Here is a 128,490-nt window from a genome sequence, read left to right on the forward strand (position 1 = left end):
AGAAGTCTCTCTGTACGGGCTGAGTTTTCATCAAATCTTGTGAATGATTTTTTTGTTGGTATTCTCATCCCAGACAAACCATACTGCAATCTATCACAATTCACTGAATGCTTAGCGTACTTGCCAGGCTGCTTCACAGTTTTGCCGTGCTTAGAGGTGCTGATGAAAACATATTTTCTGTCTGTTTGCTATTACAGCAATTGCACTTATTAGACTACACCTTTTTCACAGTTAGCATGGGAGAAGCCAAAGAAAGAAAATCCTCCCTTCAATCACTGACACCTCAGCTGTTTTGACCACAGCTGTTGAATCCAATGGATTTTGCATTCAAAAATGTGAGTGCAAGTTGTGTTTGGCAGAATAGGGCACAGCCATTTTGAGACATGGAGATCCATTGCCTTCTAGCCACAATTTCACAAGCTGTGGATGCTCCAATTTTCAAACATGCTTGTTACACTTAGCTCAGATCCCAAGTTCTCTGGTGTATATTATTCCTGAGAAAGCAGTTCTTCTGGCAGATTAAGGGAACAGTTTGCTTTTTCCTGAGTCCATTAACATTTTAATAAAATGGTCGTCAAAAGTGATAGTAATTTATCTTTAGGGGACTTTATCTATTATTAACCTTATTAAGTAACAAGTTTATTTTTGCTGACATGTAGATTTTCCAATCTTCATCAAGACTCATTCTGTTGGGGTTTTTTATTTTCATGTTCCATTATGTTGTGTTCTGTTACTAAAAGTATGTTTTGTGAGTCTGGTTTGCTTTTGCACTGATTTTTCAATGCTTTCCATCTCCTCTGAGTTAGGAGAAATTTATGATCTCATTAGAGGTGGCTACAAACGGTCTTTTACTTGTCTGTCAGTCATTTCTATACAGGTAAAATTCTCGTTCTTCACATCCTGATTTCTCAGGCACTGGATTATCAAAAAATTATTTCTGTCCCCTAAAATCAAATTCAGAGAAGTAAAATTTGTCTAGCAGAAGCTATAATTATCCAAGGTTTCAGATGTCTGCCAAGATTACCAGGGTTACCATTATTCAGTGTAATTAATGCTTTCACCAATTTAGAAGACTGTACAAACATCGTGGCCTCATGCTACTAGACAATGAGCACTTTCTATGAGATGATAAATGTCTTCGCCTCCTATAGATTCATCATTATCTTGCAGGTTCAGGATCCATGCTGGTCACATATAGGAAAGGTTAAACCAGTTAAGAAAAAAATAGCTTTCAGCCCCAAGTCTCCAATGTGCCCACTGAATAAAAACCAGAGTCCATTATTAGAAGTAAACACAATCATTATTTTTTAATATTTTTTTAATAAAAATGGGATGCTCTGGAAATTTTACAAGAAAAGTCCAAATATATGTTGTGAGCTCAACATGACTTGCTAAGCTCCAAGGTGTTTATCTGCATACCATTTACATCATTTCTATCTTAATTGACAACTACTCTTTCTAAATGCAGCCAATAGGGAAAAACAGAGTGGAACTGTGCAGGGCCTGTTGTCAGTCAGTGTACTCCCTTCCACTTGATGTACAGGTGAATGCACTGCAGACTTGGTTCTCCTAGGTGGAAATCCGCACTCTCCAGAGCAGGTCTCTCTGCTCAGCCGTGAAGGCTGCAGTGTAAACTGAGCTGACCCTCTGCTGCAACTGAAAAAGAAGGTAAAAATCACCAGTTTCTGAACAAAATCCACTCTCCACCATCTTAACTTTTTGTAACCTGTCTAATAATAGTCCATGAATCAACAACAATGGAATGAACAAAAACAGAGAACAGGTTCCTCCATAGATTATAAATAGAGATGAGTTTGAAAAGATTTATGGAGGATTTTGGGCTAAAAATTCACAGTAACAATGATTTGTTATTAAAAAGTCATAAACTGTGACAAATACACAGGAAGCTCATTCAAACACATTCCTTTCAAATCACTCTGCATGAATCACTGACTTTGCAGAAGATGGCCTCTTGAGTCACTAATAAAAGGCTGAAGACTGGGATGGCATTCCTAAATCTACCACAAAATATGTTTCTGGCATTAGTTAAAAATTGCTCTGTGGGCTTCCTCATCAATCAGTGTTGGGTGAACCAAGCCTCTGCCAACACTTTTATAAGAATATTAGTTCATTCGTGTCATTAAAGACTGATCTAAAAAAAGATCTCGGAATGAAAAGCATTTATAACAATCTTAAAAATCCAAATTAAAAGCTGAAGTATTTTCCTCTGAAAAGACTCCTGAAATTGTTTAGGTCTGAACATATGCCTGTTCCCTGTCAATCTCAGGAGACAAGTCATGGGTCAGATCCGTGTCAGCCGTGAGCTGTGAAGGAAGTCTATGAGACAGCTCCATGGGCTATCGAAACTGCCTATTTCAGTTCTGTCATAAAATTACCAAAAATGAAGAGTCTTCAGGGTCCTCTGTAAGAGGACAATTTAGCAGGCAGTCCTTCTCTTGGCAGCACTGTTCCCTAGGAAAGTCCTCAAATGGAAGCTGTTGAGACTTGAGTGCTTGGCCTGCCTCAGGAGAGCGATGAGCGGAAAACCTCCCTGCCAACACTCTTCCAGACACAATTGCTAATTGATATTATTTGCTCTTTAAAATTCAGTACCAGTAAAGCTGCCCTCACCACCGTGAGCAGGCAGAACAACCTACATCTACTTGATTTCCTGCTTTATTGTCCATTGCAAAGAAAGGCAGTTTGCCCTGGTGCTGTACAACAAGTGGCTGCGAGAGAGCAACCACCCATTTCCATGCAGCATACAAGTCTGATTGTGTTTGGCTAATTATCTCATTAACCTGTACCTCAAGATCTGATTACTGTAGTGGTGGGTGACTGAATAAAAGGCAGCAGCAGTGGGCCTGGAGTGTGGGATCTTTGCTTGCATTCTTTGGGGTGTTTATATCTGCCTGAACCAAATCATCGTTAAGAGAATCAGTAAAATTTTCGTTTTTATTATGATCATGAACAAATAGCACCTCTCCCTCTTTCTCTTTGTCCCTCGTTCCAAAGTCATTCCCCCCACCCCCTTGGTTTTTTTAGTGAAAATTTTGCTAGTGTTGAATCTTGAGTTCAAACGCAGTCACAACTCGTGTGCAAGCATGACCTGAATGGCTTTGTGGCAGAGCCCATTTGCCAATAACATTTGTCAGAACAGTGTTGATGCCACTTGAACAGTAGATGTTGATCCCATCACTCACACAGAGTTACAGGAGTACAATACTATGAAACTACCTGGTCTTTATTTTCACTCCAAGTTTTAGAAGATTGTGAAAGAGAATACAGGTGCAAAATGCATGTGCTAAAAATCTCAATGATATAAAAGATTCATAAACCTAACCAGTGCTCAAACCTAACCAGTAACAAAAGGCTGACATGAGGAGAAAAAGGGGCTTTCTATAAAATCAATGGTAAGGAGTAATTATTTTGAATAACACTATAAAAATTATATAGACATAACAGAAGAAAAAAGAACTTATACTAATTAGAATCTATAAATTGTTTAGGGAGGAAAAGGTTCATGATCAACAAGTATTAACTATAGGAACTTTTAAACCAGAAAAGCACAGGGCTGGTGGAAAAGTATATTTGAGATGAGCTTGAAGAAAGGGTTTATGATCTTTCAGAAAATATCTTCAATGCCTGACTAAAGAATATTTTGAGATAAGGAATCCTGTTTCTCCAGATAACATTCTTCATTGCAAAGACTATTTATGTGATCTATTCAGTCAGAGACAGAGATTATCACTACCAAAAAACTTCACAACTGATTCTGGGAATTATAGCCTGGGTATTCAAAATTTGGTGGAGTTTTTCTTATTTGGCAGTTGGCCTACAGAGATCAAATCATTCACCCTGCCCTATTCTTAAAAGCAGAGAATGAAATCCAGACAAAAAAACAGGCTTCTCCATGAGACAGTTTTTTCTCCTTGGGACAAATGGGAAATATCTTATTTTTTGGCTAAATAGGGATCAGCAAGGACCTCGAAATCAACATGCCAGCAAGCAGCTCTTTTAATTAGACTTCTCTTCTGACTATCCTTCTGCATTAGTTTTCAGAAAACTTAGCAGACAGTGTTTTTCATTACTTGTACTCTCCCCATCTGTCCTTGGGAATAGGATATCTGTGCAGGAAAAGATTTTTTCAAGGCTGAAGCCAGAGAGGAGCCTGCTTGGAGATTATTATATTGGCAATTGTGGACAAAGGAGAGGTCCAAGTCCCTTCTATAGGGTGAGAGTTATCTGCTTCTTGCTCAGTGACAGCCTGATTGACTGATTTTATTTCACTTTTGCTAATGTTTGTTGTAACTTCTGGGCAGTGTTTCTAATATCACATGGTCACAGGTTGGTGATTTTTCCACCCTCGAGTTTCATTTCTTGGGCCTAGAGGCCACAATCTGGGCATGTGTTAAATTACAAAACAGCTGAGAAACAGGATTTGCAAATGAAACCTCCCCTCTTCTACTTTGTATCTGGATGCTTTTGTTGGGATGCACAGAGTGTGGAGGTTTCTTTTATTGTGGGCAGCAGGGATTACAGCAACTGCACAGTCCACCTTTCCTGCCTGCCAGGGGCTTCCTGCAAACACAAGTGTCACATTTCCCACCCTCACCTGCTGTCCCTTGCTCATCACTGCTCAAGATGTCAGTGATAACCCTGAATTTTTCAGAGTCTGCCTAGGAAGGACACCACCTTTGTCTGCACATCTGCCACCTTCACCCCCCAGCCTTTGAGATAAGTGCAGCTGAGTAGCTCTGGCCGTCAGTCCCTGGAGCTATCAGGCTCAGGGACAGTGCTTCCTTAGGCAAGGACTTCTGTCTGGAAAGCCTCCCTGTGATATGCCTATTGATGCACATCTTTGTGAGCTTCAGAGGAATTTATATGGTTTAGACTTCCATGATTCTGCAAGGACTTCAGCTCTTTGGGTTTTATTTTATCAGAATGTAAAGCAAACAAAAGGGGGACAATTTTAACTGTGGCCATTGCGCGTGATGAGTTTTTGCACTTCTTTATTTTTATGTGAAATGTTCATATTCAACTGACTGCTCTGTCAAGAGATACTCCAAGTCTTTGAATAAGAATGCAGCAATATATCCAGGTTCAAGAGTGCTTGTCTCCTTTTATTTAGAAGCCGAAAGGTTGTTACATTGCACAGTGAACCAGGGCATGTCACATCAGACTGTATGACATCATTTGACCTAACCTCATAGCAGCTGAGTGGCATTATCCATGAGCCAGCACAAAAGAATTATATGGGATATTCTGGACAGTGCAAGAGTCACTGGTCCCTTCAGTATTAAAATAAGTATATGATAGACAATAGGCTAGTGATTTTGCCAATTCCTACTCACCTATTGCTTTAAAACCAACTCTATAGTTTACCACATCATTCCTCCTTTATCACAGGTGAAAGAAAGTCTGATATAATTTGTAACAAGCTATTCCTAGGCAGGGAAAAGGGAAAAGCTTTTTGTTCATGAAATTATTTCTGACACTACCTTGAAATTTTCTGATGGGGTAATCCAGAAGTGAGAATGGTCTTTGGTAACACCTAATTGACACAGTTTTCCTGAACTGCAGTTTAAGCTTTATCATTATGTACTTTCTACAGGGGCCAACACAAGTCTTTAATTTCTTCTTTTTTTTCCAATTCAGTATTTCTTTCTGGTGCCAGACATACAATAGCGCTTCCATGAAACAGCTCATCCAACAGTTATGGAAACAATGAAAGAGCCCAGAAATATCACCTACAATGGGGTGAGCTCTGCTTTCGCTGGAAAGATTCATCTCAGCTAAGTGAAGACCTCTGTAGGGAAGCAGCAAATTCCTGCTGGACATCAGCATGCCACACAGCACCCAGGTGCTGACAATCCTCACCGCGTGTGCTTCCATATCTAAGTTCCCTCTGTTCTTTGCTAGACTCATGGAAACTGATTCAGAAACAAGCTTGGGGGAATACAGAAAGACACGCACCTTCCTAGGACAGAAACTGTCCCCTAGAAAATGTCCTGAAATGTTTAGGAACGGACAACAGACATGCTGTTATGGCAGGATTTGATACTGAACCACATAAGCAGACATCAGTACAGCAGCTTCAGACAATTTTCCAGGCAACAGATCTGCTGGACATCTTCATGTTTCCATCTATTTGGACCTGGGCCATTTGATTCAGGTAGCCTTGTTAAAAAGGGATTTGCAGGTCTTTGTGGTGTTACAGCCCTGCCAAGCTGGAAGCTTAGACAAGGTCAGTGTCTAGGACTCTCTTGTATTAAATGAGCGAGTAAGCTTATATGCATTGCAGATTCCCTGCCCATGAGATCTCTTGTCTGAAGCAATCTGCTGAAAGGTGATAGGGTTGAAGTGTAGGCTAGACAACATGCATATGGCAGAGGGTTTGTAATATTCTAAATAGCATCCACTGTGTTTTCCTGGGTCAACATACAAAGGGTGTTGGTAAATCAATAGTTGAATCCAAGTGTGACAAGACAATTTATCAAATCTCTTAAAAAATTGCTTCTCTGTGAGACAAAGCAGCGTTGCTGGCAGAAGCTGTTTTACACCACACGGCGTAACGCAGTTATAGCCAGTGAGAGGTGCCTACAGCCTCGCCTTTCTGTGCTGAGAGCAGGACGAGCTGGGCCACCCCACTGTTTGTGCTTGGGAAACACTATTAAGCACACAGTGACATCTTGCATTATAATATTATAACACAGAAGGGGTGGAAACAATGGCTGTGTGTTCAGCCTTAATTACATGGGGGAATTTGTTTTGCTTTCGGTTGAAGAACAGGAGCAATTGCTCCCTGGGCATTATAAAGACACAACTCACAGATCTGAAAGACTTCATCTCTTTCAAAGGCATAGCAGGGATGCTGCTGCAAGCAAAGGGAAGGATATCACTGTGTTACTGTGGCACCTACATCAGGGAATAAAAGAATGGGGCACTTGCGTTTCGCCATTTGATAACTTTGTGTGAACCAAAAGCAGCATTCACAAAGCCTGGGTTCCTCCAGTTCAGTCTCGAGCTCTGTATTCAGACATTAAATTCCCTCAGCTTCTGAAATCAAAGGGAACAATAGGTACATGCACAAATTAGCAAATGTGTGTGATCACAAGCGTAAGGCCTGCAGGTTTGAAAGATCCAGGCTGAGACTTTGCAGGCATACATCTCCACATATCAAATAGAGGTGCCTTTCTAAATTCCCAGATTCAGAAATATGCTCAGAGCCCCCATCAGGATACATATATTAAACGTAAAAATTCTTTGACCTAAGGTCTGAATAAAGCAAACTAAATTAAAGCCAACGGAAAAGAACAGTAGGGAAAAAAAACTCATATCCCTTTCAAAAATATGTGTAGTCTGATAGAAGCTAAAGCTTTTATTCTGAAAAAAGCCTATGTATTATTTTAAAAGAATTCTTGAAAACAGTTTTGTGTGTATCAAAAAGGAGTTATACCTTGTCCACATATAGAATATTCTTATTATAAAATAGCTGTTATAAACATAGAACACCGAGAAAAGTTTTTTGCAAAACCATTAGAGCCTAACAGCTACTTTAAACTCACATATAATTGCTCACAGGATAAGAGCCTCTATTCATATTACTCAAATACCTTGCCTCAGCTGGAGACAGTTGAAAAGAGTACAGTGTGCCACAAGACTGAGTGAGTGAGCTCTAACCTTTCCTCACTAAAGCAAAGCAAAAGATACCAGGCTTGTTTTACTCTGTGGATAATGAACACAGTTCAATCTCTCATTCAGTTACCTTCCTCATACTCCAGGCTATGTTTCATTGTGCAAAAGCAGTTTTTTTATTATTTTTAGTGGGGTTTTTTCACTTTTTCCCTCAGAGAAAATTATGGATGAGAAGGTAGGAATTCCATCTAGGAGAATGCCTTGTTCTTGGCTCCTGGTTCAGTGTTTTAGCAGCAAAAAGCTATAGCTATTTCAGCATCCTTTACTGGGATCAGTTGGTGTCAATGCACTTTCTGAACACACTCCACTTAAACATCTGTGTCTGTGCTGTGGGACAGGTATGACCCACCACATTCTGCAGAAGTTGTCACCGACCTTTCGGAGGGTATCACAGTGCTTTCCCTGGTTATGTCCCAAATTTCCTTGCAAAGGAAAGCAGGGGGAGGCCGAGCAGCACAGTGTCCCAGAGCACCCCTGCAACACTGCACCTGAAGGAGAGATGTACTTCCTCTTTACCACAGTTACTATCTAAAGTTTTCTAGCTGGTTAAAACCTAACAACACAGTACATGATTAGTCAGCACAGAGTGATTAGGGAAGAAAATCCAGGATGCAAAAAGAAAATACCTTGCCCTAATTTTTTCACTGAAGCTGAAACATCCTGAGTAGCCAGTTGTGATCAGTGTGATTCTCTACAGCTCAGGGAATGGCAGCAGAGTCTTAGTCTTGAAAATGTTATTAAGGGCTTTAAAAATAGATGCTTCTTGATGCATTTTAAGTTTTTCCTCTTCCTTTCTTCTTGATGAATGTTAAGTTTTTCCTCTTCTTTTTAGCTCACAGACGTGAGCAAAATGTGCAAAGAAGTAGCCTCCTATTTATTTCAGAATCAAGTTCTAGTTGAAATTAAATTTCTTTTCCCTGTTGTTTCCTAAACTGCACAATTCAGCTTGGAGCAGAGATGCAGAAATCAGCTGATGATCACTTGCATGCTTTTACATATTTCCTCCAGAAAAACAATTTAGTATTCATGGATATTCATTCAGCACTGTAGAATAACATGCAGGAATTTTACTTTTCTGAAATCAAGAGGACAAATACAATCACTACTTTATTTTGCACATGTTACATATCTACCACATTTTAAAAAACCCATCATTCCCCAACATCCTTCCCTCAGAGGTATTTCCATTAGGAAAAATCTATATAGGCAGTTTCTGATTGTTTTTTAGTGAACCTAAATATTTAAATTCAGCTATACTGCATTTAGCATTCATTGTCCTTGGGGAAGTGAAGAAAGAACCCAAATTGAAAGCATCAAGAAATGGAAAGACTTACTTTTTGTAATTCCTAGTGCATTCAAATATCATGGAGCAAGTGTTCAAATAGTCAGGTATCAGATTCTCATCCCAGTGAGGAAAATGGAAACAAAAAAAAAACAGGCAGGAGAAAACCAGAAAAAATAAATGGAAATATGGTGTGAGCAGATAAAAGGTGGATAAGAAGAGATGGAAAAATTGTCACAACAGGTGAACATCCTGTGGAATGACATGTGGAATTTTACATGCTGGCCTCAGAGACAAGCAAGTTCTGAGATGGTTCCTGGGGTACAATTCTTCTCCACCTCCCTGCAACCACAGTCACCTGATAACATGGTAAGTGGAAGAGTTGATACCTGTCATTTTTATTTAGCAGTTTTCCAACTCAGTTTGTATGCAGCTCTCTCAAAGAACAAAGCTTCTTGAAGGACAACACTGCAGAAGGGTAGACAGGACTTTTTGAGGACCCAATTTTTGGCAATATCTTTCACCTCCTGATTAAGTTTTCCTAAGAAGCCCAAAAGATTTACACACAGCTGCTAATGCTACTGAATAGCTAATGGAAACAGCTTCAGTCACATAAAGAGGTCTTATTCTTGACTTGGAGGTTGTTGGAGAGGAAGCCACCAAGGTAAACCATTCTGTTATTTCAACCTGAGCAACCTGATCCAGTAGGGGGCATCCCATGGCAGGGGGGTTGGATCTTTAAGGCCCTTTCCAACCCAAACCATAATGTGATGCATCTATGATAACTCCTAAGATAAAGGGCTGTGCTTTATCTTAGTGGTGGACAAGTGCAATGCCCTGTCAGTAATGACACTTTCAAGAGTGTGTGAAACAGCAGAGAGGAGAACAGGAGACTGAACAAATACCGATCAGTTTCCCTCTAATAACTATGGAGCAGTAACTCTTTTTTTTTTTGAGGAATAAAATAATTTCTGGAAGTATTTTTCCCTCATAAGGTTGCAGTAACCATAAGTAGAAATTCAGTGATTTTTCCACTAAGTTTGTTAAGCAGGACAGGATTTTCCTTTGCCTGAGTCCTAAAGAGGATGTGTAGTTTCAGCTCCCATGTCTCCCAGCCCTAGAAGCAGTTGCTCTAATCATGGGATGTGCTAGAAGCCAAGGTCATCAGCAGAGAAAGCCTGTGCCTTTGCACTCCCTCATGTGTGTCCCTCCGGCTCCTGCAGTTCCCTTTCCTGGCAGCAGCTGCTCCTGCTCTTCACGCTGCTTTTAAAAGCAGTAAGGAATGGGAAAGTGAGGGTAATACGAGTGAACAGCAGCAGCACAATCTTGCAAATGAGCCATCACAACATGTCCAGCTATCATGTTTTGTGTAGCTCTATGTTGGATACACATCTAACAAACAAACTGGCAAAAATCTAAAATACCTCCTTCTCCTATGTCAAATTCATTTGAAATGAGCAAAAGTTATTGGAGGGATGCACAGACAGGTAAAAGATAAAAGGTAAGCTACACATGTGAGCTACACATGGGACATGATCCTATACAATTTTGTATATGTATGTACAAAGCCAGTGTTACTGTGGAGCAGTTGGAAGGTGCTGCCTAGGTTTAACAAGCTCAGCTGGGCAGCTCCAAGTCCAGCTTTCCACACACTTCAGTGTGACAGCTTGGTTGACACCAATATTTCCTTTAGAGGCATCTCAGCATCCTGTGCGGTTCCTGTCTTTCTAGCTCACCCTAGGAAAAGGAGCACAAGGCATGGCAGGTTTTCCTCCAGGAAGCTACAGCTTCTCCACCCTCCAAATTAACCTCATCCCAGACCCTCCCAATGGACTGAGGGCAATCTGAAGTGGTGCTGTTGTGAAATTTGCAGTTTCTGCCAGTAATGATTTGTCCCCCTGTGCTAGACACAGTTCATGCTTCACCTCTGAGGAGGAGGAGGGGTTAGAGACCAGGCTGCTGAATAAGATAGGATCTAACTCTGGACTTTCTTCAGTGCAAGCAGTGTAGTCTGTTGGATTTCCAGGTTCTCTACACAAACTCCTCAAGTCTTTCAGATAAGTGCTCCTCTAAAGATAGTTTTGCTTAGGCTGTGCAATACATAACACACACGTGAGTGGTGAGAAAAGACACTCATGAGATTTAAGGCTGCACTGACAAGTTCCTTAAAGTTATGGCTTAACATCCTGAAGAGTATCAAGATGGGGGCTTGGTAACATTTGGATAAAACAGGATAAAATACCTTTCATTGTGCAGCACTTCCAGCTTAAACCAAACTGCCTTAGTGGCACATTGCCTCCCATGAACCCATGCCTTCAGGGATGCTCTTCCCAGCACTGTGAATTTCAGCTCAAACAGGAAACTAGTCTCTTGTAACAAAAGTAGGAGCATAATGCTCCTCATCCTCACCACATCATGGTCAGAAAACCTGTTTTTCTGGTGACCAAGCGTGGTTTGGTTTTGTTTAAATTATCTCTCAGCTTGTTTCATGTTTTTTTGATGATATAAAAAATGCCCTAAAAGCACTTTTCTGAGAAAATTCTTTTGGATTTTTAATTCAAAAATCACTCAATTTCTTTCCCCCCCCACACACTTTTTTTTCCCTCAATTTTCAACCATTATTAAAACTAATATCAGATTTTTTGTCAGTGCGTTATAAATTCCCGTCTTTTCCCTGCAACTCTAACTACCTGTAACATTTCCTTGCAATCTTCCCATCTAATTGCCTTTCTGTAATTAAATATTAAATTTTTCCCATGTGAATTATCACTAGGACCTAATCCCAGATCCCCAAATCCCATAGTAAAGATCTGTTCTGCACAAGCTGACACAACAGTAGTCAATTCATTGAGCACAGACTCATCTTTTCCACGAAGGCACTTAGCATCTTTGCTAAAACTGTCTCACTAGCAATTTCAGCTAATAAGAAAATGAAGTTAGCACAAAGCTCCTGGAAATAAATTCTGCAGAAGACATCCCTCTGCTTTAATAGAGATTGAATGAAGTCCCTTTCTCTTTCCCAGTGTCCCAAACAACACATCAAAACAATGTTTAGCGAATGAGCTACATTTCACAACATCCTTGCATCAGAGGTGGACTTGGCAGCATAAATGCACTAGAGAGAGGAAAGCTGGTTGTTTGGGGTTTGGGTATTTTGGGGTTTTTTTCTGTCCAGCCTGTTTTCTCCCAGTGCTTTAGGATTACCCAAGAGTACTCCGTTATCTCACTTGGGTCTCCAGTGGCTATTAACCCTCTACGTTGCCTCAGTGCCAACCCAGAGACCTTTTCCCCTGCCCCTTGAACTCAGGTTGTAGAAGTGCTGGGGAGCACTGCTGTTAATTCCTGGCATATCCCACCTAAGTTTGACTCAAACCCCATGAAATCACAGAAGGGAGAGAGGGAGATGGGTGCTTTTAAAAACAGGCATTCTGAGTTCCCTTTAACCAAGCAAGGGGGAGAGAGCTGGAGACATCAGCCATCATCTATATGGTGATTTCCCCCCATTTTTCAGTTTGCTTAATGGTTTCAAAGCTACTGTTTTCTCAAGTGCAGTGGGGGTTAAATAGTATATGGAAAATGTTATTTAATTTGAAATGTTCTGCAGGTCTTTCTAAGTACCTCCTGTGCTCTTTGGTAGGAGTAACTGCAGGCCAGGTATCAGCAGGTTTGGTGTGGCTCACGGAGATGCATCTCAGAAAATGTGGCCCATAACACTCCTTCTCAGATTTTTTAGCTTTTCGGCCCAAGAATATTAGAAATGTGACACTTGAAATCCATTTTCCCTAAACATTTGGTCTCTTCAAGCGCCTTCACACAATGTATGTGGCAGGCAGATGCAACGGGGACACAGACATGGCTGAGACAAATGCTTCCCCTTTCAGCAGGGGACGTGTGGATTTTATCCTTGTTTACTGCTGCTAGACAGCTCCATACACTGCTGGTAATGACTGTATCTGGTTTTTTGGGGTTTTTTTTTTTTGTGTACTTACATCTTACCCAGTAGCTTTGTTCATGGAAATAAAAGTATTCTTAACAGCTTGGAAAACTTCCTTTGCTTTAACTTGGAAAGGCTGAATTCAGTTCCCAAGGACCTCAGTGGGAGCTGGATAAAGCAAAATCCTTTACCTCTTACCACACTGCTACTGCAGCAGATGCTGAATTTCCTTTTACTGATTGGTTAATATATCCTTTTGTGATTGCAGTGTACCAAAAAGTCCCACATTTCTTCCCATATGTATGGTTTTAATGAGCTTCTGCAACCAAGGAGACCCAGACCTTCTGCTCCTTCTACAGTCTCTAGTCATTTTAGAGCCCCAAAGCTTCAGTCTCCATAGGAGCTGTCCTGCACCAAAGAGCTCTCTGTCCCGGTCAAGGAGATTTGGGGTATTTCTCACGCGTTTTTTCGCATACTCCCTCTCCAGAGTGTGTTTATTCTCCCTTATGAGTATCTTGCCTAGCCAAATCATAGCTCTGGGTAGAGCTGCAAACAAGGACAGCGTGTCCTCTTACAGCCCAAGGGGGAAGAGGAGCGACAAGGACTTTGCAGGTAATGTTTTTGTATGAAATCTAAAAAATAAATGGTGTATTTACCTTAGCTAGCAGCCATTTTCAGTTTGATAAATAGGTACAGTTATCCCCAGGACATCAGGTTAGTAGATATAGCTTAAAAAGAAATAGAACTATGCTATTTCTTCCTTCAAAAAGAGCTCTGCCAGTCTTTGTTTTCCTGTCTTTCTTTGCTTCTCTTCAAACCCATTAGTTTGATATCTTTAAGATCTTTTTAAAAACAGTCTTCTATTTCAAAAAACCATGTCAAATTGAGAAGGAGGATCCCCAGAAATAGAGCACTGTTTCTACAGAAATAACTCTGATTGATGAATTCTACATAAATCACCAAATAAAAATCTTTTAAGATAATTAGAATGCCAAGGGATGGCAGCTCATCTGCTGAATATAATAATTACATTTAAGGGCCCCAATGTTCATTGGAAAGATAATCTTCACTTGCTTTGTGGTGGTGTTCCATGAGATATCCAAGTCAAATGTGCTTGTGTTTGTTATTCTGTTCAGAACATGGTGATTAATTTAACTCTTGTTTGATATGTGCTCAAGTACCTGAAGTGCCTTCAGGCACTCCAAAGATTTCTACCCTCTGATAATAAGACATGAGAGAAAGCACCATGATATTTACAAATTGTGAAACTAATCACACCCAGACATTGTTACTGAATGGATTTTCATAAAGCTACTCTGGATTTATGCCTCCAGAGGTTAAAAAGCAAACCATAACTTTCAGACAAACTTGCCATCACAAATGGCAATATTGCTTTGAGCAGAGCAGTTAGAATCTGTATTTCAGGCTTGCTCTATTTTACAACACCTTTAATGAACAGCACATAACCACAGGCAGCTGTAGATCTAGTCTCATAAACCATGCCAAAATAATTAAAAGAAAAAGAGGAAAATGCACATGTTCCCAAGTTTTGTCATTTTCCCACCACTGAAAAAGGATTTTTAAAACAAGCCCTCCATAATGTTTTGAATGTTCAAATACAGGGCTGAAACAGAAGCTGTAAGCACTCACCATGCCTCAAGATAAAGTGAAAATTTTCCATTCAAATCAAAAGAAAAAAAATTAATAGGAAAGGCAATTTCCTTCTCTGTTTCTGTGAATTAATTTTAGAGATTGGCAAAAACCATAAAACTCAGATTCAGATATAAACCTGGGATCATATGGCTCAAAATGGAACTGGGTAATGTATCCAGACCACCACAGTTGCTGTCAAAAAGGTAATAACTGGTTAGTGGGCAAAGTCCCCTATCTCACAGCATATTTCCTGGCAACAGTACACCTTATATCCTGCGTTGATGCATCACAGATATAACACCTTAGGATCCTGTGACAGGTATAACATTTTTTTAAAAACAAGTACATAGCTGGGATAATAATTTTCACTAAAAAGTTTGAGCCTCATTTGTGGAATCTCCTACAAATCCATTTCACTTAGTGAAAGACAAATTTTACTTGAAAATCCAGCAAGAAAGGATATTTAAATACAGCGACTCACCTAAAATACGACCCAAATCCCAGTCTTTATGTCGATGAGTTCCTGACAATTCCAGTTTAGTCTGGGACTAAAAACAGAAGCAGACAAATATTTAAATACATGAGCTTTTACATAAAGCATCCATACTGGACAAAAAGGACAGCATGAAATGGATATATTAATATTTTTCATTTTAGGAAAAAGGAGTTTATTAAAGACTATCATTCAGCTAATCTAATGTGTTGCCAATATTTTTTATTTGATACCAAGGAAATAAAGAGACTCAATAAAGCAACTTGGATGTTGACAAGTAATAGGGAGCTTGGTCCTAGACACTCATATTGCCTCCTTAATCATAACAGTTCCTACATTGTTTAAACTATAAATCACACAAAGTGGTCAAATACAGCTTTAATTCTCAGTCTAATGATTACATTGGTCAATTTCCAAGACCACAGCTAAAGGCCATGAGAACTTTTTAAATATTTTCCCAGCCATATACATATTGTCCGGAGAATAAAAAAAATAAAGAAAAAGGCGAGCAACCAAGAAAGAAAAAGAGCAGAAACCATATAAAAAGCACAATTGTGAAATAAAACATTCAACAGGGAGTTACTGCTCTGCAAGTGAGCTTTGAAATTACCAGGAGACATGAAAATTTTGATTCAGCATCCCACTGAATTTTCATGATCATTTTGGAAGGTAGAAGAGACCATATAAAGTTGGATGTTCTTACAATGGGCTTGAGGGGTTTCAGGTTTCTTTCTCTCTTTCCCCCCCCCACCTCTTTTTCTTGTGTGAAACAGACTGTTCATAGAAAATTATTTCAAGAGCTTTCCCTTCATTTTCCTGTGCAGAGCTACAACAGAGTGCTATTAGCATCTGGCTCTGCATATGCCTACAAGCTCATTCATTTCAAGCCACTTTCAAAATCAGGGCCTTGACATGTGATAATTCCCTAAAAAAGTCTGATATGGATGGAGTTTTTTTCTTAGAATGTACTTGAAATTTCAAAACACTCCCAACTCCCTGCAAGTCTCCTCTCAAGAGACTAACCTTCTGGGGAATCATTCCTCATAGTGTTCCAATAAAGAAGCAGCCTGACAAATGCTTAGTATGATGAAAAAAAAACCCTGAAAGACATCAAAATAAAAATATGAATATAAATTTACAAGCTGCATTAGTCATAATTAACCAGCCAGGAGAAATAGCAGTGTATGAAGTTCTGCTATGTAAAAAGAATTGAATATTTTAGCAATTCTTTAGGAAGGTACTGAACTTTTCTTGCGATTAATTATTCATCCATAAAACTTTCCTTATTTCCTCCTCAAATTACTGCAGAACTTTCTTCTCCTCGGTGAGATCAGGAGTGTAATCACATGCATGTATACAGTGCACAGACAAAAACACATACCCATGAAAAAAGCCACATCAGATACCACCCCCAGCTTCCCCCAGTTGTACATTTGATGCTTGCTGGTGCCATTAAGCAAACACAAAACAACAGCAAGCGCATTCTGTTGAAATGTTTAGCTAAATGGAACCAAAACAGTCACAGTTCACAATTTCATAAATACATTAATTAGAAGTGTCTCCAAATAGCATGTGATTTTGAATTATTAACATAAAACACTGCATTATAAATGACTGCAAATTGCATTCCTTAGTGCTCTCCATGCTTAATTTATTATGCTGTAGGAAAATTTGCAAATTACTTCACTGTTTTATATTTAATGGATAGTTTTATATGTATATTGTTTCATTAAGATAAAATTAAACCACTGTGTACATATTATATGCCTTTCCAGTGACATAAATGTCACTAGAGACCCTCTGACTTTGTCAGAACGGGAGTGTGCTTTCTGTCATCTCCTGGATTTAATAAAGTGGTGCAGAGAAGTTTTGAGTTTCTGCCCTTTCCGTGCCCATCCATTATCCCCTCTTCCAGACAGCCCATTTCCAAAGTTTGCAGACGGCACTGCTGAAGTTTCCTGCATTTTGAAAGTATGGAGGGGGGTGGTGGAGAAGCCAGGGCTGCTCCGTGGTTTGAAGGCAAAGGAGTTTCTCCAGCAGTGGGCTCTGCTGCTAGGGCACTGCAGGCACCATGCCACCCGTGCTCTGTGGGTGCAAACGGAGCTGGCAAGCCAGGTGGCCCTCCTGCCCGGAACCCCACAAGCACAGACACCTCTGGAAAACCCCTTCAGTCTCCCAGGAAGAGGAAAAAATGGCTGCCATGGGCTGGCTTGCTGTATTAACAGGGTTTTTACTGTCATATCTTCCTGCAGTAGGGAAAGGATGGAAACAAAGAGTATTAGGAAACGCTGGTGATGCTAGCGGGGATATGTGCCAGGAGAAACACTGGGGAGGGAAGGTGAAGGACACCATGTATGAAAGGAAAATTCATTAAATATGTAAATACAAAGACATCCATCTTTGACAACTTCTTTGCATGCTGTCTGTTCTTAGCCATTTGTCTTCCCTATGTGTAAATTCCTCAGAAGAGGAACTGCCTCCAACCATGTGCTTGGTGAGTGCCTGTAACAATGGGGACTCAACTTCCCTGAAAACCTGAAATGCAAATAGACCGTAAATAATAGATATTATTTATGATACATAAATAAATAGCAAAGGGCCATGAAGATGCATCCTAGATGTGTTTAAAGAGGCTGTATGATTCCCTGTTTTCTGAGAACCAGTAACATTTCTTTGGTGGATGTCACAGATATTTATTTGAACTCAATTTCATGCCTTTTCAAAAGACAGCAAAGTTACTGCTTACCTGAGTGCATGGGTTCTGTGTAGTTTTCAAAGGTGCTTTTGTTCAATAAAAATACAGCACAATAAAATACTGCAGTAGAGTAGTAGGTGGAGAGGTGGAGAGATGGCCTATTTGGGAAATTTAAAAATTCTGCTGTAAGTTGAAATTGTATTAATGAAATTGAAACTACAAGACGATTCATGCAAGAGAGAGAGAGAGAGAGACAGCCCTCTGAGCTATTCTTTTCAAGTAATGAAGATGAGACTGTGTCAGAGATTGAGGTGTCAAAACTGGAAGTGCTGGAACAAATTCACAAATTAAAGAGCAACAAGTCACCATGACCAGATGGCATACATCTGAGAGCTCTGAAGGAACTTAAGAATTAAGTGGTTGAGCTGCTAACAGAAAAATATGCAGCCTTTCATTAAACTGCTACCATGCCAGAGGACAGGAGGTAACAAATACCTCGTCTCACAAAATCCGGAAGGTGTGTTCCTGCAAGCTTGATTAAAGCTGCAGATTGCTTTTCTCTTTTAATCATCCTGGCTTCAGAGGGAAGTTGGGCACATCCAGCAAAGAGAGCTGCCCTCAGCCGACGGGAGCCCCTGGTGAAAGCCAGCACCAGCATTTTGCTGACTCAGCATACAGTGCTGACCATTAACCTGGCTATGGCTGGGGGCCTTGCAAGGACTCACTTCAGTGATAATTAAAAACCAACTGCCCTAATTACCCCCTGCCTTCTTAAACAGCATTTAGATTCCACAAGTCCCTCTCCCTGGCAATATTTTCTGGATAGCTTAACTCTTTCCTGGGCACATTTATGAATGTGATGACAGGACAAAGCTATCACCTTACCAGCCCAGGAATATCCTTCTGGTTTTATCTTCCACTTCTATTTCCTTATGATCCAGATAAAAAAGCTCTTTGCGGTAACATTCAGAGGAGAAAGCACAGAGAGGAAAAATAATAGTTCAAGATCTACCTGTGCAGCACATACCACGTATGTGCATCGTTGTGCAGATTTTTGGGTGCGTGTTTGATCACCTAGTGCTGTAGAGTACAGCTGCTGTGCTGCTCCTCAGTGGGCACACCAGCACAGAGCCCAGCTGATGCACAGGAGGCCATGCAGACGTGGTCCCACAGCCTCAGGTACACCCCACAGCCTCAGGTACACCCCACATCCATGGATCATCAGTGCAGGGCATCAGCAGAGCTCCCCAGCCTTCTCCTGCCAGGCATGCATGCAGACAGATCTCACCTCCCCGAAGGCAAGGCTGGGTGATGCAGAGATCTCTGATCACATCTTCTGGGTGTTACAGAACAGAGAGTTTTTGCATTATTATGCTCACATCAGATTGACCTCAGTATATCTTCCTGCTAGGTGCTTAGGCTGTGACAGACAATTTCAAGATTTAGGTAAGTCATCTGTACCAGTGAAGGTCTCTACCAGTCACTGGTACTATTAAAAATATGTCTCTCTTCCAGAGGGAACACACTCGACCTTCATGCCCAGCCACTTTTTGTGTTCTTACAGTTAATGAAGGCCCTCGGGAAACAAGTTATCTCTTTGAAGATTACAAATAGATTTCAAACTATCAAAACAAGAGTTGTGGGAGAGCAGCTTAGCCATCCCCAAAAAAAACCATGTTGAGAGTTAAAAAAAGATACAGAAAAAAAGAAGATGGGGTCCTTCTGCAGCAGAACCCGCACCTTGTAAAAGCTTTCATGTGTGACAACTAGAGACTCTCCTACCATTTCAAAATATTCAGAACTGGAGAACTGTTATCTAGGAAACACAGAAAAGGAGGGGGAATATCTGCTTGAGAATAACCAGACACTTGCTGCTTCAGACACATATTTCCAACCTCTAAGAGTGAGAATTACATCTCTAGTTCTAGGGAACACCACAAGCTATTATTCAGGGTGAAAGAAGCTCTCTTTCCAGTTTGGATAAGTTGAAAATAAAACATAGACACATGCAGGAGGTTTGAGTTTTTAAAAGTATTTTTTCCCACAAATTAAACACTATGTAAGAGGAAACTTCTGGCCACGAGCAGTCTTGATTGTTTAGGGGCTTCACAGCATGCCGAAACCATTTCTCTTGCATCAGAGGACAGCTGTAAAGCAGCAGATGTGAAGAACCCCTGATTCAGATGCACGGGCTGGGGGCCAGCTCCTACCTTGTCAGTGCTACTCAGCCTGAACACTTGTCCGGTGTTGTGCAGGCTGTTGTCCAGCCTTCACTGGAAGGACCAGTTCTTGAGGACTCCTCACTGAATGCAGGAGCTTGAGGTGTGCGGAATTTGTTCTCTGAAGCAGGCGGTCTATAAAGCAAACCCTTTTCACCCACAAATGCAGCAGAGAAGTGTTGGTTATATCATCTGTACACTATAACAACCTGGGGATTATTATGCTTTTTAACCCTGGATCATTCCTAACTAGAGTTGATGTATCAGCACAAAGAAGGAGGAAGACTGCTGCTATTTTCTGACAACAGTTGACAAGCCTGCTTTCTCCTTCCAGTGCATATATACTCATATTTTAAAGGAAAACATGTACATTTGTTCAGGAAAAAAAATTAATAACAATGAGCAGCTTAAACTTTGACTTAATTTCTTGGTATTCTTGAAATAAACATCTGTGAGTGAGCAGCAGGGGATGAGAAGTCCAAATCCCACTAGCAGCAGTTTGGGTGGGCTGGAGAAGATCATCATCTTTCATGTTTTCTCCCTCTGGTGGATCTGCTGGAGAAGAAGGTCTATTTTCCCCAGTATCTCAAAAGTCTTTTCTTTTGCTACTACCAAAGGGCCATTTCTCCCTCATCTTTATGTCAGTTTCCACCTTCAGAAAGGCAAGTTTAAGCAGATACATCAAAGTCCTCTGGATGGTCAAAGCCACTCAGTCTTCTCCTGGAATGGACAATCCCAGGTTTTAGGTCATGATGGAAAGTCCCATCATGAGTGACTTTTGTGTTTTCAAAATCTGTTGGAGGAACCACAAACAGATGTTCTTGCAGAAGTGTGGAAAACAGGATATGTGTGGGAGTCCTTGCTGGGACAAATGGTGGCAGTCCTGTGGATTAAGTAATGGCCATAGGCCTTACACTCAGCAGAAACCATCGGTTTAAAAATATCTAACCCTCCCAACTTATTCCCTGTGCATTCCTTTCATGGCAGTCACTTCCTTATCCTAAATCGGGCAATAAATATGGGCAAATTCACAACTTGCTCTAGTGACTTTTAACCTAGAATTCTATGCAAGCTGCTTTCATGTTTTATCACAAGTGAATTCCACGCATGATTATGAAAATCAAAATTTTCCCATGCTTGAGTCAAATCAAGGCCTATGCCAACATTTTTGCAGTCCCTAGGCTGGAGCAGTGCAACTTTTTCTTCCTGAAGCCATCAATGGAAAACTCCACTTGGTTCAGAAAATAGACATCCTTTAAATACTGTGCAGTGGTCACTGGCTGCTTTCAAACAAACATGTGGTGCTGACCAATACTGACAGATACAGACACAATACTGTGTCAGGGACCCACTTCACAAAGAGACAAGACATTTTCTTTATGTCTCTTGCAGCGACTGAGCTCTCTGGGCTTCCTGCAGACCTTGACACTCTCCCAGGAGACAGTCCCAGCCAGTTGCCATCTCTCTGGCTGCTGGATGTTTCATAGTCACTTCCATCTCTACACTCTTTTGGAACCACCAGAAGCTCAATTTGATAAGCTTCGAGTTGGCCTGAAAAATGCGACTGTTTTTCAAATCTCTAATTGGCTTTTGGCAAAATTTACCTCAGGCTCTATTTTTTATGGCATCTTTACTGTTAGCATTATTTTCTTCTGGTCGAAATGATAGGCAGGCAGGCAAGGCAAGTGACACAAATGTGCGAAACTCTCAGAAAGCAGATAAATACTAAATGAAACTGAAATTTCTTTTGCGTAGCTTAAACAGGCTCAAATAACAGAATCAAGATGACCTTGAGTGAAAACCAAGCATGGTTTCTTGGCTCACAAGCTTAAGCAGCTTCAGGACTTTTGTCTTCCCCTAACAGAGTTTGGACACAGAGGCTGGTGGATGCAGAGTGTGGCCCCAAGCAGGCAGTATGAAAGCGGGTTTGGAAAAGCCAATGTAATCTGTGTATTCTTACCACTGGGACAGCTCCTGCCTGCTGGAGTTAATGGAGGCAGCAGCTCTGGTATGGTGCCAGGCTTCTCCCCAACTCCCTATCCTTCTCAATCCAGCCAAAACTGTTCATCTGGAAATTTGGGGGTATGATGAGATCAGCCTAAAGCACTTCTCCAGCCAGTGCAAGAGAATTCCACAGCGGATGGACCAGCTTGCTTCTGTTTGATGTAGCACAGCACTTAGGGTAAGGTCATTAACTTTTCTAGGATGTAATTTCTTTCATTTTGTGGAAGTCTCAGGTCCCTGAGCTTTGCTCAAGACCCAGAATCTAATGTCTTTTTCTGTTTTCTCCCTGACAAGTCTCAGAGATATTAAAAATCAAAAGAAGACTCTAAGGAGCAAATAAAGTCTCTTTAAAGTACTGTTCCACTTTTGTGTTAACTCACAGAAGCTTTTTGCTCTCTCTTCCTGGCCCCAGTCAGATCTTGCATAAAAGGGAAAAAATGCACTTAAAAGTGCTGTTTTCTTTCCACTTCCCTCTGCACCTCAAATCATTAGTCTTTCTGCATTTCTCTTTTATTCCCAGACTAGCTTGTGCCGAATCAGATTATAATACATTAAACCTCCAAGAAACACAAAGCTCTCCAAAGTGCTCTTTGGGGTCTCCATACATGTGTTCTCTTGCTCTTTCCTGCAATAATTACTGCCATCCCAGGGTCAGCTCCTGCGTGCAGGTCCCACTCCGACACACAGCCTCACCTCCTAAAACACTATCACTGCAAAATGAATTCAGGATGGGCTCTGCCTGCACATCGCCGCTGCTTTTGTGTGCAGAAGCAAGGGAAATGCCTTGTCTGCAAGGATGCCCTGCCCTACTTTTCCAGGCTCAGTCCCTTTTTTGCAGAAAGGGTTTTTTCAGCTTCTTTGGAGAAATAGGGATGGTGGTATTCCAACCCACTTCTTTGGAACATCTTTATTCCCTCTGCTAAAGGCAGAGCTGTCAAATCACAGTCCTGGCCTGATTGGCATCTATGGCAAGGCTTCCCTGATTTCAGCAAGACCATGGCCCTTACACTCATGGTGTCAAGTGATGACAGCCAGTGCTGGGAGAAGTTCAGCAACATTTGTGCTTTCAGAAGGAAACACTTTCCTCAGCTTGGCCTTTACTCTGAGCAGGAAGAAGGTTGTAGAGGGATATCTCTGCTGTAAAGAACAGCCTCATCCTGGGACAGCCCAGTGCAAAGAGGTGAATACAAGGCTATTGCCAAGCACATTGACATCAGTCAAAAAGCAAACAGAACCAAAACACAGTGAGGCACTACCCTGAGTGTGATTAGACTCATTAGTCACAGGTTATTGGAGAGCAATAGCTCTCATACTCCCCAGTAGTAATTCCCGCTCCCCATAGGAGGAATGTAAGGAGCTCCAGGAGGGGCTCAGAGGTACAAATAGCCCTTGTCTGTGGTGGCCAGGGCTCCTTTATCATGTGGCTGCTAAAGCTCCTGAAACATCTGCTGCTGCAGAGGAAGTCAAGTGAAAGGAATGATCCAGAGCCGTGGGTGAGCTCTGCAGCTGGAAGCACCTGGGGACCACTTCTGCCCACTCAACATCATTATGGCTCAGAACACAGGAGCGGTTATGAACCTACAGTAAATGAGTCATTGCAAGTTCTGCAGAAAATTTATTACTAGGGGAAAAAAAAGTATCAACCTGAACACTTGACTTCCAAAGAATCAATGTGCTCTGGAGCCATGTACCAGCTTTTTTTGGCTTCTGCAGGGGCAGAACACACCAAAATCCTTGGTATCATCAAAACTGGCACTGTGTTTTTCCATCAGGCCTTACACACAGAATAAATTTGTATGGAAAGGAAAATCTTTTTCTTCCAGCCACCACCATAGTTGCTTTCTTTCTTCTGGAGAAGCTGAGTCTACATTTCTTCTGAGGGTGTAGGGAGAGCAACTGTGAACTAATGCTTCCATTACAGCTTTGTTAGATAAGTTGAATTCCCTCACGAAGTGCTACTCTCCTCCCAGTAGGAGGGAGGAGTCCTCCCAGTCCTCATCTGTTACTCTGAAAAGAAGCCTGCTTTCAGATTCTTGTGGTGGTTTAATAATGTGGCAAAATGGGTCCACGATGGAACGAGGTAAGGTTAAAATCTATTTCTACTCTTGCCCTAAGCAGGAAATGAGCAGATGCCTCCCAAAGTGAAAGCCTGGTTATCTAGCTTGCTGCAATGCTATGCCAATAAAGGAGCCTTTTTTCTATTTAAAGAAGTAATATAATAAAATGTTGGTTCATTTCATTATAATAGCTCGGAAGGATTTGCTACTTTCACAGCATAAATTTAGATTAATTTTTTAGATTTGACAACGTTATAAAAATTATATTGATTCTGAAATTATAATTTTAGATTGGTTCTGTCATTTTAGCCTATTAGCAGTCTTTAAATGAAGTGATCCAATGTTACAATCAATCTTATCTTCCATTATGCACTTCCTGGTGCTAAAAAGTGAGATCGATTCTAATTAACTACACTGGTTCAGTCATTTGGGTAGTTTGTTCAGAAAAAAAAAGAAGTTACTGCCCTAATATCACTAAACAATTTGTTATACATTTATGTACTGAATTAATATCCAAAACAAATGTCACTCCTATGGTAAAAACAGTGTAGTTGCAGCTCTCTAAAATATAGGATGGCAACATTAATGCTACTGGTTTAGCCAGTGCAGCACATGAAATATTTTCAGGGTCCACTTGAGGTTTTGAAGCAAAACAGGGTCGGCAAAAAAATACTTCCTCTGCAGCACAGGCTGTAAATCTATATGTACAGTCAAAGCAACTTGGAAAATGGCATTTCCAACGTGCAGCTGCGGCTGAGAGGACAGGCTTAAATGCTGCTTTAAGAGGCCATGATGGTGAAAATAATGCTATGAAGCAAGCTGATGTGATTTAAATATGAATCAGCTCGAACTCACTTATTTCTTCCAGCATTTCCTGGCTTTAGATTGCACTGGGGAGACCTTGACACCCACCTTGCCTTGTGCCAGTCTCAGACTCCATAGACCACTAGCCTTCAAATGAAGAGCTCTATAGGTGTTGGCATAGGTACAGGGCTGTGGGGGACAAGCATGCTGTGATCCTACACCAAATGAACCTGGAAGTCTGCTGAAATCTTGGAGAGAAAAGCAGAAACCAGAAAGGTAGACTGATTTACAAAGAGACAGAAAAGGCTGACCTCTGGTAAAACTTGAGGGAACATGTACATCTTCTGCAATTTTATTCTTTAGTATGCTTAAATCACTCTCTTAAGTGAGATTACTCACTATTACCTCAAGTACAAATCTCTTGATTTTCTCGTGTATAATGCTTGTGCTTGGAGTCTCTTCTAACTTGCTTTTTCCTGCTGCAGCTTTTAAGAAATGCAGGATATACACCCTTACCACTAAATCAGCTTGTCTATCTGTCACATTCAGGGCAACTTGGAAACAATCTACAGCTCAAGGGATGCTAGGCTTGCTTTTCCAGTCACTACCACTACATCCTTTTGTGTGGATCAGCCTGCTGGAAAATGAGTCAAGAACAAGAAACATGGGCCTGGCATCCTGCTGCAGGGTATTTCTTGACTTTCCTCCCTTTATAGGCCGTCACGCATGCTTTGTTTGTGTTCTCCTCATGACATCATCTTACTAAGAAGCCTAAGTGGTGAAAAATACTGTGAAAGGGAGCAGTAACTTTAAAATGTTTCACTTATTCATGGATTTTTTGTTGTTTTTAAGGTCTCAACTTTGGTCATTCAATATAAAAAACACAGAAAATTGCTGTGAGTGCCTGTATCTGCCTGCTTTGAGCTGAAAAAGCATCTTGGTCAGGGGAAGAGAAGTCCTGCAGAGATAAAAAACCAAAGTGGATGGCAAGTGGACTAGCTCTGTACTTCCCCTTAGGCCCTCAAACATTGCTGCCAGTTGTCATGAAGCCTGCCAATAATTCTTAAGAAGGGGAAATCTCAGAACCCTATTTCCTGATTGGCTCCTTTTATCCTTTCCTTCAACATGTCTCAGTTCTGAAGTTGTGCTGCCTGAAAAGATTGACTTTGGATTCTGTGGCAAGCCAATGCAAAATTACCCTGGGTGATGCTGGAAGCTTTTGCATGGGAATATCCTTTTTATGCTGGCAGTTTGTAACTCAAGTGACAGACAAATGCCTGGCAAGAAAAAGCCTTGATTTCACTGCTCCTGCTATTGCATTTGTATTGCACACTATCATTAATTATTTGCCATCTTGTTAGAAGCCCTCGGGAGCCTGATTCTCCCCTGCCTCACACCTCATGTAATCATTGACATCAGTGCAAAGTGAGTGCAAAATACTCTCACACATCTGCACACAGAGAGATCCAACTCCAGAGGCATTCCAGCAGACAGGACAATGGAGGCTGAGTCTGGAAAGCATCAGAGGGTGCATATGCACACCACTCTTGTTTGCACAAGACAAGCAGCATCGCTTCACCTTTAGCTTGATGCCACTGGCCAAGCAAGAGGACAGACAGACAGACTCCTGACTGCCTCACAGCAGTGCCCTAAAGCTTCTTGAACCTCACCACCAGCTGCACAAGGTGCTGCAGACCCTTTGCCATGTGAGTCTGTCACCGACAGTGGCGTGTGGGACATGCTCCCTGCTGATTGTGCTTTGTGGGGTGACAGGGGTTCCTTTCTGCTGCAGCCCTGAGGAGATGCTGGGATGTGCCAGACCTCCCTCCATGGCCAGGGTTCCTCCCAGCAGAGCAGGACAGCCCTCATGAGCTGGATTTCTAAACACAGGGTGGCATTGCTAGCTGGGCTGTGGATGGGACAGGCCAGGCCCTGGGGCACCTGGAGGAGGAGATGGCTGGGGTGATGTGGAAGGAGACCATGATGCATGGCCAATGTCAGCCAGAAATAAAAAGGGAGTGGTAGCAGGACAAGGTGAGACATACTGCAAAATAGAGGAGGTGACATTTCTGCACAAAAACTGCTTTTGTTTCTTTCCCATTTCACAGGCAGCATGTCTATTTAAATGTGGCTTTTGCTGCCAAAGGACTTGTCATATTACATTAGGTTTAGCAACTTCTGCTGTGGCAAAGTGTGCAGCGTCTCCCTTCACATAAAGAAAATATTTTCACAAGTCTGTTCAACCTGCTAACTGTGATTACAGACAGTTGGCCCCTGACATGACATTTATTGCTCCAGCCTCCAAGTAAGAGCCTCACAGCACTGCCCAGCCAGCTACCTGAAGAGCACATATGTGTGCGGAGCTCTTAAACAAGTTTCTGCTAATGGCTTCATTTTGTACCCTTTTAGTAGGTCTTTAGCAGCTTGAGAGAATACATGGTACAGTAAAGTAGTAAAAAGAAAAAGAGCATGTGCAAACCCCCTCTTTTTATGCTCACCTTGAAATGTATATGATACAATATATTATATTCATTTGCTGCTGCAAGTGCTTTCTGCATGCATATTTCTACTTTGCTCAGCAATATTCATCATAACTGAGAATCACTGCAATTGCCTACCTCCACTTGAGAGACAATCTCACACAGAGTGGAAATTAAAGACAGTGAGAAACAACACCAAAACCAGAGACCTGCAACATGTGCTGACAACAGACACAAACAGGTTGACCAAGATGGGTGTCTATGACAAGGAACCTAAGAAGCGACTGGCTAGAGGAAAGTTTGCCATGAAATGAAAAAAAAAAAAAAAAGAACCCCATGAAAACCCAAAGCAGAGCAAATGAGCAAAGCAGATACTTCCCTGTTCCCCACAGGGTATGCTGATCATGGTTGCAGCATCTACTGGAAACAACTGACGAGAGACCAACTTCTCCATCACTGCCTCCAGTAACTGTGCAGGCTTCTGCAAGACCTATCTTTGTATTTTCCTGGCATTTGGGAAGAAAGCAAGCATAATGAAGGCTTTGTCAGTACAAGAGAACAAAATCTGGCAATCATTTGATTATTAATGATTGGGCTTTTGGAGGCAGTGAGTTGTTTTAAATTGGGTTGGTTATTTTAAATATTTTGTATGATTTTAAATCATTTAAAAATTTGTTAAATGGCCTGGATTTTTGCCTTCACTTTCCTTTCCTGCACAAGACATTTGTAGGGCCTGGATTCTTACATGACTTGGCCTATTCTGTCTCACTTTTTGGCAGGTCACTTTGCTCTATTCTTCTCCAAACAGAAACTAAGCTCTGGCCAAGGGAGAAGCAGAGCAGAATGCAGCCTGCTACAACAGCTTGTAGTGAGTTGGAAAGAACTCTGTGTTATAGATGAAAGCTGATCAAATACCCTTCTCTTTTTTGTTGTTAATTTCACTGTCTTATTTTTAAACTTGCATGTGCATCTGCCAGCAGCACTGCATCTTGTTATAATATTCTTATTAAGCAGGTGGATGAATCATGAGCAGACAGGATTTAGTTCCATTTTGGTTAAGGGTATGCTCTTCAGTGATTAACTTTCATCTACATCTTCTGCTGGATTGAGAATTTAACTGATTCTACAGTGTCAGTGTGAAGTCTCCCTCACAGTTTTATTCTCTATCATGTTAGAAACTTATTTACAAAAAGACCATGTAAGATTCAATGCTGGGCACTCATAACTTCTTTTGCCAGAGTTGTATCCCCCTGACAATGAAATAGCTCATGCTCAGAAAGGATAACTAAGAGCTGTTCTTACAGCTCTGGTTTGCTTTCCTCATTTGCACTCTTTTTCGTTGTTGTTGGGTTTTTTATCAATTTTCCCTTATATCCTCTGCTTTTATTGATATCTGAAATGGGCCTGGATGACCAACAAGAGGCGGGCATCAAAACTCAGGGATGGAGAGCTGACATTCCAAAACAAAACCATTTTTCTTTCTCCTTCTTTGCCCATAGTTCAATCCAAAGAAATCATCTGAGAGCAGCCTTCCTTGATGCAGAGAACCTTCCCTAGAGATTTCTAATGTGCTACAGTAAAAACCATTTTTTCCCAAGACCCTCCACAAGTCCCCAGGGATTTTTCCTGGTCCAGTCTTCGTTAAAATAGAAAGCATGTTTGGGGGGAATGACTAATCCCCTGCCTGAATGCGACATGCCATTTGGACTCTTTGTGATCTGGTACACTAACTCTCTGATTTGTTTGGCCTTGTGAAAACCTTTCAAGCTAGGCTCTGGAAATTTACCCCTGAAGCCTCTTCTGGGGCTTGGGGTTTTTATTTTTCTCCCATTTCCTCAAATCTTTCCCTTGTTTCTAAAGAGTGCCATCGTCCGTTCCTGAGCCCTCAAATCCAATTACCAAACAATGTACAAATATATGGCTGAGCGTGGTCTATGGGAACAGCTGCAAAATTGCTAATATTAGGTCTAATTTAGCTACAATAAATTAGCAAGTGTGTGGAAGCAAAATGATGACAGCATAATTATAACAAAAGTCGATGTGTTGAAGTATATGGATGACAATACATACTAATTTTAGCGAAAAAACGCAGCAAATGAAATGCATGCAATGAACAGACGGGACTAATAGCTCAGACACATATACTTAATGTGACCAGTCAGTGTAAAAACAAAAAGATAGATGAAGCTGTTCAGAATCTAGTGCTAACAAGCAGTGTAGTCTGAAACCATTAACTGTCAGGGGTAATAACACTCAAAGTACTGAAGTGCAGTAAAACAGCAGCACTTTTCTCGGGATGATGTGCTGATGTACAAGCACACACCTGTGAAGAGGGTACTAAATCTATCCTCGCGTTTATTACTATGGAGGGAGGAAAAACAACACTAATAATGTAAAGTATAAACGAAAATAGCAGACAGCAGAGAGTGACATTTGCATGGTCCCAGTCAGCTTGTTAGCTGAAGTGGGTTTTAATTAGCTATTTTCCAGCAAGCAAACGAGCAAATTAGTGGCAGCCATAAACAAGCAGAGACAATCAGGCCCAAAGAAAAAAAAAAGATCGGACCTTTTTCTGTGTGTTTTCCTTTTGGAAATACAATGCCTTCATGCTTCAGCTAAATATTTCTATTAACCAAAAGAATGTGGTAAAGCAAAGACCTTGGCAACTGTGCGAGTTCCTGAAGTGGCTCAAAACACAATGTTAACAGTACAGCGGGGACACAAAGCCCTGCTCTGAAGAAACCAACATCGAAGGCTTAACCTTGGGCCTCCCGTGCGGAGCCTCAGGGTGCACCTTGGCTCTGGTGAGCTGCCCTCCTGCTGAAGACTGCCCACCCATCCACAGCTCCTGGGACAGCAGGGCCCCAGCACCATCCCTCACTCCCACTCTGGATGTGCAGCAGCAGGTGCTTCAAAAAAAGTGTGATGCAGGATGTAGGTGCCACCTTCTCCCTTGCACCTCAAGAGGCTTAAGATGGGTGTTGCCAAAGGGGTGCCTGAAGCTACCAGCTGCTCCTGCTGCTGAGGAAGAGGGATATAGCTCTGCAGGGGCTGCAGGAGACAGGCCACCAGGGTGACTGTGAGGAGGGGAGTGAGGTGAGCAGCAGGGACAACCCCTGTTGCTAAGCTATCTTGCAAAGACAAGATGCTTATCAGTGTAGGATGCAGCCCTCGGCAGACAACATGGATTCAGGCACTATTGAACAAACCCACTTTTGGTGCTTCTCTTATTGCCACAGTATTAGTGGCTGCATAATGAAACCTGCCCCACTGTTACAGCAACTTGAACACAGAATGAAAATCCTTCAGAGCCTGGTCAAGCAAGGCCCAAGGTTAAGTAATTCGCTGTAGTACTTTTGCTACCAAACTGATTATATTAATAATCAGCCATAATGAAAAACATGGCAAGCTTATCCCTCGAGTCAGCCGTGTTTACCCTCCTGTTCCCTCTGATTTTAAGAAATGCTGATGCGGCAAAGATGGGAAACTCAACTCAAAGGACAGATTGCACGCTTGTATCTTATGCTGAACATGCCCAAATCCTTCAGGTATAAAACCTGACAGCTGAAAAGTCACTTAGCAGTAAACAACTACTAGACATTGTTGCTAGGCAGAAGAGTTCAATGGTTTGAGTACTAATCTAGACCTTGGGAAAGTTGAAGTTCATGTTTCACTCAATCAGAAACTTCTATGGACATGGGTAACCCAGATGATCTGTCTGGGGATAAAAGTACTTCTGCCTCAGGAATTTGCTACAAAATGCTCATTAAATATTGTGAAGGGCTCAGATATTATGGAGAAGGGGCTAATTAGTTGGAAGGAAGGGAAAACATCTAATAGAAATTAATCTTATTTATGCATCACTATTGGTACATGTGGCACTAGAGAAAGACATTGCAGCAGGCTTTCGGTTGGTATAAATTATCAGAGAGCTGCAGGAGAGACTCTCTTGCCTCCCTGTCCTTGTCTTGTGCCAAGGGTATTACAGTCTAATTAATACAGATAACATGAGTGCAGACGCCTACCTGTTGGGCGCCGTTGGAATATTAACACAAGGGGAGGGCTGGGGGAAGGCTCTTAAAGAAGGCTTATTTTATTTAGTTCATTTGTTTAGTAATGTTTTGATGGTCAGAAAACCCTGGCAATGAGTAGAGCCCAAGAGGCAATTAGCAATGGGGCAGAAAATGTAATGAGCCAAAAAACGAATTAACTTGAGCAGACTAGGCACAGACACAAGGGGCCAATGCTTTTTGCTAGTTTATAACCCTGCCCCTCTGCTGGATTCAAAAAAGTAGGAGGAGGTGTGATTTAACATAGAAACAGCCTGCAGGATATTTCCTACCACACCCGGGGTAGCTCTTCTCCACACAAAGCACCAGCTGATGGTGGTGGCAGGCAAGCAGGCAGCCTGGATCAGCTCTTGCCTGAAGCCAGCCTCTCTCTGTAACGTTTCCCTCCATTGCCACCACGGAGGAGGGCAGAACACAGCACCCAGCAGGTTGCCACCATGCCCAGGAAGAGGGGGACAGGCAGGGGTACCCTGTCAGACAGCAGCCCCCAGCATTGCCCTGCCAAGGCAGCAAGGTTATTGGCACTAAGAGTGGGGCTTGTGGAGTACAATTAGCCAAGTTTTGCTCTCTTTGCCTCTTCTGAGTTTCTTTTTGTCCTTTGTTTATTTTTTCTCTTTGATGGCTTTCAGTTTATGCTATTAGCAAACATGCTTTGTATTAGAATTCTTTCTAAGTCATGGGCTGATACTGTTTTCAGCTAGAACAAAGTCATAAGCACTTTCACCACACTCAAACTGTTTGCACATTTTTTACAATGAACTTGTTTCCCTGCATCTGATAGCAGTTCATGAACATCACAGTGAAAAAAGCACAGGTGATGGCTCTTGCAGGTACTGAGGGATGGTAGCTACTCAGCTTCCACTGGGGCACAACAGGTAACTCTCACCCAAATTGTCACGTTAGCCATCCTGCTAGCCACTAGAATCAAAGATAAGGATTTGTAGTTTAGAGAGCTGCTTGACTGAATCACAGAAAAACACAACTGCCCCCAAGTGTGTGCTAGGATGATTTTCAACGCATGCTGCAGTTCTGCAACGCTCAGTCTTACACGGCCCATAAGCTTTGTCCTGGGGGAGACTATTTGACCAAAAACCTAAAGTTGTTATGTGGAGTTCAGGAAGGGAAACTTTGAGGGGAAAAAAAAATGTTCACATAAATTTGATTCCCTTCTTGCATGGATAGTTCAATGCCAAATGAAAGAACAGGAAAGCCACAAAGCACACACACTTCAACACAGCTCCTTTCTCCCTGGGTCATGCCCAATGCCATTTCATCATGGCCAGGGGACTTTGGGGGAAGCGGGAGCAGAAGGGAAAGAAGAAAGATGATCTTTCAAAGAACAGAACTGCTGAAAATTCAGAGCAAATGAGTCAATTCATAGCTTTATCAGCATATAGCAAGTGGAATAGCAAGATATTCCTCTTCAAAGAGGAAAGTCCCCAAATGGCTAAAGGTTAAGATAAAGGGGCAGAATTTCTGCCTGGCTCCATGCAGCTCACAGCTGCTCCGACATTGGCTGGATCTTTGGTCTTTTTTTAGGTAAAATATCACCGAGCATAGGAAAGTCATGACCAGCTTCCTGAGCATCACAATTGAAAAATAAAAGTGAGGGGCCTAATCCAAATCCTCGGCACTTTAAATCAACAACTGTAAATCTTTGCCTCAGCTCCTGCCAGCCTCAGAAGTTAAATGGACAGCACTGTTCATTTCTTATGCCTACACTGCTCCATTGCTTTTAGTGAAGCTGCAGGTTGTAATTGAGAGTCTGGTAAGGATCCCTTTTCACTGAGTGATGTTACAATCTTCTTTGCTGGAATTATTTTAGCCTTGTAATAGCTCTTTTTAAAGAACAGCCTGATCTACTTTTCAAAATCTTCTGCAGAAAATAAGTTGCATTCATAACACAAGGCTGAGGTTGAAATCCAAGGCCTTCCCCAGCAATATATCTCTCTCACCTCAGGACATGTCTTGATGATCCCTCTGTGTGGTGTTGCTTCAGCAGCAGAAGGAGAAACAGCTTTCAGCATGGATCCTGACAGATCAGAGACAATAAGCCTTCAGCAGCTCAGGGAGGTCAGGCAAGCAGGAGACAGAGCTCCAAGTTCAGCCCCACACACATCTAATCTGCCTGGAATATCTGGGTTACCTTCACCTGGGCACTGGAGCAACACCAGCAAAACCTGTTCTCTTTGGCTTCCCTGCCTGAAACATCCCATACAGACAATAAAGATTAAATGGGAAGGGTTGTTCTGCTCACAGCCACCCCCACTAAGGAGTTACTGCTCATCTCTGGGGTCTTGCTAGGGGTGAGACTGGGGTTTTCTTTACTGCAATACAGATACTGCACCAATGCCCACAGCAAAAGTGAATTTCTTCTCCATTTTTCTATCCCAGTCTCTCTTACTCCTTCATTTGCAATCCTCTTCTGTCTAAAGTTAGCCCTGCCATCATTACTTGCACTGAGTGCATATTAGACTAGGCTCTCAGGAATTAATGAGAAGGCTTAGCAAAGGAAGATAACATAGAGATCAGGATGGCAGAACTGGGTGCTAAATAGCAGCTTCTTTATGGCTGGATATTGAAGGCACAAATCTACCTTCAGTTCTCTCTGATTTCACAAAGAGCTTCAGGAAATAAACTCTTGTGACATGACTGGTTTTCCACTGGGTTGCTGCAAAAGAACCCCTGATGGACACAAAGAAATGAAAGTCTAAGCAAGTACATGCTAAAACCCACAGAGGTGAAGTCACACCATAGCTAGCAAGGGTGCACCCAGCTTTGCTAGGCTAACATGGTCCAAAAGGGCAAGCCATGGTTTTGGTTTTGCTAGAGGAAGCAGCCATGTGGCGTCTGTCACAATGACAAAGAAATTGCCTTTTTGGAATAGGTAGCCTTTTTAATAAGGGATTTTTAATCTCTCTTTGTAATATTTTTACAGAGTTTTGTGACTATGACAAGGCAGAAGATGTATTTCTTTAGAAACTGCGGCCAGTCTGACTGGTAAGAAAGGAAAGCACCTGTATTTCTGCATTGACTAGAATCAGGAAGAGTTAATCCAGTCACACATTTTTGTAGGACACAGACCAGACTGAACAGGTATCTCTTCTTTCCCTCCTGGTAGCTCTCCTGATAAATAGGGGAAGAGCCAAACTTCTAACTACAAATGTTTCCCACCTGGTAATGGAGCGAACCTGAACATCTCATTCCATTTCTTCTCGTCCTCTTTGCCTCTTTTCCTTCTTGAATGGAAAAAAGGGGACTCATTTCAAGCATCTTACAGGAAAGCATGGAGGATGCCTCAGGCTGCTATTTTGCAAATGAACAACGAAGCCCAGATATGAACAGAGGATCAGAGTGTAGTCATAATACAACTACTGTCTGCATATGTGATTACTGGTAGCAGTGGGAACATGAGAAATTCATAGGCTGAGACACAATGAGCTCCCTTACAATCTGAGCATTCCTCAGTAATTTAGATAGATTAGGGGTGCAAATCCCCCAGGATTTAATCTTACAAGTAGATTTTCCTGGCACTTCATACTTTGCCAAATAGTGCTTCCCAGAGGTGCCTTTTCCCCTCCCACTCTTTCTATCCTTCTGCATTTAGTTCCAGCAGCAAGCATGGGGAGAATGGGGCAAACCCAAAAACTGTCTTATTTGGAAACTCATTGATCCCCTTTGGATCTGAAAGATTGGGTCAAGCTGTATGCTGGAGAAAATTAGTGACATTCCTTGTAATTAACTAGTCCAGTCAGCTCTTTTTTAATGTTTATTTCTATTTCTTAAAGTATCTATCACAGAAAAGATGCCTGTAGATTTCCTGACACCCAGGAGTAGCAGTGATCTTCTCATAAAAAATATTTAACACCAAAATGCAAATAGCTCCTTTTTTTCCCAAATACTAACACAACTAAAAGAGTTTCTTGAAGAATAAGTGGGATATAGGCACATATATATATTTTTTTTGCATTGCTAATACAGAAGATCAGATTCCAAACTGCTGAATATGATATAAATATAGACTTTCACAGACTAAAATTAATGGAAATACATAGTCGTGTTGACTTCATTTGGCTTTGGATCTGCCAAATGGATCACTATACATATCCAAAGCAAAGAAGATTTTAACAGTAGCAAAAAGGCTAGACACAAGAACCAGAATTTTGGAATCTAGAAGATAAATAAGCTACCCATGTAAAAATATTCTATGACTTTTCATGCTGCAAATACTTGCAGTGATGGCTTCTCTCAAGATTTTCCGATGATCTATGTGTTCCCTTGGTCTCATCTGCTTTTCTGCCATGACCTTAATTTTGTTCAAATGCAGCACACAGAAAAGAAATATTGCCTTTTTCCTTAGCTTGATTTTGCCATTATATAACAGACCAAAACCCATGGAAATGGGAAATGCAGAAGAAAATCCAGACCACAAAAAAGCATTTGTGCAGAAATGATAAAAAAATCAATTGCTAAAACTACTTTCTTGGTATTAGCTTTTAGGCAGCAGTGGACAAATAGAAAAAAAAGAAAGCATCCTTCTAACTCTTATCTGAAGATGAGAATGCCTGAAGTATTTGGATTTGCAAAGCTATGCTGGCATCTTGTGAATTCAGGTTTGCACTGAGTCAGGCAAATCCATTCTCTTCTAAGATCAACATTTCCCCTCTCTCCCATGAACTGTAAGGGATGACCAAAAAACAACCCACTTAGGGAAAACATCAGTGGTGTTTCCTCACCAAGTCCCCTTCTGCAGCCTGGTTTTCATCACAGCTCTGCTGTAAATTCCCCCTGTAATTGCTGAGCCCTCACTCCCCAGGCCACCAGCGATGATGCTCCTGGATCTATGCACAGATCCAAACAGCACAAGCACCACTGAAGAGCATTGCAGGTTGCTTCATCTGTATCCTTTTATTTATTTTTATTTTCCGTTCACATTGCTTCCTATGACACAGCAATGTGATTGAGAATGTGCATATCAGACAAAAATTGCAGAGTAAAGTGAGGCATAAAATTTTAGAAAGGCATTTTCCACTAAATTCATAGTCTTCTGCTGTAGTAAACATTTCTGCTATGCTGTATTGATGATGATTAATAGAGGACTTGACAGAAAGCAAACAAGATAAAAGAATGGTACTCATTGTCTTTCTCTCAGCATATTTTCTTCTAAGATCTTTACTGATTAGAAAAAGAATTGTTTTTCGGGACTTAGGTATTTCCAGTTGTGGAATCAAAAATTATATTAATCAAATTATTGAGAAATATTGATGATATCTCTGAACATACAGGAATTTTCAAGCTGTGACTTAAAGGCAAGAGAATTTTTTTTTTCCTACCAGGAGAGTGTGAAGACACAGCCGCTTCCTTTGAAGGACAGTGTGAAAATTCAGACAGGCTTCCATGCTGCTCCAAATGAGTGCAAAATAAAGTAGGCACTCCAGATCTTCTTGGGAAGAGCATCGGAAAGAGCTGAAAAAAGAATCATACTTCTGCAGCGGGGATAACTGGCTTTCTGAAAGGGTCTAAAGACAGAGATTGATTCACTTCCCAAGGCAATACACCAGGACAGACATAATCTTCTGCATGTTAAGAGTTAATAATGCCATTAATAGCATGGTAGTGACAGATCACACCTGACCACACCACAGTAGCTGGGAGATGGAAGTGACAGGCTTTCAGAGTAAAACACTTCATTGATGTGGTGTAAGCTGGTGCTAAAAGATGGCTGTAAAACAAAAAGCCTTAACTGCTGATGAAAGTGGGAGCACCATCCAAACTGCATCCCCAAAATATCTGACCTCGGTGGGAGAGCTGCTGCATTTTTGTCTCCCAAAACCTCTGGTTCCTTTTGCACAAATTGCTTTAGTGTTCATGGGTCCTGTTCCTACCTCCTCAAACAAGACAAATTGGCACCAGATCTCTCAGAACACCTCTCCTGACACCCTGTAGGAAAGCTGTCATATCAGAGGTCACTTTGCTTTTCAGTCCTGACTTCCAGCACATATACACACACAGAGGAAGGAAGGGACAAAACACTTCAGCTTTCAAATCACTGACACAAATGTTCTTAACACAAAGACTCCTGTGAGCCACAAATATTCCCAGATTCCTTTGCTTTAAATCAAATACTTTCATCCTTAGAAATTTCTAGTGGTGCCCTAATTCTGGAACATACAAACTGCCATTCACAGAGTACCAAGGTTTGGGACCTAGGCGATCCTTCCCAACAGAGATGACAAGGAAGCAGCTATAATAGTTGTGTGGTGCTTTTTCTTGAACTTTTTTTCTTTTTAATTATTATTTTTCTTTTTCATTTTCTGTAAAGAGAGAGCCTGGGAAGTTGCAGGAACCAAGGTTGGTCTATCCGGCAAACACAATATATTTGTCATAGTTCTCATGTTATATTTCCCATATGCATATTAGTGCTCCCTTTCCATTGGTAGAAGACAGGAATTCTTGTCCCACCATATGGTTATTGGTTTCAGCAGTATAAGCTGAGCTTTTTGTTATAAGAAGAAACTATTCATGAATCCATCTCGTTTGTCTTTGGTTTGGATGGGAGCATCTCTCTTTCCCTAACAGAAGAAAAATGGTCACTGCCTTTATTTTTCACCATGTCTATAATTGATTATCTCCTTGTTTGGGAAGAAAGGCAATAGAGCCTCTTCTGCAAAACAAGAAATGACCCATTGCTCAAAGGACTTAACCCAGGCATAAAACCATAATTGCTAGAATTTTCTTTATCACTGTTTCTTTCCTTTATCACTGCCTTTTCAGACAGAGGCCTCCTGAGAGTACCCTCATAGCTGGCACCTGAACATGAGACCTCTGGGTGCAAACAAACATATGAGCCCTACCTGTTGCATTAATGTAGGATTCCTATCAGCTGTCACTTAGAGCAGCCCCTACGTGCTCCTCCAGGACTCCTGCTCCAGGTTAGAGACTGCTGCAGCCCTGAACAGCAGGAGTCCATTCTTGCATATTTTATTGATCTCAGTATGCACTTAGGCAACACGTTTTTTGGGGATTTTTTTTTTCATTTAACATTTATTTTACAATTGCTTTCACAACCTGGCACAAAGGTGGAGATTTGCTCTCACATCCCCAAAGGAGAGTGCAATATGACATGGTAGAGTGGATGTAGTGCGGAGGGCAGTGCAAACAGGCCCTCTGAATGCCAGGGGACTCTATGTGTGTGTGTGTGTGTGTGCATGTGTGTGTGTGTGTGTGTGTGTGTGTGTGTGTGTGTGTGTGTGTGTGTGAGACAGGGGGGGATTGGGGGCTGCTGCAGCACCAGGTGCTGGGAAGACACAGATCAGCAGCATCCCATACCCTTGACAGTCACTCAGAGGCAGCTGAAAAAACCTGCCAGGCTGGGAAGGCTCAATAACAAAAATATTCTTCTATTTTAAGAATGATCTCATTGGTGCCCTTGGGCTTGCCCTGGTAAAAATCTCCTGGTCTTTTACCTTTACAGCTGGACTGCAGCCACAGAGAACTCACATTGCCCAGCATTTTGTTTTCACACATCTTTTTAAAGAGAGCTGCTATAAATTGTTTTCAAGTTACAGAGTATTTTGTTCCCCAGACAATACTTCAGTTTCCTATAATCACAGATAAATGAAGTATTCTGGTAATTATACCAGCAAAGAGCCTTTGCTTTCAGAGAAGGATATTCTTTAAATATTCTGGAAAACTGCAGGTAAGGAAAAAAAGCTCTGCTTGGTTTGTTCTCCTCTCCCCAGCTCTGGTGAGGATTGCAATAACCCCACAGGTCAGTCAGAGCCTGGGCTGCATTCAAAGCAGCATGGCCATCAGGGCAAGGGATGAGATTCTGCTCCTCTGCTCCTGCAGCACATGCAGTGCTGCATCCAGCTCTGGGGCCTCCAGCGCAGGAAGGATGTGGAGCTGTTGGAGCAAGTCCAGAGGAGGTCACCAAGATGATCAGAGGGATGGAACACCTTTCCAGTGAGAAAATGCTCAGAGCATTGGGTTTATTGAGCCTGGAAAAGAGAAGGCTTCAGGGTGAAATAATTGTGATCTTCCAGTACCTGAAGGGAGCCTGAAAGAAACAAGGCACGTCTATTTACAAGGGTAGGTAGTGACAGGAAAAGGCTTCAAACTGAGAGCTGGTTTAGATTAGATATCAGGAAGAAATTTTTTACTGTGACAATTATGAGGCACTGGCACAGGTATCCCAGGGAAGCTGTGGCTGCCCCATCTACATTTAAGGCCAGGCTGAATGGAGATTTGAGTGACTTGGTCTAGTGAAAGGTGGACCTGCTCCTGGCCTTTCTATGATTCTGGGATCTTCCTGAAGAAATGCACAGTAGGTTGGCAGCCAGCACCTCCCACTGTCCTTAGTGGGGCAGAGCAGGACTAGAGAGCTGCTCTACTGTGGAATATAGACTCCTCCCAGGTCTAGGCCCTGATTTACCCCATTTGTACCCGAAAGCAAGTGGCCAAATGCTATGGCACACACAGCACTTTTACACACACCTTGCACAACTGGTTGTAGGAAGGGAAAGGAGATGCAATCTCAGGCTTCAGCAACCTATTAACCAGAGAAGCTACAGAACATCAGAGACTGCAGTTCATCTCTCAGAAAACCAAAGCATTGGTTTTCATTAAAAATGCTCAGAAATGCTGGTTTTGTAGATTTGAGGGGGAAGATGGCAGAAACATTTCTGTTAATTTTCAGTGTCTTTGCTGAGACTATCTGTAAGAGAATAAGAAAAGGAGGGCACATGAGACACAGCCCGAGTGCAGCATGTTATAATGATGCATCTCCTGGAGACAGCATTGCCTTCAGATGAGACATCTCCCCAAGAACACTGTCACTCACGGCTTACTGCAGGTGTCAGGTGCCCCAGCTATTGTTATTATTATTATTAGATATTTGCTGAGTGCCAGCGGTGCACCTGGTGCTCATCATCAGCTCAAACAAGCTGCTGATTTTTAACAGTGGACTGACTGCATTTCCACCTGTGAAAATTTGCCTGTTTGCTTCTTCAGGCACTATCTTCTCCAGGGGGAATTATGCAATATACTTTTGTTTCCTTCCTCCAGGACTTTTGGTACCTGTTATTTTTTTAAACACACAACATCCCAGCTCCTCACCACTGTAAGCCAGTCTTTTTTATCCGTCATCTCTTCGGGATCAGATCACTAATTCACGTACAGGATAAGACAACTGCCAAATTATTATACTACAAAGAGAAGATCTTCAGACACCTGTCATCTTGATGAAAGCAGCACCATCAACTGACCTTTGCCAGTTCAAGGTCGATAATGAGACAAGTCAGGCAGGAAGAGCAGCGTGTGCTGACTCCATTAACGCTGGCTGTGTGCACACTCAGTAGCACTGCGTCTCCTGTCAATTAGTGTGGGTAAACTAGGGACTGCTGATTGCCAGAGACATGGCATAGTGAGCTGCTGCTACCTTTACTTCTACACCCTGCTGCATTTTAATTAGCTCCGTTCCCCTGACTATTTCTTCAGAGCTTCATTACTGCCGTCTTCAAGAAACCCAAGGCAAGCCTTTTACATTGCACATCGCTAATGAAAAGAGATGTGAACATCCTCACCACGGAGCTGGATAATGCCGGACTGTCTGCATGCTCACACGAGGGGGCATGCAGAGATTTAAGGGGCTTCTCAGCATAATGCAGTGTAAATGTCGCTCAGAGATGGCAAAAGAATAGAATGAGCCTGAGCCCACCAGGGAAGGTATTCCCAAAATGACCAAAAACACAGGATGGAAAAACAGCGCGCGGTCCATGAGGCACGGAGGTGAATGTGTGTGTGTGCTTGCATAAGGTGTGGGTTCAGTAAGGGTTTTTACAAACCACCCACACACACTACAGTTTAATAGCCTGAAGTTGTAAGTTTGGAAATAGAGTTGCTCCAAGGGCCACCATCTTTGGCCACCACGGACAGCAGCCATAAAGAGTTGACAGACAAAGGACCTGCAGCATCCTTCAGTCATTTCCAAGATTTCCCATGGAGCCCACAGCTTTTCAACAGAAAACCAGGTGTTTGTGATGGGTTTTTTGCTGTTTTTTTGCAGTCAGTTAGTCAGGTTTTTAGTCAGATGATATCAGTGTGGCTGTTCTAATTTTTCTTGAGTTTCAATTTTATTTGAAGCAAATTGTGATAGACAATTGCTGTCTTTACAGACAAGTGCTGATCAGACTGACTTACAAAGAGTTTCAGGTTAAAATATCAGGATTCTACAGCTCTCCCTTCACAACACACAGATGTGCTTGGTGCAGGTCAGCTTGGTGAGGGATCCATGTCAGCATTTTGAGTCAAAGTCTGGATCCTGTTCTGTTTTCCCAGCTTCCTGTGGTGAAGCTTCATTTCCTAGCCATGGTGGTTCTGCTGCTACTTGGCCCAGGCAGATATATATCCCTGTTATAGCTCGATGTGAATATTACCTGAGTCCTACTCCCACCCTGTATGACCACCAGCATTCATTCCATCCTCACAACAAAAGCTCTTTTAATTAACTTCTCTCATACGTCACTCATGTCCTTACAGACTCGCAGCTAATGAGCCAGCAAATCTACTTTGGGATTGCTTTCCTCAGTGAGCACTGGCACAAATCTTGTAGATGCCATAAAAAGTTGTGATGAGAGCGTACATGCTGGAAACATGTTGGAGAAGTCATGGGATGGTCTGAAAAAATTCTGTTTTCTACATAGCTTCAGGAGCTTCTGGATTAGAGGTGGAAAATTATTAGCTGGGTTTTTCCTGACAGTCCTTTTATTCTCAGCAACTGTTCAGAAATAAAGGATGTGTTTCCTTCAGTTCAGTAGCTGCTTTTAGAAGAAAAGGTTCCTCAAAACAATATGTTCCTGAGAAACCTCTTTTACAGTTATTGACCCAGCTTCACTTGGTGTTTACTGCTGTCTCTGCATTGAGTAAATTTAGGCCTAGAGACAGCTGTGGATTGAAAGTGGCTTCAATGTCCTTTCAGCTGCATTTGAACATGCCCAGCAACAGCTGCTGTCCTCTAAGTGACTGCCCCTTCGACAAGCCAGCCTTTCAGGAGAGGATGCTCCCATGAGTGTGACACGGAGGGACCCAGAGAAGCTGGCTGGACATAGGAGAAATCTCTCATCATCCTGTCAGGAAGTGGAGCAGGACTGTGCCTTTGGTGAGCCTGTGACTCATCACAGAGTTGTTCTACAATGGCACATTCTGGCCTCAGAATATCCTCCTATCATCAAAAAAAATAAAATTAACCCACCTCAAAACTGAAACACTGCCTTCCCACACACACACCTGGAATTCTTTATTTTATTATTTCCTTTGAAGGACTAAAAGAAACCTACTTTGCACACAGGCATGAAATATCATTAAAAAATCACGTCACCAAAACAGGATTTGTTTTTCTAAAGTGCCTCTACCTGATGGGGTTTTTGTTTTCTCTGAAACAAGAGGCTGCTCTCAGCCTCCGCACAGCCTTCTGCATTCTCCCAAAGCTAAATGGAAAAAAATAGTCCTTTCTTTCTTAAGGCAAATAACCATTATCCAGAAAATCCTGGACACCCAGCACTGCTTCTCCTTTTATTCCTCACCCACGAGCAGTCAGATTGCTTCAACATTCATGCTGTGCCATCTAAAAAATGCTTGCTAGCCACCTGTGTGGATATCTTTGAAAGAGTAACTTTAAAAAACACCCACCAGCATCCAAACATATGGATATGTGCCTGAGGGTTGGATACATTCTGTACATACAGTTATTCTCACGCCTGGTGCAATCTGATACTCCATCTATGCTGTTGCAGGGACACCTCCCTGCATCCTCCCACAGGCTCCTACACAGCAGTTCAGGATCAGCCAGCGGGTATCAGTGGCAGCCACAATCTAAATTCCCTTTATTATCTCAGTGTTCCCACTTTATCGTGCCACCCTGATTGATAAAGATAGAGCTGACACAAAGGAATTGCATTTCAAAGGAAATGCACGAAGTGCTACAGATGATGGCGAGGACGGGTGCGGGCCTGCTGCCACGGGGGAGCATCGCATCACAAACCTCTCAGCAGAGCAGGTGAAGCCACTTTTACCAACTCTGGCTATTCTATTACAAATATCTTTTTATTTATTTTTCATAATGCTCCAGCTGTGCATGCCCGCACAGCATGAGGCTGACTTGAGGAACCTGAAAATATTAGCATTAAAGCTCAAAATAGAAGCAAACCACTCCAGATCCCAAATCTCTTCTCTACAGGTGACAGGATCGCTGCCTAGAAAAGTGCTTCTTTTCCCACGCTTGATTATAATTTTTCCATTAAGATGAATTAGCTTCTTGACAGAAAATAGTATTACTAATAGAGCTAAGCCTACTTATTCCCCCACAAAATTGCTGTATTTTCACAGGGAAAAAAATAAAAATTAAAAAATATACTTTTGCCTCATACTTCACTGAAAGTAAAATATTTCTGACATGCATTTCATTGAAAACCAAAATTTTTTGACTGGAAATATGGCTGCAGTCCCTCAGGAGACGTGCTAGTTCATTGACTCCCTTTTCCCCAAGGGAGTCTATGTGAAGGGAGTACAGAAAAATAAATCCACTCACATTTGCACAGACTCTGTATTTTTCCCTTTCCCCACACTTCCTCAGACCACATTTACTGCCAATCCAGACAGCAGGAAAAGGACATCCCTTCTCATTCCCCAAGCAAAATGCAGCAATGCTCACTGCACATCACAAGGGATCACAATGACCATGACAGTTACACACGAGAGACCAAGAAGCCAAAGGAAATTTTCCCATAACTCTCTCTCAACTGGGCTGTGCCATTTCCAGCCTGCACAACAGCATCTCCTTCCCTGCAGGACCAACGAGACAGGACCCACAGCGCCTGGACCACGGCTCTGGGGATTGCAGCCCTTTTGCCCGAAGAAAATCATCTTGCAGCTTTTCAAGCTCCGCATAGAGGTGAAAAACTGTGCATGCCCGTCACACCTCATGACTCACTTTGGGGCTCTGGCACATCCATGAAGTGTACTCAGAAATGCCTGTCACTCTGCATCTCCTCTGCCTGGCTGACAGCTTAGTGAGGGGCTGGACTCTAATAAACAGAAGATAGCACAGCGGCAGCAGCGTCCAGCCAAGGCATCTATCGTGCCTTTAAAGACAGACACACATAGAAGGTTTCTGTCTTGATCGTAATTAAAGACTGTTTTCAGTCAAAAAATAAGTGGCAACCGAGGCAAAAATTTGCTGTGGTATGCAGGTGTCTAGACAAGCAAAATAACAGGGTTTTTAAAGCATGGTGGCACCTACCACCCCTTAGAAATAAGCTGACAAGAAAAGCAGAAGAAAGACAAAGCAATGCTGATCAAAATAAAGGAAAAGAAGGATTTACGGATTTGCCCAGTAGTCAGCTACACCAATTGCTTGTGAATAAGGGTTTAAAATGTTTTAAAATGTGTTTGAGGCATATCTAGGCTTGCTTGTTTGCCAGGGAATAATATTTATGCATTTCTATCTGTTCTGTTCTAAATCACCCAAAATAGACTGTAATGTTGCTAATAAAGCAATATGAATCCAAAAAGAGCAGGAGCAGGAAAAAAATCCCCAATTAAGGGAATAAGAAATAAAAGATATGGATGTGCTCTGAAGCTGAGAGTAATTCATGCAAACCAACAAATCACCAAAAGCATGCTAAAGAAGCAGGAAGGAGAAAACATGTGGTGTAGAAACTACCATGTGTCCATAAGAGATTTATCTCAAGAATCTCTCAAGCACCAGTGTTATCTGTCTGCCAGGAGTGCAGGGATATTTAAGCAACATGAACCATTAGCAGTCTCTCCAAACAAAGGACCAAAGAAGAGAGAGACCAAACGGAAAACTGTATAATTTTCTCTGTCTCCCAAAATTTACCAAATGCGCCTTGGAACAGAGCCAGGAAAGGAGCAAACATGGCCCTTCCTCAACAAAAAAAAATAGAAGCTGAGAGAGACCTGGGCTAAACTTGAGAGATTCAGGGCCAGGTTGTGACCATCATTTCATAGCGTGGTACCCATGCCAGCTGCCCTCCATCCTGCCAGCTTGCATGGTTTCACTTCAGAGTGAACCCTTTAAGATCTGGTAACATGGCCCTAAAGATAAATGTTGTGTTTTCCTAGGTCATTAACTGTAGCTCATGACTGGACTGTGAAAAGTTAAATTTCAGCATGTGTTAAAAATATGAGGGATAATTCATGACGCTCAATTTCCTGCCTTGGCTACCAAAAGGGAAGTACTTTCAGCTGGGCTTGTGCTACAAGCATCAGGTCCTTGCTGTAAGGCTAAAAGCAGTTTCAAATGCTTTGTTCAACTCTCATTTCAGCAAAGCAAAAGTATAAGACAAACAGCCAAGAACAAACCACATTCTGCTTTCCCCTAAACTCACATAAATTTATGTGGAGCATCTCCACTAGCTTCCATCCAGCCTGTGTCTGTGTGCTACAGAGAAGGATTTGGGTCTGTGGTTTTAAAGTTGCTTGTGAGAACCAACATTCTGAAGCAGCCCTAGGAAATGTGTGTGAAAGAAATCTCCTTGGCTTCTTTCTCCCCTAGCAACAAGGTAGTAAACTCTATGGATAGTAGTTTACCAGAAAATAAGATAAAGGATAAAAAAAAACAAAACCTAAGAGCTATCAGAGAATGGATAAAACAGCATGATATGAGAGGAAAAAAAGAAAAAAACAAAGACCTCAAGACCCTAGCAGTGCTCACTAGGCAAAGTGAGAATGGAATAAGTCTCCATTCTTTTATTCCCTATTAAAATGTGCTTGTTCCTCCCTACTGACCATATTATTTGATTTTTTTTTTCTGGATGATTTTCTGTGATAATCACTGAGAAAACAAGAATAGAAATCTACTTGGTCTCGTGGGCCTTGGCAGAATTATTTTAAATTCAGCAGAGCAGGGAAGAAGGAGGGAAGGTTTGCATTTTCTGTTTGAGTCCTGGATCTTCTATTATACAGCAGCCCTCCATTATTTCAAACATGCTCATTAGGTGCTGAGCTAAAGGTAACTATAATTAAATTCAATTTTCTATCTAGCGCCAAGGTGCATAGGTTTCTGGGCAGCCAGCTCCTTGTCACCTTTCCTGTGTACTTGTGGCTAAGTATGAATATTAATGAATTCTGAGTTCTCCTCACCCTCCCTTTTCCCAATTTATTCACAACTATTCTGTCTTTCTGCAATGAAAGAAGAAGAAAAAAAAGGGAAAATATAATTAGCTGCTCTAAGAGAAGCCCTCAGTCTGCTCTGGCATCAGTGACAGAGCCTCCCACCTTGCTAGTGGACAATGTACTGATGAAGAAAAGAACCTTTAATAAGACAGGAGTTTGATTATATTCAGAAGCCCTGACAACCTTCCAAGAGCCCTAGAATGAAAATAAGATTTCTTGCTCGTGTTCCTGGCCATGAAAGAATCTTGCTCAGTCTAACAAATAAATGTTTTATCCAAACTTGGGTCACTCATTTCTCGATTGAAAATCTGCAGACTCTCATGCTGAGTGAGTCCAGAGGGTTTGGTCTAAAACTACCGGTGCTAATAAGAATAATGACATCTCCCCTCTGCCAAGCCATCACTTCTCTAGAGCTAGCAAATTAGCTCTAATACTGGATTGGGAATCCATAATTATCAAGCCACAGACTTGCTACAGACTGCCAACACCAGTCCTTCAGGCAAAGTGTCCTTTCCCCAGTCCCTGGCACGGTGAGGGCACAGCGAGGTGGTGTGTTCCACCGCAGGCTGACCCCAGCTAGGGAGACAGAGGCAGAGAGCAGATGTCACCACAGCCCCTTTCCTCCTTCCAAAGTTGCCACATCTCAGAGAACCAACTCCAGGGCAGCACTTCTGCACCAAAGAGGGCAGGAAAACCCATACTGGAAAACTGATCCCAGGATAAGGTGCCCTACCACCAAACTGGGGAGAACTTCAACTGGGAGGGAAGTCCACCAAAAAGGCAGCTCAAAACACAAGTCTTTGTACTTACTAGCCTAGCCAGGAGCTGCCACCTCAGCAAAAAGAAGACAAAGCCTTTATTTCTTCAGCCTGCCTGTTTTTCCTGGGCTACATCACCACAGGATCAGGTTGAGTCCCACCAGCTCTTTGCTTCCCAACCCCACTGAGCGCCACCTCTACTGAGGCTCAGTGCAGCAAGAGCATCCATTTCCCACCTTCCCTTCACCCCACAAAAAAGGCTGGTCACCAGGACAGCTGCAAGGACCTTCTGAGTGCCATGATTCATCATTCATGCCCGGGCAGGCTCAATGGGCTGGTTCATAGCACACACAGGTACCCCGTTCAACTCTCCAAATGGGGGTAGATGTCACTGCAGCTTGAGCTCCAAATGCACACTCCTCTTTTCAGCCCCACCCCCAAAAGGTAAAGGCTTGCACAGAGTGTGTCTGCATTTGGACTGCTGAGTGCTTCCCAAAACAGAAGACAAAAAGCTGATTCCAGCCTTCTCCAAATTATTTTATATTAATAATAATTTGCATTAAAAATTAATTCCCTTTGACTGTGTTCACACCTCGGTGGTGTTTACAGACTGAAAGCACGCTGGTAAATGTGTTTGCTGAAGAAACATTCCCTGCACTGGCAAATTTTAGGCAAATATTTGTGGTAAGCCATTTTCAAAACTGCAAACCCAAATATTTATCCCAGAAAAAAGATTCTAGAAGTCCACTCAGAGGACAGAAACATACCACACAACCTCTGTCTCCACCGGCATGACAGGCGCCCAGCAGTTCTGCAGACAAAGAATCCTTCAGAGGGTACTTGGGACAGCTGACAAAATCCCAGCTTGCTTACAAGCAGACCAAAACCTGAAGGAGAGGAAGGACAAAATTTATGAAGCAATCAACTCATGGCAATTATTTGCTCAATTATTTGCTATCACATTTGGTGAAGTGAGGAAGTGCACGTGTGGCCTGTCACAGCTCCACTGAGGTTGAGGTGGAATGGGGTTTATCCCCTTCTGTTTCTGTGGCAAAAAAAAAGCAGCAGTGCTCCCTCAGATTGTGTTTTTGCAGGCTATGTGCCTTCAGAAGGAGGGTCAGCTGGATGGTGGCCACTAAACCTCAGTTAGATAGGAAAATACTGTGTCGATGGAAAGTCGCTCATAGCTGCAGAAATGCCCTTACGCCTGCACAAACCAGAGAAGAAGAAAGCGGCTTAGAAAGCAAATTTTCTACTAGATCCAAGCCAAGCATCTATAATATATGTTTTGTTTGGTATTTACACAGAATCTATCTGAAAACGAAGGTGCCTTTAGTTGCCAAGGGTAGCAGATGTGTTTTCTGCAACCTACTGCCAAAAAGTAAGCTAAGAAAGGAGAAGAGGGAAGTTCAGCTCCTTCAGCATGGAGAGCATGGTGTCCAAATACTTCAAGTCAACCCACTTGCAATAGAATTTAAAGTATTTAACTCAGACAGCTGAGACTGCAGCTGATTATTTTTAATCTAGACAATAGCACAATGCCCAAACAGCAGCAGCAGAGTTCAGCTTTCCTGGAGTGTACTTTTGCCTGTCACTCATAAGGGACATGTGGGAACAGCCAGAAGATCTACCCTGGGCCAAGCCTGAGAAACTGCAGAGGCAGGACTCATTTGAGGACTTTGCTGCTGCCTCCTCCAAATAAACTGGGTGGTTCAGGCTAGGGAACAACTTGATCCTGCATCCCAGTGCTGCCTGACCAGCCCTCCCCACTGCTCCTTCTTGGAGGCTCACCACAGAGAGCAGGGCTTGACCCACCTTTGGCACAATGTCCCCTGAGCAGTGCACAGTTACTGCTGGTTCAGTACCTCGATGGGAAGGAAATCTACATTGCCACCAGCCTGGTGCAAGAGGAGTGCTGCACTCTTAAAAAACGAAGGATTTTAATTTTTTGAGTTCTCAGCCTTTCCGTCTTTCATGACCTAAAATTTCATTCTCAAAGGACTTCCTTGAAGGCATTTTAAACAGAACGACACATAAAAAGCCCAAATGGCCGACAGAAGATCAATAGTGTTTTTCCCAATGCAACCTGTGAAAAATTGTATTTTTAATGTGCACTTTTAACCTCCCTCAGACTCCCCATCTCAGTGACAACCACATAGCATATGGTTCTAGTTGTCAGAAGAATTAAACAAGTATCTATGAAGATAATGAAGCAGTAAAACCCACAATAGAGTTAAACTCTCTGGAAACCTGTAAGTGGAAAAGGTTTAGAACAATGCTTCATTGCAAATTGGAAAACGATCAGAAGATAATTTTATTTTAAAGCAGACAAGAATATGAAGACACTGTGAAATTGTAGAAGAGTTTTTAATGTATGGAAGGCAGAGGAGTTGATCGACAAATAGCGGGAGGGCTAACCTATGCTTGCCACAGGAGCAGAGGCTGATCGGTATCAGCAGCAAAACATCCAGTCAGATCCTGCTGGGCACAAACTCTTGGTGCCACAACAAGAGCTTGCCAGGCAAAGAAAGTTGCCTATTCTGGACCAGCGTGCACAATCCTCCAGCAATGTGAGCACTGCAAAAAGCTCAATGCACCTAATGGGGAGCAGAAATACAGAGCTCAGAGCTGAGACAGGGGGTGCACCGTGCCAGGCAGCTCTCATAATTTCAAGGACACAGCATCATAAGTAGCCAGATGGGGAGAGAAGTTTACATCCACAGCATGGTTTCTAGCAGCAGGCACAAGTCATAGGACATGGTATCTTTGCAGAGGCCTCGTTTGTGCAAAATTCTTGTGGGAGGGAGGCAGAGTCTGGCCCCTGCCTATTGCCCCTGGTGCAATCTCAGATGGGAGAGACTAACCTGAACTCCAACATGACTTCAAGTGGCACTGTCAGACAGAATGCTGCACCATCTGCAGGGACACCCTCTGAACCTCAGCATGGCAGAGGGCCTCGCTGAGAATCCATGGATGCCACACGGCTGAGAATTCCCCTTTTTCTGTTGGCCCTTGGAAGAGGAGAAGCACACAAGCATGACTTTCTGAGGATTCTGCAGAAACACATGCACCTGTTGTGCTGCATGAAAATTCTCATGTCAGAGCTCTGGAATGGTTGCTAATTGCTAATTTTGCTAAGATTGGGAAGGAAAAGCCATAGCACCTGAGTGATCCAAGAGCCACAAAAGCTTCCCTACTGCAATATCATAAAAACTGTATTTTAGCCTCTGATTAAGGCTCCCAGCTTTCTAAGGCATTACATACATTAATAAGCCTAATTATTTGTGAGTCTCTGTAGCCTAATCATGAATACTTGAAATTAATGCAAATGTCATTCACTGTGGTTGCACCTACGTTACCTGCTTAGCTCTCTGCCACAAAGTCTGGGGTTCCTAAGGGATCATAGTGTACTCTGCTCTCACTGGGCCTGGGTTTTCGTTGCAGAGACTAATGTGCACTAGTTTCATCCTAAGAAAACCTGTCCCCAGGCTCAGGAACTCAGAAGTGCTGCTACAGTCAATAATATGCTACATGCAAGGACAGAAAACATCACCAAATGCCCCACAAGACCACGTGGAAAAGTGGACTCTCAAAAGCACTTTCCATTAGAGGCCAGCAAAGAGAATAAAAACATGTTTTCTTTATTGCTTCACAAGGAATGAATACCATTGAAAAATGAGTAGCCAATAACAGTAGTAGCAGTAGAAAATACTTTCTGGGATTCAACTGTAAAGAAATATTTGCAGAAAACTGCACAGTGATTCTGACTCTGCAAGCCTCAGAGATTTTTCCTGGTTGTGAGCCCAAGCTTCCACCTCCACCCCACCAAAGCTGATGGAAATGGACAGCGCTGGCTGTTCAAGAAGCTCTTGTTTTCAGAGGGAGAAAAATGACAGGAGAAATGTTTATATCAGCACAATCATTCCTTTGGCTCTTTTGCCCTCGTTCTCTGACTCCTGGCTATTAAATAGATCACTCTAGCTAGAAAGCTCTTCATACAAATTCCTTACCTATACACCACTGCTGACTGTTTGATGATGCTGTCGCCTTCCCAATGCCACAATGTTTTTTTAAAAAAAATGCAGGTATTTTTTTCTGATGACATACTATTTAACAAAAAAACATCAAACCTCCACCTTCAGATACAGCAGAAAACCATCATCCTGTGACCAAAAAAGCACAGAATGCCTGAGGTAGGAAAATACTATTTATTCTTGTAATGGATTTTATGAACAAATCAAATGAGGTGAGATGTTTCTGAAAATTTGATCATTCATCACCAAAGCCTTTTCCCATCTTGTACTCATCATTTCTACTACCTGCCACTACTGGAAATATGCCCTGCTTGTAGAAATAGATATAACACGCACACGCTCACTTACTCATGTGTACACACTCCAAGCAAGTGCCTGGCCATCTTTGGAGAGCAGCAGATTTATAAAGATGCAAGGAACATTTCATCTGTCATTTTTACTTGCTTTTCTTTTAATTAAAAACTACTGCAGCTTTGGAATGTGAACTTTTGCCTACTTCTTAAATGTCGGACTTAACCATTCTCCCTTCTTTTTTCCTCCATCTCAGAAATAGTCTTAATAAAGCTGCAGAGGATATGCATCATATTTCTCATGTTTGATTTTTGTCTGTCAGAATGGCAACTATTTTAGTATTACACAGATATAAAAAATCTCAAACACTTGAGTAAACTTATAATTTAGCTATCTCCATGCATTTTCTGAGGCTGTAGGAAATAAGATGCTGTGATCACAAAAAAACAAGTGGTTTTAATTCTGGTAAAGTTTTGCACATGTGTATACATGTTTTTATGTGTGTGTTTGAATGTCAGAAAATACCAGAAAAAAAGTTTTGGGTGTTGTGGGAATAAATTGTCAGCATTCTTGCTCATTTAAGGGCAGCCAAAAAAAGTGTATTCACAGAAACTTGGCAGCAATCCCTCATGGAGACAAATAAGTACATTACAAGATAGTGCTGTTCCCTTTCCACTGTGCAGCAATGTAGAATTTCACACTCTGTTCACATTGTAGAAGACCGAATAAAATTTATCAATGCTTGAGAGGTTCATTAAAAAAAAAAGAGCAAAACCCAATCCTTGCTGTGTGAGCACTCGAGGTTATCAGCTACTGGTGGCTCAAAGAATGGAGCACAGCTCTGCTGGGCTGTGCCATTACAGGCTGCCTTGTCTCCTCATCCAGCAATGTGGTCATTCCTGGAGTCACTCCATGGCTTGCCCTTGGGAACTTTCCCTCAGTTTTTAAGACTAAAGGCGTATACTTTTCTGCCATTTGTGGCCCTTGGGAATGAAAAAAAAATTAGAAGCAAAAAGATATAGAATTTCACTCATTTACTTTTCAGTACCCAGGTGGCCAGTGATCAAACATGACAGTTGATAGAAATGGTCTTTGGCCATCTGATTTTCAAGCTGAATAGAAGCAATGTTGCAATGCTAAACAATTTCAAAACAACTTACTTAAAATATCCTGAGACTCCAGCTCCAAGATTACTGCCCCAAAAATAAAACCACTGAGGTTATTTTTCTCTCCTCTTACCCCAAAATCCTCCTTTTCCCCTTGCTCTGGAATATGCTTTTCCTGCATCTTTCCTTCTTCCTTCCCTCTCAGGAGTTATCTCCCTGGTGAACACAAATTTCTTTCTCAATATCATCTTACAGATTTTCTCTGTCTGCCTCACAACAGCCTTAAAAATACTCTCTCAGACATCAGTGTCCCTGGCCAGATCCTGTTCAGCGATCCTGCACCTCCAGAGACACTTTGGACATTTTGGCTCTTACAGGATGTATTGAAACCAACTGCATCTCTCAGGCTCGCTGAGGGAACCCCTGCAGCTTGTGGGGCTGTAAAAATGCTGAGCTGCAAAATTTGGGAGGCAGAGGATCCCAAAGGAACACCAAGGTATACATATTCAACATCATTCTTCATATCATTCTTCATATTTAATAGCATCAGCTTTGCTAGGAGTCACCCTAAGTCTTCACCATATTTTCAACTTTAATTTTTATATTATTGAGACACACAAAGATCTAAACTGAGAAAACATTTGGGTTCGACCCCAAAACTGGTCAAATATTTGTAGTCGTGTGACACTACATGATAACACAAGTGTGAATGTTTTTCAATAAAGGAAGTGTATTACAACAAATTTTAAAATAAAAAGGTAGAAGAAATCCCTATGGTGACCATTGCAATTTACTTTAAAATCTCAAAGATGATAAGGGCAATGGCTAGTTTGCTTTTAATGCATTGGGAAATAACAAAAAGAATATATATAAAAGTTATGAATTGTGCTAGTTTTAAGAAAATGGACCATTTTTCCTGGTAAGTGATTTGTTCATGAAAATATTTCTCTCACTGCCCTCATACTGTAACAGTATCAGACAGGCTGATCTGTTCAGGCACTATTGAAGAGGGAATTTTTTATCCTTTTGTTTAAGTGTAATTCTGAAGTGGTTTCACAAACACACTCAGATACTACCAGATTGAGTGAGAGGCAATTTCTAAAATGGATGTGTTTTTTCCTTCTAGTATTAGTACAAGATGGAGAGACAGGCTTGAAAAGGCACTTTGAATCCGCCCTGTGCTGTGTTGAGATGAAGACCAGACACACTGCATTCAGAGCTTAAACCAAAGAGGCTTCATCTTCTTTTGTCTGTTAGTTTTTGGCTTCACCTGGGTCAGATGGTCTGGGAGCAGCCATACAGGCTGGAAGGCTGCTGCCAATCTGTTGAAGCTGGTGTAGCTTGGGTAATGCATTGTACCACCCTGTATTGCTCTGGGAACTAGAGAGAATCTCTTCAGGACTACCTTTCTTTAAGTGGAGCCATGCTCATTGCTGGATTGAGCTTGGAGAATCACTGCTCCCATGGCACGTTTCTCTTCAATAGCAGCTACTGCTGTAGAGGAATTTGCTGACAAGAGAGGCGCCATCCATACTAATAAAAGAAGGATGACCAGGACCATCCTGGGGGAGTAAGATCAGCTGGCAGAGAGCTGCCTGTGTCCATGAAATGGAATTCCCATACCTTTTCAAAATTCATCCAAGCTGCCTGTTTCTGTAGAGTGTTGTTAGCAATGCTTGTTTCCCAGTACATACCCCATTACCTAAAGCACTTCTTTCTATTGGCACCCCAACATCTACTAAAAGACCGGTCACAGGTAACCTGGATGATGTGCAGACCAAGTATTTTTACCTACACAGAGAGACTGAAGGGAAAAGCAGCACTACAACAAAGGCTCCTCAAAGGAATGCAAGACTACTGTGTGTGCAAGAAAACTCTGGGTATTGCCAGCAGGCTCAAGAGCATCCTTGTGATGGCATAATTTCATTTATTTTTTTTCAATCACCACAAAGCACAACACCAAAGTGCAGTTAGTTCTACAATTAAGTAAGTGTTGAGGTGCTGCATTTGCTGGCTGTCAGTGGAAAAACTCTCATGAGCATCAACACAGACATAGTGTTGCATGACCAGTTTATCCTCTGTCCCATGCTTTCTGCAAATGTGGCATCATTCCCGCAGCTTTCACCAATACAGGCATTGTGGAATCACAGGAGACAGAGCTGGAAAACACCTTGAGATGTACCAGGGTAGGACAAACTGTATCTCAATGCTATTCCCAGTGGTTGCTTGTCTCCCCCGCTCTGAAAAACACCGCACCTAGGAGGATGGCTACCCAGTTCCACTTCTTGTCCAGTTCCTTGCTATCCTCATATTTTCTCTTGCTTTCTCTCCCAGGTCCTTCTCTCTGCAGCTTATGACCACTGCTTCTTGCTTTGCCTGCCAGAGGTGTAGAGAACAGATCATTCCCATCTCTTTCCACTTGAAAACTGTTATCCTGTCCCATTTCCTCCATCAATCTGCTCTCCCTTAGAGTAAGTAACCCAAATCTTTGCCTTTTTTCTTCCTAAGCTATATGCTTAGATCACATTTTTAATAACTTAATCTTCCCTTCATCCCCTCCAAGTGATCAATGGCTTTCATGAAGCACAGTGCCAGACACTGGACATGAAATAGCTTTAGCAGTGGAAGCATAATTTCCTTTGTTGTTTGCTCATCACAGGGTGGACTTTCTCCTCTTCACAGCAGGCTGACATTGTTCACATCTGCTTGGCTTGTGATCCAATATCACTCTGAGATCCTTCCTGGAAGAAACCAAAAGTTTCTCACCCCTTATTTAATTAACAATTTTTGTTGTCCCATACCTTGCACCAGGCACTGTGGAATTTCATCTTATATTTAGGAAAAATCTTCAGTTTTTCAGAATTGCTTTTAATTCTAACTCTTTCCCTGTTGTGCTTGCAGTTGTTCTCAGATTTGTTTTAGCTTCAGGCTTGCTAAGCCTCCCATGATCCAGGTCATTAAAGAGAGCATTGGATGAAAGTGGATAGAGAACAGGCACTTGTGAACTATTCACAAAGCAAGATTTCTAAAATGATGGTACTTTATCACAGTTCCACAATACATATTTTGACATTCCTTTCCCTCTTTTGCTATCAACGACCACTCTTCTGGGCTGTGAGTTTCAAATTTCTTCCTACAAAAAAGCTGTAATAAGCTCCTAGAAAGCATCTAATTGATAACTCTAAACTTCAGCCAGGAATAAAAATCTGAGATCTTTAAATTAATCTAATTGATATCTGTGGGGATTCACAGTTACCACTGGACATTTTATATCTCTTGCAACTAAATAAATGTTTGAAAATCCTGTGACCTTGTTTCTGATGCTCTGCATCCCCTTGCTGAAAGGTTAATTTTGTTCACATTGTGGCTTAACAGTGTATTATTTATCTTTTTTTGACTGGCAAAAACTTGTTCTTTTTTTCCCATGTTGCATTTCTTACAGCCTGAGGAGTTCTGTGTGTTAAAGGTCTGTGCTACACGCAGGTAGCACATTCCTTGTTGTGAGCTCTGCTGTGAGTCAGAAACTCTTTAGTTTCAAACCTAATTTTGCCATATAGGCAGCTGCATACATCTAGGAAGATATTTTAGCTCCCTACCTTGTTTTAGTACCAGCCAGTGCTAAAACAACCCAGCAGACAACATTGTCTTCCTTGCTTTCAGCAAAAGTCCAAAATTAATACCCGCAGTGAATTGCACCCAGCTAAATGCACTTAGCTACAATTATTCTTTCAGGTTTTCAGTGCATATTTACAAACAACATCTTGGAAATAGGCTACCAGATCTTCAGCTGGTGTAACCATGCAGCTCCACAGATGGCCAGGAGAACTGTTCACGAAGGCATTATGTTATCGAACTGTATTATGTTATCGGGTTCTCTAAATCCTATTTGACAAGATCTGCCATAAAAACAGTTTCTGCACCCCTGAGCTTTATTGCAAAACACCTGCATTTATACTTCTTTCTTCTGCTGAGGGCAAAATATTTTAGAAGCTGAATCTCTTAATGGAATTGATGTATCAAGAAGAGCAGGTGGATTTCTTGAAGAAAAAAAAAAGATTTTAAAAAGCAAACAAAGGGAAATAAAGCAAAGGAAAGTATAGCTTTACTAAAAAAGCTTTCCTGTAACAGAAGACTAAAGAAATACTATTAGAAATCAAACACAGGAAGATTAGGAGTTACAGAAACTGGAGGCAAAGAGAATTAGAAGTAAAAGAAGCAGAGCAGGAATACAATCACAAAGGTCAATTGATAAAATACGTAGCAAGCACTGAACCAACACCAATCAATACCACCCAGTATGAACTGGATCACAGCCTAATAACCACATCACATCCACTTCATGGCACTATCTATCACAGCACTGCAGGAGGCACTGTCCAGTCCACTTTCTTCATGCTCACAGAGACTGGCCTTGCCAAAAGGTCCAGAAGTGCAAGGAGGGATGTATTTCACCCTTGGCGCTCTGCCTCCAGTACTGAAAAGTGCCTAAAAAATGCAACATCACAGATCTACGCTCCACAAAGCAACATGGAGCTAGGAAAAGTGCTGCTGAGTGCACTGCCTGCCACATCCTCCAGTCCATGGAAGGATGCATCCTGATGGAGTTCCCTCCTGTGCACAGGGCTGCACCCTGCTCATCACCCCAGGAAGAACAAAAGAGGCTTAGCCTCACCTGCCTTGCCCTCTGAGTCAATCCCAGGGTTCCTCTGCAGCCTCCATCTCCTGAAAAACATGCAGGGAAATCCTTATACCCAGCAAGATTTGGTCACAGTGACTCCATTCCCAGGTCAGCTCTGGAGTAAAAATTCTGCCTTCTCCATCTAGGAGGATGAACTCACACAGAAAGTAAGTGGAGATTGGACTGAGAAGAAGCTTAATATCAAATGGTGAGATCAAAGTCAAGTCCTTTTACACCATCCTATGGAAAAATCTTGGCCCTTTTCAAATCAGTAAAAGTCTCCAAGGTTTTTCAAAAGGCCCAGGAATTCATCACGAGCCTTGATATAAGGCTTAAAACGTTTGACCTGCATCTTTGCCAAAATGCAGGTGGATCTCATTAAAAATTCTGATAAGGAGAGATAATCAGCAGCATATTCTCCATGAAGGTACTGCACTGTTGCTTGAATAGGACAGCACATTTGGGCTAGGTTGCAGCTACTGCTGTGTGCCCAAAAGGGAGTGCTGAGAGAAAAAGGTAAAAAACTCCGCTCTTTCTCCAATTACCCTTATTCCAGAGCAGTACTGGATGTTTAATGGTTTCTTATCTATACAAAGCCACAGAAAATCACCCTTCATCCTAAGGCCTGCCCCTGAGCCCGAAGCTCCCGAGGCCAGCGCCATCCCAGCATGCCGGGGCCTGTTGCTGCTGCTGGCGGGAGGGCCGGGCTGGCACGGCCCGCTCCCCTCGTGCCCGAGCGGAGCCCGGGGCAGCGCGGCCGGCCCCGGCCCCATCCCGAGCCGGCCCCGGCCCCATCCCGAGCCGGCCCCGGCCCCATCCCGAGCCGGCCCCGGCCCCATCCCGAGCCGGCCCCGGCCCCATCCCGAGCCGGCCCCGGCCCCATCCCGAGCCGGCCCCGGCCCCATCCCGAGCCGGCCCCGGGCCCATCCCGAGCCGGCCCCGGGCCCATCCCGAGCCGGCCCCTGCCCCCTCCCGAGCCGGCCCCGGGCCCATCCCGAGCCGGCCCCGGCCCCGGGCCCATCCCGAGCCGGCCCCGGCTCCAACGCCTGCGGATCCGCTGGAGACGGCTGCAGCCCCTCGGGCAGCTCGCCTGCCCATGCAGCACGCACAGATGCTATCGAGGCAGTAGCCCTAGGAAAGGCAGGGAACTGTTTTCCTTGGTTTTCTCCACACCTTTCCCCTGTCTTTCAGCTGGTCCTGTGCCTGGGACAACACCTTTTCTTAAAGCGTGTGTTCTTCTCTTGCTTGTTTTGATTTTACATTTTGAAGAGGCTAATCATCACTGTCTCACAGGTTTACCAAATTCGAGATTCTAAGAAGTCTTCAGGTTAACTCCTTTTCTAAGAAAATTAAATACATATTTAAGCCTCACATTTCAAAACATTTCATCTCACCAAAAACATCTTTCACAATCTTAACTGGTTGAAGCACGACCAACCAACAAAGCAGGCTTACAGCGCTCCTAGACTGTTACAGTCCTCCTCCATAGCATAACTAAACTTTCAAGTAAAATTCTCTACCATAGTTTTTCTTTTCCATTTTCAGTTGCAAAGTGCTATATAACTTAGAGGACATTTTTTAAGAATACCATGCATTACTTTTATATTATATATATTAATATTATAAATATACAACACTTATACCAGGATCTCACAAATATAAAGAAATAAATCTTACCGCATATGTTTACAGAGCTGTTTGCAAGATTTTGGAGCCTAATTAACTGAAAGTTCTCCCCAAATGAGAAAATTAAAAATCACAGGGAGATTGAGAAGTGGCACAGGAGTGGAATTGTCTCAGGAAATTAATAAAAATGTGCATAACCAATTATTTGACAGATATTACTTCTTCTAATTATAGCAGCTGACAGAGAAGGTAAGGTAGCTTTTTACATAACAGCGGAGCACAGGACATCTGTCACCAAAATCTATTCCACAGCTAATTCTCTTAGTATCTCACTTAAGGCTGTCTCTGATCGAAATCATAGAAAAATAATTTTGTACATTTCATATTCTGTGGCTTTGTAAGCAAATGAAGTCCACAAGCTGCTAAGTCTGGAAAATACTGCTAATACTGTGGGCTGAACTACCTGCCCACATTCATGGAAAAATCCAGCTGAGACTGGTACCATGACCCATGCCCAGCTTGTGCTTGCAATAGGCTTTTGAGCCCATGTTATCCCATGCCACTTGAAAACACAAAACAACGTTGCTGAGTTTTGAACATCCACTATTTCATCATTTTATGTGCTGCTAATCTCCAAGGCTGAGGATGACTTTGTTTTGTTTGAGAGTCGTCAAACTAAACTCAGTCCTCTGGGGTTAATTCATCACCAGCAGTGCTGGCAAGATTTTTATGCTGCTCCAAATACTGCCAATGTACAGTTCAAACACACATATATCTGTGTTCACACATGCTCACACACACATAAAGGTGTGTGTATATAAACTTATGGGTACACACACACACTGAAACAAACACAGTTTCATCATGCTTTCCTTTAGAAATAATTTTAGCCAGTGGCATTGCAAAATCAGCCTGGCCTATAACCAGGAGGCTGCACCTGCACAGATCCCAGTTGCAGAACCCATCCTGTAATTGTTAAGCAATTTGCCTGTTAAACACCACTGGCAAGAGTCTGGCAGATCTTACGCTTGAAAAAAAAGCAGTATTTGTTTGGCTCATATGTTACTAAGACACTGCACTGCTCCTCAGACCATCTAGAAAGCTGCCTGTTGTCATTCTGGCAAGAGGTTTTGCTTCTCCCTTTAAATTAATGAAATGTTCCTTTTCATGCAAGAAGCACAGCTCAGAAGTACCAAATCCTTCCTAAAATGAAGTTTCTATCCTAGACGTTCTTCCTATATTTGGAGACGTAGGAAGGAGCAGGGCTCATCGTTCCCTGTTCCCACTCCTACTCTTTTAAAGAGGACCTGACTCTGGAAAAGGTTCAGGCTTTTTCCCTTGGAGAAAACAATTACTTTCTATTTCTCCTCACCTCACTCTCTTGCCAGACTTTTTAGTTACTCTTTCACTGAAGTTAGCATGGGCAAGAGCAGTGAAAATGTACTGCAGCTCAGGCTGCAATATATGACAGCAGCCAGACTAAAGATGACCCACAGACTTTGGCTCCCATGGCTCTCTGAAAACCACATTGCTCTGTGTTCACTACTACTGCCCTGTTAGCACGTGCTACTTATTGGTGAGGTGCAGAAAAACATATCCAAAACCACCAGAAAAAACAAGATTTGCATAAGCACTGTAACAGGACTGCAAATAAAGGCTCTCAAGCACGTAAGGGAACTGCTGGCTGAAGAGGTATAGAGGTGAGAGATGAGAAACATTTTCCCTTCATTTGATTCCTCAGGTTCCAAGAAAGTATAATTACTTATTTAGAAAAACACAAATGTTGAACAAAACTACTTGACTGGATACCTGGCTATCCATTATACATAATGTCCAAGGCACTACATTTTGGATTCCTGCTCAGCTTAAAAACAGACAACAAAAATTAGTCATGTTCTCCATTTCCTTGAGCTCCTCTTTTTGGATTTTTCCCCTTTCTTTCTGGGTAGGACAGAGAAAGATATAAGCAAGTGTGCAGACCTCTGTTGAAAATTTTTCAGCGTTTTCTGGAGACAAGTGAAAAATCACTTCTCATAAAATCACAACCTAACTCTCTGTCTAGAGGCACATCTGCTAACCTCTCCATTTGTCCTCTCCAGTCAGAACAGGGCAATAGGTTGACAGATTAACCCTCTAGAGGTGCCAGACTCAGATAGATGCCCTAGACAAGATAAAACAGACTTTGGAGATGCCTCTCTCTCCAAAGTTAACTGTAGGAGGATCCTGGAAAACTTTGGTTCATGTACATTGATAAGGGCAGTAATATATGAACAACTGGCAGTGAAAGAGCAGAAGTTGGTGAGAGGGTCCTGCCTTGAATATCTTGTGGCAAGCATAAAGCACACACAGAGATGCATGGCAAGTTTGGAGTGCTGATTGCTATAGAAACCATAGTACCATTTCTGTGTCTTTTTTTCTGTGCCTTAATTTTCATTTCTCCTATAAGTTTGGCATCAGTAAAAATCTGGACTACCAGCCCTTTCCTTTGTGGTTTGATTTTTTTTAACGGAAAAAATTTTAAGACCATTCTTTGCTTTCTTTACAATTTCTCCCCGCATACACACCAGATGAAAAGCTTTCTAGCCATGCCATTAATCTGCAGGTGCTTTAGTGAGGAGTTGATGTGCAGGTTTAACAAACTACTGAAGATCAGTGCTTGAAAAATGAGGACCATTATTATTCCATGCCTTGCAGATTATGAACTGATAGCTGTAGCCTCCATCCTTCGCTTGTGCTTCATAACTTGGAAATCTCTGCACATTCAGAGAAGCATTCAGTTAAAACGGAAATGGATTTCTCTGTCTAATTAGACTAAGTGCTCTCTCCTAGCCTTTGTCCTTGTCTTTCTGGGATCTCATTTACGGTGCTATTTAAAAGGAGCCACATCTGTTACAATGAGCTGTCTGTCAACTAAACATCCCATATCAGACACAATTTTCTCTCACCTTTTACTTATACTTTTCAATAACAAGATGATAGATGCAGATTTTAGTCAGCAGTTTTTTTAAAACTGCTGAAAGGAAAGTTTGCCCTCCTCCCTGTTCTCTTCCAGCTTGCAATATGGTCCTGATTTAGAGACACCATGAACACTGAATTAAAAGCGTAGATTAGCTTGGCCTCTAAGTTTGCTTTCATTTAGACCACTAAAATAAAAATCATCTTGATCTTTGCATGTTTTAATTGAAAATACTGCTAATCGCTCAGTAGCAACAGACATATGCCTCACTGTAAATTTTACATTCACCCCTAGCAGCTGCAGCTGGTGTTGATTTAGTGTTACCCTGATAACCCTGCTGGGTGGTTTTTTACTTGATTTACATTCCCTGTGAAGGGTGGAGGTAACATTTCTGAGAGTGTGAAAACAAAGTGACCTTACAGCTAAACTCTCCTTCCTACAAGCAGCAAAGCAGCATTTTTTACCATCTGACCTTTAAAAGTGAAATTCCAAGGGGTCATCCTGAGCAACTCTGCTGCAATAAGCTTTGTTTTAATCTACCAACCACAAGCATTCGGGGTCAGCTCTGAGTGTTTGTTCATTATTTGGTTTTCCTCCACTGGGGTTTTATGCACATGCCCACAGGAAGGCAGACACAGCCCAGGGGAAGGAGGGATGCCCTGCACGTCCGGCTGGCTGCAGGTGTGGCTGTGCCTTGGGGACACAAACACAAACAGCACCATGCCAAAGGCTGCTGTGCCACCTCCAAGCCTCTCAATGGTGTTTTCCAGCCCAATGCTGGGCAGAGAAGTTAGCCTGGCTCCTGCAGCTCCATCAGGGCTCAGCTCAGGGCAGCAAGCACAATGCTCAGGCAGGGCTGCCACGAGGACTCGGCTGCAGTTTTCAGGCTGGGTGTTCTCTCCGCAGCAGCTCACTGGGCTGCTTTTTACAAGACAGCTCTTTCTCGTGGCTCTCTTGTGTATTCAAGCTATGAATTCTTAGTATTTGTTGGGCCTGGTTCATCAGTGATCTGGTTTCACTAGGCCTTCAGAGGCTCCGTCATGACACAAATAATGATTAATTGTAACAATAAAATCCTTTGTCTGAAATACCTGTGTATCATTTGTAACGGATAGCTGGTCACTTTACTCTGAAAATTTAGCATTCTCCAAGGAAAAGAACAATTTACTTTTTTTTTTTAATCCATTCCCTGAAAGGGTGTCATCAGTTACTTGCTGCTCTCTTGTGTACAAATTCTTGCGGATCTGAAGTCTAAGCTTTAGTCTAACATTTCAGTCCCAGTTGAAAAACAGACATTGCCCTTCCTCCGTAAGTCGTATATTGAAAGCCAAACTTAACATTCCCTGTGGAAGCTGTGAGAAGAGTGAGCAGAAGCACAGCTCAGCCTTTACAGAGTCCAAGGTGTGCCCCTGCCTGGGTGAAACAGCTGGGACAATAGGTGGGACCAACACGCAGCGTTGCCAACTGCTTCTTTATGTCATTTTCCACCATTTCCCTTTCAGGCAACAAAACTCCATTGGCACCAACTGCTGCTAAACATCTAATGTTTTGAAAGATTTGGCCTTTTTGACTACAGTAGCATTTAAATTAAATTTTGACACATCATCTTAGCGTACCCCTTAATACCTCTAGCTCTGGTTCACACCACGAGGAGGGTATGATAGATGCAGCCCTTATCTGATCTGAGCCAGCCACAAAGCAGGCAGTCTTTGAGGCTTTTTATCTTACAATACAGATACCTTCTCTTGGATTGTATTTTGTCTTTGCCAAGTTTAGTGTGAAGCACAGCGTACAGCCAGAGGGAACAAAATCTATGTTTTTAAACCATGTTCTGTAATGAGCCTGCCCCAAATTAAAACAGCCTCTGTTATAACTTCAAAAACCTTCCCACTTCTCAGAGATACACTCACTGCATATATCTCAGAAGCAAAGTTCATGCCAAAGGGCTTTTTTATACTCTTTTTTTCTAGCTTAGCTGCCAAATGCTGCATTAACTCAGTAGCTGAAATGCTGACTCATCAGACCCTACTTGTCAGAAATGACTGTGTGCTCTCAAATAGAGATTGCTTTCTCTTCTGAGAGTGTAGATGCCTCTTCTGTGACAAGTTTCAAGCTTTATGGCCTCAAAAGATACTTTATTCTTAGGTGATTCTAAAATTGCCGCCATAGATTTAGACCTATTGGCTACCTTTTCAAACCCTCTGATGTCTGGAGGGACATCATATTATTATTACTATTAGTATTACTATCGTTGTTATTGATGTTTAATATTTTTATTGTTGAATGAAATGATTTGCTCTAGTGTTCTTACCAAATTTTCTCATTTGAAAGCTGGATCACAGGTGCTGCTATCTATCCATCTTGTGAGGGATATTTGTTTCAAGGGACCGCAGCTCGGCAGGCACACATTCTTTAATTGAAACCAATTTACGGTGCCATCAGCTCCCCGTATTTTCTGATTTCACTGAAATCACAGGATTTCAGCAGGAAGTTGGAAGTAAACGCAAAATTAACAAAAGAGCAGAACTAATGAAAGAATGGCACAATGATGCCAAAATTGCAGGAAACAGTATTGTTTGGGTAGTTCAAGGCAAAATTAATTTCTGGGCAGAGACAGATGATATGGCCCAAAGTGTTTCTAGTAGGGGGCAAAATCACCTTGCTCAATAAATGTAAGAGACCTGACAGTACTAATTTTCTCACACATTAAATACAGTTTAGAAAATAATGACCCCTTTTTAACCTCAAAAATGCCATAAAATTTACAACCTGACTCATGAATCTTAAGCATCTGAGTCTGGCAGAATCTTTTCAGGTTGCTTCTCTGATCAAGGAATCCAGAACAAAGAGTTTAGATTAAATTCACTGCTAGGCAGACAATGTATAGGACATAGAATATAATAAATTTCATAACATAAAAAGAACCAAAACTCCACATCTGATTCACACAAATCTGGTGATGAAGAGATTCCAGCAAAATTTCATTTTACATTCAAAGATACTTGGGTTTGGCCTGAATCTGTTAAAATACAGCTCCTGTTGCTATTTACAATGTTATCAAGTGATAGTGGTTTTTAAAACATTGTAATTCCCCTTACACTGGTATTTTATGGGCTGAAGTCCCATGATCCCTCATGCAGCTGTCAAAACCTCCAACTTTCCCAGGACAACTGTTTCAGTTTATTTAAGTGCTGTCAGTGCCAAAATCTGGGGCATTCTGGAAATCTGATGGTAGCATAAAATAAACTGAAGCTGAGTGTCAGAGAAAACGGAACAGGGAATATATTACTCACTCTCTGAGTTAATAAGAAAATGAATTATATAATAAAAAACCTTCTTTGAAAAGAACAAGCCACCACCAGAATTTTTTGTTTTACTGCAAAACTCAGTACTGAAAGACTACAAAAAGTAGGCACTTCACCCCAGAACTGAGGGCTGGCTTCACACCACTGTGCAAACACAGCTTTTGCCACAGAACAGTCAGGTCCTTTTATGGCTTAATAAACATGGCAGTCATCCAGTCATGTCCCATGCATGCCAAACCTTTACTTTCCATACTCAGCCCTCCCTGTCAAAGACTTTTTTTTCTCTGGTGAGACCCCACCTGCAGTGCTGTATCCAGCTCTGGGGTCCCCAGCACAGGAAGGACGCTGACCTGTTGGAGTCTGACTGACACCAAAATGATCAGAGGGATGAAGCACCTCTCCTATGATGAAAGCCTGACAGAATTCAGATTTTTCAGCCTGGAGAAGAGATGGCTTCAGGGTGAACTAATTGTGGTTTTCCAATACCTTTTCCAATACAAGATAGAGAGGGACTTTTTACAAGGGCAAGTAGTGACAGGACAAGGGAGAATGGATTCAAATTGCAAGTAGGTTTAGATGAGATATTAGGAAAAAAACCTTTCGTCAGGGTTGTGAGTCACTGGAAGGTTGCCCAGAGAAACTGTGGATGCCCCATCCCCAAAAGTATTCAAGGCCAACTGTTTAAAGCCAGGATGGGGGTCTGAGCAACCTGGTCTAGTGGAAGCTGTCCCTGCCCCTGGAGGGGCCATTGGAACTGGATGACCTTTAAGGTCTTTTCCAACCCAGGATATTCCACAATTCTGTGACTTACAGGGGCCATTTACAAGGATGGGAGAGATACCAAGATCTGACGATAAAGGACCCAGGCAAGACAAGCAAAAAATGAGCAGGTCTGAGAAAGATAAGAGCAAAGACAAAGGTCATAACAAAAGTTTACAGAAGCCTTTTCTCCTGATAGGTTTGCTTGTGACTTGCTTGAGAAGAATCTGGTCCACCCCAGTGGCAGAGGGGCACTTTGGAAGTCAGTGCTGGAAGGTAGGGATTGGATCAGCCAAGAGGCCACATATTATAAGGCTTTTCCACTGCATCTCTTAGATTTGCTGGCCTGCTGGGCTGCACAGCTTTTCTGACACAAAATGTAGCATCCAAAGAAAGCACACTAATCAGTCTTAAGGTAAATGCAGGGTTACAGGCTTAGTTTTCAAAGTTTCCTTTCAATTTATTGTTAAAAAAAATTAAATTGGTGCCACCAAATTTAATGACAAGGCTACCCTGCTGAGTTTGGAGCCCAGAAAGCCATTGTCTCCCTGGTCTATGTATCCTAGACTGTGCTAATGTTTCCTATAATGCGGCTAATAACCAACCATCAGCAATAAATGCCTTGTCATCTCATTGTTGCACACAGCAATAGCTGGAGCAGTGATACTGACAAATGAACCTGTGTAATCACTTTAGATTTCTTTGTTACATTTCACAGTGTGAAGACTGCTTCTGCTCAGCACGTCACAAAAAAACAAACAAGAGCTATAGCTGTCTCTTCCATCAATCTCAGCTTATTTTTGTCAGTCCTCTGCCTGTACAGCCACAACCCCACCACTGCTTGACAGTGAATGGGAGAACTGAGGATTTGAGGAAGGGAAGATGGATGGTGGTCTGAGTGAGACAGATGGACCTCTGCACTTTCCCTTCTCCTTTGTAAACATTTTTTGCCTTGAGAGAGCAAGCAGGCAGGGGAAAACTGAACTTTTTTCCTACTTTCCAAGGCTGCTTCATATGGAAAAAGAGAAAAGTGGGAAGGGGGGGACTCTCATTAAAATCCAGTCGAGTCTGCCATTTTCTCTTTTACCTTTTCAATCTTTTTATAGTTTCAAATCATTAACTATCAGCGTGAAGCTCAAAGGTAGCAGTAGCCGTCTATGAAACAGTGACACATTTGACAATAATGCTTTTGAAGAGCTTGTCACATCCTCTTCCCAAATCAGTCTCATTAATGCTCAGACTGTCTTCTCTTTTCTCCCTGCTTCTTTTCTCCTGATTTCTCTCTAATTAGCTTGTTTTTTTATGCTCCCTCGTTCCACAGTTTGAGCTTAAAAAAAAATAGAAAAAGAAAAAAAAAAAGAAAGGAGGTGGATGTCATTTCCATGAACCCCAAGGCCAAGTTAATCAGCAGAATTAATGACTCTATTACCCATTAGACTTGGGGCTATGGTGCTTGTATGGCAGCACCCAGTGTTCTTCAATCCCACGCTTCTTCACTTTCTTCTCACAAATGTAAACTTTGGCTGCCTCCTGCAAGCACACTCCCTGATCCAGCCAGCCCACCACACTCCCCTTTGTCACAGCAGCTGCCATGACCCCAGAGGCAGCCTGGGCACGCTGCTGCTGCCCTCCATTACCTCTGCAACAGGGAAGGGAGCAAAACCTAGCATCTGGAAAAAACGAGATGGGGAAAAGGGAGGTGGTATTACTTTTTCTTCTCCCTTTGTCACATTTATCTCCACAGCGCCGTGCCCAAGGTGTGTCAGTCCCACTCCATGCAGGTGTTTTGGGCTCCTGACTCGGAAAAGTGGATGACAGATCTCAGTGCTTCACACCCAGGGTGAGGCACAAGGCTCTGCAAAATAGGATGCCTGCAGGACTCATCTCCTCTAAAGTGCTTTACACCCTCACAACCCACCCATGGAATTAGCAAAACATCACTTACCTTTTTGTGGAACAGAAAGGGGGGCAGAAAGACAGGAACAACCAAAGGGTTAGAACTATGGAAGTGAGATGAGAGCTCATGATGTCTCTGCCACTGGAGGATGACCATGAGGATGGATGGCACAGAAGATCTTGCACAGGGGCCTGGAGTCCCTCTGTAAGGGCAGTGGGCTCCCCAAAAGCCATTTGCAGGGTTTATTTTGAGAATCCTGTCACAGCACAGAGGGCCTGGGCTGCCCTTGCCAGCTACCCTGCTGAAGGGTGCCAGTCCTGGCTCCTTCATCATTGGGAGCAGCAGAGCAGGGGCATCCAAAACTCCTTGGCATGGACAGCAGTGTTGCATTTGAACCTGCTTTTTTGTAACACCAGTGTGGCACCACTGTGCAGATGAGGCCAGGATTCAAACTGGGGACAAACCAGGATAGTTTGCTCTGTCTACTGTTCCTCACTTTTAGGAACACTTTCACATGGGAAAAAGTAATGATGTTGCTTGCATCACTGGAGAGAGGACATGCAAAGGCCCTGAGCTGACAGAGGGATGCTCTTTTTGTGTCACTGAGTTTTGCGAGGAAAATCTGGGTAATTCTTTCTTCTGTTGATCCACTTGCCCGATCCACAGTTTTAACAACGTTGTATTGCTACACAATCAAAATACAGACAGCCTGGCTACCCCATACTGGCCTACCTCTGCTCAAGAAACAGTGATCAAGAAAAGGATATGATGAGAAAGGGCTTTGCTCAGCTTGAAGAATGAGAGGGGCTTAAATCGTCTTTCTGAGAGGATAACCTTATTTTCACTCTTGTAACCAAAATAAAGTATGATCCCTAGGAGTGATTTGCACACCTGCTCTAGTCTGTAGCCATGCAGCCTTAAAAATCAGTGGCAGCTCTTCTTTGATCTTGCTAGGAGTGGACTGACTTCTGGCAGGCATCTTGTGCAGAAGCAACGCAGCAGGGCATCATCCACTGAACTGGAATCTCCCAGAAGGCACAGCAGCCATCACAGAAATGCCTGTGTGCTTCTGGAAACACCTCAATCCTTTTAGCTTGGGTGATCCCTACACTTTAAAGGAAGCAGAGAATTGAGCTTCTCCTCACACTGTTTGCCCATTGTAGTCATTTTGCCGATAAAAACACAGCTCTGCGCTGAGGTCAAAAGCCTCTCCCCACAGGAAAGTGCAAGCCATATGAGGTGCAAGCTGCTTGCATGGCAACTACTGGGATATTTTCAACTACCAGAAATAGAATTAAAAGTATTACATGTTGTCAAAGCATCTGAGAGCATCTTGAAAAGACAGAGATACCCCTTCATATATGCACTCCATTAGCTCACTACACAGATTTCACACACAGACAAATTGTGATGTAGCACAGATGCAAACCAGGGCAGACAAAACTGAACCTTCCCTTCTCCTTTGCTGCAGAGCACAGCATTTTAATGAAGGGGACAAAACAGGACAAAGCCTCGAAGTGGCCATGTGTGGTTCCCTGCTCCTCCAGGGAGAGAAAAGACTGGGAGCATGACCTCTTCCAACTCTGTTGCCTGCCCTGGACAAGCTCAGCCTCTTGCCAGAGTTTTCCTGTGTTATCTTCATTACAGCCACCCTGGTGACCATAATGAGCACTCCTGATTTCCAGCTCTGTCCCTGACCATTTCTCTCTCTGAGTACTCAGCAGAGCTGATGTGGGTGCCATGGCTCACCCCTGTGCCACATCCTCTTCCACTCAGGTGTGAAGGTTTAGGCTGCAGCAGCTTGCATGCTTGCACCAGCTGCTTACACAAGTGCTGAGCAAAGGCCATGCTGAGCCCCAGCATGGCAGCTTCTTTCTGTGGGTTGGTAGCCAGGTGGAGGGTGGTCTCATCTCCCAAGTGCCAGCAATAGGACAAGAGGAAATGACCTGGAAGTTATCCAGGAGAGGCTTAGATTGAATCTTAGGGGCAAAAAGTTCTCAGAAAGAGCTGTCAAGCACTGGGACAGGCTGCCCAGATAAATAATTGAGTCACCATCCCTTGAAGTCTTTAAAAGTCATGTATTTGTGGCCTTGAGGGATGTGGTTTAGTGAGGGACTTGGCGGTGTTAGATTAATAGTTGGACTCTACGGTCTTAGAAATCTTTTTCAACCTAAGCAATTCTATGGAAATACTATGAAAATTCTATGAAAATTCTTCTTATATGAACTCCACAGTGCAGCAGAAAAAGTTGGCCTCAAATTTCCCTGTGAAACAGAGCACAAAGTTACCTTGGTGGTCACCGAGGCAGAATAATAATCAGTGAAAAAATGAGGATAAAATCCATGAGTAAAAACCGAGAAATAGCCCAGCCAGTGATTAGCATTAGCATGTATCCCACATGGACCCATTATTTTGCCACCATATCTTTTCACGCGCCGTTGTTTCAGATTCACTGGACCAATCTGACTGAGCAACTGCTCCCCACACCCAAAACTAAACTGACCTGAGAGAACATCTTTGATTTTTGATTGGCCTTAAATGCCTCCACCAAATTCAGTGCTTTTTTACATATAGCTTTAATATGCACTTTTCCAAAGTGCTTTCAACAGTAAATATAGTAGGCCAGGGATAAATTTGGCCCAATGTGTTTAACCACATGCAATAGAGTTAAGGCACAGGAGACATCCTTGAGTTCCAACTCATCTGCCCCCCAAAATCCATAGTAATAATATTTTTATTTTAGCAGTCATACCTGAAGGCCTCCAAGTACTTTAAAAAAAATGTATAGAGTAGTAAAAGCAATTTAGTCCCCAATACTTGCGTATTTTAATTCATGGGATATGATTATTCCTCTGCACACATATTGCTTTAGTCATCTACATTTTTATGCCCTTTCTTTTTACAGTACAACTGAATTCTTAAGTATATTTATGGACTGCTGTATTTTCCCTGTATACCTATGCACCTTATTATTTATTCATAATCTCCCATTTCCTTTTAAGCTATTGATTGCAGTATATTTTTTTTAAATCAATAGTAAAGCTTAAGCTCCAGTTTTGACTTTTTAAATTAGAAACCACACTGGGCTAAGTAATGCTTTGTTTACACAAAAGAGTGAAGACAGGATTTGGCCCAAGAATACATCACTCCAGGTATGAGGGAAACCATTAAGATTCACACTGCATCCTGCATCTCTGGCACACAAACAATGGGCAGACAGGTATCAGCCAACTCCACACTCACTGTGAGCAGTATTCCCTTTGCTAGCACAGACATCTCATTTATGATCAAAATTCCTTGTAGCAGCAGGTTACCCAAGGCCTTGCCAGCGTGCTTCAGCATCTCTCAAAGCACTTTCCTGGAAGCAAGGATGCTCTTAGCAAGTCCTTCCCAAGACCACTGTCCCTTCTGACAGCACCAACACAGGTAGGTCTGCATGAGCCATTCAATAAAGGAGTGCTGTGGCACCAATCATCTGCTTTGTAATCAACAGCATAGGATGTTTAAAAACATTACACTGCTCAGATTGTTGTTTTTCCACATCATGTTCCCTTGAAGGGCTTTGCCAGAGAGGAAAAATGAGTACAGTTAATCTGAATTAACTGCTAAAATGGATTAGTTGAAAATGCATTAAATCTCTGTGTACGTATTCTCCTTCAGAATTAACTTGGCCTTTATGAGACTTATCTTACTTTACCTTAATTCTGAACAAGGACATCTACACAGGGATTTAGTGGAATTTAATCAGTTCACTTTAAATTCAGATCATTCAGCTAGCTTGGGCTTCTTTTCTTCCACATGCCTCTGTAGACTAACCTATGACTCAACATATCTGAGGAATGGCTGACAGAGGGTAAGGATTTATACAGCATTGCAGGCATTTTCCTGAGACATGGTGTCTGCTTCCTATTTCCACATACATGTATGCACTCAGAAAGTCTGACAACACATCTGTACGCTCTTGCAGTTTTCAAAGAAACTTGCTTCTGAAAACAGCCAGGATCCTCTCCATCATAACCACACACAGACACTCAGCAATGGCACTCAGGAAGTCAAGGTGGTTCTACCAGGGCTGACACAAGACTCTCCTCCATGAAAAATTGAGACGTCAGGATGCGAGGGGGGCACCTCTACCATTTTTTGTTAATTGTCTCCTAAGGACCGAGTCATGAGGAGATACAAACACTATTTCTTAGAGCAGCTCCTATTCACCAAGCTGTTATTTCCAAGTGGACATGCCACAGAGGTTTTTTTTATCTAGCAGCTATTCCAGCAAACAAAAAACAAATGTCCCCCTGGAGTTACAGGAGACCAGTTCATCCCACTTGATTGTTTTTGGCAATGCTTAAATGCAGATCATTTAAGCTGTTCAAGAGGAACTACCATGTTCCTCTGGCTTTTCTGTTCCAAAAGGGAGGAGAAATGAGCTGTGAATGCAAAACCCTGCTGTCTGCCTCACAGCTTTCTCTCTTTCCCCATGTATTCATACCAATATATCTAAGCCACCTTCTTCCTCATTCAGTGTATTTCTCTTCAGAAGTCACATATTCCACTGTTCATCTCCTAAGGGCAGCCAGACTATCACATGAAAGGGAGTTGTCATTTCTCTGCTATTCCTTTGGGTTTCACATCATAATTCAGAAAGGCCCGGACAAGCCCGTAACCTGCAGGATTTTTCAAGGTCTTCTTGCATGCTCTCTTTTCCAAAGATATTTGAAAACAAATTCAAAATACCAGCATCCTTGGTACATAGGAGAAAAATTATTTTTTGTTGTTGGGTTTGAGATGGAGGAAGAGATATCAGTGAGAATCAGGAAGATGCTGCATTGGCTTCGAAACAAGTGAGATGTGGGCTGTGTCACTGCCCTCTCCCGACTCAGCCACTTAGACTGCATGAGGAAATGTGGAATTTTTACATTGTACATTGTCCAGCCACTGCTATCTAAAAAAAAAATTGATTTGTCATGAACACCTGGACACATCTCACCAGAGCTCCCTGTCAAAGGCAAATAAGATTCATAAGCAGACGAGTTTGTTCTGGGTTTCATGCTTCTTCTTTCACTCCTCTGCCCCTCCAGATAGAGTCAGGCAAGAATTCCTCTATGTATTTACAGTGCTGTTCAGTCCTTCTGCCTGCATCCATCCTTGTCTCTTTGGCTCTATCATCAAGCTCTGTACACTGGAGGGGCACTGCCATGGCTTGTCCTTTCTCTGACTTATGTACAGAGCAATCAAAAAAAACCCCATTGCTCTATTTTCAGGTCTGCCTTTTTCCTGTTCAAATAATCAAAGCATTTGTTATTTCTCCTCTTGAGGCCTACAGACTCACCTCTGAAAGGGATATTGATTCTCTGCAGTGGCATCACCTCCTCTTCCTTCTAAGCACGTTGTGATGTTGATCTCCGGCTTCGTGTACTTCACAACTTTCATATGCACTCCAGCCTCTTGCTTCATCTCCTCCTTGCTGCCACTAACACCAGCTTTGCTGCTTGCTTTTCAACTTCTTGTGATGTTTTAAGGTGCTGAATAATGCAGGTCTTTACACAAGCACCCTCTCTACACCTGTCCATCAGGTTTATCCACCAGTCATCCTCGTTCTGCTCCTCTCTGCAGAGAAGTCCCACAAAACCAGCCCCCCAGCAATGACTGGGGTAGCTGTCAGCCAGATAAGGCAATCTGCAGCATTTTTATCATAATTGCTATCAAAGCTTAGAATTCCTTCTCTCTTCTTTGCCCTTTCTCCCTTCTCTTATGCTACACAAACTTGCAGCCCAAGAGGAGAGAAGGATATACACACTTGTATAGCATCAAGCAAGCACTGCTACTCCCAAGTCCCAGTTGCTCCTACTGGAATGTAGACATTAAAATAGAGCATCTTCAGTCTCTGGAGACACCCTGAATGTGAAGATAGGCATTGCCTTGTCTAACACACACACATGCACACACATCAGGTGCTCAGGTAGCAAATAAGTGAGAGGCACTGTCGAAGATACAGTTAGCAAATTGCCCTTTTTTCTTATATCTTGTTGCAGTAGGAATATCTGTCACTCTCTTAGTGGTTTGCTGCTTGGAGGGTGATTTTAATTAAAATGTAAAATGTCAAACATTAGTAAGAAGGAGGATAACCCTGTGGGGAGTGAGGATGAATCAAATTTATTAGTCACTGAGCAGCAGGCTGGTAGCCCTTCACTTGGAGAAATCTTAAAGGCAGTTAATGTGAAATAAAGAATCATTCTGATCTCCCCCTATTCAAACTAACCTTCTGAAAAACACTATCACAAGTTTCCACTAATTCCAGAAATTAAAGACAAATCTGCTGTAGAGATCAAAAAAGCCTCATTTTGTGTGTGTAGAAAACACAAAAAGTTAAGTCCCATTTATGAACTGTAAAGGAAAACGTCTCTCTTAGGGGCATTTCTCCTTGTCATAAAGAAATGGCTGTGCTAGCACTGTACACATTGTGCAATAGGACTGTTAGAGCCACTGGCATTTGGTAGCAAACATGAAAACCAGCCCTTGGGACTATTTTTTTAGGGAACTGTTTCCAAGAGCAGAATTTGCCAGTCCACAGTGCTCAGGAGCAAGGATGGTTATAAAACCCTCAGGAGCAGAGAAGGTCAGGACTGCAGCACATCCAGGCTCCACTTGTCCTCATACTGGCCTGACAGTCTCTGTAGTTCTGCCTTACACTCTTACTGAATCCACTGAATTGTTCTATCATGCTTATCATCCACAGAAAAACAGTATCTCTGTAATTTTGCAATGTTCCCTTTAAAAAACATTTCCATTGTACTTTTTACTTTGCTAATATAAAGTTAACAAACATTCTTATTTTATTTTTTCAAGTTTCAAATTTAATAGAGTCAAAGGAAGAGTAGAACCACATCCTATCTATCCCATAAATGGATAGCCTTGTGGCTTATTCCCCATAAAGGTAGCTGAGAAGCTTATGGGGACTTTCAGAGCCCTTTGCCTAACAGAAAATGCACAAGGTGACAAAGTTAATTCTGTCTTGCAAAAGAGGGACTGTGGGTGGGGGTCTCCGGGTAGATTTTCAGCTCTACAAATGGATGGTGGCATTTTCTGTATGCATTTTCTCTATGCATTGCAGAAGTCACAGATTTTGGTTGGCAATCATGTCCTTGTGCTTATTTGCAGCCCTTGCACACTGTTTAGTCACGGGCAGGCTACAAGCAGTACTGTCTGGTCATTCATGGTCCACACTTGGGCTGCGCCCTCCTTTATGCTAGGGCAAAGCTTCCTTTTGCAAAGGGGAAATTCCCTTCCCTGAGAAGGCATCAGCTGATAGAGAAGGAATCAAGGCAGCTGTCTCAACAGAGACATTAAATACAGGATAATTTTCATACCATCATTTCATAATGCAATGCTTTTATTTTTTTATATATTTTTTTTAAACTTATGATGGGGTGTAAACTCTTGTGAACATTTTGAACAGCTTTTAGCTAAGAGTCCTTCAAATTAAACTGTTTGATTCAGCTTGAAATCTAATTCTATATGGCAGAAAAGACAGGCAGCATTTGGGAGGTGGGGGGAGGAAAAAAAAGAATAGAGCAACAATATAGAGCTTACAAATTACAACCAAGTGGAGCTGTCAATAAGATCTTGCTCACCATATTGTCACAGAATTTTCCTTCTGTGTCACGTTGGTCATTACTGTAACACTACATGAGAAATCACTCCATCTGTTAAAAAAGAAAAGAAAAGCAGCTGCTATCCTCCTGCAAAGATAGAATTAACAAACACACAGTTACTGTAGTCCTTTAAACTTTTGCAGCCACAATTTCAGTCCCATTTTACTTGTTCCACACGAGCCACCAAGCAATTCCACTGCCATAGTAATAAGACCCTCATAAAGTTCAGCAACCAACATGAAAGGTGCTAGCTATGGAAATTGTGTGACTGTGACAGCTTTGGCTCTTGCTCTGAATGTTTGGAGGGCTTTGGATTTTCTCTGGTGACAGGGAAGGAGAGTTGAGCATTTTGGGTTAGAGAGCAGGAATCTAGTGATTGCAGGAGACTAGGAGAAATCTTCACAGAGAGTCAAGGTTATTTTGCTGACTTAGCTTGGCAGTTGAAACAGGTGAGTCCCATTATGCCCAACCACATAAAATAAAAGCTTTTGAATGTGTGAGGCGGAAGAGAGTGGATCAAGAGCAGCAGGCTACCAGCAGAGAGACACAGGCTCAGGAGGAAGCCTGGGTTAGGATTTTATGGCTTGCCATTAACACTAAACAGCACATGGAGCCCCCGGGAACAGGCTCCTCCAAGATCACAGCTAGGCTGTGTATGCCAGTAAAAGGGCTGGGTGTGACTGCGCCTATGTGCCATGGCTTTCTGTTCCTACATTTTACTAGAGAACAACCTGTAACCTCTGCAGTTCAGGGAACATTGATCCAAGATCAGGGAAACCCCAAATCAAACACCTAACAGAGAACAAATCCTAACAGTCACGTTCCTCCCATGAAGGATGAGATCACTAAATATGACTTAATAGCAGCAAAGCCAGACACAACAGCCAGTGCACTTGAATAGCTACTGAAGGACAAAGGCTGGTTTGGGGTGTGATCAGGCAGGACTGTACTGGAGACTGCACGTTCCAGGCAGATGGAGCCACTTGTAATGTCTCAGGCAAGCTGCAGCCTGCCTGGGGGACACCCCTTCTTCTCCATGTTTATGTGTGCCTCCTTGGCCTCCCCTCCCCTCAGGCTTGGCTCTGGATTTACACATCCCACCAATGCCTGCCTTCACACGGGCCGGTCCCTGCACCAGGGGAGGCATGGCCAGCCACAGTCAAGAGCCATGGAGCAAGCAGAGGGTGTTGGGACCTGTCCCCATGCTCGTGTCACCCTTCTTACACTCTTCACCAAGCTGTTGGTCAGGAACAGGGATAGGAGCCTTCTTAGAGGCACAAAGCTACAGTGAGTACAGCTGCCACCATGCAAGGGTGACTCGTTTTTTGTCCTGGCAGGTTGTTTCAGAAGCCTGTGGGCACATCTAAGCTGAAAGAGAAAACGCAAGAGTCAAATGCAGCTCCAGCTGTTTGAACAGAAACCCCCTGTACTCAAAGAGAGTTCACTCCAGGGGCATTCCTGATCCATTTGCTATCCTGTAGGACTCTTCAGTTCACTAGGGAGTGATTTGCAACTATTTTGTGGCAGAAGGAATATGGCATTAGGCAGCATCATTCCAACAATCTGCAAGATGGTACACTCTAATTTTCTGGAAAGAGTGAATTTCGTTTTAAGTGCGTAAGTTGTATCTGTGCATCTGGTCTGTTAATTCATCCAAAGGCTTCACCATTCTAATAGGCTCAATGGCCACTGTAGCTGGTAAGGTACCTCAAAATAATTATTAAAGATACTCCATTAAATGGAGTATTATTTACTTTGTATCAATACAAAGATCCAAGTGAGATCAGCGTTCCATTTCCTAGCACAAGTGATAAAAATCTAGTTCCAAAGAATTATTATGGAGAAGGCAATAATAGAAGAAGAGAAATTAAGACACCGAGATTTGAAGTACTACTTCAGCAGGGTAGTAAAACAAGAAATGTAATTACCTGTTTTAACCCCACAGACACATTCATAAACAAGACCTTCACATTGGTATCAATGTAAGGTATTCAAATAAACCATACTGCTAGTAAAAGTTATCTAAAAAATTTTAAAAAGCAGTGCTACACTAAAGATGATCAGGAATTTTTCAGAGCTTGGATCAAATGTCATCAGAAAAGGAAATATTATTTTTTTCATGAAAAGCCATTTGTTTCCAGAAGGGGGGGAATAAAAAGCAAAACAAAGCAAAGGAGGAAAGAAACTCTGTCCTGCAAAAGTTTCCTCAAACTCTGGGTGAAATTTCTGGCCATGCATACAGAAAGCCCAAAGAGACTAGAGCCCACTCTAAGATGATTCAAACCACTGACTGGCCCAAGGTTTCCTTCACACTGGACCACCTTGTCATGGCAGTAGGAGTCCTCCTCACTTTCCCTGCATAATTTTCCAAGTAAACACAGCTGGGCTGATGCAGAAGATCAGGTTTTCTGTCTCTGTTCTGAACAGGACTAGAAGAAACTTTATACAGGGACTTCCAGCCACAGGATTCGCCTGAATGGCTCTGGAGCCTCAAAATCAGCAGAGTAGTCAGACCTACCTCTGCTACATACATGCATGTGACAGAGCCACTGTCATAGCATACATTGTGGATTTTAAACACAACAAAATATTCTGTAAGGGCTGCCTGACTTTCCAGCCCTATTGTTTTTACCAGGGATAGGCCAAAGGGTTTGGATGCATGCAGGGATTTTAAATACCACAAAGTTTATTAGTACCATTTATGTGGCTTTGGTTCAAGCCAACCCATTCTGACAAAAAAGGAAACTCTGGTTTTTTGAGGCAACACAACATGAAGGCATTCAATGCATCTGCCAGCCTGCCATCATGCAGTTTTTCAGTGTAAAGGGTCAGCAAAAGCACTGCACCACACATGAACTCTTACATAGCAATATTTATTGTGCAAATGAAAAACTGTTTTACACAGCATGCCCGACCAAGAGCTTGGCACCACAGCAAGAGCTAGTCTCTATAGCAAACGGGATTTTATCGCAGGCTGAAAGACTCTTAAAGTCCTTGAATACAAAGAGCTCCATTTAGAAAGAAATTGCAGTGTGTAAATATAATCCACAATCAAGGCTCTCAGAGTCACAAAATAGCATGACTATATCTCTGATTACTAATTTAATCAGGCACCACAAGCACTTAAGTGAAGAACCCCAACCAGACAAAGGGAGCTCCTTACAGCTGTTTTTAGCAGGCTGTATTTTGCAATAAGCATGTGAGCACAGATCCCTGTTTGTAAGAGATCCCAGGTCTGAGGGGCAACATTTACCAAAACAAAGTGAGATTGCAGTGACATGAACCACAAGAATCTGCACAGACCAAATTCTGCACTGCTAAACTGCATATTCACCATGGTGTGAGTGAATATGAGTCTTGGCATCATCCACACTGACTCGCTGTTAGTCAAGATGTATAAAAACAAGAGCTATCTCAAAAGGCTGAAAAAAGGCACTTACTTGGAAAGATCCATCATTATTTTTGCCACTGAAATCAATAAATGAATAAAGTCAAACTGAAACCAGGTAGGTGTCTGCTACTGATGTGTCATTCCAGACTAAGCAAAGGTCTTAAGTAACCTACACTCAGGTTAAACATCTGAAGAGAGCAAGAGCTGGTAGGACTTTTCTGAGCTGAGACTTCCCTACAAGTTCCGGAGGCATGAGGGTTACCACAGTCCAGCCCAGGGCAGCAGCACTTTCCACACAGCAGCTGCAAAGTCCTTCTGACCTCCTTCCCTCCAGGACCTCGAGCAGTGTCTGGGGGAAAGTAGGATCTTATGTTCCTTTATTTTTTTTTAATTACCAGAGAGCCCAGAGGTCTCTCCAGCTACATATTAGATGTCTTAAATATATCTGTGGATCTCTGTACCAGGGTATAAAACAGTGTGAATATGCAGGGAGCCTTTGGATTTTAGCCCGTTTCCCTTTCTCCCTCATCCACCTTGTTCTGTCTGCTGACACCGAAACCTTTTGGAGTGACTCATCTACCACAAAGGCACCTACTTTGTGGTGTTCTGCCAACCTCATAGGGATACTCTGACATAAGAGGGCAGCCAAAAAGGATACAACCTTTACATACCTATTAGTAAGTCCCATGACCAGCTCACTGCTGCCTACAGACATGAATTATGTCAGTTAGCTTAATTTTCTGATAATATCTCAAAGTGATATTAAAATATCTATACAACACATACCTTCTCCTCTCTCACCTTCCTCCTCACTCAGCCCTAAGTAATCAATGGGTGGAAAAAAAAAATTCACAATGCCACACAACAGGAAATCTCTGCTTAGTTGGATGTATTAATAGCTCAACTCATTTTCTGATGTAATTGCTTTAATTGTTCCTGTCCCAACTGGTTTGCCAGGAGAAAAAGGAAGGTTCATTTAAATATTAAACACAGAAAATGTTGGGGTTTTTGTTACGGCTTTGCGCGCAGATGTGAAGCAGAGTGCTAAATATCAGCACTCTGCCTCGTTGAAGACTGTTGTGTTAGCAGGAATCCTCACCTATTCCTACAAACTAGCGTGTACCAGATGGCTCCATGGGAGTCAGGAGGCTTGAAATGGAGCAATCATTCAGTCTGCAGATGGAATATACAGTACGTTCCCAGTTAAGTAAGGGGCTCATTTATTCAGATAGATTCTGCATATACGAAGCGTGTCTCAGAGGATAAGCCAGTTTCTATCTCCAGATCTGTAGCAAATTTCTAAGCTAAGTCCATCCTCCATACACTTCTGCTACTAGAGTCCAAAAAAACCAAAGCCCCCTTGCTTAAAATGTGAAATTTTGCTCAAGCTGTGCTGAAGTATAACACCGAACACAAAATCTACAATTTTTTTAAAATCTTCTCAATTTGGAAAACAAAAGGTGCTCCAATATTTTTTTTCTGCACTCATTACACAAACATTTGGACAGAACCTCCACATTCAGTGTAGAAGAACTACATATTTATAAGCTTGTTATGAGTATTATTTTATCACCAAAAAGTAAACCAATGGCTTAATGGCACATAAGACCTGTAGCAGCAACACCCACTGCTGCCATGCAGAGTCTCAGCACACAGTCAGCCGTGCCTGCCTTTGACTTCTGCAGAAGCACAGAGGCAAGATATGTGCCTAAGGGAAAGGGGCAAGAAGGAGTATGCCTCTTGAACAGAACCCCTAGAAGTCCAAGCTGGAGGTTTCTGACACGTTACTGTTGTTATTTGTACAATAATACAAAACAGAAGATGTTCTGAACAGGATTAGGGTGGGACTTGAACTATTCAAAGACATTGCAAAGCAACCTTGGTCTCAAAGACAAAGATGAAACAAGAATTCTAGCCTCAGATTTTCAGTGGCCTACTGAAACTTTTCTAGGCAAATAATTGAAGAAAATTATGAAAAAGCTTTTTCACTTGGTAGGGTGGAAAATATTCTTTATTTCATAGTGTAAGGCTTGCAGAACCTAATGTGCAGGGAAAGCAGTATGAAAAGATATCTGGGTTTTGGTCTCTCTTAGCCAAAAACTATGAAAACACAAGTGCTCATGTTCCACAGAGAAGGGAAACACCTCCTCCTGTGTTTTGGCTTCCCAAGCCAAGTCATTAAAAATTTGTAAATCTTTTCTTTCCATACAAAGTCTAAAAGTAGATCCTGAGACCCTGGTCAGGCTATGACCTAGATCCACACCCAGCAATGCTGCTTTCCACAGTGGTCCTTCTGGGACACCAACTCACTTCAACATACACAGCTGTGATGGTTTAACACCAGCAGGAAATTAAACTCCAAAGAAGTCACTCCCCTTCCCCCCACCACCTCTTCTGGTAAAGGAGGGAAAAAAACAGATACCATGGGTTGAGATAACATTTTACTGAAAGCAAAAAGCAATGGGATAAGACATGCTGATAATAACAATATTAATACCAAAAGTATTCAAAGGGAGAGGGTGTTTTACCCACAGAAAGGTATTCACCGTAAGGAACAAAAACACACAAGGGCTGACCCAAACACCCTCAGACTGGAGAGGGGAAGGCAAACATGGCACACTTCCCATGGGATACCCAGATTTTCCCCCCAAAACCGAGGCCCCCAGTGATGATGTGGATAGTGTAGAACAAGCTTGCTACAGCCACACCTTAGCTCTGCCCCATCTCTGCAACCAGAACAACCATCCCCCTTTCGGCATCCTGGAAGCACCAGCACCTCCTGGCATGAGCGTTTCCAGCAAATTTTGGCAGCCTTCACAGAGGCAAAGGGATGCCTTCCAGGCTTTGCTGGTTCTGCCCTCTCTATACAGCACGCTGCAGCTGCCTACAGGGGGACCTCTCACTTGATCCTTTATTTGGCTCCCTGTGCCTGACGCAGGCAGTGTAGATGTGATAATGGCATAGTTTACAAATGTGAACATCACAGGGTAAGTATTGATTTATAATGACAAGCTGGAGGAGCAGGAAGAGGGAATTGTTAAGGGACTGTCTCCTATCACTTTCCAAGGATGGGAGGAACTCAATTATACCCAGCAGCCTCACCTAACGTAATTGTATTCACTGTCTGTTTGCCTTTGAAGTGCCTCTCCTGCAGTATGTCTTGGCAGAGTATTCTGCCACATCAAAAAGGAAAAAGTTTTACTACCTGAGCTTTTGGAGGGCTCATTAAAACACACCAAGTAGAGAGATGGAGCAGAAAATTGTTATCAAATCCTCCGGGGTTTTTTGTTTTGTGTTGTTTTTCTTCTCAGATCACACAGAAGCCCATGCACTTCGTGGACTCTGTTACAGAAACGTTGATAGCACTGAATGTTGTTAATTCATCACAGCTTTGCTAGGCTACTTGTCTTCATTTGCCATGAACACAAACAAATTCTACAGACACACCATATCAAATCTGTTCTCCTGAAAAGGCACATTCACTGGTGAAACAAAGAGAAACGTAATGGCAATTAATAAACTAACATTTACTGCACTAATTAGCATCTCCTAGAGGGCTTGATTATGTGTTTACACCAGTTAGATACAGCTCAGTATGAGAAAATACCCACATTTCATACATCAAAAGACATTTCTTTCATATTTCCTCTTCCATTCTTATAGTAGTGAAGTGTGAAGACAAGAGCATGAAGAAAGGTAGAATAATTCATTACCTTGTCTGCTACTGATTTGTACATTCAACATTTTTTTGGAATAAACACAAAGTCATAAATTAGCTTGTAGCAAAACAGAATTAATTGAATGTCTTAGTAGGATCATCAAACCAAGGTTTAAAGTCAATTTATCTGCCTGGGATATTGCTAATGTAGCTTCAGCTCATTAGGGTGTGAGCTGATGCTGTGGATGGGACACACAGGCTCATGAAAACACACACCAACCCGTGTCTTCCCTATGTAGGGACACAAAAAATTCATCTGTTTCATGCACAAACAAATGCGTATGCATGTACATGTACTGACAGTCACAGAGAAAAAATGTGAGCCATAAAATAAGTACTCTCAAGAAAGGGATTTTATATCAAGGATTTCAAATGGCTCCTGAAGACATCTATTCATATTTATAAACCTAGATTGTCACAGCTTCCACTGGATTCTTGTAGCACCATGTTAATTCCTTAGCTCGTGAGCAACAGAGATGCCACAATGGATACCAAGAGGCAGTGTGGTTACATCAGCCCTTCCACCTAAGAGGTAATATTCCAAGGCTGAAAGCAGGTGCAGGACAGTTTTGGCACAGAAGTCAGTACTGTGGGTTTGGGAGCCATTTTGGGAACAAATACCACAATAATCTCTCTGGATGCTTCACTACAGCCAGAATGTGTCCTGTCAGGAGGGCTTTGGACACTAAATGCTCCAGCTAAGCAAGGCAGATGGATGTCAGGCTGCAGGAGCAGCCTGACACGGAGTGTGCTATCAGCTCCATCAGGCTGCTCCTATAGGCAGCAAGCTGGAAGGGTTTCCTGATCTGGTGTCACAGAGAAGCAGGATTTCACAGGCACCTCAAATGCAGATCAGGGCTTGAAGTTGTCCTAACACTCTCTGCTCCCAGGTGTGTTCTCCAGCAAGAGCAAAAGATTTTCATGGGACTGGTGAAAAAACCCCGAAACCATCACGGCCCGAAAGCAGCACCCAGTTGCACCAGGCTAAAGGAGAAGCCCAAGCTGACAAGAGACAAAGTACAACCATGGTGTGTCATTAAGTGGAAGGATCACACACATTGCAATTCAAACAGATTCTGGGGAAGGAAAAGGCAATGTAGCACAGTGCTTCAGCACTGCTTCAGGTGAAGTTCGTGATGGTTGCACAGGCTGATGCCAAAGGCCAAACGCAACACCTGGCACATGAACAAAGTCAGTGCACTGAGACAAGCAGTCAGGATATAAATGGCATTTCAAATCTACAAACCAGTGACACACAACTTGCCAGCTGTGAGCATCTCACTTCTGTCACTACATACCCACCTCATGCTCTTATTCCTCTTTACTGTTTGCATCTTGGGAGGACTTACAGTCTCAGCCAGCTGTGCTGAGAGCCACATAAGTGTGTGATGGCAGAGTCTGTACCTCACAGTATAGTAAAAGGACGAAAGCAGCTGCTGCAATGATAAGAAATTAAATGATGAGACTTCTCATAAAGGGTCTTAAGTGATAGGCTGCTCAAGTCACATCTTTAACACTCTCTTAAGAACACCAACACATTACTGCATACACACCTAAAGATTCAGACAGCAGAATGATACAGGCAGCAATCTCCAAAAGCACCCATGTTCAGATCCTCCTGAATTGAGCACTCGGAAGTTTTTGATAAGGCCAGTAGGTGCCTATGAATGGTTTGCTGAGGAAACTTACTTTAGGAACTTCAGGGTGTGGGAGACACTTCAATCAAACGTTTAGTGCTTTAGTTTAAGCAGACCCTTAGCAGCAGTTTTAGTCACAACCTGTGGATAGAACACTTCTTCATTTACCAGCAGCCCCTGAGAGGTGTCACCAGTAGCCTTACCCTTCTTCAGGGCAAAGCAGTCACCACAGAAATCTTTCATCTCACCACTACTTTCAATCAACAAGCTGGCCCTGGCACAGACTGTAAGTCTGGTGAGCCTGCCACATCATAAATAGGGGGGCAACCTCCTCACCTGCACCCCCAAGCCATGAGATCAAATTCCATGTCTGGGTATGAGCAAGCTGTCCTAGGCTCAGTCTCCATTAGGCAAAAGCAATGCCTGTAGGTGGTTTAAAACACATAACAAAGGCTTCTGGTGCTCAGGTGACTCCACTGGACATTCAGGCCTGACTTTTTCCAGGCTGTCAGTTTTCAAAACAACCAGATCCATTGCTGCTTTTGGATTCCAGGGGACAGTCATGGTAGGAATACCCTTTTTGCATCTCAGTCCAGAAACTGTGATGTCTGCTACTACAGTTGAGAATTTTGCCATTTTGAAATCATTGAAACTTCTCTCCTAAGTTCAAAAGATCTCCAAGTACAGCAAGCTAGCTCTATGAGCATATGGATGCATAAAATGGATACAGAAACGTTTTTGCTCTTTCTTCTTTTTGACCACCTCCCTATTATCCTACTGTCCTTCCTTCTCCATTTGCTGATCTGTATGCTAAAGGCAACATTGCAGCATCTTAAATGGGATATATCCAGCTGGGACAGGGAATATAGCTGGCAGCACCACTGCCTTCTTCTAATGGCCCCAGCTCTCAGTTGTCTTCTCCCTCGCCAGACGTCTGTCCTTCTGTAAGCATGGCTGGCTGCAGTCCATCTGATATGAAGACGATGTCTGGCAGCTCATGCTCAAAATAGACTCTTTGATGTAGCCCCTCATCCTTGCCAAACACCCCAGCACTAGGCTAAGGAAAAGGCAGGGCTAAATTGTGTATGCAACTGTATCATACAGGACTAATACACGTATTTGTCCAAATATTCAACCAGCATCAAACTGAGCACCACTAGTTGTAATGGACCAGTGCCATTTCACATCAGTCCTCCTAAACAGGAGCAAGCTGTTCACAGCACGTTTAGCTGTAGATACACCAAAACTTCTAAAAAAATTCTTTATGAAAGACCTGTTTCCCTATTACCTTAATCATCCTTCTTTTGGGCAAAATTCCACTTTCATTTTATGGAGGTGATTTAGGACTAAGAAGTCTTAGAAAGAGTCAGCAATAAAGTAAAACCAGGACTGCTCTGAAATCCAGCCCATAAACTGTGTTGTTCAGACTCCTAACTCTCCCATGTTATATAGATTTCTGATGTGCATCTGTGTGCATTCGGAATAGTATTTGCATTTGTGGTTTCCCATTCTGTGCACACAAGTTACTGCCTTCCTCTCCTAGAGAGCAGGCATTTGCCTTTTGGCTATGTCTTCCTCCTCTACAGATGAGAAGGTCCTTCTGGCCCATGGGGTATGGCAGTGCACAGGTCCTGCACACTTTTTCAGCAGCTAATTTTTCAGCTTCTTGAAAAAGCAAGAATTTCAAAATATGCCTGCTTGAAGAAAAGCAACCTGTTTGTTTTCTTGCAGTAGAAATGACCCTGCTTTAGTTAATAAAAAGATTGTTTCTTTTTGGTGAATTTACATTTGTTGGCAGCTTGAATGTCACTCCAGCTCCACTGCTTCCCTGTCCCTCCCTTTCATGTGATCTGAAAGCAACTTTGGTTTGTTTCTCACTCACAGCAAAGCAGAGCTGCAATAACAGCAAATGGTCCTTGGAAATCACAGTCACATTAGGCTTCTGTTCAAATAGCTTTTAGGGCTGTGATAATAGGAGGCATTCCTAATAACTGGTGACTCAGTGAGACCCTGCACAGAAGGCCTCCAAATGACAGTATACAATTTAGAATTTAATCTAGAAACAGTGGCGGTGATGAGATTCCAGCTGGGGACCTTCTGGTCTGGAGGCCAGTGCTGTACCAAACAGTCTCAGCAACTACTTTATCTGACCAGAAAGGGGATGAGCCTCCTCTCCCCTGAACTTCACTACAACTTTCAGGGGGGTGTCTGACCCGTGAAGCACAGAGGGCCTTCACTGCTGCCTTGGCTCTGGAGACTCACAACCTTGAACCATGGCACATTGAACTGCTAATATGTGGACAGCATCCAGTCATGCAGCATTAATACTAAAGTTAGTTCCTGGACACTGAATTTCAGCACACTTTGGTTCACAGGCCACCTGTATTGTGCATTTGGACTGCCATTGCTCTGCTATAAATCTAGACTGGATGCTTGCCCAGGGAGAGCAAAGACAGAGTTGTCCCCGTGCTCTCATTTCCACCCAGCACATACCTTATATCAAAATCACACAATGCTGCTAAGCATGACCTGTGCTTAGTAGCCCAGCAAACATAAAGAAAAGGTTTCTTTTTATTTTTTGAAAGGAGAAAGCCATGACCCTGGTGGCAGAAGAATTACATTTTGTTTCTTAAAATAGAGCCTTTGAACACTTAGTTTTTGCCTTTGTGATGTGCAGAGAGGGGAATGTGGCACAGATTTGTCTGTCCAAGAAGAGCCTTGAGTGGGCACTGGAAAACAGAGAAACAGAGTGCTTGGGAAGAGAGAGGATAGATGGGGGTCTCTTGGGTACACACACACACCTCCTGCCCTCCTACTTAAAGTTCTTCTGATGTGCCCCGGTACCATCCAGTAGGAACAACAAGAAATCTCTCACACGTAGCAGAGAAAGGAAAACTCCACTTCAGGAAAGCTGGTTGAAAGGAGACATAATTGCACTCAGAGAGTTGGGTCCCAGTTAGTGAAAACAAGTAGTGTGGACAATAAACTTCAAATAGCCAGGACAGCATTTACTGACTACTGGGCAGACAAAACAAATACCAGTACTTTGGAATGTCTTTTTTTTTTTTTTTTAGTATCAGGGGTCTTCCAATGGGGTGCAATATTTGCTAACATTGAGTAATTTGAATTATCCACAGATAGTTCAAAAAGACAAAGAGTTCGTTGCCCAGATATCTCTATTTAAAATAGCTTTGCTTTTGTTCATCATTGTAAGGCACATGGCTGAGAAATGGCAAGGTGCCAAAATGAAACTGCTCCTAATTTTCAGAGGAGGCCACCGGCTAATTACACAGACTGCAGGTGTGAAGAGAGAAGCTCAAAGTAATCAATAGTAGTAATTAATCTGCTAGACTGGAGCTAAAGAGCTAACAGCTGGACATCAGAAATGGACACATGCAACAAGATCAGCAATAATTACCTCTTTAAATATTGAATTTCCATAGCAACAATTAAGCATATAAATAAAGGCTTGAAATCAAGGCTCCGAGGCATGATGCTGAATTGCAAACACAACATTCTCCGAATCAACCCTTTTAATAAAACAGTAACAATATGCTTGGGCTGGGTCGACTGGTCTCTGGTGCTAGCAGAAACTCAGCTTCTGCTGCCTCCAGATTTTTTGGCTCTTCTTCTTTGGCTGCTTCCAAACCCTCAGGTTCTGCTGCAACTTCTCCTCATCCAATTAGCATCTAAAGAGACCTAGTGCAACACATGCCTGCTACTCACCCCTTCCCTTCTAAAGCTTTCCATGTAACAGCTTTGTTTTTTCCTCTCTCTGGAGATGGGTTCCCTCCAGAATTCTCTGCTGAGGCACTATTTACTTTAGGCTAGCAGTGCCATCTTGCCTGGGCATCACTAGCTGGTAGGTGACCTTACTGCAGCTTTTTCTGGGCTGTCACAGATGGATCAAGGGCCAGAGGAGCAGCTCTGCTGCTCATTACGTTCTCAGCTGTCTGAGATGGCTTCCATGGATCCTGTTGTCTGCAGACCATCCCTAACCAGGCACCATCACAGACCATGTCACTGCAGTTCAAATGAATTTTAGCATTTAAAGCAGAGGAGGCCGATCTGCCTCCAGATCCATCCTGCTTTACTGCAGGGATGAGTTGCCTTCTCCTTCACAAGAGTTAAATAGGTAAATTTCCAACATATTTGACAGGTCACATAATAATTCACACCCCAGTAATAAGAAAGAAAAAAAAATTAAAATCCACTTGGCAACTATGAACAGAGGCCATATTGAAACACTGTCAGGGGCATTATCCTCCCTACAACTGCTTCAGCAAAAGAAAAACTAAATCACACCTATAGAAATACAATATAAAAAAAGGAAATCCTAAATTACATACTTCAGTTTGATCTCTACATTCCCAGAATCAAACTTGGAGCGACATGAAAATTTGAGGATCTGTTTTTGCAATTTTTAAATTTTCTGCATTTTAAATATTCCTTTCTCCTCTCATTTATCACTTCATTAATGCTGCTTTCCAGGATTTTTTTTTTCCTTAAAAGAGCTAGAAGAAAGGGACACATTTCTATAGGCTAATACTGGCTCCAGTCAGATAGCTCAGCTGAGGAACAGAAATGCCTTGAACTTTTCATTGCTTTCAGCAAAACGTTATAAAGGTCCACAATAAGTATTCTTAGGGTAGGATAGGGACCTATATTTTTTGCCTCAGAAGGTAGTGGCATTTCTTAATTACCCTCATGTATTGATTCACCCAACCATGTCAGCAATATTTCTTAGTCTCCACGGTCTGTAAATATTTCTACACACTGTGTTTCAAACTCTTCTGTAGTATAGATTTGTGGTGTGCCTGTCATGCTATGATGTTTTACTAGGGCAGTGCTTCTGCAGCTTTGGTACTGTGTTTTTTGTCTCTCTAACAAGTTCAATTCGCTGTGAACAACCATTCATGTTGTCAGGTGTTAGCAACTCATCTAAGGTGAGTCTGTTCTAAAAATTATGTGCTTGGCTGGGTGACACATTTGACTTTCTATCAGGTGTATACAAACTATTAGCTCAACCCAGCCACTAGCCCAAAACCAAGTTGATGAGGATCACCTGCTTTTCCCCCAGGTTTTTATCCATGGAAGAAGAAACTCAGGTCTCCATAGGTGACACATCTCTGCCATTGAGAAGTGTTTGGGAGAGGCAGAAACATGAAGAAAGCTTCTTCCCAAGATCCATTCTGAGCAGTAATCCCATCTGATCTGGCATCTCAGTGGTTGATGGCTAAAGATCAACATTCAGGAACCACAGAGGTGCCTGGCCCTGGTGAAATGCCAGGAAAGGCCAGAGGAGACAGGCAGCAAACTCAGCTCCTCAACAAAAACAGCTAGGAAAAAACCCAACAGATCCAGTCCTTCAGTGCTTCATATCTTCCATCCTATGAAAAATTGCATTTACATAGTATGAAATGCTGTCATTCTGGTTCAGGGATTGGAAACAGAGAGCCCACAGGAAGGTCAGCTCCATGGGGCTGAAGATCAGTGTTTGTTCTTAACTCCACTACAGCCCTCCTGTGACACTTCAGCTAAATTTCTCTCACCTACCTTGTTGTACCCATTCATAAATCTGGTGGACAGACACATGAAGAAATGTGATTTTCTTTCCCGAATCACCTATTTGGTTTTGACAATTGAGGATCTCTTTCTCAGGAAAGTTTGTCTAGATTAGGCAGAGAATTCAAAATTAGCCTACCTGTCCCTGAAGTGGGCAGAGTACACACAGCGGGAACCAAGGTCTGTATTAAGGTCCTTCCCTATCACTGTAGAACATCAGAGCTCACTGAATCAGGCACTCATGTTTTCCAGCTGTTATGGGATTCTGAAAACAGTGCTTGACCTCAGTCAATCCTCAGTCTTTTTGCCAGTGACTGTTGTTGTACCACATTAGCAGCCCCTTCACATACGAAAACAAAATTGGAAAAAGCCTGTGAAACACTTTTTCTCCCTCTATCATTCAGGAACCCCTGTCTGTGACCTGAGGAAGCTGGAAAGCAGACAAAGAGGGATCCTGTCATTTCAAGACACAAACCTAATAACCAGCAGCTATTCACTCTGCCCAACTCCAGGCAGTAAATTTAGGTGCCAGCACTGAGGGAGATAAGTCATCCTAAACTGCCCATATATTGAGAGAGGAAGTTACCCCTCAGAATTTGTGATCAGAGGATATTAAATTCTTGTTTGGCCTCTTCTGCTTGGTGCACTAAGCCTCCTAAAATGCATGTTACACATTATTCAGAGAATCATACACATGATATGTTCTAAGTCAATGTTGGCATATGCTTAAAGGTGGAGCACAACTATGTTTTGATAGAGTGGCAATTATTAAAACACAGTGTAGAAAAATGATAGTTTTTAATATAAGTATAGCTGGAAAACAAACTAGGGATGTGAAAGGGGATTCTTCAGTTTCCTTTCCATTTAACTGTCTTTGGGGGAAGAAACCACAATAAGCTGTCAGGTCAGTGTCAGTTCATAGAAAAAATGCCAAGGCTGCCTTCCCAGGATATTTTGAGAGCATTTGCACTGGAAATACACAAGAATAAGAAGTCTCATGACATTTCTGCCAGTTCATGTCTGGATTGCATTATCATTTGAGAAGGGACTGAGTCCCTCCCAGAACAGGGAGTCATTTCCATGAAGAGCTGTGAAATGGAGCCAAGGCTTAGAGCATATCAAGGGGGAAGCAGTGCAGCCTCAGGCCTCCAGATTGCCCTGCAGCAAGAGGGGCAGTCCCTCCAGGTCCTGCTGCTGGCAGCTGGGGGCAAAGCCAGGAGCCCTCCTTTCTGACTAAAAGCCACGAGTCTGTTTTCTACACTGAAGTAGGAGCTTAGCTTTAAAGACACTTCTCTCAAAACCAGAAAAAACTGGCCTCTTCTAGTTCACATCTGTCTCTGATGGGCATTTATTCAGTCCTACTGAAAAGACTATCTCTGTCAAGTCTTCTCCCACAGGGAAATTATCAGGAAAAAAATTCTATCTTTGCTGCTTTAACACATAGGAGGATTTTCTGCCTTCCCTTTAACCAGAGCAGGAGCCTGGAAACATTAACCTTACTGGGCAAATGATACCTTCTGCAAATACCTCTTCAGCACTTTAAAAGAGTTTACAAATTTCCCATCCAGGACAAGCTTGCTCACTACTTTGCAGAATCAAATTGACTTGAGTCAGGTATTTATAGATCATGTGCAGATGTATGTACAAAAATACATATGTGTGTTTATGTGTGTGTGCACACGTGGGCATATACACACTCGTGTGTGTGCAATAAACAACTTCATCATTATTGTTTCAGTATACAATGGACTTTCAGAGAAGCATTTCTTTGTTAAAAGGTTAATCTTAAATAGCCCTGCTCTCCCTGTTTCCACCTGGTCAGATTAGGGTTTCCCACTGCATAGCTGGCTCATTAATTCATCCTGTGCTCTCCATATACCTCTCAGCATTTTCCCCCACAGCACACGGGGCAGTCAAAGAAGTGAGCTTTGTGTGTATGGTTGCTGGCTTGGGCTGGTGGATCCTGACAAGTGCATCCTCTAGCAGGGTCTGTGTGTTCCCTGGGCTGGCAGCCAGCCAGTAAATTCCAACTTGCCACCTGCATGTAGCATTCTGAGACATAAAGAAGATGAGGAAGCACAGCATTGTGTGCCAACAAGCAAGGACCATGCTGGATGGCAGGAGAGACAGAAGTCACCTGCTTAAAAAGTCACAACTCTGTCTAGAAAATGCTCCCCATGCAGAATAGTATCAACAAGACAAGGTTTACCAGATGCTTTGGAAGTAATCTCCAACCCAAAGAAGCCACCAAAACGACCCTACAAATTGCTAAGTATGCTTTTGATCTACTTCATTGACAATATGAGTCAAACTCCAGAAGAAATGTCTGCAACAGGACAGGGGTGGAATAACTGAAGTTCCCATTCCTGCATGCTATCATAAGGCACTTGCTCAACGACTTTGTGTGAGGATATCCATTTTATCAGACCAGCTGGGCAAAGAGACATAACATTGCACAGGCCTCCATCTCCTTGGATATCTATGAATCAGAAAAACACTGTCACATCAGGGAGCTGCTGTTGAGTGAGTGTTAAGGTAGAAATGTGTATCACTGTGACACATCACAGTCTGTAGAGACTGAAGGAGACATTTCACTGAGGTCACATGTCTAGTGCCAGCAGACAGGCAGCTCCTTGCAACCCTTGGAAATGACCCAGAGCTCAATACAGAGCACCATTTCAGGGAGACTGACATGATGTGATTATTCTCTGTATCACAGCACAGCTCCACAGCAAAACACTACTCAGCTCACAAGGACTGAGAATTGAACTAAGGTCTGTTTCCACATGGCCTCAGCTGAAGTCATTGCATGGGAGGTGGAGTGGGGAGAGGGGGGAGTTGTCCCAGGAAAAAAACTTGGTAACTTGTAAAACACTTGGACTACCATACTTGGAGATTAAAAACATGCACAAGAAGCATAGGAGCATCTCCTGTGACTGTGCAAATATCTGGCCTATATAAACCCAAGTCCTCATTACTGGTTTTGTTGTCTTCCTTCCAAGTATTATTACATCTTCTCAGATTTGAACTGTAAAGTACTTTGAGAGTGGAACATTTCCTACTTTGGTCTTACACAGGATCCAGTGCAATGAGGCTCAAGCCACCATGCTACCAAAACACAACATCTTGAACCCTGCTGTTGGGTACACGATTTATTGCTGCTGTTCTCATACATGCTGGCACAGAGGACACCCAGCTTAAAACAAGATGATAGCTCTATAAAGACCTCAGGGTCTTGATTCTCCTGATCTGTGTGCTGACCCCTCCTGCTTTACAGGTCCCCATTCCAACTTGGTGGGATGCAGAGTGGGGTTGAACCTCTCCATCCCACCAGATGCCACTCAAGCACCTGTTCATGAACACTTTCTCTTCCTGCAGTTTAACATCTTCAGTGTTTAGTAAAACTACATGTGTACAATGCTTGCCATGCTGCTCACACAGGAAATCAAAACTGTTTATTTTTGCAACAGGCAAATTGTGGGCTAATTTATACAGATGTATTTATTCAGTGACTCATTAACAGTAAGTATCACGAACCTAATTTACTGCAACATCAGCCCACAGATTGTGGCAAATTATGTTACAGAAAGAAACAGGACCCAGGTCTGTCAGAACTGACTTTTAGAATTGAGGTTTATTTTTAGCATCCATTTCACAGCCAGCTTTACATCAGCAGGATGGATTTTGTCAGTATTCTCTACCTATGCTTACTCACCTATCTTCAAGTCTTTTTCATTAATTTCTGTTCTAGTGACATTTTTTTTTTTTTGGCATGGCAAGACATAAGTGTTCCTGAGGATTAAATCCAAAAGTAGGGTAGGGTTTGAGTGCTTTAAAAAGCACTTATGTAAAATGACATCCATAATTGACTCCCTATACCTTAATCAAACTAAAGAAATATACCTGCAGCAGTATAAGGAAGGGAAATATCTAATTGTTTCAGATCAGCTTTTAAAATTAAGATTTATTTTGTCTAGGAAACAAGTGCAAGCCAAATATTTTCTTCAGATCCAGTTTGAAAAAAGTTTATATTTAAGGCACTTGCAGTGATAGAAGATCAGAACCAAGGATGAACACATACACAGGCTGCAAAAGGGAACCAGAATCTTGCCTGCAATAGTCCAGTGGTCAGAGTATTCACCCTAGAGGCTAAAAGGCATTTTTCTTCCCTCCACCTGTTTCAAAGAAATTAAGGCATGCTCTCTAACCATCAGGAGAAAGTTATAACCATCAGGTAGGCTGCAGGGTATTCAGTTTTTCCTTGATTCTCTCCTATTGGAGCTGTTCTGCTTCTCAATGAATATGCATGAATTCATTAAGGGACAGAGAAAGAGAGACTAATTAGTACACTTAGCTGGGAAGGCTGGTTGCCCTGTCCCAGTCCCTGCTCTAGTGAATCTCTCATTAACCATACAAAGAGCAACCAGGGGCAAAAAACAAGTTATAAACATCCCCCTTTCCAAGCTAGAGCATCCTATAGCTTAGCAGGCTGAGGTCACATGTGCACATGATTGAGTGCCCTGAGAAGCAGACTTGACACGAAAAGATGATCCACAGTGACCAATCTAACCTCAAAAACCCTTCCCCTCCCCATATCCAAGCATTTAAGAGGCAGAAAAGAAGGGGAAAGGCAAATGTCCCATTCTGATTTCCAGACACACATTCAGAAATTAAAGTCCCTAAAACCATCAGAGCTTCCCAAAAGCTTCAGACATGTCCCCTTCCTTACTTCTCCAGATCAACACCTGTCAGCTTGGTTAGATGCTCCCAGAGGTTTTTTTTTTATATAAACATTGCATATCTTTTGACTGCTGGGTTTTTCTCTCACCTTGCTTTTCCAGGATTGGCACATGCAAGCTTTAGTATAAGCATTCATTTATTGCTTGCATTTAAATTTATACACGGCCCATAAAAGATTAATACATATCCATGAAGAAGACTTTTATATCAGTCAGATCAAAATTAATGAAACCAGTCGAGTTAGTAGGTGGTTGGTTTACATGTTTTTATGCTAACATTATCCTATCACGTTATACTACCCTGAAAGTGGTTTAATGTATTTTGTACGTGTTGTGAAATGCTTTTGTGGTCTCTTGCCACTGCACCCTGGTGAAAAACGCCCCCTGGTTAGAACTGTTTGAATAAATTACTAAATCAAGCACAAAGGAAGAAAGCCAGTACAGAAATTGGGGAGGAGGATAAATCAGTGTGAGGAGAGAATATATTCTTAGACACCAAATCCCTTGCATAATACTTTGCTCAATAGATCATATTTTTCTTTAGCACTGAAGGAAGAGGCTTTTTGCAGATTAGAACATTTTGAGCATTTGACTGAAGGCAGAGAAAGTTTTATTTATAAACAGAACTGCAAAGGAACAATGGGCACTAACATCTGTAGTCATTTGTGAGTTATGTTTCTGAGTGTCAGCCTGAGAATATGAATTATTTTTTTGCAGACCACCCATTTCATCACCCAGTCCAGGTCAATGAAAAGAAGAACCCCTACACTACCTTTATTTGTCTTCAAGACTAAACAGTACAAGACAAGGGCTTTTGTTTTGGGGTTTCTTTTTCTTTTTCTTTTTTTTTAAAGCAGACATATTTTGTTACTGAAGAGCTTTTAAATCATGGGGGAAGAAATAATTTCCTCTAACTCTTCTTTTTCTCTCTATTGAAGGCATAAAAACTGTGCTCCACCTGTTAACACTCACAGACCAATAACTTAAATTTTTGGCACTTATTTATAGACTCAATAGATCCATCCACACCTGCTTTTCCCTTAATTAGTTGACTATCCAAAGGCTGCAGACTGGCTGCTGCCAGCTTCCTGTGCTAATAGGAAGATCATTTAGGGCTGATGTAAAAGCACAAAATAAATGAATAAATAGGTCTCATGCAGAAACACTAACAAAGGAAATATTAACACAAGAGGGGGGAAAAAATAACAAAAAGTGAAAGGGACATATATTGCTGGGGAAGGTTGGTTGCTTGGATTTGCTGGATTTTTTTATAGCCAAATCTGAGAAACATTTAAACCTCTGAAACGTCCTTAGGGTGATACATAAGCAGTGCAGGGCCCAAGTTCAGTACTCTTGCACTACTTCCAAGGAGTTCGGGGTCACCAAAGAGGAGACGAAATCTTTAGCCTCCTCCCTTTGCACACTTTATAGAAGAGAGCTATTGTGGTGGTAGGAGTCAAACTATTATTAGATTAGCTATTACTCAGAGGGAGGAAAATGCTTGAGAGAGATTTACTTTTCACTGTGCTATCAGCTGAGATGTTAGAATAGTAGGCGTTTGAAGACTAAAATGACAGGAACATTGTAAGCACCTAAGCGGGCAGGGATTTGGGGTTTTGGTTTTTTTTAAGAAAACACTTGAGTCCTATTTTTCCAATCTAGTAACACTGGGGCATCATTTACTACATTTAGCCAGTGAACATCCTAGCAAAGAAGTTGGTCTCTCATGCCCAGATAGGGACACTGTTGAGGCAGCATCCTGTTTGAACTTGCACCTAACCCATTTCAAAGGACAGAATTAACTCCCCACAAAGGCTGCAAGTTGCACAGAATATAGTGGTTTTCTTGAGAGCTCTACTGCTTTTAAGTTCCCACCTTAACACAAAAGGTACAGCACCCAGCACAAGGACACCCTCATCCATCTTATGCCCTCCAGACAGAGCCATAATTACAAAATCTGGTCATACTACTGCTCAGACTGTTCAAAGTTTTATTTTTAGGAGAGCAGCTCCAGTAAAGCACTCCAGTCGTACTGTTTCCAAGGCTCAAAGGAAAAAAATTGCCTGGTGGTGCGTGTTAGGACAGGAGAAAAGGAAAACTGTGTAATTAAATACCTAAGGATGAAATAGAACAAGTAGGATAGTAAGAAATAATTACTCATCTGAAGGTTTGCTTTGACCCGCTATTCTGCAGTCACACCTATTTTACTATTATGTTACAATAACCCATTTTGTTCTGCTTCTAGGCTCAGACCTATGATAGTACATTAGATAAATTTCCCATGTTGTCCTTTTCTGTTTGGGAAGTAGTATAATTATAGCGACTGATTTGGGAGAGCAACAGTTTGAAAATGTTGCCTGAGGCATACCAAAGTCCCATGACTTGTTAATAAACCCCTTCTCTCCCAGGGCTTTTTTTAGCTCCTTCTTGAAATAATGTTAGCACTTCATTGCAATGTTTTCCTCAGTTTGTGGGTTTGCCAAAAAGCAGGGATAAGAGAAGAGGTTCAGGTGCATCTGGCATATCAGAGGGCCAGCTTGGCTCACACACAGGCCAGGAAATCTTTCCTGTTAGAAGGCTGAGTCTTCAAAGAGGTTTGAAATCTCTGCTAACCCAGACTACACCTTACCTGAAATGTAGGGGGGCAGGATGGAGTTGTATCAGCCTGCTGTTGCAGTCCCCACAGGAGAAAATACTGAAGACTTGGAGAGACAGACCACAATTTTGAATTCCTTTCCTCTTCTGCTAGCCCACAGACATTTCAAAACGTTACTATAATTTCCATTGCCCAGTAACAAAATTGATTTTGTTACATAAAAAAGAACACAACCACTTGATCATAAGACACCCTATTTCCTTTTTAGTGATATATATACCAAGCAAACCTATATGTTAACTTCAACTGCTTAAGTCACCACTATGTTCAACACCCCCCCCCAAAAAAAGATTAAAAAAACCCCATTTCTATTATTATTGAATAAACCTGGGAAATTCACAAATTCCTGACAAATATCTTTGCTATCAGAAAGCCTGGGCTGCCCAGTAATATGTATCAGTCTGGATAAGCAATCCTTTCAAAATAAGAAAATTCAGTTGCACAACTGTTTCTTGACCTCGGCTCCCCAGCAGCACATTTTGTAGAGATGCAAGGAGAGGAGGACCACCACCAATGACCACAGTGGGACAGCATCCAACCCCTTCCCTGTGCCAGGGCTAACTGCACTGCAGGTGTGCTGTGCCAGAGGGAAGCTACACACATCTGACCCACACCCAGACACACAGCCTACTGCAGCGCCTCACTCCAGCCCTAAACCTCTAAGTCCATGTTATCTTTTGCCTTTCCTACCATGAAAACCCCATTTCTAGGTACATCTCCTTACTGCATCTCAGTGCTGAAGTGAAATTCTGAAGTTCCCCCACATGCATACACACACACACAGGTATGTGCATTCAGCTTCTCTTCTCACCCACCCTGAAATTTTTTCCTTTTATCCTCCAAGCTCTGCCAAACTCCAGCTAATCCTTCCACTGTTCAATACTGCTCCAGCTAATACAGTGGCTGCAGCTGGAGTGGTTGCAGATAATTCCCAGTGAGCAGCACCAGCTCCAGGGGGCCAGAGTTAATGTTTTATTGGCATGTATGTTGATTCTGTACTTCCTGGATTTGAATTTTCCATTTGGAAAGGTCCCTGCTACAACTGGGTCATCTTAACTCTGCATTAATAGGGATTTGTTTGGTTTTTTTCCTTATAACCCTCAGAGCTTCTTTGTGGCAAGGTAGCTGTAATTATCTTCAAAGACTTTCTTTCAGAGTTTTGAGCATCTCACATTGCATATCACCTCTAGAATCAAACTGAGATTTGTAAAGCAAATTACATCCCAAATACTGAATGCAGAAAGCTGAAAATGTAATTTGACCAATGAAAACATCTACTTACAAAAAGAGCACATCTCTGCAGCCTTACAGAGTGAGAAATCCCAGTGCTAGGTGTGGGGGGAGAGGCTCTGCATGTGCTAGGACACCAGGATAGAGCCAGAAGCTCACTGTAGCTTTCAGGCAAGCATTCAATTCCTTGGAAGCATACTCCAATCACTTACAGCAAGGATGATGACTGCAGCAGCTTGGAAAGCTGTGGTTGGCTTTCAACCATCACCACTCCTAGGGATGTGGGAGAAGTATCTCCCTCCTTTTCTGTCCTCATGAACAGCCCCACTGGCACAGCTCCATGGGAGGAATTGGTGATTGCCCCACCCCACCACCATCAGCTAGCAGCTCCTTTCCCCAGACCCTCTGGACCACATGGGCATCCCCAAAGGCATGCTCCTCCCTGGTCCTAACAAGTGGCCAGCCAGCAGGAGCTGCCACAAAGGAACCCAGATGGGCCCACCAGGAGCAGCTCAGCATTGTACAAGCCCTACCAGGACAGCAGTGCTGGCATTTCACCATCTAAATCTGGGGACAAGCCAGGCAGGGGTGTCACCATCTAGAATAAAAGCCTACAAGGCCTGGTTGACCACCTGCTTCAATCCCACTTCCTTCTTCCACACAGTGTGCCCTGGGGGAGTCTTCTTCAGCACCATGCCAAGCTGTAGTATTATGACTTTATTCTGGTGGTTTGGCACAGTTTCAACATTCTCCAAGCCTTGTATAAGTGTAAACTTCCTGCTGAGACTGAGAAAAGTGTGAACAAGGTTCTGCAGCTTCTCCTTCTCATCATTGCTCATCTGCAAACCATTGTAGAGCAGACAAAGAAGAGAGCACACAGCCCCACGGTGGCCACAGAGGTGAGGGAGCAGTTCCAGCTGACCCTGTGTGAGGTACCTGCTCTCATAAAGGGGAGGCCCCTGCTAACCCCAGGCCTGCAGCATGCCATCAGCATCACTGTGTTCCAACAGAATGTGGCAACTTCCCCCCTCTCCTACTCCAGCCTCCATGACCACCCTTTTCCCTTGCCTCTCTCCAAACTGACCACCTCTCCAGCCACAAAGCAAAGTTTTCCTCCCACATACCCTGTGAATGTGTTCTCCCACCCAATCCCTAGGAAAAAAAACAGCAGCTTGACCCAGCCCACAGCATTTCATCTCCACATGTGACAGTGTCACCATTGCTACTACACATGAAGCACACCTGCCCACACATAAATAGTCACTCACAGGTGGTGCCTCTGGGATGGCTTAAAAGCAATCTTAGATTCAAGCCAGCTATATTATATACTATAGTCTGGAGTTGGAGTTTTCCTTGATCATCACTAAAGAACATGACAGCCTTCACTAGACCACGCTAAAGGATGTGGGCAGAGTAGTTTATACTCACCTTGATCAGAGGCTGCTCATTCAGCAGCACAGGAGATGTCAAAATTTGGCTGAGCAATTCTCCAGAATGACCCAGTTGTTTCAACACTGACAACCATGGGGTAATATGCTGCTTTTTCCTCTTCTCCCTCCTCCCCTAACTGCAATGTCACTGGGAAAAAAGTTCCCTTATCTAGTAAATAAAACAACCTTTAGTTTTGACTCACTTTTAGGAATAAACAGGATTGAGCAAAGCTTATTTCTTGAGAAAATTCTTCCACGTCCTCTATGTCCTCCCCTATCCTGTGGCAACACAACTTGGAATTTAATTCCTCAAGTAAAATGTTTGGCTTCTGCATTCCATGCAGAAGTTTTTAAGTAGAGACCACTTTTTTATCTATTCCTACAGCTGCTTTCTTACAATTACATTAGCTATCTATTTATTTTCCTGCTTTAAAAAAAATTGTCAAACCAAACAACTCACCATTATGTCTCTTAAAGTATATATGCACTTTTCTATAAAGCTCTGGAAATTCTACAGCACTTCATGCCCTTCTTCTCCTAATAAGACGCATTTTAAAGGGCACCAATATTCCCAAAGAAATGGTGCAGCCTTCTCTTACTGCACCAGAAAACACATTTCAAACATAAACAAGCTAGCAGCAACCATATCTTTGCTTGGCAAACGGAGTAGTCTCATCACTTAGTCCTGTTCATAGCAACACACAAAGGAGTACTCTGTAGCCAGGGGTAATAGCTGATCCCATAATCTGGCAGTAACACTTAGAAAGATTAATTACCCTATTAAGATCTTAGACACTACTAAGAAAATCTTTGTATAAACCTTTTAACTCACAACAAATGCAGCATATTTGGTGCCATCAGTTTGTTGCACAATAAAGGTTCTCACCCTCCCACACTTGCTCAGTTTAGTCTCTGTCTCCCATACTATATAAACACACACACACACGTGCTCACACACACAGCGCTTCTTTCCTTTTTTTTTTTTTCTTTTTTTTTTTTGCTTCTTTTTTTTTCCTGTTTTCCCAATACAAAGGAATAAAGTACAAGTGTGTTTGGAGCAGATAAAGTAAAGACTCCTTCTGTCCCCAAATTGGCTGCCTCAGAGATTAAGCAGCAAGAGCAGACGCTCGCTGATTCAAAGGCTGCTGCTGTGTCAGAAACCAGAGGCACCTAAGCAGATTCAGGTTGTAAACCCTACACAAATTATATATCCAAAAATATAAGGAGGGTTAAATTATAAAGGCACGTTATCAAAAGACACCTTCTAAAGTACATGGTTCCTGATTAGCACCATCAGATGCCAATGCAAAATAGCTCGTCACCTTGGCACGGCCTCCCACTTCCACACTATCTCACTCTCTCACTCTGTCCTTCTCCGCCACATCGTCACCAGCAAGAAAAGCTGCAACAGTGTGAACAGACTTAGATAAAGCGACTGTGAGGCATCCAGCAATGTTTAAGATCACCATTACTGCCCCGGCTATCCATAAGGCGATTGCATGTGATTAAAGTCTGGCGCGGGGGAAGAACGCGTGCCTCGGGCACAGCCTGTGGGGGAGCAGGCAGGGGCTCTCTGCTGGGAAGCAAGTGGAAGGATGCAGGGAAGAACACTTTACCTGCACCCTGCTAACCTTATTTCCATCTGGGGACTAAGCACCAGATTTTCCACTCGGGGAACACTTGGCCTGAAAGTCAAAGATGCGGTTTAACATTTCACAGTCCTTTTTTGAGGAAGCACTTCAAAAAAGAGCATTATAAAATCTTTGATACTTCTGTCTTGTAAATGAAGTGGTGGGAGCAACTCCCACCCTAGATCCTAAATGCAACGGGCATGAGTAGTAGCTTCCAGTTGCCAGCACACTGCCCATACTACAAAAATCACATCTGCTTTGATGCATTTCCCCTGAATGCTTGTTGTCTGAGCTTACTATTTTGATTTCAAAAGATATCTGAAGAAGCTGACCTTGGAAACATACCAGGAAAAAGAAGTACTAACATTCACATCCTAAAGCATAGTTTTCTTATTGTTCATCACTGATTTTCTTGATAATTGCCAGGCCCCAGTTTTGTCAAGGATGATTTCATTTGTCAGTGGATGGTGTGGGTGGGTGAGGACCAGCATTCCTGGTACAGAGGGAACATCCAACACAGCTACGGTCCTTCACCAGGGGTTGTCTGAGCATCTTTTCTTATTCCCATCTGACACCAGCCACACAAGTAGCTGCTGCTTTGCAAATCAGACCCAAGTGCCCAAGCAGACTCGTTGCATTTCCAGAGCTTTCCCCACAAATACTCTCAGTTCAGCATAACCCACTGCGCAATCACATTGTTCATATATCAGCAGTCAATGACATTATGTGCAAAAGCCTATGCTGAGGATGACCCATTTCTTCCTCCCTGACATCTGGTAGGTTTTATGCAACTCAATGGCCAGGACAGAGTGCAGTAACTCTAATAATCTTCCTCTGCCACATCCAGGTCCCTCTTAGTGCCTTATGGCCCGCGCTGCTCCTGCCGCAGCGATTATGGAGACAGCAGTTGTGCTGTAATTAGGATCCTCCTGGGCAAGCCAATCTGAGTTAGCAGCAGAGGCCAGCTGCTCCACTGCCAGCCACATCTTTTTGGCACACCCTCCTCTCGGGCACTCATTCCCTCCTCTCTTCCCAAGCACCGGCAATGTTCGGACGGGCTTTGGATGAAGAAATTTGCCTCCTTTCCACCACTGCCAGCCCCATCCAACACTACAGCCAGACAAAGCTTTCCCCAAGGAAGGCTGAGCCCGGAGCACAGCCCAGTACCCCCCCTGTTCTGTCCTACAGGGGCCTGCTGCTGTTTCAGACCTTTCATGCTGTTTTCACTGCCAGCAGCCACATTTTGCACAATACGGATGTGCACGTTCCTTTTTGCATCAAAATATAAAGGCAGGGGGATGGAGGGGGTGCATGTTCAGTACAGTTCTACCCTGTCCTTTTCCCCTCCTGATAATGACCCAGACAGTTACAAGTTTGACCACCTCTGAGTCACACATTAAGAATCTCATTAGAGTTCCATCTTTTAATTTTTTCCAGAGTTAGAGTCCTGTATCAGTCCTGCTTCCTTTCATTACAAAAGAAAAAAAGTGTTGACTTTTTTGTTTGATTTCTACTGCTACCAAGAGCATATAATAGCTTGTATTTAAGCATATAAATAAATTTAAAAAGAAAAAAATAACAAAAATCCACACATGTGCCTTTTCTCTTGACTTCTTAGTGTCTCTGGTTTTTTTTTCAGGCTTTGGATGAAGAAATTTGGAGAAATAGGCTGTGGTCACATTCATTCTTAGTCAGTTTTGCTTTCTATTTTTATTATTACTTTACTTACTATTTTATTACTATTACTTCCATGCTGCAATGAACTGCCTAACCTTTTTTCTTTCATTTTTAACATTATTAGGAAAAAAAAAAAAAAAAGAAAGATCTACTGTGATCCCTCAAGAGCATCCCTCAAAAGCATATCTTCCAAGAGATGGCAACACCTTTGCCTGCAGCATTTTACAGCACAGTGCTATGACCATGGCCATCATAAAAAAGCTAGAGCAGAGATGCACGTTTAGTTTTCTTCTTACAGGGACAGTAGCTCATTCTGACATGTCTAATTTAACCAAACTACACCTTGTGGGGAAAATGGATGGTCCCCTTAATCGCAGGTGAAGGTAAAAACAGCATAAAAACTACTCAGTGCCTCTCTGGTGACAAAGCTGACCTTGGATAATTCTCATAATCACGAGTCTAGGGCAGATTGGTAAAGAGCTATCAGGTTTCATGAAATAGGTTCTGAAAGCAAAGGGAAGTAGTTCTCCAGTACTTCCCATGGGATCAGGTTGTCTTTACAAGCGTGTTCACATTGCTAGGTTGAAATTGTCATCATCTTGCTCTGAAACTAATTTCAATTTGCTATGTTTTCCATAAAAAAGAAGGGTTGTCTGTGGTGCACTGCTTCAAGAATACAAAAAAGTTCCTATCTGCTTTTGTTAAAGATTGGGTTTGGTTTTTTCCATTAAATTCTGCCGAAGGAAAACAGCCCACACCTACTACAATTCTACATGTTCTTCACCTATTAAGTCCTAAGAGCATCCGCTCTCCTGCCTGGAGTGGACGGACGGAGCGGACCGGAGAGGGCGATAATTCCGTGTAGTTTTCCTCCCTCTAGCGATGGAAACCGAGATTGCCGGTCACCCCTGCTCCGAAAGAGGACAAGAAGCTCTGAGGAAATAACCCCTAAAAGTTAGGCACCTCGCAGTACGCTGGAGGAGCCCAGCGACCCTTCAGACCATCTCTCACTGCCCTGCACAAGAGTTCTGTGCCAGGAGAGCCACCATGTGCCAACCCAGGGGCTCAGGAGCCCTGCTGTCCATTCTCTCCTGCAAATAAACTCTCTCTGCCAAGAATTAGGGACAGAATTTTCAGCCTTGACCCAAGAGGCATCCAAGTGCATTTCCTTCCAGAGACAAGGACAAAATGGGGTGATAAGCGTGAACTGCTCCCGCTCTTCCGCTGCATTTTGCCTGGGTTTAATGATTGTGGGGCTCATAAAAGAGTATGTGTCTTCACAGGGCTTCTCAAATATTTACAGAATGTATTTGGTATCCCCTGCTAATAATAGCCCATTAGGTCCCCAGATAGAGTGTGAGAGACTGAGGCACTCTTGTTCTGGTTGCTGTTTCGCAGCCTTGCCTCACAATGCTGAAAGGCTCCTCAGTTCTTGTAAAAGGGTAAGAGACAGGGAAACAGATTGCAGAGGTTCCCGAAGCTGTTATTTTAGGAAACACTGCTTCATCGGTGCAATTGCATGCTTTCTCCAACCAGAGTTGGGTGAGGTTCACACTTACTTTGCTTCAACTTACTTGTTGAAATTAAGAATAAAACCCCACAGAAGTGGACAAGTTTACTAGACAGATTTCTTGGGCTTACTCCTCTGGAGTGAAAATTGCTTGTTTTGACCACAATACATTTCTGACACCAGATGCCAAAACCAGAAAACACCATTTCAAAGCTTCCTGTCCTTGGCAATGAGCCACCCCAGCTAAAGCCCACCTGTGCAATGGGCAAAGCCAGAGTCTCATCCTTTGCCCATAGGGTATCAATCCTAAGCTACCTGGAGCTACTCAGGTTGGAGGAAAGGAGTTTATCTTTCATGGTCTGGAATGATAAGAGCCAAACAGGCCTTGTGGGAATGCTTCCCAGGCAGGGACATATAGGAGGAACCATATTTCCCGCACCCTTCCTTTGATCTCTGGCACACACACACACAGGGGCCCCAGGGGCCTGCAGTTCCCGCTGCAGTAGGAAAAGGACATCAACAGCATCGACCCTCTATGAAATCTCTGTGGGAGCAAGGACAAGGAAGAGGGGTTACTTTGTATTGCCCATTCCCACAGCAACCCAAACACAGTTCCTCCCATCCCATTCTGCGTCCTCTCCCCTCAAAAGCCACAGCTCTGGTCTGTCTCTGGAGACCCTCCAGCATCATATCTGTGAGTCCAGAGACAGCACCTGAGCAGAGATGGGGTCCAGGGACAGACCTGTGGATGGAGATAATCACTCCTGCCTGCCTCACTGATGCACTCAGGGCCAGGATCAACCAAATCCAAACTCCTGCCCTAGCAGGGGTAAGTCAGTCCCTCTTTCACTCCCTTTATCCAGCTGCAGGCATTAGAGAGGGACCAGGCCTGCCTCAAGCTGCAGGTCTTGCTTGGTGCAACAGGGCAGTCACGGCCTGCACATGAGATCCAGGTTTTTCTTTAAGCTCCACTCAAGTCCCACTCAATCTCAGTTTGACTCCTGCGTGCAATTTAATTCTGTCCTAAGTGAGAACACTCTTGTGAACTGGGCTCACAAGCACAGTTTGCCCAAAGTGTGTTTTAGGAGCAGCAAACTGAAGAGAATGGCTGCTGTCAGGAATGGTGCCAAAGACATCACCACAGAAAACATTTCCCCAGGCAGCAGGATGGGAAGCAGGTTGCTCCCAAACTGAACTGAGAAATTTTGTCCTTCCACACGTGTGCTTTTTGGATTTTTATCCCTTTTTTGTCCTTTTCACCTCCTCACTTCCTTTCACCTTCATGATCAAGGGGGAAGGAAGAAGCAAAAGTCACAGCTGTATTTTGGTGCCAAAAGCATTAACAGCACTGTTCAGTGGTGGCAGGGGTGCTCTGTGGGGCACATCTGGGGCTCCAGGAAATCTGGAGCAGGGCCAGCCCTAAAGGAGGCACATCTCTCTCCTGCTTTCAAGAGCACAAAGGCAGGCGCACCAAGGGCAGAACCATATTTTGTATGAAAGTCTTGCATGGGATGGCAAGGCAGCCCAAGCAAGGAGATTTGATGCATGTGAACACACATAAATGCCCTTCTCTCCTGGCTTTATGCACAGTCTTCATACCAGGCTGTAAACAAGCACCCTAAAGCCAAAATGATGCTTCATTACTCAGAGTGCCCCTTACAGCACAGGCACCACAGAGAAACCATTTGTATTGCATTTGTTGCTCCCTGCACCACAGTGCTGCTCTGGGCTGAGCCCAGGCTCTCACTGGGACAGAAACATATTGACTCAAAAGCCTACAAAGTGAAATACCCAACAGCCATGGGCCTGCACCCTTCCCCAGAGCACAGCAAGTGGCACACAGGGAAAAGGGAGGAGATTCTTCTAAACAAGTCTAAAAACTACCCTGAACAGCCAAAAGACGTGTTAACATTGGCACCAAAAAGAAGCAAGGACGAGTTCGCCAGTGAAGGAAAAAAGACAAGTAACTGCAGTGGAATTTCTAGGAATAGCTTCATTTCTCATCTCCCTCAAGAATTCATGTGAAGAGCTGGAAATACAGAGGATGAAGCTAGGCACGCACAGATGTCCCAAGGATGTACCGAGGGATGTGCCAGGGCAGCTTCTCCAGGCGCAGTTCCCTGCAGATGGTTGTTGAGTACATCCATATTAGCCCAAGGGTGTTTCTGCACACCATCTGAAGGCAAGGAGATGGAGCAGGGCTGCACGAGCAGAGGCTGTACAGAGAGCCCCCAAGGCTTCCCCCTTCCCAGTCACACCCCTTCTTCCCACCTCAACCAGCACTGGCAGTCCCACACGAACGCAAAGGGACAAGCTCTGACCATCAGCACTGTAGAGTTTGCATTGACTGGGCTTTGCTGCATTTGGTTCACGAGAAATTATCTGCCTTAAAGCACTCTTCCACCACATCCTAGAGTGAGAACTACTCACTTCAGGCTGCTGCTGCCTCATCCTCTTGGGCAGGTCCCTTTGCTTAACCATTTTCACCCTGCTGGTCACCATTAGCTTCCTCCTAAATCCCAAAAGCCATCAGTCTCCACCATCTGGGAGCGCTCACTCATCTACTGGCATCCCATACGACACCCTAGGACCTGCAATACTGGGAAAAACAGATCCAAAAATGTGTGCAAAAGGTGCACATCTGAATTCAAATTGCACCCACTTCCAAACTAGCCAAGCTGAGTCTCCAAGGACATCACCACAAAGCAGCCTGTGTCATCACAGACTGGAAGACTTACAGACTATGGATATTTAGGTACTGGACCCACTATGCTTTGGTCCCTCCCATCCAAGCCAGTACAGCCTGTAGCAGCATGGGGACACGTGCTTTTGGGTGACTCAATCTTCTCCATTCCCAAATCTAAAAGGAAACCTTGGAATAGCCCAATGCTCCGTTTCAGCTCAGTTCTTCTGGAGGCAACAAACATATGCATGAGTGTGAAAGGGAACACATGAGGAAGATAGGAGTTGCAGAACATACATGAATACACTTGTGGTTCGTGTGCATTTGATTCACGATGGTTAAAGCATCACCAAACACATCCCAGCAGCCTTTAACAAACCAAGAGCCATTCCTGGTTACCAGATACAGTAATTTTCTACACAGATACTGTGATTTGTCCTTCAGAAAACTTCACAGCCTTGTCATGAATCTCTATGATTTACAGTACCTGCTGCTAGCTGGAGCACACAGATGGAGCGCCAGTACTCCAGACTGACAATACGCAGCCAGTAACGCTGAGCAGGGATGTGTCACCTCTATAAAGGTTGAAAATAGGACAAAAATAACAGAGAACAGAATAAACTTCTGATAGAGGCTATTTTAGTCCTCTAATCTGAATATTCAGGCTTAATTTAGTATTTTACATGGGGCCAATTAGACATCCACAAAATGGCACGAGACTGGTTTGCACTGATGAGTATTCTGGGTTTGTATTTCTTCTGTCAGCAACCTTAGTCACTTGTTATTTCATGGTCAACTTCCAGATATCTTTCCAGGGATCAAGTAAGGGAACATATTACCTTAAAAAGATATTAATTTGAATTCCATCGGGAGACCATTCTTTCTCACTTACATATGCAAGTTTGCTTAACTAGGTTGCCTGCCATTTTCAAACACCAGAATTTCAATTTATCCACCAAATTAAACAGTTACCTTTGTACCCCAGGGGAAAGCTGCACAGAGGGAGGAGAAAGGGGAAAACACATACACACGGGCACACATTCACACTTTTTTGGCTTTTAGAAACAAGGACTAACTTTTTTTGTTATAGCAGCATCAGATCATCTAGAAGGAAAAAAACCCCACCAAACTACTTGTGGGACTTACCAGTTAAATTTAGCTGTTCCAGCAAGGGTATATGGTGCTCAGAAGGGAACATGCAACTGGCTATCAGTGGAAGTCTCTGCCACATCAGTACTGTGAGCCAGCACTTCTCTGTTTGTGGCACAGCCTGAAAGGGACTGCATGCCTGTCTGTCATGAGCAGATCACTTAAGAAGTGATGAGAAACATTTCTAAAGGAATGATGAGAACTGTCAAAACATTTTAAGTGTTAAAAGCAACAAAAGATTTGATTTAGAATTTTATTCCTCTATCCAGCCAGAACTATTGTCATCAAGGATGCCTGAATCTTCTCAAAAATTTTTTCTCTTTTTTTCTTTTTCTTCTTTCTCCCTCTACTAAATTTAAAAATTATTCCTGTAATTTCCAAACCAATGGCAGGAAATGACGAGCAAGGAAACTGAATCCTCCTAGCAGCCAATGCAAATTCTAGCAGACTTGCTGACACACATTAGAAGACAGAGAAACTACTGACGTTAAGAAGTGATAAAAAGTTCTCAGCAGCCTCTCACAGGTACCATATAGACTCAAGGAGAAGGACACAGAAGATGGTCCATGCATGTCATGCACCTGCTCACTTTGCACATTGAAAAATCACAGAAGAGGCCAGAACAACTTCCAGTCCCACCTCAGCAGCATGACCCCAGCAACAGCTCAGTTTCAGCATTGATAACCAGAACTCTGCAGGGTGGCATCCTCACCTGAGGAGGTTTAGGCCATGCAGGGGACACTACACGTGTTCAGCACAGCTCTGTGCCTGAAGGGCCACGCTCTGTGGAAGGGGAACTGCAGGGCTGAGTGTCCATCACTGCATGCACGTGAGAGTGCCAGGGCACAGCCATGGCAACCACTCAGCAATTTCAGGTTAAGAGGGAGAATTGAAAAGCATAGTAAATGATCAGGATAAAGAGACCTTTATTTTATCTTTTTCAGAACATATCTAATAAGAAAAACTACAGTGACCACACCAATACCAGCCTTCACAGCAGCTGGTCTCCAGCGTTCTTTCAAATGCTACCTTCACAAAAGTCAGAGCTCTTCCCAGCTGAGAAAGTAAACAAGCCATGTTTGCCCTATGACAAACCTGCAGCTGACTTGGGAACACATTGCTGAGCTCTCACTGAGGGATAAAGTAGTGCTTGTGCACCTGGTTTGGCTCCTGGGGCACTCTGGTCCCACAGGAGTTGGCAGACGCAGCAAACATCAGTCACAATCTTATAGGTTGAGGATAAGGTTCAGATCATGAAAGGGGTTTCAGCTAGAGACAGGTCTTAGAAGAGCTCTGCATCCTCCAAAAACCTTTAAGGAACTGGTTTTTCCAAGGAAGAAGGCAGATTTTAAGTGACCTATTTCCAAAAAAATAAGAACCAAAAGGAAGCTGTAAGGAGAACAGAAAACTGTAATACATCTTTTAACTTCTTATTTCCTCTCACACACTGGGAACTTCCTTCTAATCAACTTTAAAAAAAAAAAAAAAAAAAAAAAAAAAACAAAAACAAAAACAAAAACCACACATAGAAATGAAGAAAAGGGCAGTCTTGGACCTGGTATCATATGCTTCCAAGACAGGCAGAAGCTTTTTTCAGGAGACTAACAGATCAGTCAGACACAGGACTACTCATTTTTATAACTCCCATCAGGAGCCTTCTTGCCCTGACAAGCCTTCATTGTGCTCTCTGCGGGCAGCAGCCAGTGCAGGCCTCCAGCATCTGATGAACCCAAAAGGATCAGTGGCTGGAGGGGAAAGGGGACAAGAAGGGTGACCCTCCTAAATAACTTTTGCAAAGTGACTCATCCTTTCACTGACAGCATTAACATCTCTGCTCCTGCCAGCTGGGCAGCTGCTGCAGCCCTCGGAACAGTGAGGGAATGTTTTGTTCCAGCGATGGGAAAAGGGGGGCGCAGGGGGAACAGCCCTTCTGTGTGCATGTGAGCGTGCATGTGTAATTGCCGTATGATTCCAGCTATTTTGACCTAATAGGAGTTATTGCATTAGTCATCAACCCTGGTACAAACAGATGGGTTTGCAAGAATTTAAAACAGAAGGGGAAGGGAAAAAAAAGATACGAGAGATGCCACAGTCTCCAGGGCAAAAGGGCATCCTGGCCATGGGAGCTGGGGAGGTCCCACACAGCACAGCCCCACTGAGAGCAGCTGGCCCACAGCACCTGGTGGCTTCCCACCTCTCTGCAGTGAAGTGCCAGGAGACACCCTCCTTCATCCAAACCACTGGACTCAACACTCCACTTGTGCTGAAAAAGTTTCTCATGAAAAAGAAAAAGCACAGCTGACGTTATACAATGGTTTCTTTAAAACTCTCCATATTTTTGTCACATTGTAGGATCAGCTTTCAGGTCTTCATCATAAATTTGCAATACAAGTCTGTAAGGCTTGCTTGGGACACACTGTCTGGTTTTGCTAAGGGAGCATACTTGGTGCCTGGCTAAAGGAAAAGTCATGGCAAGGCAAAATCAGCCTTCCTACCCTCTGTAGCATCTAGATTAACCAAACATAAGCCCCAGATCCACAGGGTTGAGCCCACCAACATTAGGAAAGCAGATTCAGTGCATCTGGAGCACCATTCCCATAGCCAATATTTACTTTTCCAAACTAGAGCAAGAAGGCTTTGCCATCATTCATGGAAACATGGGCAGTTCTCTACTAAAAATACTTTCTAACCTTCCCCCTTTCCTCCTCCCTACAGCATTTCCTATTTTCTTTCCAAAAGCTTTGCATAGGCCTCTGCAGACTCTACTGCCAAGAGGGACTGGACACACACACATCTTTCCTGCCCGGCTCCAACAACATTCCTGCCATCCATGCAAAAAGTCTTTTTCACCCAAGAGCTCCGTCCAAGCCCACAGGAAACTCCTACTGGCTTCTACCTTGGAGCATCAATTCTGAAAAGCTCTCCTCTGAAGCCTCCAACTTCCCCACCCTATCCCTCTATATTTACTCTTTGCCTCAGCACCTTTCATTAAACCAGTGCCATCAATGCCAATTCCAGGTACCTGCACCAGAGCATTCACCAAAACACAGGTACAGCCATTCCTGCACAGAGATAAGGGTGGGACATGACAACACAGAAGGGGGTTCAGTTCTAAGCACAAGAAGCCCATGGACCAGAACATCTCGTCTTTCTGGGGCACCTCTGCCCAAAAATATGGGAGCTGGGAACACTCAATGCCAAAATGCCAACTCTCAGTGTGCAGGGAAAGGGAGGGGGAAGCTTCTTGCACTAAATTACAGGTCTGAACATCGGTGACAGAAACCCCAGTCGATGAAAGCTTGTAAGAACCTGCCCAAGCACATACATTTTAATTCTGAAATAAAAGAGAACAAATTTGGGAGCATAAAGGTTTTAAATTGTTGATTGGAAGATTTGCATGTAGACAGAGTATTGTTTTCTTCTCCTGGCTCACTGGGTAGCAAAACAGAAAAATTATGTGTAATTAAATGGAAACAGTATCAATTAGCTGCGATTCTCCAAGCTGTGGAATGAGTAAACCAATGAGGAAAGACTGTTCTTGTCCTCTGGCAGCCTCTTCATGTCAAGATTATTCTGAAGATATCTTAAATCCACTTAAGCATGAGCTATGCAAACAAATTTTAAAAGAAATCAGTGCAGGTGGAGGGTTATTTACTAGCCAGCGTATTACTCAATCAAGCATATCCTGAGGAATTAACTTGATTGCCAGTACTTGAGCTCATTTCATTAACATTACTTCTTTGTCTTCCTTGAGTTATGCCCCTGAAGTTTAAATACGAATCTAGATAGGGACAGGCTTATCTTGTACCACTATAGAAAGTGGCCTTTGGGTCAACACTTTTAGATACTCCTAAAAAAAGGACGCACACAAGGACAGCAAAAGTCACCCAGTTACTGTATCCAGTACACACAAAATCCTGAGCTTTAAAACAGACAAGCAGACTCCACAAAGACATTGCCCATAAGTACAATTGCACAATGACAAATTCTGAATGGCGTAGTGTTTTATTATAGACTTATTTTCCCCCCTGTGATACTGTTAAGTCAGAAATTGTATCGCTTAAATCTATTAAGAAACAATAAGAACAGATTGCTTCTTATAATTTAAAAGTAGTATACTGAGTGCACAGATCAGCAAAGATTAATATTCCTGGTTTATATGCGTTTCACACAAGAACAGAGTTGGACCTGAATTTGATGTAGACAGGTTCTTCCAATAGTTCTCATTCATGAGAATAATTGCTGACACATGAAGGAGATAATGCTTTTTGGTGCCCATCCAACATCTCGACTCAGACTTCTAGAAGACAGACATCCAGCAAAACACCACCAGCACATTGTTCTTCCATCTTTTTTCATGCATATTTTTAGGCTCAGCACCAAAGGGGCAGAAGTACATGGAAAACACATTTGCCAAAAAAAAAGAAAAGGAAAAAAAGAAGTCACAACTTGACTGAGTCACCAGTTGAAGCCATTTCATAATACTATGACATCTCTGAAATAACACTAATTTCTTCCTGTCCCAGGAATGATTTGTTTTGGTTTGGTGGTCCTGAGAGCTTGATATTAACACACCCCAACTAAAGTTTTTTCTTCTGAACAAACAAATGGCAGCTTGTATTCTCTAAAACCTCAGGATTAGTCTGCTGCCGCCTACCTGGGGATTTTTGGGGTATCAGGAGTGCACCTTGGAGCTGAAAGGAGCAGAAACTGTGTGTGGCCAAGAGGAACCTCTTCTACACACCAAGGTTAGCCCAATACCATGTGTCCTGCCCATTCTCCACCCCGGTGTGACCCTGTTGGCCTTCCTCCAGGCAGGGAGCGTGCCACCTCCAGAGCACCTGCCAGCACCCTTTCAAACTATTTGTCAAGTAGTTATTTGTGAATAAATTCTTTTAGTGCTGACACATTTTATAAGTTGGCTGAAAATAATTAACAAATAGGGAAAAAATACAATTGTGAAGTAGAATAATTTATTGCTAATTATTCTCTCAGGTCTAAGAGAGCTGCTGACCTTCTCAATACATTTCTTTTCGTTAAATGAGTACAAACAGATGCTGACCTTCATCAAAAGAGCACTGATAGATTTCCTGAGGAAACACAAATGAGGGTGTAAAGATGTGACCAAACATATCACAGCCAGTGGCACATTAGTCATGAAGAGCATTTTCCAAAGTGCTTACTTGGTTCTAATGCTCTGTGTTTTGGAGGGGAGTAAAGGGCATGTCACACCTCTGACAACTCAAGTGCAATGGTCTTGGAGTTGAGCAATTGAAAACCCAAGGACATAAAACAAGTGGGTACTTCACATCATTTTATACATTGTTTTGCACCTTTTTTTTTTGTCACGACAGCTTCTGGACCATTGCTACTCATCATTTGCATCAAGTTTTAAGCTAGGGACAGCAAGAACCGTGAGTTTGAAATGTGACACCACACATCACAATTTAATGAGGCCTCTAGGGCTACGTGCAGCACAGCCCCATTCCCCCTGCACATACAAACACACTCAGATGGTGAATCAGAACCGAGAGCATCTTGCAAAGAACCCCAGGGCTTTATTTAAAGGAAAAAAACCCTGCGATTTGTCAAAGACACTACAGCTCCCTGGAAAGAATGAGATAGTCTTTCTGAGTATTTGTGCTCATGGAGACTTAGAGATCCTTGTCAGGAGTAGAAAATGGAATCGTTCTGGTTTTTAATCCTGAGCAGCAAGTCATTTTAACAGCAAGGTTTCTACAAAATCATTTTTCTTGACCTGAAAGGGTACATACATACAGACTCCAACAGATGTGAAAAGCAGTTAAGTCAGCATAGATGCTCCATTCAAGGCCTTCCTGAACAGAGATGCCAGTGCTACATAAAGACAGGTATTCATAGCATCCTCTTAGAGAAATTCCAGCCATCCAGCTTGGACATTATGCGCAGGAGCTAAACTCAGAAGCACAAGTTTCCTCTGCAGTCCCAGGAGCAAGGAGACTGACCAAGCACAGCTGTGACTACCCACGCTATACTAGAGTGGGATGGGCTGAGTGAGGACCACTGCTCCCCGTCAAGAACTTTTTGAGATACAAGTCAGTGTCCTGTGTGCAGCAGACCTCACACAAGAAAGCCAGCTGAAACCAGCTAACAGGCTGCAATCAGGCACTTTAGGCAGCTTTGAAATAAAATGACCAAAACATCAAATATCCTTTTCCCTGGCTGCTGGAGTGAAGACAGAATCAAAATTACGATAGTAAACTTTTGCTTTTAGTGTTGAAGGATGAACTGACAAAAAACACTCAGTGCAAATCCAAATCCCAGTTTCCTCCTAAGGCTCCCCAAACATGTATTTCACCCACTGCTCACGCACACTCAAACTTAGAAAGCTGAAAACACTAACTTTGATATAGCATAGAAATCATTAATTACAGAAGGGCGACTAAGCTTCATATTTCAATTTCCACAACCCCATTTCTCTGTAGGCTCTGCAGCTATGATACACACATAACCTGAAGGAGATCTGTTTTTCCAAGTACAAGCAAACTGCCAGCAGTACGTGCTGCCCTTCATTATAAAAGTTAGTACCAAACCCTGTTACTTACACAGAGAATCATAGAACATTAAGGGTTGGAAGGGGACCTTAAGGATCATTTAGTCCCAACCTTCCTGCCATGGACAGGGACACCTCCCACTAGGCCAGGTTGCTCAAGGCTTTATACAACCTGGCATTGGACAATGCCAGGGATGGGGCATTCATAACCTTCCTGGGCAACCTGTTCCAGGAACTACCTACCTTCATAGTAAAGAACTTCTTCCTAATATCTATCCTTAATTTCCCCTCTGTGTTTGTGAATAATCTGACACTTGGAAATTAAGATCTTTAACACAGGATTCATATTTCCCATGAGACACTGTTTCAAGTGTCAGCAGTGCTCTGATAGATCACTTCTTCCTACCTACCAGAGGGCTGCACATTGTCCACAAAGCCCAGGTTTCAAACTTTTGGAAGGTTTATTCAAGAGCCTACACCACTGCCTATGTACCAGAAAGAGTGGGAAGGGCTGGTGACACTATTAGATCCCACATCTCTCTGATGGCTGGAAATTCAATTGCTGAGACATCTGGAAAAGGCAATTTGTGTCCTATTGCAAACAAAAGCAAAAAAGCCTTAAGGTTTTCATTACTTGATCCCACACATCATTCTGACTTTGGGCATTACGTAACCAGCCCCATCCATAGGGCTTTAGATCCCCTATCCAGAGCTCTGCCGACCATGATATTTCAGAGAAAGATAAGAGCTAAAAAACAGGAGATCAAATTCCCCAAGCTTGGAAAACTCCTTACTAGCAAGTAAGAATAAAGTTTGACATCCGTTCTATAGGGTGTGGCCCAACAGGACATAGCACTCTACCCCATGAAAAAAACCCTTCTTTCCTGAATATCCTCAAAGACACGGGTGAATGAAGGGATCCTTGTACCAAGAAGTAGTTGCTGACTTCACATATAATCTTATTGTTAAAAAAAATACACCAAACAAATAAAATTTCTTTTTTTTTTTTTTTTTCCTTTTAAAGCTGCAAGTGAAGCTCTCCTCTGCTGAGCTGCTCCTCTATTTGCACTACTCAAATACCTGCAACACCATCTCTCTTACCAAGATTAAACTCAGGGAACTGGCAGGGACTAGACAGCAGCTCTTTCACAGAAAAATAGTTCTGGAAAAGGTGTCTACGTCTTCCAAATATAGATAATTATATGGAACGTTCAAGTTGTCCCTCAGTCTGTTTCTGATCCACTGAAATGCACAAACCTCTTTAGATTTACTTCATAAACAGATAGTTTCTAACACCCTCATCATTTTGCTGACCTTCCCTCAGATTTTCTTTGCATATCAGCACTGATTCTACTAAGAGTTCAGAGATGGACTATGGTCCGTTCAACACAAACTTGACAGTTATAGGCAGGGGAAAAAAAGAAAAGAAAAAAGGAATATCAAGAAGATAGGAAGTTAATTTCTCTGAAGGCATAATACTTATATGACTATTTCCCAGTTGTGACAACAAATTCCCTTTCACAGTGTGGGTACAAGTTATCACCCACCATTCTCAGAACATTAGCAAGCAAATGTCTGGATTAACACATCTAGCTGGAACAGAAGGAACTGCATTATGAATTTCAAAGGTGAAGAAGAGCCCAGAACACCTGAGCACCACAAATGCACACAGCACACTGTACTTTGAGCACCAGCCACTGAGACTACATTGAGCTGAAGCACAGGAGGAGCCATAGTCTTACTTTAAAGTACCAAAACAAAATCCAGCATGATTTGTAACTCAGCAAGTAAAACACTAACTCCTAAGTTAAAGATAGGACAGAAAAACATGCAGGAAACAGTGTCTCCTACTGAGAAAAAAAACCTCTAGAAATAGTTCTTCAGAAATATGCATCTTCCTTTACTCACCATTTTAGCAAAAGTATGAAGGAGGAGAGCACTCTTTTAACATTTCACAAAACTTTAGAGAAAATCAGTGAATCTTTTAAAAACAAGCACTTACCTAGGACTTTTCCCAGAGCTGGTCTACTTCCTTCAGGCACCACACAGAAAACCACCTCACATTCTGCACCTTGTAGCAACGAAGCTCCTTTACAAATACCTGTCTTGCTCTCTGTAGACTTTTGTGATCCTAAAGTAGTGTTCCAATGGAAACAGCTGCAGAACTGAGGGAATGTTGGAGCTAACATGCCCTCACCCTCTTTTCTCCTTGGTTTTACCTTTGCTCTAAAAGATGCAAGTATTTGCAATGCTTGGTCTTTTGAGACTATTCACTTTTATTTTGCCTTAAAATTATACTTCCCTTTGTTACCTTTAATGCTCTATTTGCATGTTTCTTACTGTTTTCAGAACCATCTTAAGAGGCCTTGGAAGACAAGGCTAAATCCCATTTTTGCCTCCATGTAAATTATGTTATCTGTGGGGAAACCAAATTCAGCTTTTCTAGTAACAGCAGAGAGAACATATGAAGAAGGGATTTGGAGAAAGCTGGGTCTGACAAAACCTTTGTAATTAGTGTGGCTTGGGACTGAAGATAAGAAATAAGGCCTGTGTTGGGAGATGCAGGTGGGAAGCTGAAAGTACCTGAAATTTTGGCAGCTGGAAAGAAACCCAGGGGCTACAAGGGTCAGGGTGACCATGCCTTTCCAGAAAGGTCTTTCTCTGTCCCCCCAGATTTCCATTTCCCTAATCTCTGTGACTACTTTCCTTGATTCCATTCCTTTTCCTCCTATTCCCCCTCCTTGAGAAAAAAAACAGAAGTTCAAGGGGTATTATTTTGAAGTACTGGATATCAGCATTTGTACATCTTGCTGTCACCTCCTTCACATGCTTCCACCTCCTCATGGCAATGGTCAGTGCAAGGCAGGGATGGGGTTCCCATCTGGCTGGGGCAAGGCAGGCGGGTCCTTCTTGTGGACCACAAAACCACACACACAGCTTGGGCACTGCACCTGTGATGGTGAAAGCCGTGCTGAGCCAGAGAGAAAGGAGGGCAGAGAGAGCCAAATATGTCAGGGCTGCTGGGGATCAGCCGTGCCTCAGTGATGTTGGATTCTGCTCTCTATTAATAGGCCACCAGCTTCCTGCTCCTCCAAGAGTCAGAGATGCTTTGAAGTAAAATCAGCTTTTCCGGGGACTGATCAAAATAGAAACCCAAGCTGCCTAAATCTGCAATGGAAATTTCAATCAACATTAAGTTTTTAAATAAAATTTGGACTCTATTCTGGTTCAAAATGAATTGAATAAAGAAATCAGATACACAAATAAGGCTTTTGGTCAGCTTTTGCTTTACATTTGCTCTAATAAAACTTCCTGTAAAATGAGCATTAACTCTAGGAGATCCCAAGTCCTCACTTGTGTTGAGACACTGCCAAAGATGCCAGCAGTCAGCCCAAAGAAAACAAAGAATAACTAGAAATTTTGTACAGGTGGACACCCCATCCTCCCGTTCTGACAGCTCCCAGTCGGCCTCCCAAAGAGTTAACGCTCATGGGCCAATAAAGTGTGATTGATTCATCGATAGCGCTCTGCTGCTGCCTCGGGGAGAGGGAAGAAGCCATCTCCAGAGACAAGCGAGGCAATTGTTTGCTGTCCCCGGTGCCCGCGGCGTGCCCCGCGGTAACCCCTGCGCTCTGGAATACTCACGTTGGTTATTGCCGAGCGGGGTGCAGAGCTGTGCTTTCCCATGGCTGCCACTAATGACTTGCAGCTGTTGCTAATCCGTGCCTCTGATTTCCTTTGATTGCTGTGTGTATGGATGCCTGTGGTAAACAGGCATCTGCCAGGTGCCAGCACAATCAGGGGGGAAAATATAAAAAGTTCCCTGTTTCAAATTCAATGTGACATTGTGCTTGTCGAGAGGCAGCCGTTTAACTATTTAAGGGGAACAGTTTCCTGGGCTCTTCACTGGCCTCCTGGCTATGTAGGAGATTCTCATGCATTTTGGTGACAGCAATCTCCCAGCCCCAGCTGTAGGAAATAGCCATGGGGAGAAGCTGGTGTCTTCAGGAACTGTCCCAGCCATATAACACAGCCCGTGACACGCGAGTTTGGCTCTGCTATCCCAGAAAGCAGGGGCTCTCTGGCTCCACTCATTCCTCCCTCCTCAGGCACAGCATCCCAGAGCCTTAGAAGGACATTTGTTCCCATGTGAACCCTCAGGCTGACCTCAGCCTGCTGCCCCTTTCTCCTCAAAATTCTCTGCTCTTGCAATGTATTACACAGAAAGGCAGTGAAACATCTCAGCTCACAGTTCCAGGCTAAAAAGAGTGGAGCAGAGGCTTCCCACAACCCATTAGGAAAATGTATGCCTTGATGGAAGCCAAGGCTAATATTAAATTTTACAGAAGGAAGCACAGGGGTCTCGCAATAAGAAATGTCCCTGAAAGCGTTTCCCCAGCAGGGTGCTGTAGCCTGTTTCTAGCACTAATGTTTTGCCTCAGCCCCACAGCCCCTCCAAGCAATTTCTCTGGGCATTTCTGATTCCCCTCCTGTCACAGCAGCCAGCTGAAGATGCCACACAGCTGCTCCATGCCTCCATCCATCATCCTTCCTCCTGGTAGCAGGTAATTATTCCCAGCTGTTCATTACCCAAGACCATCACACCTGACCCATATTGTTTGCCTTTCATTTGCACCTCAGGTACAGAAAAGAAATACGGAAAGGAAAGCCTCAGAGAGGATCTGATTATGTGCCAGTGCCAGAGAAAGGGGTATCCTGCTCTCTCCAAAGCTGCTTTCATGGCTCCTTTCCTTGGGTTCCTGCTTACTTGTGCACCAGTGAACATTTAAGGGGCAACAATAAGTCAAAGGGGCAAGTCTACTGGAGTCCTCAGCACTGGCTCATTCTGGTATCCCTGGCTGCTCATCCTGCTCCCCTGCATGCTGTGTGCAGTCCTCAGGGTCAGGAGAGCGGAGCACAGCAAAGGATGCAATCCCTGTCCTCACAACAGTGCTGGAGAAAAGTCATGAATATTGAAATTTAGTGCAGTTTCTTTAAGTCTTGCTCCACTCTCTATTAGAAAGAAGGGGGAGCTCAGCTTAGGAGAGGCCAGTGATGTTGCACCTGAAAAGCCAGAGGGTACATGACTGCAAGAGTTATGTTCTCTGAGAGTCATAGCTGTGTGCTGGCATTTTAGACCTCCTTCCCAGTCAAAAAAAGAAGGCTGAAGATGAACCATGTATCCAAATGTGCACACACAATTTCTACAGCCAGAGCTGTTCACCTTGGCTACCAACTAACAGCTAAGATAACAACTAAGAGTTGACTCATACCACTATCATAGCTGATCCTGTCCTTTCAGTTTTGTGCAAAGTGCTAATTCTGGTTCCCTACAGATAGATGACTGAAATGGAAAGCTGGGCATCCTGCTCTCCTAAAACAAAGCAAATAAGGTGCCTTAGAAATCTAAGGTCTCTCAGTTAAAAATGATAGGGCTCAGAGAGCCAGGATAACAGAGGGAGTTGGTGAGAAGCTGATCGAGACGGAGAAAAGCCCTTTATCAGTGTGCCACAGTGCACAGCCCATAGGAGAGGTGGAGAATGGGGTTTTTGAGCAAGGGGGAAGTGAAGGGAAATGAGGGTTTTGAAAAAAGAGGCAGTCTTCTAGTTGTTTGACTGCTAGTGAGTTTAGGGTAACACAGCCTTGTCACCTGGGAGTTACCATCTGACTTCAGAGACAGCCAAGTTCTCTATCAGCCTTTTCTCCTCCATGAAATAACTTCAGCTTTTAGCTTTGGTCATTATGTCACATTTAGCTGATGTAGAAAAAGCACACCAATTTCAGTCACCGAACAAGAGAAAGTAAAAAAGCCCTCTAGCAAATATAATGCACATCCAAAAAGTTTTCTTTAGCTTAAAGACTGGGTGATTTTGGGCTTGGAGCTACACTGGCCCTCAAGACTTCTGCCAAGGAAGACTGCTCTGCCCCTTTTAATCAGCACTGACACTCCAGACTTCCTCTGGGCTGTAAAGCAAGGCTCTCCACACTCCCAGCTCGTGATGGGAAAAAGATGGACATTGGCAAAGAGCAGCAGGGTGAAGGTCGCAGCACCTCCCAATTAGCCTGTCAGCTCCCTTCAGAAAGTCACATATCCTTGTTCAGATGTGGCTGGGGACTCAAAGGGACAGGAAGGTTTTACATTTCACCACTGAGACTCCCAGAGGTTTTGCCAAGTACTTACCAAGTTATTTAGAAGGAAAACAAGAACTCGTCTGGGCTTCTCCTTTGTTTCAGTCCTGCTCTGGGATCAGGCACCTGAGCTGGCAGCTGCATCTCGTTCTAATGACACAAGAGAGAAGGGGACATTTATGCTGTCATCCCTGCTGGCATATCCTGTTTCTGTAAGTTCACATCTTGTAACTAGCCTAAGCCAGTCAGCGCTGTGTTTTTCAAGGAAAAGAAAAACATCTGAACTTTGGCATCAAACCCCTCTGGAAACTGGCCATTGCCTAGGACGTAACCAAGCCCTTCAGCTCAGCTTTCATTACAGCAAGAGTTCCCAGGAGAAAATGTACAGAGGTCCAACAGCAAGGGTTTCTGCAGCAGTAAAACACACAGACACACCACCAATCCCACTCAAAAGCCATTCACAGACCCACATATCTGTTATCAGCCTCCCCCCAGGCAAGGCAGGAGGGTGCCTGAGGACCAGCTGTGTGGCAGTGAGCAGGCTCTTCCAGGTATCCCTGTCAGTGTGGCAGCAGGCAACACAAAGAGCAGAGGGGGCCCAGGGTCCCAGCCCAAGCATGGTGCCAGTGATGCCAAAGAGAGGCACCCTGCCCCAAGGAAGGCCTGTAGGGTCCCTCCCCACGAGGGAAAGTTGAGATCAGACCAGACCCAGAGTCTAACCCTGCTTCCCCACATGGATTTGCAAGGCTACACACTCTGCCCCTTGAGCATTATTTAATCTCCAAGGTGCACTGGACAGCACCAGGTCCCAACAATGGCAGCAGCCACTTTTACAGCTCCAGCCTCCACAAAATAATAGAGTGGGGCAAGTGCCTCACAGTGGACGGATGCACTGCTCAGTTTGCCACTCTAATCTCTTCCCACCATACCTAGGAATGGTTATGAAGATAAAAGAGAGGCTGGAAACTGTTATTGTATCAAAGCAGATCTGCAGTACCCAGATTTTGTGTGGCTCTGTCGTATTCTCCTCTGCTGGCTCTCTATTTTTAAAATCTGAGCGACAAAAAATAAATTACTGTCGACCTGAGTGTGAAAAAGAATTTTCTTTTATACTGGAATCTTAACTTTATCTGATAATGAGACCCAAGTAATTTCCTTGAGTTTCAGCTGCAGCAAGTAATGAAACAGTGAAATCTTTCTTCACTGATTAACAGTATTAGGCTTCCAGGGAACTGAAGCAATTCTCCAGTCTCAGGGAACACGAGAAATTTGCAGGTAATCCTAACCTCATCCGTGTCCCCTCTGACTCCCCAGCTTCTGTCTCACTCAATATGTTAGATTGGCAGCAATGCAGCAGAACATAACTTCCCAAATCATTAAACTGATTTAAACCTCTTGGGGAGAAAAAGTTTATGGGATTTGTGTTGTTGTTTTCCAGGGTTTCAAATCCTTAAGGGACACATTTCAAGATTTTTTCGTAACTAGGAAAGGAGGCCTGCTTGCTCTCCCTTGTTATTTCTAGATGTGTCATCTCAGCTAAAGTACACAGAAACTCAAGGAGAGACTTTCCATTAACTTTGGTGGGCTCTCAAGCAGTGGGTTTGTGTCAAACACCAAGATGTCTTTTAATCCAGAAAGAAGTATATCTCCCTATAAACTTATGTCTGCGCTCAGGCTGTGATATGGATGCACATCTTAACCATATAAATTGCAATTTGATTATGTAATTATAAATTATTCACATTTTAATTCTATAAATTCCACATCTTCTCTTACAGGTTTTCTGATACATCAGCACGTTCGCCAAGCCTCAGCACTTGTACTTCACAGTGATCAATCATCAGCCAATCTCCAGTTTTCTCTCTGCAGCCAGGAGACCATGGGCAGTCACAGGCAGAAGCAGCCACTTTTTGGGAAGAAGTAAAAGTGCTGTAACAGAGACCAATTATGACAATAACCCATAGCTGTGTTACAGAAAGAGTAATCTAGAGTCTTTTTAGAGAAGATGTTTGGAAAATAGCTAGCCATTTTGGTGCCAAATGGCATATAAGCATCTGGCTTCCAAAGGACACTGAATATCTGTTCTCTGGCAGTAAGACACCTCTGCAAGTTTCACAGGCTAGCCATTAAAAAAAAAAAAGACACCCCAAAATTCCAAAATTTATCAATCACTAGGCTGCAACTAGTTCTTTTTCAGAGTTGAGAAAATGATGTGAGATGATGAAGCAGCAGATAAAACTTCCAGAAGGTTTTCCTTTATTTCCACGTGCTGTATCCTCCATGCTGGTGCTTGCAGCTCCTGGAGCCTGCACAGCGTATGGTAACTGAGGGTGACATTAATGCTCAACTCTGTGGCAACCACATGCCTGCCCACAACTGAAGTCAGTTGCACACACTCGTATATAAGCCTACTATTTGGGTATTAATTGAATAAGCTTTCAGAAATAGTTTAAGCAAATTAGTTCCTGATACATTGCACATCTTGAGCTTTCCATTTGTGGCCTTTCATTCATAAGCGATCATCCACAGAGTGAAAAGAAGCACACTTCACTCTAATTAGGGAGGAGCTAATTATCCTCCATCAATTAGATCCTACAACACTTATCTGTAAACAGTTGCTGGAAAGGTACATAACAGATTAGTGACTGAAGACCTAATTAATAAGGAATAATGAGCTCCTTCCTGCAGGAAATGTGCTCTCACTCCTTGAAAATGCCTAGTGATAAGAGCCATAAAACAGACCATAAACGTGGCAGGAGTCATTTTGTACATAAGAGTTTCCTCATTTTTACATCCAATGTGCAGCCTGTGCTTTCCCAGCCTCACTGCACAGCCATGCCACACCACTCTGCCTGCCACAACAGGGTCATGCAAATAAAGTGAAGGAAATGCTGGATTTCCCAGCTCTTACGCCTCATCTGCTATTTGTACTTCTTTTCATTAAATTAAATATGCGTATTTTCCTCTGCCTATTTATAGAAAAGCAGCAGTTTTGATTTTTTTTCCCTAACTGGCTTCACATGTGATTTTTTTCTGCTTACACCCAAACAGTTTTATGCTGCTTTGCTGCAGTCACTGCCAGTTATGAGTCCCCATTTCCACCTGTCACATAAATCCCTTTGATTTCTAGGTCTTGGCTCCTGGTGCAGTTGGATGCTGCTCTCCTGCTCGGTTTCCTCTTTCTTTTGCATCAGGATAGCTTACCATTCTGCTTTTGTTAACAGCAGTTTCAGTAACTGACAGTTCATTGCTCTCCAGGATTACCTTCCCAGAAGACACACATTTACCTGTTTCCCAGGCTTGTTGACATCTGCTTTTTGAAGTTTACTACTCTTTTTCTTCTCCTTTCACTCCCTTCTTTCCCCAGAACAGTGATTCTGTTGTTTCATGGCTGCTTTCACTCTAATTTCTTTCTAACTCTGGTTTATCTCCATCCATTCATCCCTTGCAGAGTCGAATTTTAAAACAGACACTGCTCTGATGTTTTCAATATTATAAAGTTGGAGCTTGGATCAACAGGGAAGTTATAAGTGATGCTCTGGTTTTATGCACCAAAGTGTCTCACTGAGATGTTTCTCTTACACTCTGTCCAGTGGAAGAAACTCATCAGGTTACAATAAAACCAAATAAACCTAGATTCCTTTAAAAGTTCTTAAATTTACCAGTATTCTGCTTAAAAATATCAGGTAATACATATTCTGCAGATAAATAAATTATATCAGTCAATGAAAAGTTCTATGAGTGTCCTACGAAAATTGTTCTGAGCCACATCAAACAAATGTCTAACTTTGAAGCCTTTGAAAAGATAGGGAAATAAATTATTCCTGAGGAATCACTGACTGAGGTTGCATAGAAATAAAATTAAGGGTGGGGGAATTAGAAAAGTTAAAAAGCAAACAACTCAAAAGGTCTCAAAAAACCCAGAAAATGCCCTCTTAGTGGCTGCCCTCTCCTGTTAAAGAATCTCCACTAGTGATTATAACAGCGCAGATGGACAAACATTTCTAAGACGGCCCTGGTCCCAGGCTGCTCCAGACTCCAGACCAAGAAGATTTTGTAAGAAAGCCTGGGTATGATCTGGCCGGGAGGGAAGCAGCAGCAACTTCAGGCTGTTCCTCCAGCACATACAGGCTTTACACACTTGAGCATTTTCCTGGAGTGTGTGTGTCCTGCACAGCCAGGAACAGGCAGAACTGAGCCATGGACAGTGATTTAATGCACACCAAAGCCAGATATACTGAAGCTGCAGGGTTTTGAGGAATGAACGCATGACAGTGCACTAAGAGTTTTCTGGAAAACAGAAACTGACCAGAAAAGATCAATATTAGAAAGCTGCAGAGGAAATGGAAAGAAAATTTGCTGCTCCTATACATAGCAATTTGTTTCTTCTGCTCAGGATGATGAGTAAGGCCTCAGCTGGAGCATGGTCAACAGGTTTGGGAATCACACTGAGGAAGATAAGGACTAATAGTAAATTATTTAGAGAGCCACAGAAACAATTAGGTCTCAATGGGATTACTTTATAAGAAAAAATTGTTTGAACAATGCCAATTTATTCAGAGAAGAGAGAACTGAGAGAAGTGGGATGTGTTTAAGAATTAAATGTTTTATCCAAGGAAATCTGTTTCACATACTGAAGACAAGAAACAGATGTCCAGCAGAACCACATTAGGGAGGGGAAAAAAACAGGTAAAACAATAGGTGTGGGATTAGTCTGACTAAACACAGGCATCTCTGCTGTAGGCATCTTGAGCTGAAGAAATCAACATCAGTGAAGGCTGTGAAGGTGAGACTCTTTTTGTCCTCAGTAGATGACTACAGTCAAATTCAGCTACACTGAACAGAGAGACCAAATGTTCATTGAGCATCACGGGAGCCAAGAGTGCTGGGTCAGCATACAGAGAGCAAGGGAAGTCTGGTTTCATGGAGGAGCTTCCATTCCAGTCAGAGACCAGAACTGTGACAAAGTCCGCTGAAACAAATACAGAGCAGCTGGAACTTCTTGGGACTCTCTCATAACTCATTCACCACTTAAAAGTAAAACTTATATTCAAAATACTTTCAAACCAAAAAAGTGCCCATGTGTGCCACAATGTACTTGAAGGCAGCATTTGACAAGTGTCTCACTAATAAATTCATAAGTAAACTTAATTCACTGTTAATATTTTTATATTTAATAATAATACACACAATACTTAGCTATAATATAAACAAGTAAAATAAGGTTTCAATGGGAATATGTTTGAGGGCTGTTACTAACTCAGCAAAACAGGGAGTCTTGGAATACAGACATTTTATCAACCAACTGCCTGCTTGGGTAGATCCTGCAGACATCAAATTCAACTCTAAGAAAGACATTCTGAGTAGGGCACAGATAAATCTAAATAAACCAGTACAACAAGCCCCTGGTGAATTTGGGGCAAATCCCTGTTGCAGATCAAATCCCCACACTCAGGGATTTTCTCTGTGTTTTCCAGGTCCCACAAGGCACAGCTGAAGCGCACCAGGGCTGAAAGAAGAATTTTTGCTCTGGACTCAGACGTGGCAGTTCCCCTCACCCAGGCGTTGTACCAAGCCACCCCAGAGAGCCCCTCTGCCACCAGAGCTGCTAAAGAGCCAGGACCAGGGTGATTGGCACTCTGGCCCCTTACAGCACTGTCCCAGCTGCTTCTGCAAGCATACATGGCTTGAAGGAGGTTCAAGAGATGAGTGATCTCTGACTCTATGCGTTACCTAAACAAATGCTAAATTCCAAAACATTTTTAATCCACATGAGGTTAAAATCTAGGCTTGCCAAACAATTTCCCTGGGCAAGGCCAGCTCCTTTTTCAACTACCCAGCTCAGCTACTGTCTGACAGAGCCCACAAGGGCAGCTCCCTTGGGACAGACAGGGATGACCTGAGATAAAGCTGATAAGTAGGACTGATTAGGATTACTGTGTAATGAATTTGTCCATCCTTACCTACCACAAGAACTGCTGGACAAACCTGATGGCAAACCACCGTTACTTTCCACCTCAAGGGCACTGGAAGCAAAGGCCAGAATCATTCGCATTTGTACGAAAGCAAGCATGCCTTCAGATGCAGAAAACCTCAGTGAAGAGGTTTTCATTAAACATTATTGTCCAGATAGAAGTACTGATTTTTTTAAAACATCTGCAAGGCATCATGACCCAGTGAAGAGATGACAGACAGTCTCTTGCCACCAAATCAAACCGAAAAGGGAATCTATGTGGATGCAGTTACACTCTAGCTGCTCTTCTCACCCCAGGAATGCTCCAGCTGGGAATGAAGAGATTGCAGTGTTAAAAACCAAGGTGATCAAATCTGTTTTATTTCTGCACGTATCCACCACTAGAAGCCCTTGCACATCTCCTCCTCTGGTGAAGGCTGCCCTCAGTTAAACCCCTGTGGCTGAGCACAACAAAAAATTACATATTTTTAAATCAAACTCTCTGCTTGAGGAGTTCCAGCCCAAATGACTGATAAGAGATTATGGCTGAAACTCTAGGCCTGTGATTTTTCCTGCCTTAGCATCCAACACTCAGCCTGGGGGCTTTAGGCTTGATACATAAACTTCAGCAATCTCACTTAGGCTTCTTGTCCAACTTATATCTTCTGGCATCCTTTCAAGACAAAGCCAGACCAGTTGTTTTTTTAATCCATCTATTTAATTCAAACAATATCAGAGGATTATACTTCACCCGTGTGCTTACATGTGTTCATCCAAACTCCAAAAGACATGCACATTTTTCTGCCTGCCATCCAAGTAACGAAAAGCACTTTCTCAGATGTTTTTCATCAGTTTTACAAGGAGTTCTGAGGTCCCAGTTTTGGTCCTCTGATGCAGCTGGCTGTGAAGTTGATCTGAATGTCAGCCATGTGCATGGTTCCTAGCATGAGGAAAGGCTGTGAATGGGACTTTGTACATAATATAATAATTCTCTTTTTCCTCTGCCTCAAATGTTACTTCACTGGAGTCAGAAATCTTCTGATTTGGTTCATTGAAGCCAGCTGGTCATTTCTGCACCCTCATATATATTGGGGGAAATAGAGGATAGAGGGCAAGAACTTGAGTGTGACCCCTGCCAGATCCTGCTTCCCTATCCTTATTCTAGCAGAAGGTAAAAAGTAACATAGAACAGCTCTGGAAATGTAAGGCACCGG

General features: G+C 42.7%; 1 long non-coding RNA gene across 1 annotated transcript; it reads right to left on the reverse strand.

Moving 5' to 3' along the window:
- Positions 1–26,407: 26,407 nt before the first annotated feature.
- Positions 26,408–121,524, reverse strand: LOC134420129 (uncharacterized). The gene is made up of 3 exons (XR_010028255.1): positions 121,376–121,524; positions 48,110–48,229; positions 26,408–27,825 (listed from the first exon to the last, which is right to left on the reverse strand). It is a non-coding gene; the product is annotated as an uncharacterized LOC134420129 (long non-coding RNA).
- Between the last annotated feature and the right edge of the window lie 6,966 nt (positions 121,525–128,490).

This window comes from Melospiza melodia, chromosome 1 (genome assembly GCF_035770615.1).
Source record: "Melospiza melodia melodia isolate bMelMel2 chromosome 1, bMelMel2.pri, whole genome shotgun sequence".
Lineage (NCBI taxonomy): Eukaryota > Metazoa > Chordata > Aves > Passeriformes > Passerellidae > Melospiza > Melospiza melodia.